Source organism: Gopherus flavomarginatus, chromosome 10 (genome assembly GCF_025201925.1).
Source record: "Gopherus flavomarginatus isolate rGopFla2 chromosome 10, rGopFla2.mat.asm, whole genome shotgun sequence".
NCBI lineage: Eukaryota > Metazoa > Chordata > Testudines > Testudinidae > Gopherus > Gopherus flavomarginatus.
In genome coordinates, this window is record NC_066626.1 from 9,019,201 (window position 1) to 9,163,379 (window position 144,179).

Sequence of the window (144,179 nt, forward strand, 5' to 3'; positions counted from 1 at the left end):
CCAACTGCCCTGGTCTGTGTGTGTGTGTGAATTTGTTGCTAAAGGAAGGTATCTCCTGAAAAGTGTCTTGTAACTATGGCATTGTAGGGCTCCATGTCTGCCCCTCAGTGACTTCCTCTCCAGAGAAACGAAAAGCAGTTTTTTCATTCCTGGCCCTGCAAAGCCAGCCTGGGATCCGCAGCTTGCCTGTGTCCCCATCGCTGGCACACCATCACCAGCGACCATGGTTCTGCCATGTGAATGGAGTTCGCTATTCTCTGCTGCTGGATGTGCCACACACCTCTCCGTAGCGGTGGTGGCTTTGCTGTGCTAGAGAGCATGCCAAGTTCTTTCAGCCAGGAGATGCAGCAGATGTGACCAGGTTCAGCTCCATTCATTAGAGGCACACATATGAGAAGAGATGGTGTGGCACTGCGCCATCCCGCAGGAGCTCGGAGGGGCAGAACGCCTTGGCACACATGGACAGCCTGCTGCCCCTGCAGATATATCCTCCCTCATGGTCTGGTGCAGGGGAAGACAGGGCCATGCATCACTCCCTCCCTGGGCATCTCCCCCACCTTCTTAAGGGGGCTTGCACCCCAGGGAGCAGCAGGAGGTAGTCCCTTGAGCACAGGGGCCATAATCCATTGTTCTCACTTCACAGTGCCATAAAGGCCAGGGGAATCCAGCACATAATGAATGTTTTTATTATAACTGGACATTAGGGTCCTCTTGTTTCTGTGAAAAATCTCCTTGTTCCCCACCAGAGTGTGCTGCTCTGTGGCAACTCACGCTGGTTACTGCCACACTAGGCAGCTCAGGATTACACGCGTCCATTGAACTAAGGCGACAAGAACGTCTCAACAGAGTACAGCATAGACACATAGCATTGGCATTAGGCAGATCAGGACCACTTGGGATAGCTCAGCAGGGCACATTCTGGCTCACAAGCAGGAGTGGCATAATGCCTTTCCCTCAATGGAAAACACTATAAGAACTGTTTCAGAGTAGCAGCCGTGTTAATCTGTATCTGCAAAAAGAACAGGAGTACTTGTGGCACCTTAGAGACTAACATATTTATCTGAGCATAAGCTTTCGTGGGCTACACGATATATGTTCCATTCCATGCATCCGAAGAAGTGAGCTGTAGCCCACGAAAGCTTATACTGAAATAAATTCATTAGTCTCTAAGGTGCCACAAGTACTCCTGTTGTTTTCACGAGAACTGTGTGCTCTGCTCTCTAAGACAGCCTGGAAAGGAGAGCCTACCCCTAGGCCCTGCAGGGTGGGTGCAGAGAGGAGACCCTGGCCCTAGGTTCTGAGGCGTGGATGTGGAGAGGAGACAGTGGCCTTAGGCCAGCAGGATGCTTATGGAGAGGGGACCCCAGCCCTAGGTTCTGAGGGATGGGCATGGAAAGGAGACTGCAGCCATAGGGCCTGTGGAAGCATGTGTTGGGTGCTACCTCAGCCCTAGGCCCTACAGCTGTTTGGATTTTATTCCACCAGTGATGCAGGAAGATTCTGTGTGGAGGCCGATAGCTGGTCCATACTGAGAGATATGTGGTCAGTGTCCTCTGGCATCAGTGGTTTGGCCATCTCCTGTGGGGTTTAGGCAGTGATTCATGCAGGCACCTTTTCTTAACTCTGACCCCACAACACAACCGTCTTTCATGCTGGCAAGTCACCATTACTGGGCTAATGCTGAGAGGGGCCTTGCTGTCCTTGAGACTAGACCTGAGCTAGAGCAGCTGCCCCTTGGAGCAGCACCCTGCCGTGCCCTGGTTCTGCACCCTCTACCCCTGAGCTGACCTGAGCCCCTTCTCCTCAACCTACACTAGCCCCCAATTGTGGTGCAGCAAGGTCTCACCAGGCCCTCCAGGACAGGGTGAGGAGAGCCCTCAGACCCCAGCAGGAAGGGACCGGAGCCTCTCCTCACTTCCCCTGCCGGGGAGGGATAGAGCTGTTCCTGTCCCCTGCCTTCCCCAGCAGGCATCCCCAGGGGGCCCTGAGCTGCCTCTCTCTGACTTTGGGGCTCTTGGGGGAGCAATGCCCGGCCCCCTCTTGAGCCTCCTGCAAGAGGGAAGCACAGCCTCCTCTGCCCCAGAAGGGAACCCAGGGAAGGCACACTGGCCACTGGGCTCCCCAGGAAGACATCACATGTAAGAGAGGGTGCACAGCCACTCTCCCTTCTCCTCATTGCCCTGGCGACAGAGCGAGCTCCTCTCCTACCTCTGACAGGCCAAGCCTTACTCCACAGCTCTCAGCACAAATGTCGCGCTTCACACAGAGACCATTCATTTTACAAACCCCAGGATACGCGAAAGCTGATGGGAAAGGCTCGTAAAACCTCCAGTTCCATGAGGCTCCGCCCTCTGCACCGCACACAGCATCCCCTAGTTGGGGCCAACAGGCCTGTCCCAGGGCTGGTCACTTTCTTCATTAAATGAATGTTACATCAAAACAAAATAAGAATGGCAGATCTGTCTGCCTTCCTCCCTTCTCCTCCTCTGTCCTATGCGCTGCCCTCTGGGGCACCAGCACCGCTAGAGTTAAGACTGCATCAAGTCATCTGTTTGAATGCTGACTTGTCTAAGTCCTCTACAATTGACATGTTTTGGGGATTTCTTTGGAATGAGGCATGCCTCATGAAGATGCCGGATTGGATCAGTGAGCCAAATGTGGAGTCAGCTGAGCCAGGACCTCTGGAGATACAAGCCATTTTTAAAAATGGTTCTAGGTGGGGTTTGTTTGGTTTTTTTTGGTGAAGAACTGGAGATCAAACTGTTGATATGATGCATTTCCAGATGGTCTCAATCAGTCGAGTTTTATCCAAGGTAGTGCATGACACCCATTAAACATTTGGGAGACCCAGACTGAGAATGGTATGTCAGAAAATGTACATTTTTTACATTGTAAATATACCAATATAGAAAAATAGCTAGACAATTTCTAGTCCCATCCTTTTATGTGCTCTGTGTGGCAGAAATGGCAATTTCCTGCAATATCCTTGGGAGAATTTAGTGAATTAAGTTTAAGTATCTTTTGGTCCATTGTATGAAATGAATTGTTATTGTTGTTTTGGGCTGGGATTGTGTGTAACTCTGGAAGGGGGAGATGTTATGTGACAGATGTGAGACCTGGGAGTGCAAAGGACTATACTGAACATAGTGCCAGACAAGAATGGACTCTTTGAACAAGATGTGGGAAGTGGTTTTCCTGGGGAATATCTAGGGACAGGTGAAATGCAAATTCTCCACCTGTGGTTATGCCAAAACCCAGCCTTTTGAAGCTGGGCCCTGAGGAGCAGGCCATTGTCTGCTGATCACCTGTTACATGAGGCCAAAATCAAAGGCCCAAGTTGAATAGGAAAGACTGAACTATTTGTAGTTGTTGGTTCTGAATGAGTCAGTTATGAACTTATAACTGTGGGGCAAACCCAGGTGTGGGTTTTGAAGAACTGACTCCTACCAGAGTCCAAGGTTGGAGTTGGGGGTGACCTCTGGTAAGCTTTGTAGCATGCATGTTGGTTCTTTTCTTGTGTTTTGTTTTCTTTGTAATGCTTTTATTTTAAGAATAAATGTGATTGCTTATAAAGAGCTGTGCGGTAACTTATAACTGCTGGCAGTCATGCTGTTCAGAGCCACCGGAGAGAAAGCAAAGTGTAGATGCTGGCATGGTAGGCAATCTGATTTGCTGGGTATATCACAATGTAGGTAGGGAACTGTGCAGCCCAGAAAACCATGCATCAGGAAGGAGAGAGACGCAAGTCTCTGCCCAAGAGAGGTGATGGCTGAGGAGGCAGAAACCTTTAGGTGTGTGCCCTTGGTGAACCATGAGGGGGACAGGTGCTGTTGCCCTGAACTGCGACATTCTGAACTCTGACGGTTATTCAGATTACTTTGAAATTTAGTGTGCTTCCTGAGGGCGTGATGATGCTTTTAGCCAGATGGACAGGGATGGTGTCCCTAGCCTCTGTTTGCCAGAAGCTGGGAATGAGCGACAGGGAATGGATCACTTGATGATCATCTGTTCTGTTCATTCCGTCTGGGGGACCTGACATTGGCTACTGTTGGAAGGAGGATACTGGGCTAGATGGACCTTTGGTCTGACCCAGTATGTCCGTTCTTATGTTCTTATTTCCGATCTTTTGTAAGCCTGCTACACGATCCTTAGAGTTGTTTCCTACTGTCTTGTTTTCCAATTGGCATGGTTAGGGAGATGGCACACCTTTCCCCCAAGTTACAGGGAAGCAACCATTGCTGCTCTTCTCCTCGTCCCATCGTAAGCCTGTTCCCTGAGTGTATGAGTTCTGAAGTGCCTCTGTCTCATGCTGAATGCTGTCAGTTCCCTGAGAAGTCTATGGAACTGAGATCACTCACATAACCGTGCAGGAGTTCCAATATGTCAGTATTGACACTTGCTTTCATTTGCTGAGGAATTGCACAGTTAATTACTTCTAGTAAGCCTGACTGCTAAGGCCCTGAATGTGCAAACTCTTGTGCATGTGCTTAACTTTGCATTCTGTTTGGAACTGATCTATTTAAACTGGTGTAAATTCCAGTGAAAGAGAGATCAGAATCTGGCATTTTGTTTTTAATAGTGTCTGCATGTGAGATACCTGCAATCAATCCTCCAAAATCTTAATGGATAGATAAACATTTCTTCATAGTTTTAATAAATCATTTACTAAGGAGGGCTTAAATGCATTCATTGTTGTGTGACTGGGCACTGCTTAAAACTTGGCAGTGGATTTAATGAATGACTGGAGCTCTGTGATATGCTGAACCAGTTAGCAGTATATAGGGCGGTTGCTTGTAAGCCAAGTTATTAAGATATGCAGAGTAATTGTAGCCGTGCTGGTCCCAGGATATTAGAGAGACAAGGAGGGTGAGGTAATATCTTTTATTGGACCAACTTCCGTTGGTGAGAGGAACAAGCATTCAAGCCACACAAACCTGAAGAACTCTCTAAATTAATAAAATGATATTCCTGAAAATGATAGAATTATCAGTATTCCCCAGCTTCTAACACACATGAGAAAACTGGAAAAATGAATGGAAAAAATTATGCTTCCTTGCAGTTTACTCTTTTAGTCAGATTAAGTTACTGTTCTGCCTTAATTACATTATCTTTCCAATAATTAGCCTGGATAGTTGCAGCTCCATTCAGATTCATTAGCATGAAAGATCACTACCATTGGACAATTATTTTAACTCAGTTCGATGTTCCAGTCACACTCTGGGCTGGTTTTGATAAAAAGGGCTATTAATACCAGGTGATATAATGGGCCTGATTATGATTTCATTGGTGCCGGTTTAACATTTCTCATCAGAATCAGGCCCAGTATTTGGCAAACTTTCATGCCGGTAGAAAGCCATCGATACTCAGCAGGGAGCATTTACTTGGAAAATGATGACTGGAACTTTGACATTTTTCAGGATCACTTCCAATACTGTTGTCCCCTGGACTAGAATATGTAATCACAGCAAATAGACCCAAAGGATCTGGGATAATGGAGGCCAGTAAAGCACATGGCATAAAGTACTATCTATCCATCTGCTTGGAAATGCTTCCATTCCTTTAGCTACACATAGTAGGTTGTATTCTGCTGTCCCAATTGCTATGGTAATCAGTGTATTTCAGATGTTAGCACATACTGTCTTGCAGTATTCTGAGGCATGGTACCATAGTACTCAACTGTTGGGACAGCTAGCTAGGATTTTCTACAGCTGCACAGCTCTCTGTAGCTGAGCTGAGATTGTTGCTTGGTCCACCCAGTGTATCTTCACTGTTCACGACAGCAAGTGGAAGGTTATGTCACCTCCTATCATTTCTGATCTCGAGAGGTGAAATCTGTCATTATTTACATGAGTTTCCTTGGGGAAGGCACACAAAGTTGTATTTCTGCCTTTCGCTTCAGTCTTCGTAGATCAGGCTACATTCAAGTTACAAAAGCAGGGAGGGGCTCTTTAAAATATATGAAATTTAGAATAAAGGTTACTGAAAAGGAAGATCCCAAAAGAAGGGTTGGGAATTGCTCAAGCCAACTGATGATTGCACATTATAGTCTTCTGGGGAAAAAAAATCAGTGGACCAAATTCAGTCCCCTGCTGTACACACAAAACACCCAGTGAAAACAGCTGAAGATGGCCTACATGAAAGGGCAAAGCTTTATCCCAGATGTGAATGTCTGAGCTAGCTCTGGAGGCCTGATTTCCATTGTAAGTGCTCCCCCTACCGATCCTCTTCCCCACTCCCTGCTCCAAATACACCTCAGACAAGGGAACTTTCAGCTGCCTTAAAGCTGGTAGTGCCAGCTTCTGCCCCCAACTTCCCACCCCCCACATCAATGTAGGGGGGTTTGTCAGGGCGAGAAGGGAGCAGGGCAGAGCTCCACTCTGCCAGCCTCAACTGACATAAGTTAGAGCAGCCTTTTAAATCATGTCAGGGCCAGGGCCTGTGCAGACTGACCCATAGAATGAGGGCGTTATAACTGGCCCCCTGGTGACTTCCTCATGCTCCTGTACTACAAAGATCTTGATCCCAGGACAGACTCTTATTCTCAGAATGTAGTCAGACTAAAGACAGGTGAACCACAAAAGGTTCAGAGATCTGCTTTATGAAGAAACCTGAAAGTGTAGCTGCCAGATAAAGCAAAAATCTTACGGGAATTGGGTTTAACACATGATTTCCAGAACTTACTGCTTTAGGTCAGGCTAACAAAATAATAATGGGGCTATGTAAGATAGATAGAAACAGTGTTTCTGGGACTGGATAATAAAGTCAGGCCGACTTTGAATATCCATAGGAAATTATTTGGCCCTAAGAAAATAAAGAAAAAGAGAGAGTTCCCAATAGTTGGGACTAGCAAGGAGAAGGCATAATGGTAAAGGAGAGCAAGAGAAAAAGGATAAGATTTTAAGACCAGGGACAAAGGGAGCAAACAGAGTGGGAGAGTAGTTGTAAGAGGGGAAAGGTAGAGAGGACTGTTCAGATGATGGTATTAAACATCAAGTACAGTTGGATAAGAAGCAGGTGAAGTGAAGAAAAGAAGATGGGGAGGGGGAAGGGAGGGAGTGAAATGCAGACTGCGAAGGAGAGCCAGTATTAGGCATGCTGCATGAATTTCAGACTGAAGTGTCTGAAGAGAGGATTTCAGATCACCATTGTAGGAATTGAAGTAATTGGCTTTCATCCAAAAGGACATGGAGATGAGACAGGCTGAAACAGCATTACGGCTATACAAGAGTGAGGGTGGAAAGGTGGGACATAATTGCTTGTCAGCAATGAACCAATTATATTGTCGGTTGTCATGTGCAGAGATACAGTGCCAAGGGGGAAGTACAAAGACGCAAGAGTAGGTGACTGAGAAGAGAGCCCTAGGAGACACCCACTCAGAGGAGCAAGGAAGATTCTGATTGCAAAATCCTTTAAATGATCAATCAGATGAGAAGCAGGAAAATCACCGGCATGCAGAACCCAGAAAAACATCCTGTGGCAATGAGGAGGTGGGTTGTAGTGAATGCCACAGAGGATGATGGGCCAAGCAACAAAATGGAGAGAAGTGAGGCCTTTGGATTTTGCTCCATGATGTCTTTAATAACTGTAGTGAGGTCTGTGTGAATGACCTGAGTGAACCATGGGTCTGAAAGGCTCAGGCCTCCAAGTGATGGAGGATGGAATCAGACCAGTGAACAGCCTATTCTGAGATCTGAGAAGGGAAGAGAGGAAGGCAATAAGGTAAGCATTAGAATAAGGATTTGTAAGGAGAGAATAATGGAGCTAGGAGGCCTGGAGCTGAGGGAACAGGTATGTTTCTGTGTTCTTGATGAAGAGCTCTTAACCTATTTTTCTTGATAACCACTGCACCTTTTTGCTCAGAGATGTTTATCTTTTGTCACAACAATCTTTCTTCCTGCTCCTTCCATCTTGAGCAGGATCATGATATTCTGTATTGACGTCATAATCCTGACATTTCTGCATCCTAGTCCTTCCCAGCTGCTAACATGCATTGCTGAAAATTACAGGATTAGGTCTTAATGGCAGGATCAAGCTGCAGGGAGAAATGAGGTGAAAGCTTTTACTTAAACCAACCCCTCCCCAGTCAAGAGGAGAACTGGAGTATGTAAGATACAGAAAAAACAAAAGCGATCCTCTTTCCACCTTATTTTTCACTTGAGGTTCACAAGTTTATGAACACTTCATTAGATGTCCAAAAAGCCACAATCCTATGACAGAGGAATAAGGTTGAACTGGTTTAGAAGGGAAATGAACACAGCTATAAAATTATATATATTATTAATGATTAATAATAATGCAATAAAGACAGAAGTGATAAATAAATATTTCTGTTCTGTATTTGGGAAAAAATGGATGATGTAGTCATATCATATGATAACATTCTTTCCTTTCCACTAGTATCTCAGGAGGACGTTAAACCGTGGCTGCTAAAGTTAGACATTTTAAAAATCAGCAGGTCCATGTAACTTGCATATAAGAGTTTTTAAAAAGCTGGCTGAGGAGCTCGCTGGACCATTAATGTTGATTTTCAATGGGTCTTAGAGCACCAGGGAAGTTCCAGAAGACTGGAAGAAAGCTAATGTCGTGCCAATATTTAAAAAGGGTGAATGGTGTGTTCCAGGTAATTATAGGCCTGTCAGCCTGACATCAATCGTGTGAGAGATAATGGAGTGGCTGATGGTATTACAAGTTTGGTTGATAAAGGTAATAGTGCCGATGTAATACACTTAGACATTTGCAAGGTGTTTGACTTGGTACTTCATGACACTTGGATTAAAAAAACTAGACAGATATAAATGAACACGGCACACATTAAATGGATTAAAAGCTGGCTAACTGATAGGTCTGAAAATGTAACTGTAAATGGGGAGTTGTCATTGAGAAGGCATGTTGTCAGTGGGGTTTCCAGTGGGGTTCCACAGGGTTTAGTTCTTGGCCTTTTGCTAATTAATGTTCTTATTAATTACCTGGAAGAAAACATAAAATCATTGATAAAGTTTTCAGAGGACACAAAATGTGGAGGAGTAGATGATAATGAAGAGGTCAGGTCAGTGATAAGAGCGAGCTGGATCTCTTGGTATGTTGGACACACGCAAACAATGTGTTTTAATATGGCTAAATGTAAAGTGTCACAGGGTTTAAGGCCAGAAGGGATCACGCAATCATCTAGTCTGACCTCTGGTATAGCACAGGCCATCAACAGCACTAAACCCAACAACTGAAATGAGACCCAAAGGAGACTTGACTGTGCTGTGCCACAGGCAGAGAACAGGAGGGACCGAGGTCCGTTGGTAGCCCAGACCACTGCAACAGCAGAGAAATGACTGAGATATGCCCAGATAATCCTAGCAAGTGACCCACTCCCCACATTTAAAGTTTAGAAAAAGGCAAAAAAATCTTGAGGTCCCTGCCAGTCTGGCCTGGGGGAAAACTCCTTCCCATGCCACCTATGGTGACCAGTGACACCTTGAGCATGCACGAAAGAACCAGCTAGACAAGCTCCTGAGAGAATGCCTCCTCAGAGCCCTGGCCCTCCCCATCCAGTGTCCCATCTCCAGCCTTGATGCTTCAGAGGAAGGAAATTAAAAAACAAACAAACCCAGAATATGTGGGGGGTTGGGGGGAGAGATCCCTTCCTGACCCCTGCAGGTGGCTGGCTGAAGCTTTAGGAACATAAGACATAAACCGGAAGTGAGCCTGTCGCAGCGTTGGGACTTACCACTGCAACGCCTCCTTCTGTTCAGTCCAGGAATTGGCTCTTAGTGGTCCTGGAGCACCCTCTGCCGGTGGTGTCCCATCCATCTCTTGTCCTCCATTGGTGTCCGGACCCGCATTGCTCCCCACTCAGTGGCATCCTCTTCAGGGCCCTGCCCTCCGGCAGTGCCCCTTAGTCCACCATCACCCCCTTCCGGGGGGTGGGGAGTGGGGTTGTTTAACAGCAGTGGCCACCCACAACCTCACAGTCTATGTCCTGGCTCAAGGGCTGATTGCAGCCTGCTCTGACCACTTCACCACCATGTGCAGTACAAGGGGGAGACCCAGGCCCACTCACTACTCTGGGTCCCAACCCAGGGACCCTCTAATGGTAGCCTCCCTGCCCTCCTTCTCTCTCCTTGTCCAACTGTCCCTGGGCCACTTCCCCTCTGGCCCCTCTCACACCCTCTAGGCCCTTTCAGTCAGGGCTCGCAGTCTGGCAAGTATTGGGCCAGAGCCCTAGTATGCTCCCCATGAGCCTGCCCAGCACTGCTCTGTCTGAGGTGCTGGGCTCCTGCTCTGGAGAGAGACCTTCCCCCATGAAAGTCTGGCACAGACTGTCTGTGCCCTTCCTGGGCTGCCTTTATATAGGGCCTAGCCTAGCCCTGATTGGCTGGCTGTAATCTCAGCCCTGATTGGCTCTCAGTAGGCCCTTCCCTAATTGTCTGCCAGCCTGTGCAGCCCTCTGGCCTACTCTAGCCCCCTCTCTCATGGGGGTGGGGCAGCCGCCCCACCACAGAGCCCCAGGACTGTTGAGCCCTACCTGCTGCTGTCATGAGCAAAACCATCATACAATCGCACTCATAAATTTGTCCACCTCTCTTTTAAAATCAATGTGGTTGTTTGTCCCCAGAACTCCTATCCAGAGGCTGTTCCAGAACCACCCCCTTCTCATGGTTAAAAATCCACTTCTAATGTCCAGCCTGAATTTGTTCATGGCCAGTTTATATCCATCAGTTCATGTGCCAACATTGTCCTTTTTCTTAACTCACTCTTCACCCTCATTGGTATTTGCCCTCCACCTCCCAATGTATTACTAGATCCCCTTTCAGCCTCCTCTTTGCTAGACTAAACAAGCCAAGCTCTTCCAGTCCTCTCTGATAAGATTGGCCCTCCATTCCCCTCATCATCCTAGTAGCCCTTCTCTGCACCTGCTCCAGTTTAAATTCACCTTTCTTGAACATGGGAGCCAGAACTGTACACAGTGTTCCAGATGAGGTCTCACTAGTGGCTTGTACGACGGCATTAATACTCCTCTCTCTCTACTAGAAACACCTCATCTGATTTGCCTGCTTCACAGCCACATCACATTGGTAGTTCGTGGATATCCTGTGATCGACTCACACATCCAAGTCTCTCTCCCCTCTGTCATTTCCAACTGATGAGCCTGCAACTTGTAGCAAAAATTCTTATTAGACTTTGTACTATTAAATTTCTTCACATTTCTGTCACTCCCATCTTCAAGATCATCTAAATCTTTCTATGTAATATTTTGATACTTCTCTGTATTGATGATGTCTTCCAACTTCATATCATCAGCAAATTCCATTACCACACTCCTACTTTTTGTGCCAAGGCCATTAATAAAAGTGCTAAATGAGATTGATCCCAAGACTGATCCTAGAGGAACTCCACTAGTAACCTCCCTCTAATCCAGTAATTCACCTTTCTGCACATGTTGCCTTCTCCCCTTTAGCCAGCTTCTTATCTATCTTACAATTCTTGTACTGATCCTCTTCCGTAATTTTACTAATTTCCCATATGCTACAGTGTCACTGAAGTCCAAGTATTTTAGATCTACTGTGCTTCCCATATCTAAAAAATCAGTTATTTTTTCAAACAAGGAACATCTAAGAATGAAAAACGTAGGCCAAACTTATACAATCAGGCACTCTACCCTGGGAAGCAGTGACTCTGAAAAGATTTGAGGGTCATGGTAGAGAATCGTCTGAACATGAGTTCCCAGTACGATGCTGTAGCCAAAGGGGCTAATGCAATCCTTGTATGCATAGACAGGGGACTCTCAAGCAGGAGTAGAGAGATTATTTTACATCTGTATTGGCACTGTTGCAACCACTGCTGGCATACTGTGTCCAGTTGTGGTGCCCAAAATTCAAGAGGATGTTGATAAATTGGAGAGGAGTCAGGGAAGAACCATAAGAATGATTAAAGGATCAGAAAATGTCTAGTAGTGATAGACTCAAGGAGCTCTGTCTATTTAGTTTAACAAAGAGAAGGTTAAGGGATGACTTTATCACACTCTGTAAGTACGTACATGGGGAAGAAATATTTGATAATCGGCTCTTAAACCTAGCAAGCAAAAGTATAAAGTAATCCACTGGCTGGAAGTTGAAAATAAACAAATTCAGACTGGAAATAAGGTGTAATTTTTTAACAGTGAGGGTAACTAACAATTGGAACAATTTACCAAAGATCATGGTGGATTCTCTACCATTGGCAATGTTTAAATCGAGACAGGATTTTTTCCTAAAAGATCTGCTCTAGGAATTGTTTTGAGGAAGTTCTCTGGCCTGTGCTATACAGCAGGTCAGACTAGATGATCACAATGGTCCCTTCTGGCCTTGGAATCTATGACTCTGAGTCTCTGGAAGGTATCAAGCTGTTGGTCTTAATAACATTGAGGATGTGCTAAATAGTTGGAGGTATTTAAACCTTCTTTCCTGCCTTTCTCCCTCACCACCAAAAATGAAATCACGAGCAGTGAATTTGCCTGCCGTGAGGCTATTCCCACCTAATGAAACTGAGAGACAGTTTGCAGCCAGCCCCGCCAAGTACGTTGTGGTGCACAGAATGGCTGAGGCAGTGGGAGTCTAGCACGCTCATCCAGAGGAAGCTATTGGCCAGCATTTTCAAACTTGACTACCCCATAGTGGAATTTCAACCCAGGCCTCCCACATGAGTGCGCTAACTGTGGGGCTTTTGGGTATCGCAGGCAAGAACCCCACCCTCCTCAGGTTTGTGCATGGTGTATAAGTCCCCTTGTTAATCTAGCTGGAAATATTAAAATGATTCATTTTGACATTTCCAAAATATTTATTCTTTTTTATTCAACTGCAACAATTTGCTGAAATTGACAAAATTTCTGCAAAATATTTTGGATGACCTGAAACTGCATATTTTAGTGAAAAAATGTTTTGGATGAAAATTTTGCCCCGCTCTAGGTTACAGGCCTAATTTTAAGCAACGAAGTTTGATATTTTTGGCCTGCAGTACTGAATCCTGGTCTGTTGAAGTACATAGGAATTTTGCCATTGGTTTTGGCCAAGAATTGGGCCCACTGTGTCCACTATCATAGCTGAACTCCACAGTCCTGAAATACTGAGGAGCCTATGGAGTTTACAAAATGTTTTCATGGGGTTTTGGTTTTAGGGACCTTTTTAAGATGCACTCAGGAAATTGCAGTTTGTTTTCTTTAGGATTGATAAAAGCTACCAACATTTATCATGTTATGGCGGATGTGAGGAGACCACTACTTCTTGATAAAGTTTGACTTAGGGCTGGTTGAAAATTTTCCATCAAAACTTTTTGTCAATGGAAAATTAAGTTTTTAACTAAACAGAATTTTTGCATGAAATGTGTCTGCTTTCTACAGAAAATTCCATCTGAAAAACTAAAAAAAATTCAGCTGAAAATGAAAAAAATTTGATTAAAACCTGAAAACACTGGACAGAAAATCAATTTTTTTAAAATTTGGAAATGCCATCACAATAGCTTATGAGGTTTGTAGTTCAGATTCCTCATGATCCCTTCCACTCTATAGGCTGGGTGCCCTGACTGGACTACAGCTCCTGTGATGCATTGCAGCTGCGGACTCCCATGATGACAGCTCTGCAAGGAAGGATGTTGTCCAGCCAGAGACCCCAGCCCAAAGAGGAGAATGGAGACATGTGGCACCAAAAGTGAATATGGTCTGGATGAATGGGGGATAGAAAGCTGGCTAGATCATCGGGCTCAACAGGTAGTGATCGATGGGTCTATGTCTAGTTGGCATCAAGTGGAGTGCCCAAAGGGTCAGTCCTGGGATAGGTTTTGTACAATATCTTCATTAATGATCTGAAGGATGGCGTTGATTGGACCCTCAGCAAGTTTGCAGATGACATTAAACTGGGAGGAGTGGTAAATACGCTGGAGGGTAGGGATAGGATACAGAGGGACCTAGACAAATTAGAGGATTGGGCCAAAAGAAATCTGATGAAGTTCAACAAGGACAAGTGCAGAGTCCTGCACTTAGGACGGAAGAATCCCATGCACTGCTACAGACTAGGGACCGAGTGGCTAGGCAGCAGTTCTGCAGAAAAGGACCTAGGAGTTACAGTGGACAAGAAGCTGGCTATGAGTCAACAATGTGCCCTTGTTGCCAAGAAGGCTAACGGCATATTGGGCTGCATTGGTAGGAGCATTGCCAGCGGATCGAGGGACGTGATCATTCCCCTCTATTTGGCATTGGTGAGGCCTCATCTGGAGTACTGTGTCCAGTTTTGGGCCCTACACTACAAGAAGGAGGTGGACAGATTGGAAAGAGTCCAGTGGAGGGCAACAAAAATGATTAGGGGGCTGGAGCACATGACTTATGAGGAGAGGCTGAGGGAACTGGGATTATTTAGTCTGCAGAAGAGAAGAATGAGGGGGAATTTGATAGCTGCTTTCAACTGTCTGAAAGGGGGTTCCAAAAAGGATGGATCTAGACTGTTCTCAGTGGTAGCAGACGACAGAACAAGGAGTAATGGTCTCAAGTTGCAGTGGGGGAGGTTTAGGTTGGTTATTAGGAAAAACTTTTTCACTCGGAGAGTGGTGAAGCGCTGGAATGGGTTCCCTAGGGAGGTGGTGGAATCTCCTTCCTTAGAGGTTTTTAAGGTCAGGCTTGACAAATCTCTGGCTGAGATGATTTAGTGGGGGATTGGTCCTGCTTAGAGCAGGGGGATGGACTAGATGACCTCCAGAGGTCCCTTCCAACCCTGATAGTCTATGATTCTAAGTGCAACTCCCATCAGGCAGTTTTATAGCATTTTTGAATGGGATTTTTTAATTTTAGCCAAAATTGTTTGGTTTTCTGCCAAATATTTTCATTTTTTATTTTTTTTGCCAAGAACCTGAAATTTTTCACATAAAAACCTTCCATTTCCTGGCCCACTCTAGTTTTATCATGAGATCTGCTTTGGATCTGAGGAAATGAGCAGGATTTTGAGCACTGTACAGGACTGAAAAACGTTGTCAGCTCACTGCAATGGTAATGAACTTGGATCTTTATTAATATTTTCACAAAGCTCTGCACCATAGTGGATGATCTTATTCCCACAAAGAAGGATCCTAGGAAAGAAACATTTCTCAGCTCTGCTTGCCGACGAGAGGGGAGTGGTAATGCTGAAGGATTCTTTTCACCTCATTGGTTTCACCACGACAATGCACCCTGACAAGGACCGTCAGACCTAGTTAATCCAGATCAGTGTGTGCTTTCAGTATAAACTCCTCAAACTCTGTAGCTGAATGAATCAATGGACCATGCGTGTTCCGGGAGGGAGTGTCGTCCAGTGGTAAGTGTGGGCAAGAAGGGTTCTGGACCCCTGGCTTCTGCTTCTCATAGCTCTGTGACAGATTGTAGCCTCCTGTGGCAGGGGCCCTGGCAGAGGAAAACTCCATGAGATTCCTATTGTCATATTTTCTCTAAATTATTCCAGCGGGGCAAGGGGATTGTCCCACCAAAGAAGGAGCAGAGGTTCAGACCCTAATACCCACAGCTCCCCGACATATAGCAGATAAAGGACCAAACACACAGCGCCTCCGTGCCGCTGGCTCAGCTCTGGGGTCCATGCTGTTCTTCCAGCTGCCTGGTTCCAATGGAGCAGGCAGGTCCCCCTCAGCAGGAAGATGCTTCCAGAGCGCTGTGCAGTGCTGCATTGCAGTGCCTTATCAATGGTGTGATAAATCAGCTCCCTCCTTTCCTGGGATTCGGGTCTATGGGCCTACATAAACTGACTATGTCTCTCTATTGGGCCTCTTGCCATCCGCTCCCTCGCTCTGTTCCTCACCTCCAGCTATCCCCTCCTTCAGGCCACTGAAGTGTGCCCATGGGAGCAGGATGGTGAATCTATTCCTCTGCAGAATGTGACGCCTCTGTGACTTAATGGGGTCTGCACGTAGGTAGAAAGGAAAACACAGGCCAAGTCCTGCACAGTCGTACCAGCACAAATTGACGGGGCCTACTTCTGATCTCAGGGCTCGTATATGGGTTGGTGGTTCTTGCACAGGTCTCCCGTTCCCACCTAGAAATAGTGGTGGCTCTCCCCGCTTTCCTGGGATCCTGGGCAGGGCTTTTGAAAGAGCTGGCCAGGGCAGCAATGGGGATATGTGACTTACTGGGATACAATCCAGACTAATGAGTGCTGTGATATACCTGTACCCTGGTATGTCATGGGGGACCTACCCACCTTTGTCCAAGGGGCCCTGTCAGAGCTTAGGGGTTGTGTTCTTACCCAACGCTCACAACAATGCACACCAAGGCCTGGAAAACGCCTGGTGCCTGGGTAAAGTTTTAAACATAACTTTAGGCCTGGGGATGGCCGAGGGATGGGGCTAGGTCTGTAGCTTACAGGGACGTGGGAGCTGGAGCCACAGCAGGTGTGGGGTAAGGCTAGGACTGAGGGCGATAAGTAGAAGTCATGGCTTCAGGATGTGAGTGGGGCCTGGCACCATGGGGCAGGGAAAGAGCTTGAGCAGTGCATGAGCGGGATGGCTAGGAATCAGGGCTGGGTGCCCTACCTGGGGCTGGGAGTGGAAGGAAGAGTCTTGGCAGGCAGTATGGGGACCATGCCCGGGAACTGCAGTTCCAGACAAAGCAGTGTGCATGGAGAGGGAATGCTGCCTGCAAATTGTGGCTAGGGGTATGGCCAAAACATGACAGCGTGTGGGAGGAGGAGGGAGTGGGGATGTCGGGGGTGGGGGAGGGCAGGAGGCGGATATAACACAAAGCCACTGTCTGCTGTAATAATAGGTTAAAATTGCTCTAATTCTGAAAGACTAAATGACAGCCTTTCTCCCAGAGCTGTATGGGAACTGATGGCAGCCAGCACCCCTCTCTTCAGTAGCACAGTGACATAGGCTGAGGTCCAGGCCTGCTCTGCACTGTGTGTTTACCTTCTGTGTGGTGTTAGCACACTATGTGCTTCTGGGGCAGGGGGCTGGCTAGAGCAGCCTGCAGCGAACTCCATTATCATCAGTGTATAGATGACCACATTCTGTAGGGTATCTCGAGAGTACGACAGGTTTCCAAATTGATTCAGCTGTGTTTGAAGTCTGAGAACTGATTGTGTTGTGTGGTTCATTTCATTTTTATGGCCTGAGATGTCTGAGGATTTGCTAGCGTGTGACTAATGCATCCAGGAACTCAAAATGAGTGTGCCAAAGCAGCTGAGCTGGCACAGTTGTACATATAGGGAGCATGGGAGGTTGCTGGTAGATACTGGATCTGTTCAGCACTTCCATGCAGGGCCTTTACAAGTGTTTGACAAAAAAGCAAACACAAGAGCAAGCCATGCTAGCCTAGAGGGCTCTCCACTGTCTCCTAGTGGCTGCACGTTGAATGCAAGAAGTGTGGCTCTTATTCTGATTTTGCTAGGCAAGGTACTGGAGCAATAGAGGCGAGCCTCAAACACAGTGCCCAGTCCTGCAAAGCCTTGCTCACATGAACAGCCCTTCTGGACTAATGTAATCTCCTGTGGTAGAAGGATCACAGACTGCAGGGATGGTCCCAGCTTAAGGGCCTAATCGAAAGCCAGCTGGAGTCACTAATAATCTCCTTTACTTCAATAGAGATGTCCTTAAAATTAGAGCTGGTAATACAGAATGGCCACTTGCTTTCAAAATTTTGAAGGAAACAAAACGATTTTCATTTCATTTGATTTTTTGTGTGTGCAGAATTTCCAAATTTTTATTTAAATGAGTTGAAGCCAACACATAAAAAATGGTCCTGAATTATTTAAACAAAAATTGGAAAATTTTGAACCATACAAACATTTTTCTTAAAAAACAAATCATGTGGTTCTACAGGCATTTCTTAAAATTAACAATCCAAAAATTGTAAAAACCTTTTCAAGGAGAAATTTGCAACCAGCTGTAGTTAAAATAGGCAACAGCCTTTTCAAGTCAAGTTGCTGCCAAGCCTTTGTGCTCCGAAATAGAGATGGTGTTCAGCGGAGGCTAAGGTTAAACCTGGGTAGTGACAGATGCAGATTCATGCACCCATAGCATGAGTCAGAACCCTGCCTTCACTTTGCCATTCAGCTGACTATGCAAATAGACACACCTGTGCCCAATAGGTAACTATTTCTCCAAATTAGGGGGGAAATTGTATAGATCAGACATCCTCTGCTCACTTCAAATGTATATCTGGCTCCTGTTCTAGACATTGTAGCTTTGTTGCACGTCTGACGTGTGAACCAAACTGAAGGATGTTTTGTGGAGCTCAGATCAAAATGCTTCATTTCATGTCTCCTTCTGTCTCCTGTGTCTTACTAATGGAGAGGGTGGGGTAAAATCCTGAATGTTGGTTTGGTTTTATATCAGAATATAACTTTCATTTCAATTGATTTTTAATTTAATTTACTGATATTTATAATTCTTTTAATAGAATATTTTTGTTTATCATGTTTTATTTCCAAACATGATTTTTTGAAATAATCAAAAATTTAAAAAAAACCACCCAAAGAAATCCCACCTCTAATTAAGCCAGTCAATCTAAAATTGCGATGAAAGTGCAGAGAGAAAGGAGAGGGGAAATGCTTTCATGGTTTGGTTTAATTTGTTCTTCCCTCTTTTCCTTCTGCTTTGTCACTTTGCTGATCAGCTTTTCACAGGGTGGTTTTCTGTATATGTTTTTAAAAGAACACCTCCCTTTGGCAGTTTTTCTATTTGAAAAACAAGAAATGGATTTAAAACATGGATATTCTTCAACAACAAGAAGAAAATTGTGCCCAGCTCTCTGCCAGGGGCCATATTTGCAACTCACTAGAGAAATGCATGCTGGAAATATGCCAAATAAAAGCCAAAAAAGAGATGTGGCTTTATTTTAACATGCATGAAAAGGTTCCTTATGTTTTGTCTGTGTCATTAGCAGAGGGAGGAACCATGCCCTGGACTGCAAGGTTGTGATCATTTTTAGTAATGATGCTCCTATATGCAGCACTCTGGTGGAACTAAGGGCTCCTCGTGCATGTGAAAGCATCCCTGCCCCACAGCGATGGATTGTGGCTCACACCAGACCCAACCACCACCGCCAGTTTTCCTCCAGCAGGACAGGGGGGTGTTTGTACTGTACGTCCTGTGGCTGAAGTAATTCCTGCACAAGCAAGGGGGGATGGACAGGTGGGCTGGTGTCCTGCCTATAATGCAGAAGCAATGGGCTTTCCTTCCCTGCTCACTGAGTACTGCCAAGGCCCTTCCCTCCTCCCATAGGAGTGCTCAGGGGGACTCCATCCATATTGTCATCGCTGGATGCTTGCCCCAGGAGAGTTCTCTCTGGTGCTCAATATTCTCAGTCAGCTGGGGAAAATCCCAGTTTACGGTTGGCCACTGGAGGAAGGAGCTCATTCCGAGTGCCATTCCCAGCACACTCAGAGATTCCTTTATTGGGGATTTAGGTGGTTCAGTGTGCTAAGGAGCCATGGGACAGCGCCTCCAGCAGTATATCTGGCTCCTGTTCTGATGGGCCCACTGAACTTTCATAGCCAATCTACAGCAGAGGAAAACTTCAGCTAGCTATGGCTCTTCAGTCTTTGGGCCAGGTTTTGCCCCTCTGTAAGCTGATGCAACACCATTGATGTCAGTGGAGGTGCACCTGCTTACCCAGGTCTGAATCTGGCCGCTTATATTTTTGATCCATTGGACTAGACATAATGGTATCTTTGGGGCCTTCAAGCAGAAAGACAAAGAAGCAATTTCAAGGCTTCTTTGAAATAAGCAGAAGATGATGGCCTCTGAAGAGGAGACACTTTAAATGGCCTCTTGGTATTTTTGGGCAGGACATAGAACATATTGTTCTGAAACGCACAAAATATCGTGTTGGGAAAATTGTTTTTAAGCTCTTTGTCTCTGTGGGTAATTACCAAATGGCAAAAGGCACATAGATAAAGTCAATGCCTCGGCTGTACTGTCCCCCACGTTTTTCAGGGAGTTTATGAACTCAGATATAAAAGACTTACCTTTCACCAGTATGATTAAGAAAAGGCCAATGTAGCTTTCCTGCTCATTGAAGCATGAAGCGTGTTTAATTTAATAACGCTGATAAATCTTAAAGCCAGGAGCATTTGGCTAACACATGACCCACTTTTTCAATCAATTGGAAACATTTACATAACTGACTGATTCAGGGTTCTGCATTTGTTGGGTATGGAGGAAGGAATTAAAAAACACACTTAACAGAAACAAACCCCTCAAATTGGTTACAGCTCAGATAAGTATCTCTGATAAGGATTTACTAAACCATTCCTTGCATATGCATTTCATACATGATGGTGTATATCATGCAACTGAAAGATGGCAAATTCGATCAGACCTTTAAATGCCAGTTTTGAATTGGATATTCAGGGCTACATTGTGTTTTTCCTCTTGCCGTGTGCAAGAAATGGCACACTGGTGTTTCCCTGTTGTTGTAGGGGTGTTTGTCTGCTGAGCCCTCCGCGCCAGGTCCTTTCTGCTGGCTGTTGCATTGTAGGGGTGAAGCCAAAGGTATATCCACTCTCTGCTCCTCCTGCCCACCTGCTTTGTCCCTGCATGTTTTGAGCCAAGGGCTGGGGAGGCCATGCAGGAGTGCAGTGAGAGGCCTCGCAATCTCTTTTGTGTAGCCCACCTCCCAAGATAGCGTGGCCCAGCGTGCTGAAACATATTGGCCATTTGTAATATTTGAAGCTGTCCCGGGCTGTGTCTGCAATGCGTCCCCCCCATGATTCTGCTGCACCACCTGAGCAGCTAGGATGTGCTCTGGGGGCGCCAGGCTCTGCCACCATTACTGCTGGGGCTATGCAGGCTATCCTATTGATTTCAGTAAGGAGGCCAGAATCGGCGCCACAGGGCCATCGGTGCAGGAAGAAGCAATATTTTCCCTGGTCAGGCTATGAAGTAGCTGCAAAGTCATTCCATTGCTTGTGCTTCATTGTTTATGCTCTTTTCTATGCTCTTTCCTGGTGTTCTTAATGCAGGGTGCTGGCACCAACCTGCCCCTTCAGGAGTTCATTGTTAGGTGGGACGAGGGAGGGCTGGTACCTCATTTATAGACTGAAGCTGCCAGACCATGGCACTACTACCCTGCCACTTTGATCCCACTTGCACTCATAAAAAGAGGGCAGCTGAACCCTTGGGCTGACCTCAAGTTTTTCCCTCCAATGGCTGCACCTAGAACATACCTGCCAGGAACTGCCTGCCTTCTCCCCCCAGTCCCCCAAACAATGTTTTTCTCCTTGACATCCTTGACTCCCCCTCCTGGATCCTTGAGCTCCTGTGTCCCTTTGTCTCCTTTTCCTACTGCTCTGGAAGGCTCAGTATCATGTTGACCCCACAGTCTGGGTGGGGGGTGCAGTTCCCTTCAGAGAGGCCAGAGCTCCCTGGCCTGGGTGGCTGAGCTGTCCTAGTTAGGACTGTCCCTCCTGGAAATGTATTTTCTCTGTGTGCAGCAGTTGTGTCTAAGATGTCCTACAGCCCGGGGCAGAGAGACCCTGAGGCCCGATTACTGCAGGACTGGCAGAGCTGGCAGCTCATTGAGGGCACTCTTGACAGCATGTCAGGAGCCCTGGGGCTCTGCACTGTCACAGAGAAGATGACTGCTATGAGTTTGGAAAGAATCAGTATCCACCAATGAGAGGCTTTCCCCTGTTAATTTAGAGATGGGAATAGAGTCATTTATAAAGTGTATTAAACAGGCAGGGATTAGGGGGCCACTGAAATCAGCTCTGATGGATTTTGCCCTTCTGAGGGTAAATAGGCTTTAGTTTCCACTCCATGAGTGAGAGACCCAGCTGAATTGGGACCTGTTTCAAGCTGTGACATGCAGTGAGCAAGCAAAACACACTTTGAGTTACTAATTACTGATTCACCCTCCCCCCCCCCCGCATCCCCATCACATCTATACTGCTGCCCACAGCCATCAGACTGGTCTTTAATGGTTGGTTATCATTAGACTATTCTAAAAATAAATGATGCCTAACAGATGCTTGTAAGCTGCCTGAAATACTCTGTGACTAGCTAGCAGAGCCCACCTTCCTCCTGAACTGCCTAGGGTACAACACCACACTACAGGCTTCTGGGTAATTAACTCTTACAGAAATGATCCCCCATTAACTGCCCCTCAAGCTGTCCCCTTGGTCCTGTCTGGAGCTCGGGAGACCTCCCATGAGTGCTACAATCCCTGCACGTGCCTAATGCAGAGGATTAAAGGGTCTGAGCGTCTTCGCTGTTGCCGTTTCTGTGTAAATAGTGGCGTGGCCGTGCAGGTTGTGACATGCTTTATTTTCTCTTCTGGACTGAGTTCGGAAAAGTGATAAATGGTGTGAGAGGGTGGCAGATGCAATGTCACCACTTTCCATCCCGGTAGGTATTTCAGCATGGCCTGAAACGGGGGGTGTTGTTGAACAGAACACACTTAGACTAGACAATGTGATGGAAACACTTTGCCAGTGGTGATGGAGAACCTGGGGAGGGGTTAGAAGAGAAACAATGGGATTCATTTTCCATTCCTCTCTGGTAACATAAAGGGGTAGAAATTGCCCCAGGGTTACCCCAGGTAGGGGGCAGGAGGTCAGGCCAGTGAGGGGGACACCTGGGAGGGGAAGAGGAGAGTCAGGCTACTGGAGGGTGGTGTGATGTGGTGTGGTGTGGTGGCAATTGTTTCTGCCTCTCCGCAAGACTAAGAATAGGGGAGGTGCAAAGATGGCATAGAGCATTAGACACCCTGATGAGTGCAGTGGGCTAGAGAGGATGGCAAGCACAGGGGAAGGGCAGTGGGGAAGGTGACTCCAGTAGATAGTGCAGTCCATGTGTTTAGAGATAAAAGGAGATGGGCAGGTGGTAGGAGAGTGAGGCAAGGTCAAGGGTCACAGGGAGGTAATAGAAGAGTGAGACAGAGTCAAGGATGGTTGGAACTGGTTAGAAAATCAGTTGGTGGGGGAAGGATAGCTCAGTGGTTTGAGCATTGGCCTGCTAAACCCAGGGTTATAAGTTCAACTTTTGAGGGGGCCACTTAGGGACAAGGGCCAAAAATTGGTTGGATTATTTAATTGGGGATTGGTCCTGCTTTGAGCAGGGGATTGGACTAGATGACCTCTTGAGGTCCCTTCCAACCCTGGTATTCTATTATTCTAATAGCTCACAGTCAAACTGGAAGGATCTGTCCTGGTTCTGGTCCTATTCAATATCTTCATCAATGATTTAGATAATGGCATAGAAAGTACCCTGATAAAGTCTGTGGATGATACCAAGCTGGGAGGGGTTGCAAGCGCTTTGGAGGACAAAATTAAAATTCAAAGTGATCTGGACAAGCTGGAGAAATGGTCTGAAGTAAATAGGATGAAATTCAATAAGGACAAATGCAAAGTACTCCACTTAGGAAGGAACAATCAGTTGCACAAATGCAAAATGGGAAATGACTGCCAAGGAAGGAGTATTGCAGAAAGGAATCTGGGAGTTTTAGTGGATCACAAGCTAAATGTGAGTCAACAGTGTAACACTGTCACAAAACAATCAAACATCACTCTGGGATGAATTAGGAGTGTTGTAAGCAAGTCATAAGAAATAGTTCTTCCACTCTACTCTGCTGATAAGGCCTTAGCTGGAATAATGTGTTCAATTCTGGGCACCACACTCAGGGAAAGAGGTGGATTAATTAGAGAAAGTCAAAAATCCAGAAGAGAGTGACGAAATGATGAAAGGTCTAGAAAACATGACCCGTGAGGAAAGATTTGAAAAACTGGGTTTGCTAAGTCTGGAGAGAAGACTGAGCGGGGACATAACAGTCTTCAAGTACATAAAAGGTACATAAATAGGAGAAGGATACATTGTTCTCTTTAACCTCTGAGGATAGGACAAGAAGCAATGGGCTTAAACTGCAGCAAGAGAGATTGAGGTTGGACATTAGGAAAAACTTCCTAATGGTCAGGGTGATTAAGCACTGGAATTAATTGTCTAAGGAAGTTGTGGAATCTCTGTCACTGGAGTATTTAGAAGCAGATTAGACAAACACCTGTCAAGGATGGTCTAGATAATACATAGTCCTGCCTTGGCACAGGGAACTGGACTAGATGACCTCTCTAGGTCTCTTCCAGTCCTACATTTCTATGATTCAGTGGGGTTATATGGTTGGGAGACAATGCTTATATTGTGAGGGGAAGAAAGTAGATGAGAGTGATAGGCAGTGAAAAGTGTAAGAGAGAAGTGAAAACAGGAAGAGACTGGGTATAAGGGAGGTCATGAAACAGTATGGAATGGGGTTGCTGGGGTGAATGGAGAGGTTGCAGGAAGAGAGTGGGGAGACATCTCCATCAGTTACAAGAATGGAGGAGAAGAGAGTGATGGGGAAGGAGAAGGGAAGAGGGGGACACACAGAAGGGCCATGATCCATGAGGCATGGTGCTGCCAGGGCTGCTACAATACAAATAATAATTGAATGGTGACCTCCTGAATGCGAAATGTTACAGATGGAGTTTGGTCATTCCAGTATCTCCTAACCCTAGCTTAATCAGCCATGCACCCTAATGATGCATGGCTTTCTCCTATCTCCTCTCTCCCCAAGGGAAGCTCCCTCTACCATAGGACTACGTGCCAGCGACATTTCTTCCCAGGGCTGGCCTACCACGAGGCGAACTGAGGTGGCTACCTCAGGTGCCAGACTGTGTGGGGGGGAGGTGGGTGGGCGCCACTGGGCCCCAGAGTGTAGAAAATTGTGTCTGGTGCCGGTGCATATGTGTTCTCCCTGCTCTAGAGGCACAGAGCTGGTGGAGTGCTGTGCTGGAGGAAGCAGGGCACAAGAGACATAACGATCAGGCAGGAGAAAAGGTGAGAGGGAATAACAGAAAGCAGCAGGAGCTGCAGGGAGAGAGAGGAGGAGGCACCTCTTATGTACCTCTGTAGCATCCCTAGGAGCCTGGACTGATTCACACCAGCTTCTCAGGGAGCTTCCTGTATCCTGCCGCTTCCCTGAACCCACTTGAGGAGAACAGGCAGTCAGCTGAAGTAGTAGGAGTAGATGTGAAAATAAGCTGGTATGGTCTGGTACGGCCTACCGGCAAGAACCAGTACGCCATGCCGGATCGCACCGGCTTCAGTGGCAGGGATTTAAAGGGCTCAGAGCTCCTGCGGCTATGGGCAGCCCAGAGCCCTTTGAATCCTGCCTGCGGCTCCGGCGGCCGGGCTGGGGCTGAATTTAAAGGGCTCAGAGCTCCCCGCAGCAGCAGGAACTCCAGGCCCTTTAAATCCTGACCCCAGCCCGGCAAGGCTTGGAGCAGTGGAGATTTAAAGGGCTCAGAACTCCACGGCGGCCGGAGCCCCGAGCCCTTTAATTTGCCCCGGAGCCCCAGGGGCTCCCAGCCACCTCTGCAGGTGGGAGCTCAGGGTTGATTTAAAGGCCTAGGGCTCCCAGCCACAGCCGGTGCACCAAGGCCTTTAAATCTTGAGGGGCCCCACCTCTTCTAGATGAGGCCACACCCCCCTCAGGACTCCAGCAGTATCGGTAAGTCCTGTAATTTGCTTTCACCCATGAGTAGGAGCCAGTTAGGACCACTGATATCTTCCCCCACTCAGACCCTGCTACCAGCCTGCTTATTTGTCCCCTTCCGTTGAGTGTTGAGAGCCACTCTAGTTGGCACAGAGCAGCAGTCATGAGTGAAAGAAGAAAACGCCCCTCGGGGGCAGCATTCAGAAAAAGAAAGAAAGCAAAGGAAGCTTTTCTATCTAAGCAGGAAGGAGCTCTCCTGAGATACATAGACACAAATGTTCACGGTGAGCCTTCCAGCCCCAGTGAGGATGTGAGTGGTGAGGAGATGCCTGATCTTCTAGTTAGTCAGAGTACAGGTGACCTGGCAGCTACTGCAGCATCCATATCTCCATCTCAAATGGATGTAACCATGCACATTCCTGAAGAAAAGTGTAGATCAGAGAAGAGTGTGGTGGAAGCACAAGAAACAGCTGCTGTTGAGTTTAGTTCCTTAAATCTAGATGATCCAGGACTGTGGACCCACTTGAGCAGTAGCCTGAGGGACTTCCTTGTACTGCCTGGGCCACAGCAAGTGAAACTTCACGTTCCCCAAAGACAATGAAAATAGAAGTTTCCATCCAACACGTTACTGGCGTGAAATCCCCAATGGTGACAAAGTGGAGAGGCCATGGCTTATGTACTCAAAAACCCAGAATGCTGCATACTGTTTTTGTTGCAAACTCTTCCAATCTAATGTTCCAGCCACATTGGGTTCTACAAGAACAAAGGACTGGAAAACTCTGGCTAGAAATCTGGCATGCTGTGAGAAGGCAGCAAATCACCAGAGAACTTTACATAGGTGGAAAGAGCTTGAGATGAGACTAAGGTTAAAGGCCACCATAGATGATCACCATCAAGAGAAGATTGCATCAGAGTCTCTTTACTGGCAAAATGTTCTGAAAAGGTTCATTGCCACTGTGACAATGCTTGCTACCCAAAACCTAGCACTGCATGGCACTTCAGATCAGCCGTATGTGCCAAACAATGGAAACTTCCTTAAAATTGTGGTGCTGATGGTTGAGTTTGATGCTGTACTCCAGGAGCATCTAAGAAGAGTCACCACCTAAGAAATGTACGCACACCACTACCTTGGAAAAACAATTCAAAATGAGATGACACAGTTACTGGGAACAAAAGTCAAACAGAAGATTGTGGCAGATCTGAAGTCAGCAGGATATATACTCTGTTATTCTGGACTGCACACCTGACATCAGCCATACGGAACAAATGACTTTAATGGGGCATTTTGTGACAACAACAGAATCTAGTGAAAATGTCCCTGCAATGGTGACTGTCAAAGAACATTTTCTAGAATTTATTGACATTGATGATACTCCAGGAACTGGTATGACAAATGTGCTTCTTGAAAAGCTGGAAGATTCGGGAATTGCGATAGCTGACATGAGAGGTCAGGGCTACGATAATGGTGCAAACATGAGAGGAAAGACCGGAGGAGTGCAGACACAGATCCGAGAGTTAAACCTTCAAGCTTTTTTTGTCCCATGCAGTTCTCATTCATTGATCCTGGTGGTCAGTGATGCAGCATCAGCTTCTAGTGAGGCTGCTGAATTTTTTAATGTAATTCGAAGCATCTATATATTTTTCTCTGCATCAACTCATCAATTGCAAATTTTGAATCAACATCTGGGAACATCCTCTCTGACACTGAAACCACTGAGTGCCACTTGATGGGAAAGTCGAGCGGAGGCGATAAAGCCTATCAAACACCAAATTGGGAAGATAGATGATGCCATAGTTGCCATTATGGAGGATAATGCTATGACAGGAACTGTTCATGGGAGAACAGTGGCAGAGGGAAATGGAATCACCAGAAATATACATAACTTCAAATTTCTATGTGGCTTAGTGTTGTGACATGACCTACTGTTTGAAATAAATGTTGTAAGCAAGAGACTCCAAGGTGTTGACCTTGCAATATCTGGAGCAATGGAACAACTGGACAAAGCAAAGTTATACTTACAGTCTTACCAGTCAGATGAGGGATTTAAAAAAGTTCTGAAGAGTGCTCAAAAGCTGGCAGAGGAACTTCACACTGAAGCTATTTTCCCACCCATTCAAGAACACAAGAGTCACCGAAGAAGAAGACATTTTGATTACGAGGCACAGGATAATCCCATAAGAGACCCCAAACAACAATTCAAAGTTGAATTCTTTAACCAGGTGCTAGATTGTGCAATACAGTTAGTTGAAGAACGTTTCATGCAGCTGAAGGAACACAGCAGTATATTTGGGATGTTGAGTGATATTCCAAAACTCCTCACTATACCTGAAGAAGACCTACACCAGCAATGCAGGGCACTAGAGACTGTAGACATGTGATGACATGCATGATATTGATGCGAGTGATTTAGATGAGGACCTGAAAGCCCTTTCAAGATACATTTCAGCAGGATCAACACCAAAGACTGTTCTGGAATATATGTGCACAAATAAGATGACCACCCTCTTTCCAAATGCTTTTGTTGCTCTGCGCATACTTCTAACACTTCCTGTAACAGTTGCCAGTGGAGAACACTGTTTTCCAAGCTGAAGTTAATAAAAACACACCTACTCTCACAATGACATAGGAGAGGCCAGTTTGCCTTGCAGCCATTTCAACTGAGCATGAGCTGGCCCAGACTGTGGACCTTCAGGAAGCAGTTCAAACCTTGCAAACAAGAAGGCACGGAAAGCACCACTTTGATTATTCAAACAGATAAAAACGCCAGTGTTTACTGTGCAGACAAGAAAAGTTACATTTGCTGTTCAGGTGTTTGAAAGTCAAGTGTTACTTAAAATTTTTGAACAAGGCATTTTAAGTTGTTAGTTTTTCTTTATTGGGGTAGGTAGCAGACCAGGACCATGAGAGGAGAATAACAGGAAGAAGGCACAATTGAGACTTTCAAAGTTTTGGCCCAAGCGAGGGGTTTATGAGGGGGTCAAAAGCAATTGCAGATGGCTGTAATAAAGGTAGTACAGCAGTTTTCTGCTTGCTGTCATGGTCCCACAGGTCCAGTGAAGAAAGGGAAGGTTTTCCATTGCCTTAAGGACATATGTTTTGGTGGGTTAGATAGATGAAATGATTGGTCCATTAAGTCCTGTATTCTGCTTCTGGTTGTGGTCAGTGCCTGATGTTTCAGAGTCAAATGGAAGGAACTGAGATGTGTAAGGACCTTCACAAGAAGAAAAATACAAGATGCTACAGGGCTCTTTAATCTAGTGGAGAAAAAATGTAACAAGCACCAGTGGTTGGATGCTGAAGCCAGACAAATTCAAATTAGAAGTCAGGTGTGGATTGTTAACAGTGATGGGGAATTATCCACTGCAGCCAACCTTCAAGGGAAGTGGTGCATTCTCCATCTTGTGATGTCTTCAGACTGGATGCCTTTCTGGAAGACACAGAATATTAGGGTTGGAAGGGCCCTCAGGAAGTCATCTAATCCCACCCCTCTACTCAGGGGAGGACCAATCCCAGACAGATTTTGCCCCAGATTCATAAAGGATTGAACTCGCAACACTGGGTTTAGCAGGCCAATGCTCAAATCACTGAACTATCCCTCCCCCCTCTACAGGCACAACTGCCTGGGCTGAGTACAGGATAACTGGGTGAATTGTAAAGGGCTGTGCTACACAGGTGGTCAGAGTAGTTGATCTGATGGTTCCTTCTGGCCATGTATCCATGAATGTCTATAGCTCACATGTAACCAGTCGGAAAAAGCGTCATTGCTTGTGGCTGCTAGTGAGTATAACAGCCCACTGGGTGCATTTGCTTCCAGCTGCAGTTATAGACAATAAACATCTGGCCCAGGTTCTCTGGCACACCCAGGTGTGCTTGGCACAGGACCAGAGGGAATTTAGCACATGCCACCTTTGTGTTTCTCTGATCCTTGGGCCATCCAGAGAATGCTTAGGCCCCTGGTGCATGTCAGGCTTCCTATGCCTCAAGGCACACTTCCCTCCTCGCCATTCCTGCCACTTTCCCTGAGGTGTGGGTAGCACTGAGCCGGCTCTCGACAAGCAGGGATTCCCCTTGCAGAATTCCTAGGCAGCTGGTAAAGCTGGAGATCCGCAAGCCGAGGAGCTGACCCAAAGAGAAAACCACACACAAAAGTTCAGCAGCACATGAGCTGACTCCTCGCTCTGGGAAGAAAAGCTGGCTGGGTAGGTTCTACTCTTGGTTATAAGCAAGATGAAAAATGTATATTACAAAGACTGGCTCCACTCATTGGGTGTGTTTACGCTGTGATTAAAAACCCACAGCTGGCCTGTGCCAGCTGACTCAGGCTTGGGTTCCAGGGTTGTCGAATTGCAGTGTGGACATTCAGGTTTGGGCTGGAGCCTGGGATCTAGGACCCTGCAAGGTGGCAGGGGAACCTGTAAACAGCCCCTTATCCTGAGCCCTGCATGCCTGAGTCAGCTGGCACAGGCCAGCCACAGGTGTCTAATCACAGTGTAGACATACTCTTTGTCTGTCCCAGACAGGAGTGAACCCCTGCCTCACTCTTCTGTTTTTGATGTGTCCCACGCAGCGAGCTCTTGCCGTGTTGCACAAGCAATGTACTATGTGTCACATACATGCACCCACATCCTTTTACTGTAACAAAAACAAAGCAGCAAACCCATGAGTATTCAGGAGCCCTGACCATGGGAGCTGCATGCCTAGCTGAGCAGGGCAAGGGCAGAGCAAAGCATCTCCCCATCGGTCAGTGAACAGAACCTTGTCTCCAAGCTTCTTTGTGTTCCGTGGAAGGCCATGTCCAAGTCCCCGGCCACTGGCAGCAGGTGTTGTGGAAAGAGTGAAATCAGCTGGTAGACTTCACTGATTCATAAAGCAGGGAGCACTAAGCAGCTCTGCCTCTATCTCCTTACAGGTGATTGTTTCAGGGCTGTCTTGTCCTTCCTTGGGCCTCCCTGTTCCTTACCACACATCTCCCGTACGTGGTAGGAAATGGAATCAAAAGTCTCGGAAGGTGGCCTGAATGTTACTCTCACCATCCGGCTACTCATGCATGGAAAGGTAAGGAGTGGATGCACATTTTGTTGTCTTCATTTCAGTTCCATTGCCCGTAACAATGAAATAATCAACGTTTACCAAATGGAGGATGGTGAAATGCTAGATTGAGCTGTTCGTCCCCGCCCCGAGCCAGGGGTACCGTGTCACTGCGCTGCTCCAGGAGAAGCCTGGGAGGGAACTGTGACTCCGAGGGGTGCAATTCCAGCTCCCTGCTTGGGCTGTCCCTGACAGGAGTGCAGCTGACTTCCCCCATTGCACAGGTTCAGCGATGTCACGGGCTCCACTTGCTCTCTCATGAAAAACTCCGCAGGAGCAGATAGACTCCCCCTCTGCTTGCCATCTTCTGGGGAAAGCTGGCCTACGCGCCCAGGATGCAGGACATGCATGACTTTGGCTCAGCCCTGCTGCTGCTCTCCAGGCAGAGCGGTGGGAACAATCCATTAGACAGACACGGAGTGAGGGGGACTCCCTGCCACCCTCACACACACGCTCACACACGCACAGAGCCCTCCCCACATGCTGGCCCCATGTTATCATGTGAACTGGAACCAGCTGGAGGGCCCTTTCCAGCCATCCCAAGGGCTGAGATAGTGAACACAGACTAGGGTCAAGGCATCGTCCCTCTCCCCATTCTCCACCACAAGCCACCAGCCTTCCACCATTGCAGGACTTTGCTGGAAAAAGCAGCGAAGGCACCTTGAGACAAAGGCACAAGGCGGCATGGAGGGGCCTGGAAGATTTCTCCCTGCCAGGGATGGGCCCCACTGAAAGGGAGACAAGGAGAAAGCCGCCGGTCTGTGGCATGGGACAGGGCTGGGGGGACAGAGATCAGTGCTTGTGTTAATGTAACCCCCCCACACCCATAGTATGTGGTAATATGCTTGATGGTGTTCCGGGCCCCAGCCCACCAGCCCCAGGGGGTGGTGCTCCTCAGGCTAAAACTGTGGGCACCATGCCCAGAGGAGGTCAGGCAGGGCTGCGGGGAACACACCTGGCCCACTTCCTGGTGCCCTTGTGTATGAGGGTGCAGCAGGAACAGGGCCTAGGGGTGCTCTCTGGTGCAACACGTGCAGCCCTTCATGCAGGCAGGCGAATCCGCTGGAGGCAAACCATGGGAGAGAGCAAACAGGACTGCACATCTCTACCCTGGGCAGCGAGCCCAGGGGAGTGCAGGAGTGGGGAGATGGGGAGTCTAATATTCTGGACGCTGGGAATAGCAGCCTCTGGGGCCAGACTCCACCCTTCAGCACCCCTTCCGACTGTGGCTAGCCATTGTCTTTAGCTCAGCATTGCAAAGAATGCTTGTTTCTCTCGCTCTGGAGCTGCCTGACAGCTCAGCACGGGTGAGCGTGGGACCCTGGAGCACAGTATTTCTATGTGAGGGCTGGAACTTAGCTTGTCCTCTCCAGACAGTGCATCCCTCCATGGCCCATCACCGGGACCAGCCATGCCCTCTCTGGGAATCCATTCACATGCTCAGGTTTCTTTTCAGCATCTCCCAGGCCCATGCTGGGCTGTGCACTGGACACCGAGCACCTCTCTGACCCTGGTTCACTTCTCCCAGCTGCTCCCTGAGTGTACGATGTAATGAATGGTTTCCACATGCTAGGCAGACACAGATGGGTGCAGACGTGCAGGGCCATGAGCATGGGTCATTGGTATAGACTTTGCACAGACTCCTAGACTCCATAGATTCCTTCCCGAATTCTCTTCCCCGCAAGCTCTCTGGCCTGCACTCGGGTCTCCAGCCACATCGAGCCACAGCCCCTCCTGCCTCATTCACTCCTATTTCCTGGTCACCATTGTGAGCCATGGCGTTACAGTCACAGACGGTGCCACCCAGTGCCCTGCTCTGATGAGAGGCAGTGTCTCTGTCAGCCGTGCACCCAACTCTGTGTGCCCTGTCAGACTCCTCGGGTGCCAGCAGTCGACAGCTGCGACCATGGCTGTATCGGTGCAGCCCTCATGTGCCATGTGAACAGGGGACTGCTTCCTCCCAAGAGCCTTCACTGCAGGTGTCAGCCCAAGCAGCCTGCTCAGGCAAATGGCACCTTGTGGCTTCAAAGCCACAGCTCTGCCCATCCCAAGCTTTCAAAACCTTTCAGGAAACCAGCGCGAGTCAGACTGGTGCCCTGCAGCCTTGGTGCCCACCCACTTCACGCCTTTGAAAACTCTGGGTCTGCTGGGGAATACTGGGAGAACTGATCAAAAATACCAGACAATAGAAGTCTGTGTACCAAGAAGATGATATCAAGACTCTTCCTCTTCATTTCCCACTTTCAAAGGCAAGGAGCTCTTTGCAGAGCTTAGTGAAGGATGAGACCTGATGGAGCATTATTATACACTTGAAGTCACATGAATTTAGCACCATTCCACAGCTTTAGAGAAGTGTTTCTCAACCTTCTCAGGTTGGCATTGACTTAGTATTTAAAGTAAAAAATATTTGTGGTTCCCTTACATTTATTAAAAGAGTAAGAGCAAAATAATTTTCAGTGATAAGCCTGTATCATTGATTTGTGGGTGTGTTTCAAGAGGCTGACAGAGAATACTTGATCTTGAAATGGAAGGGTTTATGGGGAGTGAGGGAATGAGATTTCCTTTGCTTTAGACTGTAATAGAAGTTTCAACACCTCGCAACTCTTCCCCTGTTGGCCTCTCATAGCCCTCCAGGGGTCACAATCCTCCAGCTGAGAAATGGGGCTCTCGAGGAAGGTCTAATTCTCCAACTGATGGCATTTGGGAAGGTGTGTGCCTCCCCCTAATGTGCCAGTATGCTCTGAGTGACAGACATTCCTCTCACTTGCTCACTGTGGGTATGGCTGTGCTCATCAACCGCAACACAAACCACGTCTGAACTCCTTGTGAAGTCATGTAGTGTAATACAGCCTACCTGGGAATGTACAGCCTGTCATTTTGCTTGACTGGCTGAACGTGCCAGAAGACATGCATGCTCATGTGCTGGAGGAGGGCCACATATCGTGGAGCTGAAACACAACTGATTGCTCCATTCTGAGAGTCACAGTTCCATATTTTCTTTAAAAAAAAATTAAACCCTCCTTTATTACCTAGATACTGTTTTTTGCACATGATGCTATGAGAGTGCTATAGCTCTGTTCTAGGCTGCCTTGCAACCAGCTTGTCCAGGAGATCATGCAGCCACTCAGCTTCACTAGGCCCCATTCAGGAAAGCATGTACTTACATGATCTCGTGAACCGGGGCCATAGTTCAGAACCAACGCTGTCTGTGAGGCACCTCAGAGAGCAAACAGAGTTTATATCCTCCTCAGGCCAGAGGAAACACATGTGAGCATTGGGAAACACATGTGAGCACCCCCTCTGAAATAAAGAAGTAATTCCCTTTCTGCTCCGTGTTTTTTGTGGCTGTTTGAAAATCACTCTGTGTGGTTCATAATTCATTGAACTCAGTGAGTGCACCAACTCCTGTCTGTCACTATGAGATTTTATTGGAGTTTCTTAAATTCTGTAATTTCTGTCTTTGTGTTTGCGTCTTTTATAGGAAGTTGGAAGCATCATTGGGAAGGTAAATATTTCTTCAGATTCCATCATTGTATATGTTAGTTGTATAGTAGTTATAACTTGTATTTTACAGCTGTTAATTATTGCATGACACACTTCTGAAAATTATCATTTTGAGGAGCTATTTTTCTGATTGCATGATAGATTATTCATGTATCTGAAGAAGAAATCAAAGAACATTCTCCTTACAAAATGCACCTAAAATACTGTAATTTTTCTAGTCTATCACTATTGCTGCATCACTCTGGCTACTAATATATATGTTCATTCTGGGATGATGATGATAATTTTGTTCCCACTGATACATTAAGGAAAAAGATGAATCTCATCACAAGAGTAGCAAAATGTCAGTAAATACATTGGTTTCACGACCTTGGCAAATTAGCATAACAACAAAGAAATTTCTACAATTCTTCTATAGCAGAGTACTCAGTTATAAGTGACCTGTTTACACAACTGCTCGAATTACAATTGCAACCTTCCTGAAAAATGGACAGGTGCTTATGTGTTAAAGTTCAAAATTGGATGGCACTGACAGTAAAGAACACAGAATATCATTTGCCCCACTGGACCTTTGTGAAAAGAGCCATGATATTCTAGGGCACTGGCCCCAAAGAACAATGTTTGCAGTGAGGTTACTACAGCATTACGGAGGACCGTTATTGGAGAAGGCTGAAGTGTTTTTACAGATTGGTAGGTCGGTAGAAGAAGGGGTCATTACAACGACTGGTAAGAGGAGGATACTTGTCCCTCCACACATGGCCTTTATTTTTTCCATTATTTTCTTATCAAACTCAGATTGTTTAGTCAACTTTTTTATGGGTGTGAATGTCTTTGAGCTTCTTCCATGGAGAAGGACATTTAGAAAGGAAGAAACTCATTGTGAATCGCTATGAGAATGATCTGAATGCTGTTTTGTCAGTTAAGCGAGCAGACATGATTCCAATTCACGCAGGAATAAAATCTACAAGGTATGAAAAGGAAATTGTTAATAGTCTATTCTCAGAATACAAATACACCTCAAAGCTCTAGCAGGATTGGGGAGAGGGAGCAGGGGGTGAACTCTTCTCTCAGCTTTCTAAACTGTATTTTATGTATTTGTCTTTTATGAAAATGTATTAGAAACTTTAATCAGGATAGGTGTTTGGATGAAGCTGTTGATGATATTCTAATGGTTGTGTTTCTGCATCTTATTTCAGAAAGGAGAGACCGTGAAAAAAATGCGGGAGGAGGTGAGCTACCCAGACATCTGAAATGATTTCTAATGAAAGCGCCATGGAGACTAATGGAAAGGCCTTGCTCCTACGGCCCAATTTGTGGGAATTTCGGTGTATAGTTGCCTAGAGCTCTGCAGATATTTTCTCTGAGAAAACGTGCAATTAGTTATGTGCTCAGTACTAAAGACCATTGAGCCATTATTCAAGAAATTTAAGCAAGCTGCATAAAATAAAAATGTAGACTATGGCTGGAGACCCTTTGTCAGTTTTTATTCATGCCATACTCAGGAAAGGTCCCATTAACTTCAGTGGAGATTCACCTGAACCATTAATTTGCCTTACAAGTTCATTGTCCGAGCACTTTGTGCTTTTGTGTACTGATTGGTTGTCGCGTTCGTATAAAAGGTTGGTTTGTTTTTTAAATGAACCTGGCCCCTGCCAGCATACCTTTACATTGGAGAGGAGCCTCCAGCAGTCCCTGTGGGCGCAGGGCTTTACTTACACACTGGTCAGATTGCAGGAGCTGAGGTTATTGGTGAACCTCTAGCCTGTTTCTCTAGGTCAGTAGCCAGCTATGGTTCAGTGTGTGGCCATGCAGGTTGATGGGCTTTTTAAAGGGCTGAGGAGAGGTTTTTCTTTTCTTTCTAGAGTGGAGCAAGAATCAACATCTCTGAGGGGAACTGTCCGGAAAGAATTGTGACCATCACAGGCCCCACAGATGCCATCTTCAAGGCTTTTGCCATGATTGCTTACAAATTTGAGGAGGTGAGGAAACACACACGCTGCTTTGCAGAAGAAGACCTGGTGAGCCAATTTTTGACAAAGTTCCAGAGCTGGGGGACCATCCCTAATGCTGCCAAGACCACTGAAGTCTGGTGGAAATTGTGGGTCAGTGCACACAAGTTTATCATGCTGCTGTGCCTACAGCTCACTGTTATGATGTAGCATTACATGACATTGTCACAGCTAAGGGTTACAAGGCTGTGATGTAATGTCAGGACACAGCTGTCACCTCAGGCTGGGGATGGGGGAACAGGAAAAAGTTTCCAGGCCGGAGCATCAAATAGTGAGGCGGGGCGGAAAAGCTTTCTGAGGCTGCCGCTGCAGCCTCTTGCTGTGCACCCTCTGGCTGCTGCTGTGAGGAGCCAATGGCTGTGATGTCAGTGGCGGTGCTGTATCAGGGAATACTACCAGACGGACCTGGGAAGAGGGCCAGAGAGCTTGGGAAGCAGGGGAGATGGAAAGGTGAGGCAGAGCGGGGAAGGGGAGAGCTGAGGGGGGGCGTGCATGTGTGTCTGTATGTGTGTGTGTGTGTGTATGTGCGTGTGTGTGTGTGTGTGCACACATATGTGGGGAACAGAGGTGGTGGAGCAGGGCTGGAGGGAGGAAAATCACTGAGGGATGCCAAAATCCATTGAAGAGGTGATCCACTGGTCAGGAGCTGGAGTGAACGAGTCCATGCAGAGCCACCTCGTGCTGGGAGATACAGAGTGGCCCTGCTTCTGTTCTTGTTCTGGAGTCTGACATGCTGGCAACAGGTTCATTCCAGCCCTGAGAGTGAGATTTGTCCATATCTTAGTGGAGAAGGGGGTAGCCCTCGCGCAAGGTGAAGGTCACTAATTGGCATGGTTTCAGGTAGTTTCAGCAGAGAGACCAAGAACCGAAATGGGCAGGATTAGAAACAGAAGTACTTATTTGTAGAGCTTGTCCCTCCTGGCCAAGGTTGAGCTGTCTGGATGGCGTGGTGTGGGATAGGCCAGCATGGATCCTGCACCTGTTCCTGAGTGGGAAAATCCGTTTCTGCACCTCCCAGTACAGTGCTTTTCTGAATACCCAGCACTTTTCATCAGTAGATCTCACAGCACTTTATAAAGGAGATCAGTATCATTATCCCCACTCTACAGATGGGGAAACTGAGGCATAAGGCAATACAGTAACTTGCCCAAAGTCAGCCAGTGGCAGAGCCAGGGTAGGAATCCCGGGGCAGGGTACTATCCACTGGACCACACCCCTTCACTACATTTGTGCTCAACAGATGAAAAATACAGCCACAGAATCCCCCTGCAATAGAGGGCTTTGTGCATTACACAGAGCTGTGAGCATTGATGGCACAAGGAGTGGTCTCTCCAAGGAGGGTGAGAAAAGCAAAAGCTTTACTCCTTGGTAAAACTGACTGTGAGGAAACAGAGTTCACAGGTGGTGTGTGCTGGAGGAGATACCATCCCTGTATATTACACGGTCGCTGTCTCTGACTTTTTCAGCAGGTGATCTCCTTCAGGTCTTGCCTCACGTGTAATTCAGTCTTTGCCCATCGTCTTTCTGTCAAGTGTAAGGATTCCCATGCAGTCTTGTGGGAAGAGAGGCAAATTCCACCCCTGAATCAGTGCCCTCGTGCTTCCTGGTTACAGCTCCTCAAGACAGCCCTTGTCATGCTGATGGGAATAGGAAGGAGGTATCTGTACACTCGATACAAATCGTTCCATTGAGGTTCACTTACTCAACAGATAGATCTAGCAAATAGTTATTACGGGAAAACATTCAGCAAGTAGTGGTCAGTTACTTACAAGTAGGAAGCTCATTAGGATGATCTCATCACAGTTGCCACCAGCACCGGACAATACAGCTTCCATCTCCCTTTGTTATGCAAATTATTCATAACTTTTTGTTATCTTGTCTCATATGTTTCAGCCTCTCATTTCCATGTCAATTGTCCTCCTCCGTCAGTACAGGTGTCGTGTTAGTTCAAACCAATCTTTTCTAGCTTTTTAGTGATTTTATCTTATCTTGTTCTCATAAACATGATTGCTTTGCAATTTCTCACACATATGCGGTTCTACTTATGTTTATGCTGTTAAACACAGTCTCTTAAAATCCTCAGCAGGCTTCTGTCAGGCCTACATATGCCTTTGCTCCCAACACTCCCCACCGTGAAGCCAAAGAAGCCTTTCTAAGGCTTCATCTAATCCTGTATTTCATATACATCTCTTCTCTTTCCCAACTGCCTCCTAACCTTCCAGATCAATGCAATTAACACCCCTACTAGTATGGCTTGTGCAATTGTGAAGTCCATTGATATCATATGTATCCGTGGATGTTCCCCAATATTATATACTAACTCCCGCCATGGGACATTTCCCAGTGTATCTAAGTCGCTCTGAATATTTCAACTCTCTTGTCTTAAGGTCAACAAATGTTCTGGGCCTCTGCTCATTAAAGCCTGCACATTTCAGTGCAGTGATGGTATGACTCAGCTTAGCTTTATCATGCAGTCGAGGGCAGCACCAATCAGATGAGCATCAGCTGATACCCTGTGGATCTCATGCTGGGGAAATGGAAAAATTATCTTGTCCCCTATTCAGGTAAAATTTCTTGGCCAGAAGATTGGCCAGTCATAACAGCATGTTTGTGTCCCATACTGGAAGTGTCCAGCCCATGAGCTTATACAATATTTGCCTTCTCCAGCCCTTGCAACCTTGGCTGACCTTGTCCTCCTTGCCTCAGCCATACTGTGCAATTCCAGATTTCTTCATCCAAGATGAACCCTCTGCCAGCAATGCACTCTGCAGTACATCACAACAACACAACCAGGTACCATGCCTTTTGGAACAATGTGAGGTATCTGGGGCTTTCCAGACTCCCCCACCCATCCTGTCCAGTGTCTGAGGATGAGTGACATGTTCCTTTGAGATGTAATCTGTCACGGAAGGTTCCAACATATCTGTGGACTGGACACTATAACTTTTAATGCCTCACTTGGCCCTCGGGCCACTGGCACTGCTAGCACCAGAGGAAGGATCCATGGTTCATCAAGCTTGCACCTTTTCTCAGCATAACAGACCCTTGAGTAGCACCTAACCTTGCACCAATCTACTCCCTTTATTTCTGTCTAGCATCTTATTTGCCTGAACCCAGGCACTTCCCCTCTTTGAGTTTCCTTTATTCCTACCGGTAGCTCCACTATTAGGAAGCTGCCATACCTTATGCCATACTATATCATGCCTTTGATATATGAGGATGGTTCATGATTTTTCCCATTTAGTTGATTGCTGCTTCCTCTTTCCATAACAGCTGTCCTGTTATCCTAGCATCCCGAACAGCCTTTAAATCCTCCCCTATACCCCCATTCTGTTGTTTGTGTAACTTTGTTAACAGGTTTTGTAATTTAAGTCTCATTTTCAGGTTTTCTTCCCACAATACTGTGATATCTATATGATTCCATGTGGAGGTTCCCAATACCCCAACTCCTAATACTGTTCCTATATCATCTCTTTGATCTTTCTTCCTCTTTCTCTTTCCCTTCTCAGGCCACCAAATTTCTTCCTCTTCCACCCCATCCATTGTCTGTCTGAAATTTGGCACCACTTTTGCTAACATTTGCATATAGAAATGCACATATTTTGCATGACAGAGCTCTGTGCTAATGTAAAAATGGTTACTAGAAAAATCCCAGTCAGATGGTCCCTGTGTCAGGGCTTGGTACTATACAGCTTCAACCTCCCTTTGTTACACAAACTTATTTATAATTTTTTGTTACTTTTTCTTATATGTATTAGTCTCTCATTTCCATGTTAATTCCCCTATCAGTACAGGTGTTGTATTAGCTCAAACCAATCTTTTCTAGATTTTTCATTACTTTATCTTTTCTTGTTCTCACAAAGATGATTACTCTACTTATGCTTATACTTAAATGTTATCAGAGCAGACTCTTAAAATCTATCTCAGGCTTCTATCAGCCTACATATGCCTTCACTCCCAACTAGTGTTCAACAGAAAACCTTCCACTCAATATTTACATCTCTAGCTAGGAAAGGGTTGAGTTTCATCTCATGGCCCTGGAAGATCTTGAACTTTATTTTTATGAGACACAGTGTGAGTTTGAGAAAATGTGGCCTAAATACACAGGAATAAGTGCATATATATCTCTCAACAAAAATCATAGAGTCACACGAGTCTTACATGAGGAAAGACTCTATCCTGGGAAGCAGAGACTCTGAAAAAGATTTGACGGTCATGGTTGATAATCAGCTGAACATGAGCTCTCAGTGTGATGATGTGGCCAAAAGGACTAATGCAATCCTTGAATGCATAAACAGGGGAATCTCAAGTAGGAACAGAGAGGTTATTTTACTTCTGTATTTGGCACTGGTGCAACTGCTGCCGGAATCCTGTGCCCAGGTCTGGTGCCCACAATTCAGGAAGGATGTTGATAAATTGGAGAGAGGTCAGAGAAGAGCCATAAGAATGATTAAAGTATTGTATAATGTGTCGTATAGTGATAAACACAAGGAGCTCTGTCTATTTAGTTTAACAAAGAGAAATGGAAGGGTTGACTTTATCATGGTCTATAGGTATCTACATGGGGAAGAAATATTTGAAAATGGGCTCTTCAACCTAGTAGACAAAGTTATAAAATAACCCAATGGCTGGAAGTTGAAGCTAGACAAATTCAGACTGGAAATAAGTTGTAAATTTGTAACAATAATAATAATTTAACTGTTGGAACAATTTACCAAGGCCTGTGCTGAATGCTTCATCACTGGCAACTTTAATTTTTTAAAAGATCTACTCTAGTACAAAAGGAATTATTTTGGGGCACGTCTGTGGCCTGTGTTATACAGGTGGTCAGACTAGATGATGATAATGGTCTTTTCTGGGTTTGGAATTTGTGAATTTGTTCCAAAGTAACTTAGTTCATCGTCATGCAGGTGGCTTTTCAGTCTATGTGAACACTGCACTTCCATTAATTGGAATATTTTAAAACTTGCATGGACTTTTCACACACTTTAAAAAGGAGTCAGCTCACATGATATTTGAACACTACAATTCGTGAGGAGTGAGCTAAATGGCCCCAAGATTTCCCAAAGCAGCTTTGCGAGTGCTCCGGATAGGGATTGAGGTGCTGGGTCAGAGCTTTATTGAGGGAACTTTTAGAGCATTTTCAGTTTTCATGAAGAAAGTTGGTGGTGATTGGACTCTAACATAGTGAATGCCAGTGAAAATCAGGCAGGATCAGAGGCTAAAATAGGGAAAGAACAAATTAAAAATTACTTAGACAAATTAGATGTCTTCAAGTCACCAAGGCCTGATTAAATGCATCCTAGAATACTCAAGGAGCTGACTGAGGAGATATCGGAGCCACTAGTGATTATCTTTGAAAAGTCATGGAAGATGGGAGAGACTCCAGAAGACTGGAAAAGGGCAAATATACTGCCCATCTATAAAAAGGGAAATAAGAACAACCTGGGGAATTACAGACTAGTCAGCTTAACTTCTGTACCAGGAAAGATAATTGAGAAATAATTAAGCAATCAGTCTGCAAACATCTAGAAGATAATAAGGTGATAAGTAACAATCCCAGCATGGATTTGTAAAAACCAAATCATGTCAAACCAACCTGATAGCTTTCTTTGACAGGGTAACAAGCCTGGTGGATAGGGGGGAAGCGGTAGATGTGGTACATCTTGACGTTAGTAAAGCTTTTGGTACTGTCTCACATGACCTGCTCATAAACAAACTAGGGAAATGCAACCTAGATGGAGCTATCATAAGGTAGGTGCAAAATTGGTAGGAAAACCGTTCCTGGAGAGTAGTTATCAGTGGTTCACAGTCGTGCTGGAAGGGCATAACAAGTGGAGTCCCACAGGGATCAGTTTTGGGTTCAGTTCTGTTCAATATCTTCATCAGTGATTTAGATCAGAGGTGGGCAAACTATGGCCTGTGGGCCACATTCGGCCCGCGGGACTGTCCTGCCTGGCCTCTGAGCTCCTGGCCAGGGAGGCTAACCCCTGGCCCCTCCCCTGCTGTCTCCCCTCCCCTGCAGCCACGCTGCCACTTGGGGAGCACTCTGGCCCTCCGCTCCTGCCGGGCTGCACGGCTTGTGCCCGCCCACCTCCTCGGCTTTCCAGGCCTGCCGCTCTGAGCAGCATGGTAAGGGGGTGGAGAGTGGGGGGAGTTTGGATAAGGGGCAGGAGGTCCTGGAGGGCAGTCAGAGGTCAGGGAGCAGGAGGCGGTTGGATGAGGTGGAGGTTCTGGGGGGGAGGTCAGGGCCAGGGAACGGGGGGTGGTTGAATAGGTGTGTGAGTCCCGGGGGGCCTGTCAGGAGGCGGGGGTGTGGATAGGGGTTGGGGCAGTCAGGTGACAGGGAGCAGGGGTGGGTTGGATAGGGGGTGAGGTCCTGGGGGGACGGTCTTGGGAGGGGGCGGTCAGGGGACAAGGAGCAGGGAGAGTTGGTTGGGTTGGGGGCTCTGAGGGGGACAGTCAGGGGGCGGGAAGTGGGGGGGCGTATAGGGGACAGTCAGGGGGCGGGAAGTGGGGGGGGCGTATAGGGGGCAGGGGCCAGGCTGTTTGGGGAGGCACAACCTTCCCTATCCGGCCTTCCATACCATTGCAAAACCCCAGTGTGACCCTCGGGCCAAAAAGTTTGCCCACCTGTGATTTAGAGAATGACATAGAGAGCACACTTATAAAGTTTGTGGATGATACCAAGCGGGGAGGGGTTGCAAGTGCTTTAGAGGACAGAATTAAAATTCAAAATGATCTGGACAAACTGGAGAAATGGTTTCAAGTAAATAGGATACAATACAATAAGGACGAATGCAAAGTACTTCACTTATGAAGGAACGATCAGTTGCACACATACAAAATGGGAAATGACTGTGTAGGAAGGAGCACTGCGGAAAGGGATCTGGGGATCATAGCTAAATATGAGTCAGCAGTGTAATGCTGTTGCAAAAAGAGCAAACATCATTCTGGGATGTATTAGCAGGAGTATTATAAGCAAAACATGAGAAGTAATTCTTCCGCTCTACTCCATGCTGATTAGGCCTCAACTGGAGTATTGTGTCCAGTTCTGGGCACCACATTTCAGGAGAGCTGTGGACAAATTGGAGAAAGTCCAGAGAAGAAGATTGAAAAAACTGGGTTTGTTTAGTCTGGAAAAGAGAAGACTGAAGAGGGACGTGATAATAGTTTTCAAGTACATAAAAGGTTGTTACAATGATGAGGGAGAAAAATTGTTCTTCTTAACCTCTGAGGATAGGACAAGAAGCAATGGGCTTAAATTGCAGCAAGGGAGGTTTAGGTTGGACATTAGGAAAAACTTCCTAACTGTCAGGGTGGTTAAGCACTGGAATATATTGCCCAGGGAGGTTGTGGAATCTCCATTACTGCAGGTTTTTAAGAGCAGGTTGGACAAACACCTATCAGAGATGGTCTAGATCGGGGTGGGCAAACTACAGCCTGGGGACCGCGTCCAGCCCTTCAGATGTTTTAATAAGACCCTTGAGCTCCTGCTGGGGAGCAGCGTCTGGGGCTTGCCCCACTCCGGCACTCCAGCTGAGGAGTGGAGTCAGGGCTTGCCCTGCTCCATCCATACCATGGCTCCGTGTGGCTCCGACAGCTCCTATTGGCCAGCCACCACGGCCAATGGGAGCTGCAAGGGCAGTGCCTGCAGATGGGGCAGTGCACAGTGCCACCTGGCTGCATCTCTGTGTAGGAGCCGGAGGGGGGACATGCTGCTGCTTCTAGGAGCTGCTTGAGGTAAGCGCTGCCCGGAGCCTGCAACCCTGACCGCTTCCCATGCCCCAACCCCTGCACCAGTCCTGATCCCCCGTCCTGCCCTCTGAACCCCTCAGTCCCAGCCTCTCCCTGCACCACAGAGCCTGCATCCCCAGCTGGAGCCTTACCCCCGACACCCCAACCCCTTGCCCTAGCCCAGAACCCCCTCCCGCACCCTGAACTTCTCATTTCTGGCCCCATCCCAGAGCCCAACCCCCAATTTAGTGAGCGTTCATGGCCCACCATGCAATTTCCATATCCAGATGTGGCCCTCAGGCCAAAAAGTTTGCCCACCCTTGGATAATACTTAGTCCTGCCATGAGTGCAGGGGATTGGACTGGATGAACTCTCAGGGTCCCTTCCAGTCCTATGATTCTATGATTTACATGAATAATATCAATACTGTCTTTTTCTCATTTTCCTAAGCACCAGATTAACCCATCAGAAATAGAAATGCCTTAGATATTTGTCAAGAAGGTATCACAAATGGCTGCACCTAACTGGGAGGTACTGTCTGTGGACAGCTACGGGTGTAGAGCAGTGACTGGCATCAGACAGACACCTAAGATAGATAATTATGAGCTATGGAAATAGTTGACTGACAGTGCTTTTGGTTCCTGACAGCACGATATGATTCTATGTGCAATTTAAGGGAAGGTTAAGCTGTGCCCTTCCTTGTATGTTTTCACCAGTTGGGATAGAGTGTGTATGGCAGAATAATAAAGGCAGTTTTATTTTTCTCTTTCCCAAGGATATAATCAACTCAATGAGTAACAGCACTGCTACCAGTAAACCACCAGTAACACTGAGGTTGGTCGTGCCTGCTAGCCAGTGTGGGTCACTGATTGGCAAAGGAGGCTCCAAGATTAAGGAAATCAGGGAGGTAAGGCAGACCCTTTTCTTAAACCTCAGTTGTAAGAGCACCGTTTAAAAGCTACATTTAACTCAAGTGAGAATGGAAACTGACTTTGCAGCCACATGCAGCCAGCTTCACAAATGGTGTCACCTCCAGCAAAATGCCTGCCACCAGCAGCTGATTCAGAAATGTTAAACTGGGACTTTTGATTTCCTAAGGATCCCAGCATGTAACTGACTCGGGCTTCTGCCAGCACTGGCATGGCATTACATTTGACTTCTACAGGCCTTGAAGACTGACATATTCACTGTGTACATGACGTGGCAAGAGGAGGGAGGGTGATTGTCATGTAATATTTGCAAAGCAAGCCATTCTTAACCAGGGTCTAATGCACTGAAACACGCGCGCACTGAAGTTGCTGCTGGCTACAAAGAAAGGGACAATTAGGTGTTTTCATTGTTACAGATGCTGCACATTCAACTTTGCTATTCTTCCTCTCTCTCTCTCTCTCCCTCTTCCTGCTTTCTCCAGTCAACAGGTGCTCAGGTTCAAGTGGCGGGGGACATGCTGCCCAACTCCACAGAGCGGGCAGTGACAATTTCGGGGACCCCCGATGCAATTATCCAGTGTGTCAAACAGATCTGTGTGGTGATGCTGGAGGTACAGTCTGTAACAATGGGGGTAAAGTATTAGGAAAAGCTATCAACAACCAAACTACAGTGAAAACCCTGGAATAGCTATTGATGTTGTTGTTCACCCTCAGTTACTGGATCATAGATGTTTCCTGGTACCTCTATTTTAAAATCCTCATAATATGTTCTTGGCCAGCCATGCACTCTGTTAATTTACTAGTTATGGAGTCTGGGGCTGAACTCTAACTTAACTGATCAGTGAAATACGATGTTTTCTCTTGCGATTTCAAATGAGATGGTGGGGCAGTCAGCAGTAGAGTCACAAGAAGGTTGCTTTTGAAATTAGGAGGCCATAGGCTCTCTCCCTTAGGCCGGAGAGCTTGTGCGGCCACACCCAGATGGCTTAGTGCTAGAAAAGCAAGGGGAGTGGGAAGGGTATAGAGAGAAATAAGACCTGTGACATGAGCTGGAACCAGTCCGTTTGAAAAACTAGGAAGATCATTTTGAACTGGATCCTGAAATGAATGGGGCAGTGGTACTGTCTGAGGACCGGAGCGATATGGTCACTGTATTTAGTATGTGAGGAAAGGCAGGAATCAGCCTTCTGCACACTGGAATCTGGGGAGTTCTTAGCAAGGGAAACTGAGAGAGGGAGGAGGTTCGGAGAAGGATTTTGGCAGAGGTGGGTTTGGAGCAGCAGTAATCACAGGCAGGGCTGCATGAGTGATGGACAGGTTTGCAGCACTAGGTACCTGTTTGGAGATGCAGAATTCAGTGCCCATTATGGCAGTAGAGGCAAATGGGAAGCCTGAGTCAAAATGGGAGATAGGTCTCTGAGCTGAAGTATTGATATTTTTTGTAAAGCTTTACAATGACTTTCACTACAATCCTGTCACCTTTCTGTTACTTAACCAGTGAAATTCTCATTTTTCCTGTGTTGTTAATGCAGTATGAGAGAAAGCAGACTTGTGAATTTAGAGCCTTAAAATACTGTAGTTCATTTCGGGGATTTGATCACACAGTTTTTCTGTGTGTTAATATTTATTGTAAGGTTCTTAATACTCATATTGATTTTATGTGCCGTGCATTCTGCAGATAGTAGTTTTGTGTGTAATTACAATTATAGATATAAACTATAATTACCTGTAAATATGTATTGTATATAATACAAACAATAATGGATACGAATCCAAACATTTTGGTCTGAAATCTCATAGGAAGAGGCTTTCGCAAGATTTCTTTCATGCATTAACAATGATTTGGTTCTCAGACGGAACTCGGCATACACCTGTCACAAACACTATTAGGAGCAATAGTCACAGAATACAGCTCTTGCACTGCCTTCACAACAAACAGGTCAGGCTGAAGCAGGAGACTGAATTGGCAAATGGCATTGACTTGTGGCAGGATGAAAAGACAGAGGGTGTGTGTGTGGAGAACCCTCCCAATGGCATGTGGCTACATGGTGACTCTTCAGTCACTGCTCACTTGCTCCACCAGCACATTGTTGGAGTTTGTGTGTGTGTGTGCAGCTTGCACAATTGCTGCTTGTGCTGTCCCTGTTCTGTAGATAAGCCAAGGACTTGAATCTTCCATGCCCCCAGCGTGATCCCTTTCATCAGTACAGTAACATCACAGAAAGGGGTCACAATAGCTGTATGCTATTTCCTTTCTAAACCAGGAAACAAGGAAATCACTTACCAGCGAGTGTAATAAACATAATTTCTTATTTTCAGGTTTATAATAAAATGCTTCTCTTCTAAAATATAGAGATCATTGGAGAGGCAGGGTAATTTCCAAGCCTTTGTGGGACAATAGTTTGTGAGCTGCCCTGTGTGTGTTCTTTATTATTATTATTGCTACCACTGCACCATATAGCAGGCCCCATTCCACTAAAGTCCTGCACTGTCCTGTATGGATATATAGTAACCAGACAGTCTCTGCCTCAAAGACCTTGCAATGGTTGCAAGGTTCATAAGATTAAAAGCAGGACCAGCAGCACTGGTGGTCTATCTGCATTGGAGGAAACGATAAAGTATTTTTTTAAGTGGAGAAGACAAAGATGGTCAATCTGTTGTACAATCTTCTCACTCTTTCTAATTTCCCTCCAACACACTTATAGCGTGCGGTGCTCTATACTAGTGCCACAGCATCATATCCAACACTTGACATCACCGATGCAATGCTGTAATCAGCTGTTGATATGTACAGCATAGCTTGATGATGGTAACAAAGGCTGCGATATGAAGAAAACTTCTCTATATGTATTCCTAACGAGTTATCTCCCTAGCAGCCCCACTGCGTATCCCATAGCCAGCACATCCTGCTATTGCCACTTGTCTCCAGATACATGTGTCTTCAATGAGAGTTCAAGGGTGTTGCTGCTAGAATGGTCTCTCCTGCACAAAAGCCTGGTAATTTTGAATGTAGATTAGCAGAGAAATAAGTATATACAGTGTGTATGGTGACGAATATAGGAGAGTGAAATAGATTAAGCCGAGAAGGTTCATTGGAGTAAAGCCCGTAGGAAAAGGAATTGCTGAGAAGCCTCATCTCATTTAATTTAAGGACTTCCCCCCCGTTCATATGACTATTTCCCTTGTCTCCTATCACTTGGAAATGATATTTGCCCAGTCCCAACGTTTCTGTTAAAGTTATTGAAGGAATCTCTGCGGGACAAGGACAATCTAATAGAATTTGTGTGCCTTGTGGTGTCCATGACCTGTGTTGGGTTGGTTGCTTTCTAACTTTCTTTTTACTGATGTTTCAGGAAAGCTGTTCTAATGTTCTCTCTCCCTCTCCTTGTCCCTTTTCCTAGTCCCCACCGAAAGGTGCCACCATTCCCTATCGCCCAAAGCCCGCCTCCACCCCTGTCATTTTTGCAGGTGGTCAGGTAAGAGCCGACCCGCTTGCGGCCTCCACTGCCAACCTCAGCCTTTTACTGCAGCACCAGCCGCTGCCTGTTAGTGCACTCAGGTTTTCTCGCCTTCTCACTTGCATGGTTTCATCCCATTCATATTGTACCAAAGCAGCTGGACTGAAAGCTCTTTGCTAAACTGCTCTTGGTTAATTTTCCTGAATACCTGGCTTAGTTGCTCCATCCATGGGAGGAGAGTATGAAAAATTCTTCCTCCAGCCAAATTGCTGGGAACAGAAGTGAATTTTACAACCCGCTTACATGCTGTCTTGCATTCTAGGAAACAACTGAACATTCTTAGCAGGCACATTTGGGTTTGAGTCTGCAAGGTAGGGTGCTGGGCACTATAGTCCTGATCCAGGAAAGAACCTTAGCACATGCATATTCAGCACATGGTGAAGTGCTGTGCTGGGTTTGTCTCGGAGGACTGAGCACCTTGCAGGATCGATCCCTTCATGCTGTGAGGCAAGGGCTGTGAGGAATGGGAACGCTTTTCACTAGTTTGTTTGGGATGCTTACACACAGTTAAAATACCACTTGTGATGTAAAACATCACACTTTGGCATGTTTCTGCTGCAGCCCCACCTTTGCTGGAACCTTAACTTTATTTTTCCTATATTCTGCTCAGTTTTGAGCAACATTTCACCTTTGATGCATAAAAAGGAAGCTGTTTTCACTGACGTTTTCCCATTTTCTAGTGAGATAGGCCAGTTAATATTTTCTCAGAGGAATCCAAAAGCTTTCTCACTTCTAGTGTTTTCAATTTCACTCAGAAAGTTTCATACCGTCCCAGTTAAATATCACTTTGGTAGCAGTAGGACTGGACTTGGAGCTAGGGTGCTCAGCGCTTCCCAGAGAAAACTCAGCTCCTTGGGTCCTAAGTGGGTCCTAAGTCCTTATTTACACAAACCTCGCATTAAAGTTTTGCCTGAGTTGGGCCTTTTATTAAAGCCCACAATACAGGGAAGTGTTGCACAGTTTTTACACCGTTAGTGGGAGCTAATGCTGTGCCAGTAAAGTTTGTTACTACATAATCACCATTGTTTTTAATGGAGAGACTGAAAAATAACAGGCAATATTGCACTAGCTTTACTGCCTGTAAATCAGGGCAGAGTTTGGCCCACAGTTAAGGAACGTTGAATGTGTTTATAATAACCCTTTGAAAGTGAATCTGCCCTTTCTTTTCCGTAGTGACTAGTGCCTTTCGTGGCACTCGCCCACATTGGCTTGCTGGAGATTTGCAGAGCGTCTGAATTCTTGGTTGCTGGCACTGCTTTTTGCTTAAGATAATCAATGCACATTTTTAAAAATCAAACACAGATCAAGAATTACATGAATTTTAAAAACTGATATAAAATATGAAGTAAATGTTAGCATCCCCATCTCTCCTGTAGCGTTGTGATTTCTCATTACTCCTCAATGAGGGAAGTGACTGTCAGCGAGTCCCCTACGAGACCTACATTGCCATATTTATTACACATCATTCGTTAGGGCTGGAGCTGGCTTGAGGGGGCTGCTCTGTATACCTTGTTGCACCAGTTCAACTGAAGTCATTTAAAAATCAGTTTAATAAAACCAATGCAAACCTCTGGATGGAAACCCTGAAATTGGTTTGCAACTGCCTTATAAAACCAATCTGAATTAAACCCTAGCAATTTGTAGAGAGAGTGCTTAAGTGCTCAGGGCATTTTCAGATGTGTAGGTAGCCATATTCTGAAGTTCTGGGTCCAGCTTGCAATGATATGAATTACACTTATGTCATCTGTCCAATCTAATTGTCTCTAATTGTTTTCTATAGGACTCATCATTGTTGTATCTAAGAAGTAAATTAGGATGGGAATTCTCCCAGTCTCCAGTAATTTCCCTTCAAACCACAATGATAACAAACAGAAAAATATGTGCCCAAAATTTCCCAAAACATCCTTTTGGGTGCCTCAGTGAGTGAGTGCCCAATTTGAAACACTCAAGCCTGATTTTCAGAAGGGACGAGCACCTACAGGGACCATTGACTTCCAGAGAGTCCTTGAAGTGAGGCCCCAGTTCTGTCCATTTAGATGCTCAAAAATGGAGCCACTCCAGTGTGTGCCCTTGGAAAAATGGACATTAGTAGCCAATTTGTATCTTTGTGGTAGCTAAACATCTATGTGCCTTCCAAGGCAACCCGGTGTAAAGCATGTTGTTCTCCCAGCCCATAATTGCTAGCAGAAATGCAAATCAAGTATGGGTGCACATGATAAAGACACACAGCAGAATGCAGACTTAGCATCTGACTTTTTAACCCGTCGCCAAAATCTTGCTAAATCGAGTGTATCAGTGTCCTCTGAGCAGCAGTCCTGCAGAAGAGCTTTAGGTCCAGCTGTGGAGTGAACTGTATCTTCTCAAAAGGGAGAGTAAGATGGAAGGAACTTCCCCCTGCTGTTAAATTTCTGGTATCTTGAGCAGAGGTTTATTTCAAGGGAAGAAGTGGGGCGCTGGAGATCAGGAATCCTCATTGGCTGTATAAAGAAAAATTCCTTAGCTACTCTGCATAAGAAGCCATTAGTTGTAAGGGCTCTGCCTCAGAAAGGGGCAAGTGCCCTGTCCTGGGACTGGAAGAACAAATGTATGCAGAAAAATGCCCCCAGCTGCCTCAGATCTCCCCTTGTATACAGCAGGGTTGAGGGGTGTTAGGCGTTCAGTGCCACACTCCCATGTAACCTCACCCCCACAGGCAGTCTCCAGCTCAGCATCCCCAGCTACAGTTCCTGGCACAGGTACTGCCCCCCATCTCTTCCCCAACAATCCCCCCAACTGCCTGAGGCTCTGCCACACCACACACCCCCACCTCAGGCTGTTCCATCCCCCCAACAACCCTCCAACTGCCTGAGGCTCTGCCACACCCCACCCACCTCAGGCTGTTCCATCCCCCCAACAACCCTCCAACTGCCTGAGGCTCTGCCACACTCCACCCACCTCAGGCTGTTCCATCCCCCCAACAACCCTCCAACTGCCTGAGGCTCTGCCACACCCCACGCACCTCAGGCTGTTCCATCCCCCCAACAATCCTCCAACAGCCTCAGGCTGCCCCCCACCAGCAATCCCACCAACTGCTGAGGCTCTCCCTGCTCTCCACTTCAGACTGTTCCATCCCCAACAGTCTCAGGGTCTCCCATCCCACCAGCAACCCCCACCAGCCTCAGGCTCCGCCAGTGCTTTCTCTCCACCCCACTCGCAATGACTGCGTGAACCAAGTCTGCCACACTCCAACCCTGACTCCCTGAAATGCTCTGGACCCCACTGACTTTTCCAGGATCCCCAGTCACTTCTGACTTCCCATGCCCCAGCTGCTCGTGCATCTGCCTGACCCAACCTCCTGTGCAGAGAGGGAGTGCTCCTGCCTCCTTACCAGAGTGGCCCTGGGGTACCCTGAGGGGAGTCAGTGACTGTTTCTGGTGCGACATGTCACCCATGGAGTTGAGCAGAACTTGGTAGCTCTGATCCTGGATGGGGAGAAGGGGACGAGGGGAGTGCCACTTCCACTACATGCTCTGGATCCTTTGGGAGCCCCTCTGTAGGGACTGTGCAAAGGAAGGCTCTATGGGTTAGCAGGGATCAGGGCTAGGGGCTGGCTGGGCCATGCAGATTCCACTGCTCCCCAGCACCAAGGTAGTTCAGGTTAGTGCACACTGCATCTTCAGAAACTAATGCACAGCTTCCCCCTCCATGCTTCCAAGAGCCACCCCCACCTCTGAGCCCTGGCAACGTGGCTCTTCCAGGAGTCACACACAGATCCCGGTCCTCTATGCAGATGGCACAGTTTAGGCCATGTGCCCTGTCTCTCCAGGGGAGGGAAGGCCCCACACCTGACTGATTGCATGAGATCTCCAGCGTCAAAGCAATGGAGGACTCCAAGCAATGTGTCCCTTTGGGTCACTGGTATGCCACATGGCAGCACAAGGGAGGTGTTTGAGAAAACTACAGTGTGGACCAGGTCCATGGGGGGATGGGAATTTGCATGTAGATCAACTCTAGGTGCATTTTTTGACTTGTAGTAAAACTCCAGTATTTTCAAATATATTTACAGCGGTTCCCATTAAAATATCAGTGTTTTCTTAGAATTAGCCCTCTGTGGTTTTCCCATGTGCTTTGGATTGAATATATCTCTAAAGTCTCTGTTGGGAATTGTTGACCTTTTGAAAACAACTACTGTATCCAATTTATTCTTTAAGAAAGTTGATTTGCATCTGTCCAGGACACCGTCCTATCTGTGGCTAATTCTGTATGTAATCATCGAAAGATATCACAGAATAGCCTCAAGAGGTTGGACTGCTTATTTTAGACGTTATTTAATGTTATGCTTATTGCACCACTTTTCATTTTGACATCTCTCGTTACCGAGTCCCCATTGGAAATAAATACGTATATTACTGATCCTTTTGGACCGGATTTGTAATTAGGAGCTGACAAGCGAGTACACTAATGAGCTATGTTCAGAGCCCGACCATTAAAAAAAATTAAAGCAAAATATCAAATGGAAATTTAAAGGAAAAATTGAACAATTTAGAGAACATCCTCAATCTGTTTTCCTTTCTATTACTATACCCTGTGTGAATACAGCCCAGGGAGTGAAAGATTTGGCAATGGGAATTTAACCCTTTGGGGACTGTGGACATGTATAATACGAGTAAAAGATATTACCCCACCCACCTTATCTTTGTCAATGTTCTAAGAATCAGAGAATAGAATTTTTCATGGCGAGAAGACACTGAACTGGCTTTTGTGTCCGATTTCTCTACACTTGTTATTGATCTTCACCCCACCAAGCTGAGGATATGACTGAGCCAAACAGCTTGTTGTTTGCAAAGACTGATGTAACTTTTCAAAGGTTACAAGACTTTCCGCTTCTTTACTGTCTTTACTCTCCCTTTACAAAGTGTTATTCATCCTTTATGCCATTTATTGTGGAATCATCTGAAAAATGTTTGAATTGATCAGATATGTATCACTACCTAATAAACCCCTTAGCACTGGGACATCTATTTGACAGCTGTTGGCAGACAATAATGCTTGTTTTCAAAGTGATAAAAAGAGTATGTTAAAGAATTGGTGCAAAACTTTGCTGAAGAGACAAGATACCTAGGAAACACCAAACCCTGAATTACAGCGGGTGAAATTCACCACAATGTAGAGAGCCACCACAAGGCCTACATGCCACTTAAATGCCACTTATGTGCTATTTTGAGGGTATAAGTGAGACATAAATGGCACCCTGGACTTTTGCTGCATCTCTGCATGGGGTACTTTTCACCCTAATGTAGTTACATAATGTATGTACAGATTAAAAGTGTATAAATATTGGACATTTTATAATTTTAAACAAAATATTTCTCACTTTCTAAGACCCGAGAGCAGGATTTTGCGTTACCCCTGCAAAAGCTAATGGTGACATCACAAACACCTAAATAACTGAAGGTTTTAGGGTCTGATTCTGAGCCACTTACACCATCAATGATGTAAAACAGAATTGGGCCTTTCATTGCTAATTCTACACATTACAGGCCATTCTTTCACTGATTTGAATGTTCATTTCTAAACAAACTCTTCCATGGTGCTGAGCTGCAGGGCTCAGCAAACCCTTTGTCAGACCTGAGAAGGAAATCACACTCACTCTGCACAATGGTGCTGTTTCGGTGATTTTTGTTATGTCCCTTTTGGACAATGGATAGAGACAATTCATCTGTAGTGGCCAGGAGGGGGAAATCACTGTCTGTTGAAGTCAGTACTAAGGACAGAGACATTTCCATAGCCCCCTTTTCCCTACACCAGCCACAGATCCTGGACTGAATTCTTTTTCTTTCTCTAAATACCCTGCTTTGTAGTGTTAGCATGTCTATGGGCTGAGATTTTCAATGCCACACGTGGGGTTTGGATGTCCTGTTCCCACTAACTGCAAGAGAAATTGGATGTCCAAATCTCTTATGTGGCTTTGCAAATCCCAGCCATAGTGTTTTGTAGGGTAGATGAATATGACTAAAGGATTCAGTTCTGCCAGTGGAAGCCTTCCTCTGGCTAAACTCCCACTGACAGATGGAAATTCTGTCTGGAGGAAGGACACTATATCGGCACTGTTAGGATGTGGGTTCAGAATGATCAGTTCTGGGTAGGAGTATAGGCCATGTACAGGGGGGAAAGGGACGTAGTTGGTGCCCTTTACAGATGGTATATTCTGCGCACATCTCATGCTCCAGCCATAAGTGTACCAGCAAGCTGGCAAATTCAGAGCCCTGGTTAATACTGGCTTCCCAAATATCTGCTGTCTATTAAGTGATGGCGACGTTTGTGGGATGTCAGTACAAAGCCGTTTAGCTCTATCAATTAGGGTGCAAGCTGTTAAAGAGCTAGGGCCCAGCCCTAACATGAGGTTGCTGAGCTCCTGTTGGATGGCCGGTCCCTGAGGGATCAGGCTGGTCGTTAGAGGTGACTCAGGCTTGCAGTTGTGTTGTCTGTTCAGCTGTGCAACTTCTAAATTCAAGTTGGACTATCATGAGAGGATGGTCTCTAGATAAAAGAAAAAAGTTCTCAGAAATAAATTCAAACCCACAGCCCACACTCTCTCTAAGGATCGGTCTGTGTGGCATGGTATGGTTTAAGACGCGGGCAGAAGTACTTGCACTAGCTTTCATCTGGCTAGCAAGCTAAAAAGGACGCCATGACAGGGGCTTCAGTGGAGGCTAGCAATGACAATACGTACCCAAGGAGACCAAGCCGGCTTGTACAGCCCATGCTGCCATGTCGTTACTGCTATTTTTAGTGAGTTAGCTACATTAAAGCTAGTGCAGGTATGTCTACCTTCTCCCTCCACAATTGCAGCATAGATGTAGCCTAAATGCCTCCCTGTCTGACTTGTAATGGTCTCAGTTCCACAGCATGTGGAATGCCCATCGACTCCTAGGAGGAACTTCTATGATACACACATGGAACAGATGGATAGTGTAACCCCTAAGAACCACATGTGATATGTGTTTCATGGCATACCATGGAATCCAGGGATGAATACATTAATTTGCTTTCCACTCAAATGTTTCCATAGTTGTGTCCTCCCAGCCCTGGTCTACACTGCAAACTTATGTCAGTATAACAACATCGCTCGGGGGTTTGGAAAACACTAACCTAACTCCCAGTGACCCGGTTACCCCCTCTCGGGGAGGTGGAGTACTTGTCCCGACAGGAGAAGCTCTCCCATCAGCATAGGTAGCATCATGACTCAGCACTGCAGTGGCATGGTTGCAGTGCCATAAGTGTAGACAAGCCCTCAGTCTCAGCCTCTGTGGTATGGTAGTGCCAACTACATAGATCCTCTTCGGTGCAAACACAGTAGCTTTCTGATCACCCAACATGGCACCCCTTCCTGCAACCTCGGAACTAGGGTCCTACCAATTTCACAACCCTGAAAAATGTGTCACAGACTGTGAAATAAGCCCTTCCCTGTGAAATCTGATCTCCCCCTTGCTGCTGGGAGTGCCTCAATTAGGGGGCTCCTAGCTGCAAGTCCTGGCTGGGCTAGGGAGGGAGAGGACTTGTCTTTCCCCTGCACGGCCGCTCTTGTTCTCAGGGGGAGATCAGACTCACCTTAGGGTGCCTCCCTCTGCTGCAGGAAACTCCATCCCCAGAGGTTCCTGCAGGTGGAGGAGACTTGTGGAGCTGGTCCAATATCCCCATGCTCCTGGAAGCACCCCAGCTGGGGGCAGGGGGCGGATCTTAGATGTGAGTCCCTGCTGGGCTGCGAAGGGTCAGGACTTGTCCTTCCCTTGCATGGAAGCTCTGGAATGGCAGGATCAGACCCACTGATTACAACACTGTGAAATTTCAGATGTAAAAAGTGAAAATAGTGAAATTAACCAATTAAAAAACCCTCTGGCCGAGAAATTGATAAAAATGGACTGTGAATTTGGTAGGGCCCTACTCATAACCTTAGAATTATTTAATCAGATTAACACTGGAGAGATTGGAGGTGGTCACATGACAAGGGATTTTCAAGCTAGCAAGCTGCTGCTATGTATTTATACAGCTTCCCAAGCGTGCCACTGTTCAAAAATCTTCAGGGCAATTAGTGCATTGGGTGTAAGAACTGTGCAGCAATTCTGCAGCAACATCCCAGTGCTGACCTCTAAATGAGGATCCTGTAATCCAAAGAGGGGCACTTGGGGACTCATATATACATTTGCTATAATTGTGTATTGTTAAGTGAGGGCTCTGGAGCTGCTTAGTGGGCAGCGCTGCTCCCTGTGACAGAAATCATTTCAAGCAGAGACTCATGCTCATTGTGTAATGCCAGCAGTTTGGGGTGCTGAGTGCTTTATAGTGGCCAGTCCAAAAAAACAGTGCTGACAAGAGTGGTGAGAGGAGCGGTTTTAACAGTGATGATAGGGCTCTTTCTGGGGATGGGGTGGATGCCTTGTCTGGCTTCATTTATACATAAAAAATACTTTTCCAAAAATCGTAAGGGGCTTCTCCCCCTTCCCAGATTAGCTATTACAGGGGGAAGGAATCTGGATAGAAGCTGCAGCTGAGGCATAGGGCTTAAATGGACACTACATCCAAACCTAATGACATATCTTTTCCTTCTGCAGGCCTATACAATTCAGGGACAATATGCAATTCCACACCCGGATGTGAGTTTTACCCTAATTTTTCTTATACCCATTTTACTCTTTACGTCACCTGCATGATACTGTTAATTACTACTAATATTAATATTAGACAATAATATTAATAGCATATTCTCAAAGTAACAGTCTGTGTGTAGTATCTGTAATACCTTGAATAGCCTTTTAACCTATTAGCACTAAACTTTATTAATATTGAGGACTTGGCCTGATGTTAAATTATTTGTATTGTTCAGTGCTATCCCTTTACTAAGACATAAACCCTATATGCATTTTGTGCCTCAGAGAATGGTCAAAAATAGTCTTTTCCCTCTATGTCCCCCTCTCCATAAAATGTTGCTAATGAAATATGTACAATGGCTTATTCGGGTGCTTTTGTGAGGCATAGCTAAGTTTGAAAGCTTGGAGAGTTATGGCTGTCTCATAGACTTTGCTTTCTAAAAGCTGTGCCTTCCCACAGGTTGGTCTGTCTTTGGGTATGTTCTCAGTCATATTGCAAAGGAAGTCTGCGTGTCTGGTGATGCTGATTTCTCTCCCCACTTTCTAGCTATTATTTTAGGCTGATGATTAATTTTACAGTCAAACTGTTCAGTAGCCTAAACATAGATGCACACATTCCTTGTATTTTGGTGGAAGGGAAGAAATGTCCCAACCACTCTCTTCAGCATGGCTTACAAGCAACAGCCAAAAGTCGGTTGCCTAGAAATGAATGGCAGCACAGGTTTCTGTGTCGAGTTCAATTTCTAGTCAAGACTGGAGAGGAAGGCCCTTGGTGTTCTCTGTCTTTTCTGGTAAGGCTGTGGATTTTTTTCTGTTGATCTTAACTGTTAGTCGTGAGGAGAGGTGACAGAGAGAGGAAAGAAAGAAAAGGGGCTCTGTGCCAAGTTCATTCCTGGTTAATGCTTATTTCTAGTGAGAAAAACTGGTCACAGGTGAGCAGGGAATAAACACATCCCCTCTGTAGATTTCACCCGTGTGGCTCATATGCAGCCCCCAGCATAAATTAAAATTATCCTCCTTGACAGGTCCCCCAGGGAAGGTGGGATGGATACAGATGCCACCATCTCCAGGAGGCATCTCTCCCCTGGGGTATAGGCGTGTTCCATATCTTCCGTTGCTGACCTAGTCCATGTCATTTTGAGGCATTCCCTCCTTAGTGTGAGGAGAAGCAGGGAAGAAGGCCAAACCACATGTTTTATAATGGTGGGTGTGAACTAGGGCAAGTGCACTGAGGTGAGGTGAAAAGAGGCAGTCTCTTAGCCTTCCACAGGTGGAGGGAAGAACTCCCAGCTACACGGCTCTCGCTGAGTGTACAAGTAAGAGTGAGTCTAGTAAGACCTCAAGGTTGGGGACCACTTTTACAAAATGTGCACTTATTCTGGTGGGCAGTTTAAGACCCCATCCGTCTCTGGGAAAGCAAGGAAATGGTCAAAGAGGAGGTGAGACAGAGCTGGGGGTCATCCGCTTATTGGTGACACTTTGGCCCTGAGGTCTTTATGACCTTCCCCAGTGGCTTTACACAGATGCTGAAGAAGAGGAGTGACAAGGACACCACAGCAGGCAGCCAAAACAGCCCTTTGCATTCCCCTAAAATAAATGGAGCCACTTTGAAAGAATATAGCCCTGACCTGCCAGGGGCCACAGCTGGATCAGCAGTACCATGTAGTCACTAGGACCTAAAGCCACTGACCAACCTAGCAGTGTTAGCACAGATGTCCCACCTCTGTTTGTTGCCCTGAGGAGACCACTGACTGCCAAGACCATGCTATTTCCATGCCCTAGCCCAGCTTGAAGCCTGATTGAATGACACTGTGACGGCTTGCTCAGCAAACCCAGACCTGTGAGCCACTGTGTTACCACTCTGCCTCAGCGGGAGGGTGCTATGCTGCAGCTAAGCTGGGAATCTGTCCCCAACACGCCAGCCTGCTTGCCTTGCCAGCAAACCCTGCAGCATCTGCCAGTCCAGCCCTGCCCCACAGGTAACACACAGTGATCCCCACTCCCAGAGAGACTGAGCACACAGCAGCCTGGTAAGCTGGCTGAGGACCCCCCCTCCCCGACTAACACACAGCACTGAGATGGGTTTTTAACAAAACAATAATAAGTTTATTAACAAAGGACATAGGCTTATTAGAGTGAAGTCCTGGAACAGCTTCCCAAGGGGAGCAGTGGGGGCAAAAAACTAACTTGGTTCAAGACTGAACTTGATACATTTATGGATGGGATGGTATGATTAGATTACCTACAATGGCATGTGGCTCATCTGTGACTGCTAGTAGCAAAAATCCCCAATGGCTAGAGATGGGACACTAGATGGGGAGGGCTCTGAGTTATTACAGAAAATTATTTCCCAGATGTTAGGCTAGAGGATCTTGCCCATGTGCTCAAGGTTCAACTGATCACCATATTTGGGATCAGGAAGGAATTTTCCCCCAGGTCAGATTGGCAGAGACCCTGGGGGATTTTCACCTTCCTCTGCACCATGGGGAACAGGTCACTTACTGGTTTGAAGTAGTGTAAATGGTGAATTCTCTGTAACTTAAAGACTTTAAATCATAATTTGAGGCCTTAAATAATGCAGCCAGAGGTTAGGGGTCTTTTAGAGAAATGTTTCTCAACCTTTTCTTTCTGAGCCCCCCCTCCCCTCCCAGACATGCTATAAAAATTCCATGGCCCCCCTGTACCGCAATAACTGGTTTTCTGGATATAAATGCCAGGGCTGCCATTAAGGGGTAGTAAGCTGGTCAGTTGTCCAGGGCCCCATGCTACAGGGGGGCATCATGAAGCTAAGTTGCTCAGGCTTCTGCTTCAGCCCTAGGTGGCTGGGCTCAGGGCCCTGGGCTTCAGCCCCATGCAATGGGACTCTGGCTTTCTGCCCTGGGCCCCAGCCAGGCGAACACTGGTCCTGCTTGGCAGACCCTCTGAAACCTGCTTGCGCCCCTGAAAGGGGCCCCAGACCGCTGGTTGAGAACCACTGTTTTAAAGGATGGGGTGGGTGAGAGATCCCTTCTGGCCTTAAGGTCTATGAGTCATTGAGACAGACTCTTAGAACAGGGTCCTTTGCCTCAATAGCATAATGGAAGGACCCTCCTGCAGGAAGTGGCGATGAGACCATGATGAAGTCATATTCCTCTGCGTACAATGGTCAGGCTATTCCCTAAGATTAGCTCCATTGTGTCTGTTTGCATGCACAGCCTCACAAACAATCCAGGATATGACAAACCCATGAGGGTCATGAAAACTGATCCTAGTGATTTAATGGAATATTAAGCTCATACTCTGTTAGTCTATTTGCAAATGCATTCTGTGGGCCTTGTGATGTGATTTTGTCAGATCTTTTAAGCCATGAAGGTTGGCCATAATCAGTACTTGTATGTGAGACTTCCAGCTATGACATACACCTGCAGGTGCTTTAGAAAGTAATATTGGAGATTCAGTAGGTGGACCTCTTCCCTCTGAGGCAGTACTGAGGTAGGACTTCATATGCGGTTAGTGGCTCTGTGCTGCTAGAATCCCGACTTTTAGACAAAATGTAAAGTAGAAATGCCTTTGCGCTTTCCACAAAAATGAGTGCCATGGTGAAATTCTACTCCCCAAAATCTGTGGCATGGGTTTGATATTCTTCCCTTCCTGGCCTCCTTTGTTGTATATTTTTTTTGTGCGCAGTTTGAAGGCTACCAACTTCTACTTAGAGGTGGTTGCATTTCAGTGGTGAGTGAAGTGGTCGCCTTCTCTATAGTTGGCAATCATTTTATGAAATTTGTAGAGTGTGTTGATTGAAGAGCCAATGGCTGGATGAGTGTAATCAGGCGCGGAATTAGCTCACCAGTCATCAGAGTGCCTGCCTGTTGTTGGCCCCCGTGTCCCTCCCAGACCCTGGTGCCCTTGTCTTGGGTGCTGCCCCCTGGCAGTACCCCACTCTCTCTGGATCTCCCCACCCAGGGGAACAACCACCTCCTATCCCCACGTCACCTCAGTCGTGGCCACTGCCAGTCTCTATCTAGTCCCGGTGCCCTGGAGCGGACTGCAGTCTATCAGCCAATCATCACAGGCAACCCCAATACCTATATGGGCCTAGGACCAGGCCCTGCAGCCTGGGGAGTTGCTGGCCTAGTGTTTCCCAGCCCCCAAGGCCTTTCCCCAGCCCTGCCTCACTCTAGGTCCCCGAGTGAGTTCCCCAGCAGCCAGCCCTGTCTCTCTCTCCAGTCAGAGTGAGAATCCTGAGCTTCTGGCTGCCCTGGCCTTCTTATAAGGCCCAGTTGCTCAGTTTGAGGCGTGGCCCCAGCAGCAGCTACTTCCAATAGGCCGGGGTTTTGCTCCCTTCTGCAGACCCAGCCCTTTGCAGGGCTTTTCCAACCCCTTCCGGGCTGGAGTGGGTGTTCACCTCGCTACAATGAGTAATAGAAAGAAGCTGTGTTGCTATTAATATGCTTGATTGGCCTGATGCTTGTATTTAAATGCTAAGCCGATATGGGCCTGGTAGTAATTAGATGGAAGACCAGGGCAAGGTGAGGTCTGTGGAATCCATGTATCCTTTGTGTACCAGGCACACTGACCTGAGCTCTTGCTAGCTACTAACAGGATACCAGAGTCTCCTTTTGTTTGCTAGGTAACCGTATTGGATTTGATTTACTATCTCCCTGGAATGTGGTCATCACAAATAAAGACAAGTCTTTATTTGGCAGATAGCTGCATGGATACTTCGCATAAGCCTGTACTGTCCACATCTAGTTTTGCAATTTTGATTCATTCTTGCCAGTATTCACATTTGTTGCGGCTTTTATTATTTTGGAGTGGAGTTGGGGAGGAAGGGGATACAGAAGATTTTTGAGGAGCAAATATACAGATGAATATTGGGACTTTTTTTTGACAAAATACTCGATAAAAATGGAAAACATGATTTATTTGAAATGTTTTGTCCTTTTTTATACACAACAAAGAAATAAGATACAAGAAGCTGCTTTACTGCAATGTGAAGATAGAGATTTAATTGCATGCTGCCAGGAAGCCAGATGCTCTCCTGGTGTAAACTGGCATTACTGCAGTGAGCTGTCTGACCCAGGGCATTCAGGGTTAGGGTTCCCTGGGCAACTTCATTTGTGTCCCCTTCACTTATGCTTTACAACAGCACCTCTTATACCATGACCATACGATTCTAGGGTATGTGTGACATGTTGGACTGGATCGCCCCATCCCTGCGACACACGTGCGTAGCACTTCATATCACTTATGCAACAGATGTCATTACAAAGACAAAATATGCCACGGTGGCCTCTCAGTTCAGCACAAGGGCAAACAATGGTAACCTCTGTGTGAACCACTGGCAGATGCTGTTGGCAAAGGAGCCGAAGGGAATCAGGTGCCCAACTCCCAATGAGCATCAATGAGATGTGGGCACCTAATTTTCCTAGACCCCTCTAAAATCTTAGCTGTAACCCCCCTCGCTCTGTGTTGTGCAATCTGCTATTGAACAATTCATTGCAAATCTCATGTTGTTCAATAACCAATATGGTTTAACATTGATATTTTTGGCCAGTAGGTTTAAAACACATGACTACTTGCATAACAATGTACAAATAAAACCTTTTATGGTGTCATAAAAGACGCTTCTGAAAATGGAAACTACTGAAATGATGTTTACTATGCAACCAAATGTAGTGGTAATACCACAGAGACTGGGCCAAATTCTGTTAGAGGCGCTGTTTTAGTCGAATATAACAGAGATCAGTGTTACCCATTTGTTTCCAATATATCCCTTTTAACATAGCATTGTATATTTTTTTTCTAGGACGTTTTTATTTTATGTATTTCAATTTCACTCCTTAAATAGACTGTGAATAATGATGAGTGTACTTTGCTAGTCAGATCAACATGCCCTTTCTCCTAATTGTCCTTCTCAATACATCCCAGCATTGACTCAGACTGTATTTCTTATTGTTATGATGTAGCTGTCTGACAGAGGAACAAAACACATTCTGGTATATGCTGTATTGTGGAAGCATTTGTGCTCTGCTCAGTGATAGGCAAATAATATTTGTGATTTGTTCAATACTCTGTGGCCAAATCCTGCAGAATTTACAGAGACTTCATTCAGCACCTGAGTAATTTGGCTCTGTATTTGTGTCTCTTTCAAGGGTTTATTATTTAAAACAATATTCAATTATTTAGTTAATGGAAATATGAAAACAATTTTACAAGGTAATTTTCTCTTTCACTTGCTGCAGGGCACATTTGTCTTTGATCTTTCCCTTTTTACTGATATTGTAGCAACATTGTTATCCTGGGGATTTGTAACTATCCGTAAGGAATTAATGAATACATATATCCTGGGCCAAACCCCGAATTCTTTTCTCAGTTTTCCCGTGGATAAATTGGTCACTTGAGTGAATGGGAGTTTTATCTCATTCAGGACTTCAGGATGGTCCTTGGGCATTCATGTACAGATTGAGACAGGTAGTCTCTATTTGGAACTTGCAATGGAAGGGAAACCAGTGGTGACTGAGAGGCTAGTTTTTTTTGGAGTATGATGAGCATAGGAACTGTTTTAGCATAGTGCGACCTGATACTGTGTGTCCCGAGCCATGCACCAGATTGCCCAGTTACCCTTAATAGGGTATAAGCAGACATTTTGCCATTACTGTGACAGACTCAGGCCAGTGGGGTACAGGAGTCTGGTAGAGGGCAAATATACTGGTCACTGGATGAGTAGTTTTCTGTTCCCTGAGTGACCAGAGCAGGGGCTGCACTAGAGTAATCAGGAGCCTGCCAGAACCAGTTAAGGCAGACAGGCTGATTAGAACACCTGCAGCCAATCAAGGCAGGCTAATCAGGGCACCTAGGTTTAAAAGGGAGCTTTCTCCAGTCAGGGAGGGGGGAGCCAGAGGAGAGGAAGTGCATGTGAGGAGCTGGAAGCAAGAGGCACAAGGAGCTGAGAGTGAGAGGGTGTGCTGCTGGAGGACTAAGGAGTACAAGCGTTATCAGACACCAGGAGGAAGGTCCTGAGGTGAGGATAAAGATGGTGTTTGGAGGAGGCCATGGGGAAGTAGCCCAGGGAGGTGTAGCTGTCATGCAGCTGTTACAAGAGGTGCTATAGACAGCTGCAATCCACAGGAGCCTGGGCTGGAACCTGGAGTAGAGGGCGGGCCCAGGTTCCTCCCAACTCCTGATCAGACACAGGAGGAGTTGACCCAGACTGTGGGGAAGATCACTGAGGTGAGCAAATCTGCCAATAAGCGCAGGACCCACCAAGGTAGAGGAGGAACTTTGTCACAGTACCTAGTGATGCTCTCCCATCATGGCAGGTCAGTTACCAGGATATGACATCATAGTTCTATACTGTGAACCTGAGTAAAGAGGAGGAGGAGATGGGTGATGGTGATTGGGGACTCCCTCCTAAGGGGGTTGGAGTCATCCATCTGCTGTCCAGACCAGGAAACTCGAGAAGTGCGCTGCTTGCCAGGAGCTAGAATTCAGAATGTGACAGAATGTCTGCCAAGACTGATCAAGCTCTCGGACTGCTGCCCCTTCCTACTTCTCCATGTGAGCACCAATGATACTGCCCAGAATGACCAAGAGTGGGTCAATGCAGACTACGTGGCTCTGGGAAGAAGGATGAAAGCGTTTGAGGTGCAAGTCATGTTCTCGTCCATTCTCTCTGTTGAAGGAAAAGGCCCAGATAGGGACCATTGAATTTTGGAGGTAAATGCGCAGTAATTCTTTGGATTCTTTGACCCTGGGATGTTGTTCCGGGAAGAAGGATTGCTAGGAAGAGATGGGATCCACCTAATGAAGAGAGGGAAAAGCATCTTCACAGGCAGCCTTGCTAACCTAGTGAGGAGGGCTTTAAACTAGGTTCACCAGGGGATGGTGACATCACCACCACCACACAAAGAATAGCAAATATGCAGGCAACCAGCGTGGCTTAACAGTGAAATCTTCAGTGAGCTTAAATTAAAAAAGGAAGCTTACAAGAAGTGGAAATTTGGACAGACGACTAGGGAGGAGTATAAAAACATTGCTAGAGCATGCAGGGGTGTAATCAGGAAGGCCAAGACACAGATGGAGTTGCAGCTAGCAAGGGATGTGAAGGGTAACAAGAAGGGTTTCTACAGGTATGTTAGCAACAAGAAGGTCAGGGAAAGTGTGGGATCCTTAATGAATGAGGGAGGCAACATAGTGACAGAGGATGTGGAAAAAGCTGAAGTACTCAGTGCTTTCTTTGCCTTGGTTTTCACAAACAAGGTCAGCTCCCAGACTGCTGCACTGGGCAGCACGGTATGGGGAGAAGATGAGCAGCCCTCGGTGGTGAAAGAACAGGTTAAGGACTATTTAGAAAAGCTGGACGTGCACAAGTCCATGGGGGTGGATCTAAGGCATCCGAGGGTGCTGAGGGAGTTGGCTGATGTGATTGCAGAGCCATTGGCCATTATCTTTGAAAACTCATGGTGATCAGGGAAGATCCGGGTCGACTGAAAAAAGGCAAATATAGTGCCCATATTAAAAAAGAGGAGAAAGAGAACTCCAGGAACTACAGACTGGTCAGCCTCCCCTCAGTCCTTGGAAAAATGATGGAGCAGGTCCTCAAGGAATCCATCTTGAAGCACTTGGAGGAGAGGAAGGTGATCAGGAACAGTCAGCATGGATTCACCAAGGGCAAGCCATCCCTGACCAACCTGATTGTCTTCTATGATGAGATAACTGGCTCTGTGGATATGGTGAAAGCGGTGGATGTGATGTATCTTGACTTTAGCAGTGCTTTTGATACGATGTCCCACAGTATCCTTGGCAGCAAGTTAAAAAAGTATGGATTGGATGAATGGACTATAAGCTGACTAGAAAGCTGGCTAGATTGTCTGGCTCAGTGGGTAGTGATCAACCGCTCGATGTCTAGTGGACAGCCTGTATCAATTGGAGTGCCCCAGGGGTCAGTCCTGGGGCTGGTTTTGTTCAGCATCTTCATTAATAATCTGGATGATGGGACTAATTGCACCCTCCTCAAGTTCACAGATGACACTAAACTAGGGGGAGAGGTAGATATGCTGGAGGGTTGGGATAGGGTCCAGAGTGACCTAGACAAATTGGAGGATTGGGCCAAAAGAAATCTGATGAGATTCAACAAGGACAAGTGCAAAGTCCTGCAGTTAGGAAGGAAGAATCCCATGCATCTCTACAGGCTGGGGACTGACTGGCTAAGCAGCAGTTCTGCAGAAAAGGACCTGGGGATTGCAGTGGATGAGAAACTGGATATGAGTCAGCAGTGTGCCCTCGTTGCCAAGAAGGCCAACGGCATATTGGGCTGTATTAGTAGGAGCATTGCCAGGAGATCGAGGGAAGTAATTATTCCCCTCTATTCAGCACTGGTGACGCCACACCTGGAGTATTGTGTCCGGTTTTGCTCCCCCCACTACAGAAGGGATATGGAGAAATTGGAGCGAGTCCAGCAGAGGGCAACAAAAATGATTAGGGGGCTGGAGCACATGATTTACAAGGAGATGCTAAGGGAACTGGGCTTATTTAGTCTGCAGAAGAGAAGAGTGGTGGGGATTTGATAGCAGCCTTCAACTACCTGAAGGAGGGTTCCAAAGAGGCTGGAGCTCAGCTATTCTCAGTGGTGGCGGATGAGAGAACAAAGAGCAATGGTCTCAAGTTGCAGTGGGGGAGGTCTAGGTTGGATATTAGGAAACGCTATTTCACTAGGAGGGTGGTGAAGCACTGGAATGGGTTACCTAGGGAGGTGGTGGAATCTCCTGCCTTCGAGGTTTTCAAGGCCTGGCTTGACAAAGCCCTGGCTGGGATGATTTAGTTGAAGTTGGTCCTGCTTTGAGCAGGGGGCTGGACTAGATGACCTCCTGAGATCTCTTCCAATTCTAATATTCCATGATTCTTTGATTCTATGCCTGGAGGTAAGTGGGGAGGTGGGATACAGGGAGGAGACACAAGGAGAAGCGTGCAACATGGGAGGCCTCCTGATTCATACTGAGAAAGTAGGGCAATCGGCTAGTTATCTTAGGTGCCTGTACATGAACACAAGAAGCCTGGGAAACAAAAAGGAAGAATTGGAAGTCCTGGCACAGTCAAGATGCCACAGTGAAGGTGGAAGGCAACCTGGGCAGGAGTGACCATGAGATGGTCGAGTTCAGGATCCTGACAAAAGGAAGAAAGGAAAGCAGCAGAATACGGTCCATGGACTTCAGAAAAGCAGACTTTGACTCACTCAGGGAACTGACGGGCAGGATCCCGTGAGAGGCTAATATGAGGGGGAAAAGAGTCCAGGAGAACTGGCTGTATATTAAAGAAGCCTTTTTGAGGGCACAGGAACAAACAATCCCAATGTGCCAAAAGAATAGCAAATATAGCAAGTGACCAGCTTGGCTTAACAGAGAAATCTTCAATGAGCTTAAATATAAAAAGGAAGCTTACAAGAAGTAGAAACTTGGACAGATGACTGGTGAGGGGTATAAAAATATTGCTCAAGCATGCAGGGGTGTAATCAGGAAGGCCAAGGCACAACTGGAGTTGCAGATAGTAAGGAATGTGAAGGGTAACAAGAATGGCAATGAAATGATTGATATGAGCCTTCAACTAACTGAAGGGAGGTTACAAAGAGGATGGAACTCAGCTGTTCTCAGTGGTACCAGATGACAGAACAAGAAGCAAGGGTCTCAAGTTGCAGTGGGGAGGTTTAGGTTGGATATTAGGAAACACTATTTCACTGGGAGGGTGGTGAAGCACTGGAAGGGTTACCTATGGGTGTGGCGGAATCTCCTTCCTTAGAGGTTTTTAAGGCCTACTTGACAAAGCCCTGGCCAGGATGATTTAGTTGAGGTTGGTCCTGCTTTGAGCAGGGGGTTGGACAAGTTGGCCTCCTGAGGTCTCTTCCAACCCTAATCTTCTATGATTCTATGAAATGCTGGCTCACAACACTTTCCTTGCAGCTCTTGCCAGCTATTCAGAGTACAGACATTAGAAATATAGGACATGTTGTAAGCCGTTTAGGCATTGGTTTAAACAGCTGCTTTACCTGAATGCCTGGATGCGGAGTTCCCTACGTTTTCTGAGATTTTTCATTACACTCAGGTGCGTTTGTTACATATCCATATGAAAAATATTTTCATTCAATAACAGAAACAGATAGGGTTTCACTGTTTTCGCTGGCCTGGAGCAGCTCCCATGAATGGTCTGTGGCTCCTGAAGTCATTCCATTGGGCAAAACATCATCTCTTCACACTGATGTAGTTAGGAATGCTCAGGTCAATGAGCAATCTGATTGGCTTTACTCCGCTTTCCATTTCACAGCCCCAATAGCAGTGGGCAGTTGTGTTATTCAGGGCAGGAAGGATGAGAAAGCTAGCCTGGTAATGGTGGCAGTGAGGAAACTGCTCTTGTAAGGTGCGGCACAGCAGCTGTTCTTGTATGGCAGCGATGAGAGGCTTCAGCATGGAGATGCTAATTTTAAAAGAGGAAAGTGAAGGGGTAAAGAACCATTGAAAATGAACCCCAAGAGATTGTTTTGGTCTCCATTTTAGTGTAAAGCGATAAGGTCTGTTTTTTAGAAAATAATCCTGTTTTTTTGTTTCATTTAGAGCAGGGGTGAAAATCTGGCCCTTGAGCTCCTGCTGGGAAACGGGGTCTGGGGCTTGCCCTGCTGTCACACTCCAGCCGGGGAGCGGGGTTGGAGGCTGCTCCACGCACGCAGGCGAAGCTCCCAGAAGCAGCAGCATGTCCCCCCTCTGGTTCCTATGCTTAGGGGCAGCCGGAGGGCTGCATGCGCTGCCTCCGCCCCACGCACCATCCCCACAGCTCCCATTGGCCGGGAACTGCAGATGGAGCAGTGTGCAGAACAGCCTGGCCACACCTCCACATAGGAGCTGAAGGGGGGACATGTTGCTGTTCCCTGGAGCTGCATCATATAAGCGCCACCCAGAGCATGCACCCCTGACTGCCTCCCATGCCTCAACCTCCTGCCCCAGCCATGATCCCACTCCCTCACCCTAACCCCCTGCCCCAGCCCAGAGTCCCCTCCCACACCCTGAACTCCTCATTTCTGGCCTCACCCCAAGGCCTGCACCCCCAGCCAGAGCTCACCCTCCCCCATGCCCCAACCCCTGCTCCAGCCCTGATCCCCCTCCCACCCTCCGAACTCCTTGGTCTCAGCCTGGGGGACCCTCCTACACCCAAATACTGCATCCCTAGCCCCACCCCAGAGCCACACCTCCAGCAGGAGTCCTCCTCCTCACCTGCTCCTGCACCCCAATCCCAATTTCGTGAGCATTCATGGCCCACCATACAATTTCCATACCCAGATGTGGCCCTCAGGCCAAAAAGTTTGCCCACCCCTGAGTTAGAGAGTTGTCTGCCCAGTAGACTAACATGTTTTATTCCCAGGTTTCCATGTTGGTTTGCTGGAATCATACTGCATGTGACATTAGGAGTTATTCTCATTTTGATTCATTGGGACTTATACACAAAACTCTGTGTGCACTGACATGACACTGTGCCCCCTTGATCAGTAAAGTCTTGAGAGAGTTTAAAAGCTGACACTTCATGTCTGTTGTTGCACTAGAACACCTGATGCAAGCTCACCCTCTTGGGTTGGTTGGATTCTGGCCTATTATTCCTTAACTTTAGCAAAGCATTTGATACAGTCTCCCACAGTATTCCTGCCAACAAGTTAAAGAAGTATGGATTGGATGAATGGACTATAAGGTGGAAAGAAAGCTGGATAGATGGTTGGGCTCAATGGGTAGTGATCAATGGCTCAATGTTTAGTTGGCAGTCAGTGTCAAGTGGAGTGCCCCAGGGGTTGGTTCTGGGGCAGGTTTTGTTCAATATCTTCATTAATGATCTGGAGGATGGCGTGGACTGCACTCTCAGCAAGTTTGCAGATGACACTAAACTGGGAGGAGTGGTAGATACACTGGAGGGTAGGGATAGGATACAGAGGGACTTAGACAAATTAGATGATTGGGCCAAAAGAAATCCGGTGAGGTTCAACAAGGACAAGTGCAGAGTCCTGCACTTAGGACGGAAGAATCCCATTCACTGTTACAGACTAGGGACCGAATGGCTAGGCAGAAGTTCTGCAGAAAAGGACCTGGGGGGTTACAGTTGTCGAGAAGCTGGGTATGAGTCAACAGTGTGCCCTTGTTACCGAGAAGATTAACGGAATTTTGGGCTGTATAAGTCGTGGCATTGCCAGCAGATTGAGGGATGTGATCATTCCCCTCTATTTGGCATTGGTGAGGCCTCCTCTGAAGTACTGTGTCTGGTTTTGGGCCCCACACTACAAGAAGGATGTGGAAAAATTAGAAAGAGTCCAGCAGAGGGCAACAAAAATGATTAGAGGCTGGAGCATGTGATTTATGAGGACAGGTCGGGGGAACTGGGCTTATTTAGTCTGCAGAAGAGAAGAACGAAGGGGGATTTGGTAGCTGTTTTCAACTACCTGAAAGGGGGTTCCAAAGAGGATGGATCTAGACTGTTCTCAGTGGTAGCAGATGACAAAACAAGGAGCAATGGTCTCAAGTTGCAGTGGGGGAGGTTTCGGTTGGATATTAGGAAAAACTTTTTCACTAGGAGGGTGATGAAGCACTGGAATGTGTTACCTAGGGAGGTGGTGGAATCACTTTCCTTAAAGGTTTTTAAGGTCAGGCTTGACAAAGCCCTGGCTGGGATGATTTAGTTGGGAATTGGTCCTGCTTTGAGCAGGGGGTTGGACTAGATACCTCCTGAGATCCCTTCCAACCCTGATATTCTATGATACTCTTTTCCACTAGCTTGTTTAAAAGTTGACACTTTGCATGCCAAATGCTTCTGATGTTCTTACTTGCCAGCTCTCTGGTAACTGACTGATAGATACCATTTACAAAACTCCTCTCCGCTTTCCTACCTGTTTTCTTCTGCCTCCAGTGCTTCACCCTCACCACTGCTGATGTCAGACTCCCCTGCACTCCCTCCCTCAGATGTGCTGCAGGAGCCAGTACCTTTAGGATGTTGTTTCACATGCAAATTTAAATGACCTAGGTCCCCTACATATCTGCGGGGGACTGGACTCATTGATGTAACAGGTCTTTTCCATTTCTGATGTCTCTGATTCTGTTAAACTTCCCAGGCCACCCAAGCTCTAGAAGATTATTGAAGGGGGAGTGATACAGGGCACTCCTTCCTGCATACACAGCAAAATCTCAAAGGGGGCCTTATCAGGATGAAATTTCTATCTCTTCAATTTTCTTAAATTTGAAGCAATAAAACAGAGCACAAAATGTATTCCAAACACATCATTCTTCCGAGGTCTCCTTTTAAGGGGCCAGGAGAAGACTCCGAGCACAACAAGGGATATACAGGCTCTGAAATACTTACCTGTTTTAGCTGAAGCCCATGTTTTGCCAACTGCTGGGTGGTTTGTCTTGAAAAAGTGACTACTTCAAGAGCTACAATTGGTTTGGCAGCTAGATACATTTTCCTTTAAATGTGCAGTATCCAAGTCAAGCTAGGGGAACATCCAGTGGGTAATGAACCAAAATGGCTAATTACTGAACATTTCTGAGAGCTATCCCAGGAACTAACCGTGCTTTAAAAATATTGGAATTTGATTGTTATGGACCAGGCAGCATATTTGACACTGCTCAGATATTTTTACAGCTATTCTCAGCTAGCAGCAGTCAGTCACAGTGAGTTACTAGGTCTGATCAGCCAAGTTGCAGCTGGAATTGCTTTGCTTTGACACCCTTCTAGCTGCTTGGACAGGACAGCTCCTTGTTCCGTAAGGGCACCTGACGCTATCTGTGAGCTGGCAGGATCAGGAGAGACCTGCACTGACAAAGTTAAATGATTTTAGTTAGAGACTAAAACTGGGCTTGCTGCTGGTATCGTACTTCAGACCCTGATCAAGCACTTCTGCTAAAGATTTGGGCTTTACTGTATCTACCCAGGCCAAGTCCTTCTGTTAATGTCGTATTTGCCATGTTTTAACATGGCGTCCTGCTTTGGTTTTTTTATTATAATTTTGTTCTTAATTTTTTTGGTGTGACTTGTTGTATTCTATAACAATAACCTTCTTAGTTCTAATGTCCCTCCTACCCCTCAGCAGTTGACCAAGCTCCACCAGTTGGCTATGCAGCAAACCCCCTTTACTCCCCTTGGACAGACCACCCCCGCTTTCCCTGGTACGTACCCAGATGCCCTTTACAGATTTCCTTCTCTTCTTACCTGTAGAGTTTCTCTCTCTTTCTAAGCTTGCTTTATTTAATGGAAATAAATACGACAAGTAAAGTGAAGTTGCAAATGTCAATGGTGAAAAGTTAACAAAGATCAGTATTTCAAAGTGCTTTTCCTTATGGCTCAGTTCCCTGTAATTGTGCTTGTACAGTCTGCTCTTGGGAAGCCATGTTTATCTGCTTCCTGCTTTTCTAGCTTGAATATAGGTTAATTAACCTTGGGATAAAACTAATATTTGTGGGCCCTTTCTAGCACAGAGGAGTGGGTATTCACTGCCACGGGTTGGTATGTCCTTTGGGAGACATCCATGCACTCTGACAGTGCTTCATTTGTTGAGCATTGTCTGCACATTCCAAAATCTGTAAAGGTTGTGGAAATTCCTTTCAGTTCTTCCTAGTGATCTCAATCACTATCCAGGATGCTCTCTTCATATGCACAAAGTAGCAGTAGGATGTCGACAGAAACGTGCCATGCATGAAGCTTCTTTGTTTTGTGCTTCATGGGAAGTGGTGGGAATTAACCATAGTTTTAGGGGGAAATCCTATCCTCTGGTGAAGGAGACCTTTGAAGAAGTATGCTACAATGGAGGACCCCCAGCAGTCTAGTTAGGGCTATGTCTCAAACTTTGCTAGCAGAATTGATAATACAGTTTAAATTTTTCATTGTGAACTAGGGTGGCAGCTATAAAGTAGGGAATTAAAATACTTAAAATACCTTCATTTCACTCGATGGTCAAAATGCCAACTGGAAATTCCTTTTCTGCCATTTTGTCCATCATATTTTGAGCTTCCTAGATGAAGTGACATTGCTTATCTCCTTGAAGGCAAAAGCATTAAATCTGTTTCTTCTTTGCTCTTCAGGAGAAAAGCTGCCCTTACATTCCTCCGAAGAAGCTCAAAATCTGATGGGCCAATCATCAGGTAAAATAAAAGCTACAGGGAAATTAGTAGGCTTCTGTTGCAATATTTCTTGAATAGGACCCTATCATTGCTGTAATCATACATAGAGTGTCTTATTGTGTTGACAAGACAGTGCGACTTCCAGTGGGCAAGAACTGATGGTGTAGAACAGTACCTGACATTTTCCTTCTACAGTATGTCCAAGGAAGTGAATAAATTTGCCCATACTGTACTGTACTTCAATAGTCCACAAATATAGTCTCTTCATATATGTGTATCATTCACGCTAATGAGTATTATGCATGGTCAAGAAAATAACAGAATTATGACCTATATTATTGTATTTGATTTGTATAAAGTTCTCCATGGGATAACAGAAGAATGCCCATGAGAGGCATGAGACAGCATTGCTCTGTTAGTGTAGATTTATTAATCCATCCAGAGTAAGATAGCTTTCTACGCTATGCAATGCATTAATGTATCTGAGTAAAGTTGTCATTTTTGATAAATTCCTATTTCAAATTTTCTGCGCTGACAATTGGCTAAGAAGCTAATACATGCCAGCACAGACTTTCTTTAATAATAATGATTGTTTATATCTTAAATGCAGTCAGAACAGGGTGTTTTTAGCCCTTGAGAGTAAATGATAGAAGAAATTAACCACTTGAAAAATATTGTTGACATTCACATAACATAAAATACCTTTAATTTAAATATACATTTGCAAAATAATCATTTCATAATATGGCCTAGTGCTAATAAGTTAATGTATTTTCCAGTGAATATTTTATTCTTCATGCCAATGAAAGGAATTTTGGGGATCTTATTGTACTATAATATCTCTTGTTGGGGAATGGAAGTACATTTTGTTAAAGCAGTATGGGCATATTTTATGGGCTATATCCTCAGCCCATGTAAATCACTTTAGCTCCAATGAAGCCAATGGAGTCACATCTATTTATGTCAGCTGAAGATCTCGCCTTATGTTTAAATCGTAGCCTTACGTATAGTGACTTGTATTTTTAGTAAAAGTCATGGACAGGTCACAGGCAATAAAAAAAAAATTTACGGCCCGTGACCTGTCCATGACTTATGTTAAAAATGCCTGTGATTAAATCTTGGGAGGACAGGGGGATATTGCACTGGGCCTACTTCTTGGAGGGTGTCTAGGGAGTGGGATCAGGGGAGGGATTCCGTTGCGGGGGGCATCCGGGGCCAGTGGCACCAGCTGTCCAGGCCAACGAACTGCGGCTGCTCCAGCCAACTAGCTGGCTGGGGACCGCTGCCTGGGGCTGCCGGAGAAGGAGCTTGTGTGGCTGTGCCCCGGGCCACTCCAGCAGTGGCTGTTGTGGATGTACTGGGGGCCCCCTGAGCAGCTGACCCCGTTGCCAGCTGCTTGGGCAGCCCTGGGGTCGGCCACACTGGTCCCTAAAGAAGTCACAGAGGTCATGGAAAATTGCAGAATCCATGACTTCCACAACTTCCGTGACAGACGTGGATACTGACATAGCATCCCCTCGCCTCGCCCCCACTATGAATTTTGTAACTGTGTAACATATCGATTTAGAAAATGTCTCCTGTGGAATTCCAGTGGTTTCTAAATTGAACCTCATAATGCATGTGAGAACTCCGAGAGAGTTCAAGGTCATGCACTCTGGGATTTTCCATCACTGCTGTGTGGTGCACTCTAAGGTACAAGTAACAGGGACAACCCAGACTCCAGCCCATGGGATGTGATAGTTAGGGTGGCACCCAGCAAGGAAGCCAGAAGACCTACTGGACCGTCCAATGTTCAATGTGGGAGAGGATGTAGAGCATCAGAGTGAATGAGGAGTAGGTTCTAGATAGGCATTGTGAAGAGGGATCTATGGGGTCAGGATTGGATCAGAACTGGGAGCAAGGGGGAGATGGAATGGCGGAGAGGAGGGAATTTATCCAGGCTTGAGCAGAGGTCCCAGTCCCATTTGAGTATTGGTTAGGATCAGCTATTATTTTGCCTCTATGATTTGCCCTTCCCGTTATCACCGTGGGGGTGGATTTGTTAACCCAGAAAGGGAGTATTAGTGACAATATGGAGTAATATAAAAGAAGGCTGCATCTATTTCAGTGAGTGGGTTACTCTGCAAGCCTGCCTGGTGAGAAGTGCTTTTCATTAAGTCTTGGCATTTAGGAGCCTACTGCTGACCAGTAAAGTCCTTACTCTGCTGTAAAACCAATATTAAACCCAGGGGAGAGCTAGTGGTGACAGTCTCTTGTGCTGGTGTCCCAGCCAAGGGCTAATGCTGCTTTGTGCCCACAACAGAGGGATGCATGGCAGGATGGGTGTTCCTGTGGTAAGGCACGTGATTGGCAATTGGAAGACCTGGCTTGTATTCCCAGCTCTGCGCCTCCCGTCTTGTGTCCTTAGACTAGTCATTTCGGCCAAAATACTCAAACTTGGGGGCCTAAGGTTAGGCAACTAAATCTATAGTTAGATATTTAAATAAGTGCCCAGATTCTGAGAGGTTCTTAACAAATCACTTGGAAATTTCTGGGACTAGTGAGAGCTCATCAGTTCTGAAAATCTGGACCCTTCGGTATCTAACCTCGAGCAGCCAAGTTTGAAAATTGTGGCCTTACCCTTCCTTCAGTTTCTTCTTCTGGGGGATGGGTACAACATTTACCGGGCCTCCTGGGGTGGTTGTGAGGCTAAATTCAGTAATATATGGGAAGTGCTATATCTTCTAGCAAAGCAAAGCAATTTGACAGAGTTATTTCCAGGAGTAGTCTCCGAAATGCTTATTTAAATGTAAACTTTTATTTTCCAATATGTTCATAGATTTCAGTCTTGGTGAGAAGTACTTTGCATCCTGTCAACTCTGGCATGCTAAGGAAAATGGCAACACATCACATTTCTTTTAAGAAATTTTCCATATATTCACCCTTCATTGTATTATTAATGCAGTGTCAATCTTTGTTATGGACTTAATATTGTAAACTATGGTTGTTCTGTTTTGAATTCTTAAAACACAATGATACCAACAGAAATGTAGCTTGTTGGTTCCAGGGGTGGTGGAACAATTTGTACAGTGGGGTGCTGAGAGCCACTGAACCAAACTGTAAACCCTGGATATAATGGAAACCACTTCAAGCCAGGTGGTGTGGTGTGGCAACCCCTCCCCCCGCCCGGACCCCTAATTCCAGCATCTATGATTGGTTCATTCCTTTTCTAAATGTACTCTATTGTGATCAGCAAAATTAGATGGGGAATTCTCTTTAGCAGTACAGAAAATGTTGGTGGAACTGAAGGATAGCAATGCTAGATCATTACTTGTATTGTTTATATATTCCTTTTGGAGCAACTTCAAAATACCTCAGGACATGCAGCAGCAATTCTGGGGTCATTTCATTTTGTGACTTGCATGATAGAGTTCAATAGTGCTGTTGTGTTTTTTCATAGCGACACTGTAAGTAATTGCATGAATCACTGTTAATTGGGAGAAATGAGAAAATATGAGGCAGTTTAGCAACAGTGAAAGCCATCTGGCCTCAACACATCTGCCTTTTCTTTTGTTTCATTTTAATTCTCTATTCCGTGTGCTTTTCTTCACGCTCTTAATCCCCTATTTCTCCAGACACAAACCTCGGTGTCTCTTGAACTCATTTATATTCTTTGCCTTAAATTCCTTCTCTGGTAGTTTATTCTATATAATGATTAAAGTTTTTGTGAGTAACTAAATTCACATTGGCTACCAGAAAGCGTCACTCTTCCAGTGCTGCAAATAGGGATATGAATGTCACTATTTCAGCAATGAGTGAAGGTGTTTATTTAGAGAAACTACTGGTGACATATGCTTGGTGCTGTACTGAGAACATTATGAAATGCTGATTGATTACATTTCAAGCTGCAGAGATTTGTCCCCTGAGTCCTCCACTTTCCATCTTAATGGAAGTGTTCTTTATCTCTTTAGGGAAACTGAAAGGAAATATACGTCTCTATACATATCCATCACTAGATACCACATGTTTCTATCTGGTTAAACAATGATGCAGGCTCTAAAACTGGATGTCTTGCTCTTCCTATGGTGGAAGAGTACGATGGGTATTGAATACAGTTAGTCAGTTCATGTGTCATATTTTGTGTCATTGTGACACAGTCTTCCACTTTCAATATCATTGGTAAACCACTGGTGAGCACTGCTGCCAGAAGGACATGCAGAAATGTGATAGATATCATGTGATGTAGCACTGCCACATGTCCTAACAAAGACCTTCTTGATCTATGTTGTACCTCCTCTCCATGACTGTTTCCTTAAGCATATTCTACTGTATCATGTGATCAAAGAGGTTTGTAGTGTGTATACTACTTACCCCTTGATGTCATCACCATGATGATAAAGCATTCATCCTACAAAGCATTTACTACCTCTAATATGCTATGGGCCATGTGATTTCTGACTATCCAGTGCTTACTTACAGACTTCCCCACACAAAATGCATCTCTTATTTCTCATTGGCAGACTTCAAGCAATACAGAATGTTGCTTGCTTAACCTATTTCAGCATTTCCCAGGTGGGTCTGTAATTTTGCACGGTGGTTTACAGTAATCTAGGGATTGTTTGAGTGTTAAAATAAAGGAAAGGAAGCATGGACCAGCTGGCAGTAGCAAGGAGCTCTTCCTCCTTGTTTCTTGGAAGGAAGACAAAGTGATGGGAAGGCACCTACAGTCACTGGCTTTTAGACTGGAAGCTGTGAACCTCCTAATGAGAACCAACTCGGAGGTTTCAGGGTCCCAGAAGAACAGTGGTAACCAGCTGCAGGAGTGTTGTTAGTACTCTTTGTTCCTTGTCATTATACCAGTCTGTGTTGTCCGCTTTCCTCCTGACCCTGAAGGAGTATGGAACATTTGTAATGTCTGCTGTTTTGGTAAAATACCAGGCAATACACAGCGCTTTCTCTGCAAGCTATAATCATTTTCCCTTGCATATGCTCAGGTTTGGATGCCACTCCCCCGGCCAGTACTCATGAACTCACCATTCCCAATGATGTGAGTATAGCACCTTTGACTGCTCTCTGTACCAGGATATATATGAAAGCTACAAATAAATCAGTTACATAGCTTTATAGCAGCCAGTTCATTGAGCCCAGCCATGTGGTTTGACCGTGGTGTGTCAAAACATTTAATATGATTACTAGACTTAATGTACAGAAAAAAACAAAGACTGTTAAGAATGGGTCAGTCTGGCTCTCCACTTTTTTTTGTCTTTGCTAGTTTAAAATCTATGACTATGTCTTTTCTTTAAAGTGAATGTAATGCTCATGAAATATGCCTGGTTGACAGCTCTAGAGAATGAAATCGTCTAATATTTCATGACCAACACAGCAGGAGTAGACTCTTTCCATTGTCCCACCAATCGCCTTAGCCATGTGGACCTCTGTGATGTAGCTGCCCACTCAATCCTTGTTCTCTCTGCTGAGTGCCAGTTCAATATGTTTAATTTATTGTAAGAAGATCTGGAAAGGGATTAACTATATTTTAATCTTGATTGTACAGAGAAAGGAAAATCCCAATTTAGGAAAAAATTGGCAGGTGTGTGGAGGAAGAGTATGAGACAATCGAAGTTCCTCAGCAGGTGCAGGGAAATAGAATGGATATTTTTGTAAATATTCATGCAGATTGCCTATGGGTGCACGTACCCATGGTTGTTCTGACAGCATCTGAGCTATCGAGTGTTACTGGTATGTTAGTATAAAGTAAATGTCAAACTCACATGCTCAAATATTGACAGAAATGAAGCATTTAAGGGCTAGACTCAGCCCCAGCTGAGGCACAAATCTGTCCCAATGGAAAATCTAAGGATTTCAAGGGGAATTCTCAGGTGGAGCTGCATGGGCATAGCCTGCTGTATGCTACTGAAAAGTTGAAGAGTATTAGGGACAGGGATGAAAGAGACAGCACATGGCACTTCATTGATCCTGGATTGTCACACTGGTTTCCGTGGGACCACTGGAGGCAGCATATTTTAAAGCAGCCCTGAGGCTGCTGTACATGCCGTCCAGGGCATTTTGGACCCCAGGCAGCCCAGGATCAGGGAAGCTGAAAATTCTCAAAGCCTTTTGCACCTTGGCAAGCTTCCGCTATGAGTAGGCTGGAGGCTAACATAGATGACACAGCTAGTCACAGGACACTTTCCAAGCTACTCTTATTCCTCTCGTTCACCTCTGGAAAAAGAGGCAAAGAGTGATGTGGCAAATTTGCAGATGATACAAAATTGTTCTAGATAGTGAAGTCCAAAGCAGACTGTGAAGAGTTGCAAAGGGATCTGATAAAACTAGTGACTAGGCAATAAAATGGCACCTGAAATTCAATGCTGATAAGTGCATAGCAATGCACATTGGAAAACATAATTCCAATTACACATATAAAGTGATGGGGTCTAAATTTGGTGTTACCACTTAAGAAAAAGATCTTGAAGTCCTTGTTGTTCATTCTCTGAAAACATCCACTCAGTGTGCAGCAGCAGTCAAAAAAGCTAGGAGAGGGCTAGGTAAGACAGATAATATCATAATGCCACTCTATAAATCTATGATGCGCCCACACCTTGAATATTGTGTGCAGTTCTGGTCACCCCATCTCAAGAAGGATACATTAGAAATGGAAAAGGTACAGAGAAGAGCAACAAAATGATTTAGGGGTATGGAACAGCTTCCCTGTAAGAGGAGATAAACCATCTGAGTCTTTTTAATCTTAGAAAAGAGACCGCTAAGGAGGGATATGGTCAGTCTACAAAATCGTGAACGGTGGGAAGAAAGTGAATAGGGAAATGTTATTTACCTCTTCACATAACACACAAATTAAATTAATAGGCAGGGGGATTAACACTAACATAAGGCAGTACTTCACACAACGCACAGTCAACCTGTGGAACTAGTTGCCAGGGATGTTGTGAAGGCCAGATAACTGGGTTAAAAAAAGAACTGGATAAGTTCATGGAGGATGGGTCCATCAATGGCTATTAGCAAAGATGGTCAGGGACGCAACCCCAGGCTCTGGATGTCCCTAAACCTCTAACTGCCAGAAGCTGGGACTGGATGACAGGGAATAGATCGCTCAATAATTTCCTGTTTTGTTCATTCCCTCTGAAGCACCTGGCATTGGCCACTGTTAGAAGATAGGACACTGAGCTAGATGGACCCAGTATGGCTGTTCTTATGTTCTTAGAAAAATCCTCTTGGGCAGTTAGGTGCTTTACTGTGCCTTGATTCCCAAAGGTTCGGATAATTGGGTCATCTTGGTATTGGAAATGTGAATGTAGAGATTCTTAAAGCATTTTTGTGAAGATTGGAGCAACAATTTGCAGAAGGCTCTAGTCTCTGATAAATTATTGCTCTCTGTGAAGATGATGTATAAACTACTATATATTACTTCAATGACTTGGGACTTTGTCATGGTATAATTCTCCACTCTGAACCTTAGCGTCCAATGATGGGGTACCAGCATGAATTCCTCTAAGCTCAGTTACCAGCTTAGTACTTGTAGCGCTGCCACCAACCAGGAATTCCAGTGTCTGGTACACTCTGGTCCCCCCAAAACCTTGCCCAGGGACCCCCAAGACCCAGTCCCTCTGGATCTTAACACAAGGAAAGTAAACACTTTCCCTTACCATTGCCTCTCCCAGGCTTCCCCTCCCTGGGTTATCCTGGAAGATCACTGTGATTCAAACTCCTTGAATCTTAAAACAGAGAGGAAAATTCACCTTCCTCCCTCCTTCTCTTTCCCCCTCCCAGACTTTCCCTGAAAGAGAGACAATAATCCTAACACAGAGAGAAAATAACCTCTCTCTCCCTCTTCCCTCTTTTCTCCCCACCAATTCCCTGGTGGATCCAGACCCTGTCCCCTGGGGTCTCACACCAGAATAAGAAAACAATCAGGTTCTTAAACAAGAAAAGCTTTTAATTAAAGAAAGAAAAAACAGTAAAAATTATCTTTGTAAATTTAAAATGGAATATGTTACAGGGTCTTTCAGCTACAGACACTGGGAATACCCTCCCAGCCTAAGTATACAAGTACAAATTAAAATCCTTCCAGCCCAATACACATTTGAACTCCTTCCAGCCAAATACACATTTGCAAATAAAGAAAACAAACATAAGCCTAACTCGCCTTATCACCTAGTACTCACTATTCTGAACTTATAAGAACCTATATCGGAGATATTGGAGAGAAACCTGGTTGCACGTCTGGTCACTCTCAGAACCCAGAGTGAACAACCACCAAACACTAACAGCACACACACAAACTTCCCTCCCTCAAGATTTGAAAGTATCCTGTCCCCTGATTGGTCCTCTGGTCAGGTGACAGCCAGGCTCCCTGATCTTGTTAACCCTTTACAGGCAAAAGAGATATGAAGCACTTTTGTTATATTAACTCTTACTTATCTGTTTATGACAGACTTGCAATCACTAGAAACTAAATTTGTTCTCACACAGCTTTTGTCAGACATTGACAGCATGCTGAATATCTACAGCTGCTTTTTCATCCAGGATGCTAAAATATCTTTTTGTCTTTACCTCTTGGTGACCAAAATAATTTTGACCAAGAAAATAAAGAAGTCTGTTTTGAAAGCTTTCAAATCCTCTAATTTATCTTCACCTGGAGAAAAAGGGCTCACATGCCCTTCCATATCGTAAGGCAAATAGCCTGACAACTCTTTTTAGCAGATGTAGAATAGCTTTCCTTGTATTACAGAAGGAATCAGTGCCAGAAGTCAAAGGATCCATGCCCTAGGGTTTGGAAATTCTGTTTGACTAATCATGATTCAATACACTCGTGAGCGTTCCTTGTCAACTGTGTTAGGCAGGGTAGGGAGAGTCAAGGGAGTGCCAGGGTGTGAAGTATTTTCTTTGATCCTAGAAGGTTGATTTCAGAACTGCTCTGCTTATCAAAACATTATTTTAAAATCAGAACATTTTGAAATCTCCAAATCAAGAGGCTTCCATCTCAATTTGATTCTTTTCAGGCAAAAAACACAGGAAATCTTCAGTTGTGGCAGAACACAGAAGCAGTCAACAAACACTCCCCATCACCTCCTGGGTTTTTGCAAAAGCGTTTAATATACCAGACCTGAATGAAAGAAACACCATTGTCCTTGGTGCTTCATGGCTGGCTGACAACTCTTCTAATATGAAAGCAAGCTAAGCTTTGCAGCCACATATGCAAAAGACCTTTTTCATGCACACTCAGGGTCGGCGCTACCATTTAGGCAGCCTAGGCAATCGCCTAGGGTGCCAGAATAAATGGTGGGCACTGTTTTGCCGGAGGGGGCGGCAGGCGGCTCCGGTGGAGCTGCCGCAGTGGTGCCTGCAGAGGGTCCGCTGGTCCGCGGCTCCGGTGGAGCTGCCGCAGTCGTGCCTGCAGATGGTCGGTTGCTCGCGCGGCTCCGGTGGACCTCCCGCAGGCATCACTGCAGCAGCTCCACTGGAGCCATGGAGCACCAGACCCTCCGCAGGCACCATTGCAGCAGCTCCACCGGAGCCACAGGACCAGCGCGGGCGGCGAAATTCCCGTCCACCTAGGGCGCTCAAACCCCTAGCGCCGATCCTGTGCACACTTCAATTTTACAAGCTTAAAATATCAGCCCTGAAACTTGGCCTCTGAATTACGGTTCTTTGTTCCTGTATATCAGGTCAATCCTGCATTTCTTTTGGATATGTAACATCTATCTCCAGTCAGGACTGAGACAGAAGCTTATAGATTCATAGATTCATAGACTCTAGGACTGGAAGGGACCTCGAGAGGTCATCGAGTCCAGTCCCCTGCCCTCATGGCAGGACCAAATACTGTCTAGACCATCCCTGATAGACATTTATCTGACCTACTCTTAAATATCTCCAGAGATGGAGATTCCACAACCTCTCTAGGCAATTTATTCTAGTGTTTAACCACCCTGACAGTTAGGAACTTTTTCCTAATGTCCAACCTAAATCTCCCTTGCTGCAGTTTAAGCCCATTGCTTCTCGTTCGATCATTAGAGGCTAAGGTGAACAAGTTTTCTCCCTCCTCCTGATGACACCCTTTTAGATACCTGAAAACTGCTATCATGTCCCCTCTCAGTCTTCTCTTTTCCAAACTAAACAAACCCAATTCTTTCAGCCTTCCTTCATAGGTCATGTTCTCAAGACCTTTAATCATTCTTGTTGCTCTTCTCTGGACGCTCTCCAATTTCTCCACATCTTTCTTGAAATGCAGTGCCCAGAACTGGACACAATACTCCAGTTGAGGCCTAACCAGTGCAGAGTAGAGTGGAAGAATGACTTCTCGTGTCTCGTTTACAACACACCTGTTAGTGCATCCCAGAATCACGTTTGCTTTTTTTGCAACAGTATCACACTCTTGACTCATATTAAGCTTGTGGTCCACTATGACCCCTAGATCTCTTTCTGCCATACTTCTTCCTAGACAGTCTCTTCCCATTCTGTATGTGTGAAACTGATTGTTCCTTCCTAAGTGGAGCACTTTGCATTTGTCTTTATTGAATTTCATCCGGTTTACCTCAGACCATTTCTCCAATTTGTCTAGATCATTTTGAATTTTGACCCTGTCCTCCAAAGCAGTTGCAATCCCTCCCAGTTTGGTGTCATCTGCAAACTTGATAAGCATACTTTCTATGCCAACATCTAAGTCGTTGATGAAGATATTGAACAGAGCTGGTCCCAAAACAGACCCCTGCGGAACCCCACTTCTTATACCTTTCCAGCAGGATTGGGAGCCGTTAATAACTACTCTCTGAGTATGGTTATCCAGGCAGTTATGCACCCACCTTATTAGTAGCCCCATCTAAATTGTATTTGCCTAGTTTATCGATAAGAATATCATGAGAAACCGTATCAAATGAATTACTAAAGTCTAGGTATACCACATCCACCGCTTCTCCCTTATCCACAAGACTCATTATCCTATCAAAGAAAGCTATTAGATTGGTTTGACATGATTTGTTCTTTACAAATCCATGCTGGCTATTCCCTATCACCTTACCACCTTCCAAGTGTTTGCAGATGATTTCTTTAATTACTTGCTCCATTATCTTCCCTGGCACAGAAGTTAAACTAACTGATATGTAGTTTCCTGGGTTGTTTTTATTTCCCTTTTTATAGATGGGCACTATATTTGCCCTTTTCCAGTCTTCTTGAATCTCTCCCGTCTCCCATGACTTTCCAAAGATAATAGCTAGAGGCTCAGATACCTCCTCTATTAACACCTTGAGTATTCTAGGATGCATTTCATCAGGCTCTGGTAACTTGCAGGCATCTAACTTTTCTAAGTGATTTTTAACTTGCTCTTTTTTATTTTATCTTCTAAACCTACCCTCTTCCCATAAGCATTCACTTTGTCAGACATTCCTTCAGACTTCTCAGTGAAGACCGAAACAAAGAAGTCATTAAGCATCTCTGCCATTTCCAAGTTTCCTGTTACTGTTTCTCCCTCCTCACTGAGCAGTGGGCCTACCCTGTCCTTGGTCTTTCTCTTGCTTCTAATGTATTGATAAAAAGTCTTCTTGTTTCCCTTTATTCCCATAGCTAGTTTGAGCTCACATTGTGCCTTTGCCTTTCTAATCTTGCCCCTGCATTCCTGTGTTGTTTTTGCCTATAATCATGCTTTGTAATCTGACCTAGTTTCCATTTTTTATATGACTCCTTTTTATTTTGTAGGTCATGCAAGTTCTCGTGGTTAAGCCAAGGTGGTCTTTTGCCACATTTTCTATCTTTCCTACCCATCGGAATAGCTTGCTTTTGGGCCCTTAATAATGTCCCTTTGAAAAACTGCCAACTCTCCTCAGTTGTTTTTCCCCTCAGTCTTGATTCCCATGGGACCTTACCTATCAGCTCTCTGAGCTTACCAAAATCCGCCTTCCTGAAATCCATTGTCTCTATTTTGCTGTACTCCCTTCTACCCTTCCTAAGAATTGCAAACTCTATGATTTCATGATCACTTTCACCCAAGCTTCCTTCTACTTTCAAATTCTCAACGAGTTCCTCCCTGTTTGTTAAAATCAAGTCCAAAACAGCTTCCCCCCTAGTAGCTTTTTCAACCTTCTGAAATAAAAAGTTGTCTGCAATGCAGTCCAGGAACTTATTGGATAGTCTGTGCCCCAATATATTTTCCCAACATATATCTGGATAGTTGAAGTCCCCCTTCACCACCAAATCTTGGGCTTTGGATGATTTTGTTAGTTGTTTAAAAAAAGCCTCATCCACCTCTTCCACCTGGTTAGGTGGCCTGTAATAGACTCCCAGCACGACATCACCCGTGTTTTTTACCCCTTTTATCCTAACCTAGAGACTCTCAACACTTCCGTCTCCTATATCCATCTCCACCTCAGTCCAAGTGTGTACATTTTTAATATATAAGGCAACACCTCCTCCCTTTCTCCCCTGTCTATCCTTCCTGAGCAAACTATACCCATCCACACCAACATTCCAATCATGTGTATTATCCCACCAAGTTTCAGTAATGCCAACAATGTCATAGTTGTATTTATTTATTAGCACTTCCAGTTCTTCCTGCTTATTACCCATGCTTCTCACATTTGTATATAGGCATCTAAGATACTGGTTTGATCTTGCCTCCCAGTTTTGCCCTGACCCTCCTTTCTCTCTGCCATTATAGCCCGTGCTCCCTCTTGTTTCCGACCCATCTCCCAGGTCTTCATGTTCCCCACTTACCTGTGGGCTTTGCTCACCTGTCTCCGTCGAACCTAGTTTAAAGCCCTCCTCACTAGGTTAGCCAGTCTGTGTGCAAATAGGGTCTTTCCTCGAAAGGTGAACGCCATCTTTGCCTAGCAGTCCTTCCTCGAATAGCATCCCGTGGTTGAGGAAGCCCAAACCTTCCTGGTGACACCATCTTCGCAGCCAGGCATTCACCTCCATGATGCATCTGTCTCTGCCCGGGCCCCTACCTTTGACAGGAAGAATTGAAGAGAATACCACCTGTGCTCCAAACTCCTTCGCCCGTACTCCCAGAGCCCTGTAGTCACTCTTGATCTGCTCAGCGTCACACCTCACAGTATCATTTGTGCCCACATGGATGAGTAGCATGGGGTAGTAGTCAGAAGGCTGGATAATGCTCGACAATGCCTCTGTAACATCTCGGATACGGGCCCCTGGCAGGCAGCATACCTCCTGGGATGAACCGTCAGGGCGACAGATGGGCGCCTCTGTCCCCCTCAGCAGAGAGTCTCTGACCACCACTACCCTACCTTTCCTATTTTCAGTGGTGGCAGCAGACCTCCCAGCCTTAGGGGTACGAGGCTTCTCCCCCTTTACTGTAGGGGGTGATTTCTTCTCTCCTGTATCAAGAAGAGCATAACGGTTACCTATTACCATGGCAGGAGGTTTCGCAGCAGGGGTGGAGCACTGCCCGCTGCAGAAGTAACCAGCTGGCTGTGTCCACCCTGAGCCATCTCCTCCTCCACCAGTGGTGTGTCAGCAGTCCTGTGAACTGGGACAGCTACCTCAGCTGTCTCCACATGGATGCTGTCCAGGAATTGCTTGTGGATATGGATGCTCCTCAACCTAGCCACCTCCTCCTGTAGCTCTCCCACCTGCTGCCTGAGAGATTCCACCAGTAGGCACCTTTCACATTGGATGCCCCCTCCCCCACAGCCTGGATATCAGTAAGTGGAAATTGCAAGTTACAGTCTTTGGAAGACCACACCAGTATCTGGGTAGAAGCATCCATGCTCTGGTGCTCTGTCTGGCTACAGGCGCAGGTGGAGGAGACAGAAGCAGTGCTGCCACAGGTGTTGCAGGTCTTCCTAACCATCGTAAGCCACCCTCTGTCAAACTCCCTCTCAGAATCCCCTGTCTGCAGCTCCCTGTCTGCTCTGCTCTGCTTTAAAGAGAAAGGTTTTGGATGTAGTTTGGTTTAAAGGTTTTCAGGGGACTAACAGGTCACGGATAGGACCAAGAAGGGACCCCCGCTCCCTTCCTTCTCCTCTTCCAAACTCCCTTGCGAAACTCCCTGTTAGCAGCCCCTGTTCGCAAAGCTCCCTGGTCGCTTGTGCGCGGCTTTATAAAGCCCTGGCCTGAGTGAATGCCTGAGTGAAAGCTTCAAGGTTCTTGACAAATATGTTGGAGGAGCAGAACATCTTTAAGGTCATAGATTCCAAGGCCAGAAGGGACTGTTATTATCATCTAGTTTGACCTGTTGTGTATAGCAGAGGCCAGAGAACTTCCCCAATATAATTCCTAGGACAGACCTTGAGAAAAACAGTCGATCTTGATTTTAAAATGGCCTGTGACAGAGAATCCACCACGATCCTTGGTAAGTTGTTCCAATGGTTAATTACCCTCACAGTCAAAGCTTTGTGCTTTATTTGCAGTGTGAATTTGTCTCGCTTCAGCTTCCAGCCATTGGGTTGTGTTAGACCTTTTCTCTGCTAGATTGAAGAGCCCATTATTAAATATTTTCCTACGTGCAGATACTTGTAGACTGTGATCAGGTCACCCCTTAACCTTCTCTTTGTTAAGCTGAATAGATTGAGCTCCTGAAATTTGTCACTAGAAGGAAGGTTTAGTAAATTTTCATCATTCTTGTGGCTCTTCTCTGAACCCTCTCCATTTTATCATCATCCTTGTTGAATTGTGGGCACCAGAAGGGGACACAGTATGGCAGCAGTGGTCGCACCAGTGCCAATACAGAAGTAAGGTATCCTCTCTACTCCTGGTCGAGATTCCCCTGTTTATGCATCCAAGGATTGCATTAGTCCTTTTGGCCACAGCATCACATTGGAAGCTCATGTTCAGCTGATTATCTACCGCGACCCCCATATCCTTTTCAGAGTCTCCGCTTCCCAGGATAGTCTCCCATCCTGTAAGTGTGTCCTACATTTTTTGTTCCTAGATGTACATGTTTACATTTAGCCATATTAAAACACATAGTGTTCACTTGTGCCCAGTTTACCAGGTGATCCAGATCACTGTGTCAGTGACCTGTCCTCTTCATTATTTACCCGTCCCCCGAGTTTTTTGTCATCTGCAAACTTTATCAGTGATGATTCTATGTTTTCTTCGAGTTGCTTGATAAAGAGGCTAAATAGCACAGGGTCAAGAACTGATCTCTGTGGTATCCCACTGGAAACAGACCCACTCAATGACTATTTCTCATTTACAGTATCCAGCTTTGAAATCCATGTAATGCATCCCATATTCGTTTTATACCAATCAAAATGTCATGTGATACCAAGCCAAATGCCTGACAGAAGCCAAAATATCTTACATTAACACTATTACCCTTATCAACCAAACTTGTAATCTCATCAAAAAAGATATGAGGCTAGTCTGACAGGATCTATTTTCCGTAAATCCATGTTGATTTGCATTAACTACAGTCTCCTCCTTTAATTCTTTATTAACCGAGTCCCATATCAGCCACTCCATTATCTCTCAGATGACTGATTACCTGGATCACACCATTCATCCTTTTTAAATATTGGCACGACATTAGCTTTCTTCCAGTCTTCTGGTGATCCAAGACTTATTGAAAATCAATATCAATAGTCCAGCGAGCTCCTCAGCCAGCTCTTTTAAAACTCATGGGTGCAAGTTATATGAACCTGCTGATTTTAAAATGTTTCACTTTAGTAGTTTTGTTTAACATCCTCCAGGGATACTAATGGAATGGAAAGAGTGCTATCATCACCATACGATCAGACTTTATAATCTGTTTTTTCTCCAAATAAGGAACAGAAATATTTTATTGAACCTCTGCCTTATCTGCATTACTACTGACAATTCTACCATTTCCATCTGGTAAAGGACCAATACTATTGTTAGGATTCTTTTTGTTCCTATTTGAAAAACTCTTTCTTATTGGCCTGAACTATACTGGCCATAGACTTTTCCTTGTGTTCCTTTGCTTCCCTTAAGAGTTGTAGAAAATTTATAACTGCTGATTTATATTCATTACTATCAAGTTCCCCTTTCTTCCATTTGTTATATATTATTTTAAAAATTTTTTATAGCTCCCTTCACTTCCCCTCTAAACTAGGTCATTTTTTTTACCCAGCCCAGTCTTCCTTCTCAGTTGTGGGATTGGGCCTTTTTGGGGGTATATATGTTCTCCAGTAGTGCTTGGAGATTAGCAGTTTTTTATTTTAAGGCTGGCAGGATCATCTAGTCTGAGGTTCTGTGTTACACAGGCCAGAGAAAGTCACCCTGTGATTTCTGCATAAGACCTAGTAACTTGTGGTTGAGCTAGAACAGATCCTTTAGAGAGACATCCAATCTCAATTTAAATACTTCAAATGATGGACAATGCATCACATCCATTGGTACATTGTTCCAATGGCAATTACCCTCACTGTTAAAAAGTATTGCCTTGTCCCTAGTCTGAGTTGGTCTACTTTCAGTTTCCAGCCATTGTTATGTCTTTGTCTCTTAGTAGATTAAAGAGTCCTCTATGGTCAGATCTTTCTCCTCATGGATGTACTTATAGACCATGATCCAAGCCACCTCTTAACCTTCTCTTGGATGAACGAAATAGACTGAGCTCCTCTAGTCACTCACTATAAGGCAGCTTTTCCAGATCTCACATCATTCTTGTATTCTTTCTGAACCATTTCTACATGGTCAATATACTTTCTAAAGTGTGGATGACAGAACTGGACACAGTATCCAGTAATAGTCTCAACTCCGTACTGCTGTTTGATGTTCTTCTGCTTATATTTCGTAGAATCATGTTTGCCCTTTTTGCAGCATCACACAGGTTTTCCACACCAGCAGGTTTTCCACCAGGACTTCATGTCCTTTTCAGAGTCTCTGCATTCCAGGATATGGTAACCCATCCTGTTAGATGAATGATTTTGTATGGAGTGATGTTATAATTATCTCTATGGTTGGCTCCTAGTGTTCCGAGCTAGGAAGCATTTCTTTGGTGGCCGAGCCTCCTGTGAGATTTTAAAGAGGAATTCTAGTGGCCTAATGGTCTCTGTGCTGCCGTCTCTCACTAGGATAACTCTGTTTACCTTCTTCACTTACCGCCACTTCATATTGCTCCATTGGTAATGCTAGTATTATGTACTATAGGACCACAGAAGAAGAAGGAGATATAACATAGGTTACCAGTGAGGATTCCCTTTCCTAATCATCCTCCCTCAGCAGCCATTCTCCTCCACTTACTGAGAAGTCGGCAATAAGAGGAAATCTGCACTGTAATAGAAGCGGCATTCATATACTAAATCTAATTTCAAAGTAGGGCAAATCATTGTAAGCTCTATTAATGTGTCTTCAATGTGATCAAAGAAGAATAAACATTCAGATAAGAAGCTGTCACCAGTTGTACAGATTTTGACAGAGGGAGCACAGCTGCCATTTGAATGAAATACAGAATTTCAAGGCAAATTTCCTGGAAGTGAACTTAAATTGCATGCCCAAATAGAATGTGCACCCACAAATGAGACTGACATACATCGAATCAAGTAGTTAGACAGCTAATTGATTTGTACACACAAGTCCTGTTGGCTCTTGCAAATACTATAATTTGCACACACAAATGACAGGGAGTCAGGGGAGAATGTAGCATAAAAGTCTTACTGGTACAGGGGCCCAGCCTCAGGCGGAAGGGACGGGGCCTAGGGTGGAAAGGGTGGGGCTTGGGGTCAGCCTCCCTCAGCCAGCCCTTCTGCATTAGCTGGCCTGCGCCGCCCGGGGCTCCAGCGGCGATTTAAAGGTTTAAATTGCTGGGCCCCGGGGCACCTGTCCCTTTTGCCCCCCCCCTTGGTGGCCTTGTAGGATGGGGAGGGGCAAAAGGGGCAGTGACGTTAAAAGTCAGCTGTGTACGGCTCTGTACCAGTGGCCACTTCTTACTGGTACTCCGTACTGGCCCATACCAGCCCACTTTCACCTCTGCAGGGAGTGCAAATCTTAGAGGCCCTCGTTGGGCCCATTTGGAAAATTGAGGCTTAAAAATTGGTATAAGGTAAAATCTGATTTCTTAATCTTTAAGATAAGCATATTTTTAAATAGATGAGTTTCCCTGTAACAACTTTGTCTACTTTGACCCCAAGTCAGCAAAGGACATAAGCTCAAGCTTAACTTTAAGCTTGTGCTTAAGTCCTGTTGAAATCAGCGAAGCTACGTCAATTTTCACTAGCTGAGGCTCTAGCCCCATTTTTCTTGAGATTTGTATTGGAGAGTCTGTTGGGTTGCTCAGTGTCATAGTCTGTTTTTGATTCCCATGCACATAAAGTGAGAGAGAGAGGAAACTGGGGAAGGGGGGTAGGAGTTATTATTGAGAACTGCTGAAAATGTGTCACCTCACCTCCTGGTGGGACACTAGTCCTAAGGATCCTGCTGAAGAGGGAAAAAGACTCCAGTGGTAAGTGACCTACCTGTTTTCTTCTAACTGTATGACTCTGCTGAGCAGTTTCAGCTTGGCTGGGTATGAAGGGAAACTGTGAGTGGATAAAATCCAGGAGCTCCATTAATTCTAACTTCAGGTCCTAACTGGAATGAGGTGGGAGAACTTTGTTCCATCATTAATTGATTAAGACTCATTTTACCAAGTCAGTGTACACACTATTGACATCTTCAGCACGATTATTGGTGTTCGTCCTGAAGAGGCTCAGGGGTTGAACGTGCTTTGAGCAAATACTCCTGGACTGAGAACTGATAACATTTAGAACAGCAGCATACCCACCCAGTAACGGGGGACATCTCTTACCTCTGACCTTACTGGACTCTGCATCTGAAGCAATTGACTCTGAATTTGACTACAAATTTCCAATAGGAAAAAATAGGGGTGGTGTTAGTGAGAAATGTATTAGTGCCATTCAGCTGGAAATGAGCTAGACTCTGCACTCTCAGGTGACTAGGAGGGGGATATTTGCATTTTTCTTCAAATACTGCAGATTCCAAGCTGCATCATAACACATCGAAGCTTTATGTTCAGAACTTTGTGGTTGACCTGGTAATTGCATCCAGTACTGGATTATTTATACAGGACTAGATCAAAATTCCAGAGTGGGGTTATATTGTAAGGAAAATCCTTTCATTCTGTGGAAAGCCGTGCCACCTATACCTCAACTGCTGATCTCCCTTCCTGCAGGCACAGTGAACCACCTGCAGGCTAGAATTAACTTTGCTGTCAATGAATGAGTCAGTGTTTGCATTCAGCGTTCAGGTGGAACTGAGACATAGTGAAATACTGTACCAGCACTTCAGCTTTAAAAAGTGTTCAGTCCTCATAGTTATAAGGTTAACTTTCTAAATATGAATATTAGGGCTGTCTGTTAATCACAGTAAATTCACCTAATTAACTCAAAAAAAGTAGTCGCACTATTAAACAGTAGAATACCAATTGAAATTTATTAAATATTTTTAGATTTTTTCTACATTTTCAAATATATTGATTTCAGTTCTGTATTCAACACAGAATACAAAGAGTACAGTGTCCACTTACTATTATTATTTGCACTGTAAAAATGATAAAGAAAAGAAATAGTATTTTTCAATTTGCCTCATACAAGTTCTGTAGTGCAATCACTTTATCATGAACATGCAACTTACAGATGTAGAATTGTTTTTCGTTATGTAACTGCACTCAGAAATGAAACAATGTAAAACTTTTAGAGCCTACAAGGCTACCCCAATCACTTAAACAAACAAGCTTGTTTATGTTTACAGGAGATAATCATAGAATACCAGGGTTAGGAGGGACCTCAGGAGACCATCTAGTCTAACCCCCTGCTCAAAGCAGGACCAATTCCCAGACAGCCCCTTCAAGGAGTGAGCTCACAGCTGTGGATTTAGCAAGCCAATGCTTAAACTACTGAGCTATCTCTCCTCCCTGCTACTTGCTGCTTATTTACAATGTCACCTGAAAATGAGAACAGGTGTTTGCATGGCACTTTCGTAGCCGGCATTGCAAGGTATTTATGTGCCAGATATGCTAAACATTCATATGCCCCTTCATGCTTTGACCACCATTCCAGAGGACGTGCTTCCATGCTGATGATGCTCACTAAAAAAAAATGCATTAATTAAATTTGTGACTGAACTTCTTGGGGGAGAATTGTATGTGCTCTGCTCTGTTTTACCTGCATTCTGCCCTACATTTCATGTTATAGTGGTGTCGCATGATGGCCCAATACATGTTTGTTTCAAGAACTTTCACAGCAGTTTTGACAAAACTCAAAGAAGATACCAATGCGAGAGTTCTAAAAATAGCTACAGCACTTTACCTAAGGTTTAAGAATCTGAAGTGCTGTCCAAAATCTGAGAGGGACGAGGTGTGGAGCGTGCTTTCAGAAGTCTTAAAAGAGCAACACGCTGATGGGGAAACCACAAAACCTTAACCACCAAAAAGAAAATCAACCGTCTGCTGATGGCATCTGACTCAGATTATGAAAATGAACATGTGTACTGCTTTGGATTGTTATCAAGCAGAATCCATCATCAGCATAGACACATCTTCTGGAATAGTGGTTGACGCATGAAGGGACATATGAATCTTTAGCGCATCTGGCACATAAATCTTGCAATGCCAGCTACAACAGTGCCATGCAATCTCCTGTTCTCACTTTCAGGGGACATTGTAAACAAGAAGCGAACAGCATTATCTCCTGCAAATTGAATCAAACTGGTTTGTCTGAACAATTGGCTGAATAAGAAGTAGGACTGAGTGGACTTGTAGGTGCTAAAGTTTTACATTGTTTTATTTTTGAATGCAGTTTTTTTGTACATAGTTCTACATTTCTAAGTTCAACTTTCATGATAGATATTGCACTACCGTACTTGTATTAGGTGAATTGAAAAATACAGTTTCTTTTCTTTTTTTACAATGCAAATATTTGCAATAAAAATAAATATAAAGTGCGTACTGTACAATTTGTATTCTGTTTTGTAATTGAAATCAATATATTTGAAAATGTAGAAAACATCCAAAATTATTTAAATAAATAGTATTCTATTATTGTTTAAAAGTATTATTAATTTCTATTACCTTTTTTAATTGCTTGAGAGCTCTAATGAATATACACAGTGTTGTCCTGTGAAATCTACAGGTAGGCTACAGCAGTCACTTTACCAGGTGTGAACAATGCCTAATTAGCTCAACGATGCATTAGCTCTGAAGCCCAGTGAGGCCATTAACTGTTTCTGCTAAAATGTTCAGCACTGAAACAATGAAATTCAGGTACTGCAGGATTGTGAGCAGAGCTTAAGTAAAGTGTCACCATTTTGAGTTTCCTAGTCTTGCCCTCTGTCTGTTTCTCATGTCATTCACCATGTCTGAGGGAATGCCATTGATGAAAGGCAGAAAAACTGAATATTTAATGTGAACAGGTCACTGCAAATCTTCTTAGCATACCGCACCACTACTTCTCAGGCCCAAAGTTAGTTAGCTCTCTTTGACTGCTTCGAACACAGTGGAGAAGCTCTGGAGATAGACACGCTTTCCTTACTTCCATGTACCTTAAAGTAGCCACTCTGGCAGTGTTTTGATTTTCTTGAAAAATAACCCAGCAACATTCAGAAATCCTCCTCTCACTTTCCTGGTTCTCAGTTTTCCCCCTCACTTTGTTTATCTATTCTTTCCTCTTACTGTTGATACATTTCTCCACTGGGGGCCTATGCAAGGGAAGTTTGTGATCTCACTGCTGTCATAAGTAGACTGGTATTCCTTTTGTAAACACCTAACCGTTGAGGGCAGTCTGATGTGAGACATTATCAAGTGCATGGGAATGGAGACCTGACCGACCTTCTCATACCTGCAGCTAACCTTTCCAGAAAAGGGCTGAGGAACCATGTGAAGTATATGTTTGTAATGTATCCTCTCTGGGAATAGAGAACGTCAGGCTCTAGGGCTGTCAACCTGCTATCTTTCACTAGCACAAAAATAAATACCACCACCTTCTCTTTGACATTCACCTTTGTGAGCTCAGGCCACTTCAGACCTGTTTAGATCGAGACCTCTAGGATCTGCTTATCATGAGATTGACTCAATGTGGAGAGGCAGACTGACCCAGGAGGGTGTCAGGGACAGGACAGACCCGTTCATGCTGATTCGAAGTGTTATTAAAAGAAAGAGAAGGAGAAGGCAGAAGCAGTTGATGGCTTTGGTGATTTGGCAGAAGTTCAGTAACTCATTATTTTAACAATGCAGATAGCCTTTCATCTTTGGTACGTTCCAACCAGCTGAGGACACAACCGAAAATGAGTTTGGTGACACAGTACTCTGTGTCTATATCTTGGCCCTCAGCACTAGTTGGCATAATCTCACTACAACCAGCAGCCTCTGCTCAAGAGAGCCAAAGGACTGAAATAGCACCAGGCTATTGCAGGTCAGGATGAACTTACAATGGCAGAGCTTTGGGCAGGAAGTTGCTCATATTACCTATGGCTTAAACCAGTGCTTTTAGTCTCTTGCCTTCATGAGCATTAAAGTCACTCACATCCTTTAGCAGAAATGATGAGTTGTCTGACAACCCCTAAGAACTTCACCGTGTGATTATGCTTGTATCCTGCAAGTTACTGTCTGAGGATCTGCTTTAAGAAATTCCCTCCATACTTTTTTTTAGCTAATAGGCTGCATAATCGGACGCCAAGGGACCAAAATCAATGAAATTCGACAGATGTCTGGAGCGCAGATCAAAATCGCCAATGCCACAGAAGGCTCATCGGAACGTCAAATTACCATCACAGGAACCCCAGCTAACATCAGCCTTGCCCAGTACCTCATCAACGCCAGGTGAGATGTGCTAATCAAGGCCACATTCATCCACCACAGTCTCATGACCTCCCTGTAAAGAGAGAGGCCAATTGAATAAGTCATACAAAACTCAGACAGTAACATACACTCCAAGCATTACTTTCATGGGAGTGATTTCATTAGGTTTCAGGGCACTGCATGAAGTGAACACACTGGTAATTTTGTTGTTTGTTGATATTCAAAGTGAGTGGGAATATTATATCATCGATTTGGGCCTTTCTCCCATGAAAACCTTCCTAATGACAACTCAGCCATTTTCTCAGTGTTAGAACTCAGGGCCAGAGCTTATGTGTTGCTCTAGTTATGGGACTGTTAACGTCTCTCTAGTTGTACCCTTCTTGGCAGGAGTTTATAATTAGGCTGTAATATTATTTTCCCTCAAAAGCATGGCAAGGTCTCAGCCAGGACGTGGGAAGATATTTGTTCTGGAGGAGAGGGCATTGTTTGAAAACAGATCATTTAGTCCCTTGGGCCACATGACAAAAATATAAAGAACAAAAAATGCTAAATGTTAAGTCCCAGGTGCCTCTTTTATGTGTTTCCAAGACGCAGAAATGTCTTCCTCTTTCAAACAAATTAGACCAATAAATAAAAAAATGAAACAGCCTGTTTATTTTCTTTTAATAATAGCACACATGCAATACATTGGAAACAGAAGATTTCATTAAGATAATTAGTAGCTGAACTGATGGTGAATGTTCACTATCAACATTGATCCAAACTGGAGTCATAACAGTGTCTATGGTTCACTGGGGCAAGGATGCACTGAGCAAAGCCTAGTTGTGCAAATGTGAATGTGCAAGTATGGAACCATTGAGTAAAACATGCTTTTTAAGAGGGCTGTAATTGCGTGTGGTTGGTTGAGTTTATCCCAGAGGGTAAGCTGTAACCGAGTCTCGAGGAGGAAAAGGGGAGGGAGTTGGATTTAGTCAGACTTTTTGTGTCTGAGTATAAATGCACAGGTGGTGAAATGGGGAGAGTGGACCGGACCTCACAGGAAATGTGATAGTTTTCTATTTACGAGCCCCTTGAACAAAGCATCACATGAACATTAGAAAGGGACCAGTTGCAGAAGGGGTTCATACAGCTAGATTGACTATCAAATCTTTCCACACAGGGCTGAGCCTGTATCATGCCAGCCAATCATGAGAGGTCAGTGGGATTTTAGCATTTACCCATCACATTTTTTACCTTCTGATACGGGTTTCTCCACCTGCCCCATCTCACTGTCAGGATGAGCCTACAGTAAGAATGCCCCCCACGGAGTGCTCTTCTCTTAGTAACCCCATGACTTTGGTGCTCATTCAGGCGAGGGACTGATCGCACTGGCTAGATCAGGTACAGTGCAAACAGGGTCTGCGGGAGCGTTCTTGCCATAATGGAGGCTGTGCCAACTAACCTCCATTCTGACCTGTCCCACCCTCTGCCCTTCTATCCGAAACCCCTGTGCCGCAGCACCTGCATTCTGACCTGTAGCACCTCTGTTGGTCAAGTCCTGGGTTTCCCTTGAGCAGAGACTAGCACACTGCTCAAAGTCTCATATGAAATGTCTGTTCTTCCCTAGCTCCAAAGCCACATTAGAAAACCATGTCTGAGTTGCTGGCATAGAACTTCCTTTTAACTTTAGGTGCCTCGTTAAACAAACTCTCCTTTCTTTGCAGGCAGGGCTGTTATTCATAATAACTATTAGGCAATCTGAATTCCAGCTGCCAGTAGCACAGAGAAAGCGATGGAGTTGGGATGTAGCAAAATTGTTAATAAATCATTTCCTCCCAACTTTTAAAAATCTATGGCAACGTGAAAAGACTAAAAGGAAATTTAATATATAAAACCCTTTGTTATGTCGCAGTTAGGGGTGCTACGAACACACTACACCTGACACAAACTCACAAAAGCAAGGAAATGAAAAATTAAGCCACTTAATGGATCTGTACATCACAGGCCACATAGCAGAACCTTAATTCTGCCCCCCCTTATGCCCTTCTACACACACACTTTACCAGATTATTTCCCCCCCAACACTAGTAGGTGTGGGTGGAGGTTTTTGGGCATAGTAGTTGTTTGTATTGTGAGAGGGTAGTTTTGCAAAAGTTCATGTGCAAAAGAGAGTGCGGGAAGGCTAGCATCCAGGGGGCAGAGTTAAGGTTGTGGGGTCTGTGTTGTACAAGAGATATGATAGTGGCAAAGTATGCACCTTGGAGGAAGAGTAGAGGGTATGTACTGTTAGGTGACTTAACTTTTCATCTCCATGTTGTTGTGGGCTTATGTCAAGTGTTCTGTGTGGGTAGCAACCCTCACTGCTTCACAATGGAGTCTGTGTGTGTTCATTTCAAAGGTTCGTAATGCTTCATAGATGTGGGGGGTGCAGACCTTTGTGACAGTACACGTGCTGCTGCTGAAGGAAAATATTTTATCTGTCAGAATCTGTGCATGAGCTCTCGTGCACTGTAGGATAATCACTGATAGTTCCAGACAGGAAATGATTTTTGTGTGCCCAGCCAATCTGTCAGGCCTGAGTGAGCTCAAGGTGCCTCCTCACCAACTAATCAGGCTTGCATGTGCCCAGGCTCATATATATCAGGCTTGTATGCACAGTGCCATAAACTTCAATTCATTATGTGAGTTATGTTTAAAAATCACCCTAGTCCAACCGCTCTCTCTCCTTTTTTTTTGAACCTCCCCCTCCCCCGCCCCCCGCACTGGATGAGATCTCAAGGGCCACCTTTCTACTGCACTTTGTGTAGACTGACCATCTTTTTAAAGAGATCTTGGTCAACAATGAAAGCAGGGGTGCCAAGGAAAGCAGCCATCTGGAGTCCCAATTCAGAACCTTCCCACTGAAAGTTTGTGGAAAGAAACCAAAGAGGCTACCTCGACATTTCAGTGGGCATTGTGGGAAATGTCACTGATTGGCCACCTGCTCTCGGAGACCAGCAGACATTATTGCCTCCAGTTTAGAGCCATTTTAAAATGCAGTCTTGACTATAGTGTCACTCCCAGGCTGGTGATGAACACTTTAGCTGGCAGGTTGCACTGGCAGAAAGGGAAGAGTGAGTAGGAGACAGCAGAAAAGAGGACTTGTGAGTATGCCACAAAATCTTCATTTTCTTTTCTAATCCTGCTGTTTGTTTTTCTCTTCCCTTTCCCCTTTCTTTTCCCCTTTGTCTATTCTAGGCTGACGTCTGAGGTCACTGGAATGGGCGCACTCTAATTTCTACCCGTCATCCTTCATTTTGCATCACCTGACCCTCTCCAGCCAATGACACTTCACCCGGCTTGTACAACCTGTATTTTTACCGCCTTCCCTTTACCTCCATAGATAGTTTTTCTTTACTAACACACACACACACAGAGTTTCTTTATAAATTCCATACTGTGCTCCTGATATTGCTCCTGAACTCTTTATTTATGGTCCCAGGCCTGTCCATGTTTTCAAAGTATAGTGTTAATTATTTTAACTACCTTTTGGGGGGTTTCCATTGATGAGACTTCGGAAGAAGGCTTGGTCTCTGGTGTCAGTTTAGCTTAGCTATTTTAATGTTTTATTTTGACATTTTAACAGCATTTACTGTAGTGTATGATTTATGATGCCAGCTAGAGCTGTGCTTGCTTTGAAATACTCTGCTCGCAATTATCCTATTGAAAGGTCCATTTTTCATTTTGCTTGTCCCGGCTCACCTTTTAAACCTTGACTCCATGTCCAGAGAATGTGGCATGGTTTACCCCATGTAATTTTGGAAGCAGGATGTGCAGGAGCCAATGAATACACCCACGAGTCCACTTTGGTTCCCACACACAATATATTCTTTCCAACATGGCAGGGTCCAAACAAACCATTTTTATTACTAATGAAAGAAGAAAAAAATTCAGTCTTATTTTTTAACTCAGAAGTAATTGGGAGTGGGGTGGATGGGGGATATAGTGATATCCAATTCAAAGCCATAGGGACCTCTAAAAGTATTCTTAAGACAATAGCCCACAGTGAATTTTGGACTTGCTCAGGAAGTTTAAATCTCTGTGAGCCTGCTGTGTTTGCCATTGTTTGTATTCAATAAATATCTGTGCAGCTCTGCTACCAACGAGCTCTGACTTCTGACTCTGTTTTCTCCCTGGGTTCCCCGAATGAGCTTCTTGGCTAATCCTGGGCTTTTCATCCCCTTCCGTTCTTTCCATTTTGTCTGAAAAATCTGGGATCATCCACAAAACCTACTGATCTGGTTTTTTTTTACAGCTCCCCATTGACTGATGCATTGCTTGAGAGGTTTTGAATTCCCCCAATGCTTTTTATAAAAGGAAGGTATTCCTGGTGCAAAATGATTAAATTTTCTCCTAAGATTAATTTACCTCTTGTAATATGAAAAAACCCCATACATCTCCAGCCCACTTTTCTGGACAAATCTGCCATGGGTGGGTCCTGTGCTCTTACCTATTGTTCTTCAGACCAAGCCCTGCTTTCTGCTTCCACAATTTTGTTTTTGTATCACTATCCTACTTCCCATGTGGGGAAAATTATATATTTTCCATAAATAACAACTTTATACTGTACAAAATGTATAGCACATGCTTAATATATTACATGTGTATAAAATACCTTGATAAAAACTAGCTACAATATCTATGCAATACATGTTTGCATTGTAACACATGGGAAATATGTTACTTTTCCATCTGAGTTCCATGAACTCCTGCACTTTCCCACTCTCTCTCTCTCTCTCTCTCTCACAAACGCACACCTATAAACACATACGTGCCAGGTTTCCTTTATTCTGCCTCAGGAACTGTGCTGCTGGCCTAGCACCTACTGTTCAACCAGTCTGCTTGTAATGCTCCTGTCCGAGCTGAGCTTAGCGGGTGTGGTCAGCATTGCTCCTGATGTCACAAATGTGTTAGGCAGATCTGTCCATGTGTTTTCCTGTAGTGCTGCACACGGCACCCACTGCAATTTGATAAGCTCAGTTGGGGAGGAATGAACATGTAGGTATTTCTGTTTCTCCAGCAGCTATAACCCTTCATGGTCTAGCTATTTAAGTCAAAGGTAGGGGTGTGTGTGTGTGTGTGTGTGTGTGCGCGTGCGCGCATGCTCTGCAGCAGTGGCAGTTGCTAGAGGTATTCCTCCTGCAGATAACAGACACAGGTGCAATGCCTGTAGGTTGGTGAGGAGGTTCATGCCGGACCTACACTCATTAGTTGAAGGGACGCAGTATGTGCTTCTTCCAGTGCAGGCCTCAGTCTATGAGCAGGAAGAGGGTGGGGCAGTGGCCCAGCTCCTCCCATCACATCTTCATTTGGTGCACAGCACGGCTAGTACAGTAACATTACCTCACACCTTGTGCTGTGGGTGGGCAAGCAGCAGGATTCTGGCTGCCTCCTGGAAAGGTGTGCAAAAGAGGCAGGGGTCCCTGCGCGTTCCCCCTTCCCTAGCACTGGAATCTGTCCCATTAAAAAGTCTGAACCTCAGGGGCTAGATTCCCCAAAAAATGGCAGCACTGAGCATCACACCACCTAACTTTAGGGGCCTCAAAACGCCCTGGGATTCACAAAAGCTGAGCTGAGCGCCTGGGCTCCCAGGTCAATGACCAGGGAAGGAGAGGCACCTTAGAATGGGATCCACAAAAGCCAGCACACTAGATGGGGACCCACCCAACCTGACCTGGGAGATGCTGACCAGAGAGGAGTGTAATAGGCCCTGCCCCCTAAAGGAGACAGGCCTGGCCTCAGAGAACCATTGGACCAGAGAGAGAGCACCATCACGTGCATGATGCCGTAGCCTGGTGCTTTGAGCACTCACCTGGGAGATCCTGCCTGTTCCCAGTGACTTCTCCAGTTATTTATCCACACTTCTGCAGGCAAGCTGGAAGGAGTCCCACATCAGGATACCCCATAGCCCACCGATGAGCATGCTTACCTGAGAGGTAGGAAACTCCTGTTCAGAGCTCCTTGTCCCCTCAAGCAGAGCAGGGACTTGAACCAGGGTCTCCCCCATCTCAGGCAAGTACTCTAACCACTAGGCTAATGGTTACAAGGGTGCAGCTTGTCCCCCTACCCTTCAGTGTAAGCTCACCTGTCGGGCAAGCGCTAAGCCCACAGGCTGGATTGGGCTGCGCAGGTTGAGTTAGAGGAATGCCAGTTCATGCAGTGCTCTGGGACTCGGGTGCCTGGACACCAGGCATGGGGCTGCCACACGTGAGATCAGAGGTGCCTAGGACTTTTACTGCAGAAATGTAGGTGCCGAGTGAGTCTGGGCACTGACAGGTTTGGTGGCAGCTGAGCAGGGTTTTGTGCACCTAAAGTGGCAGTTCAGCACCTAAGTCCTGTTGTGACTCTAGCCTGGAGCGTTTTGAGTTCATTGAGGAATTTCAAGGCCAAATGTTTAAATGAGCATCAAATTCCTTAAAATGCATTGTCCCATTCTGTCACAGAGTGTGGGGGAGTCCGGCCCTGCACCCCTCTTCCTGGGACCCACAGTGACTCTTAGCCAGCCAGTAAAACAGAAGGTTTATTGGACAACAGGAACACAGGTTACAGCAGGGCTTGCAGGCACAGTCAGGACCCCTCCATCGAGTCCTTCTGGGCTTTCAGGGTGCTTGGATCCTAGCTAGGATACCCTGAATTCTGCCCATCCAGCCCCAAGCCCAAACTCAAAACTGCTTCCCTCCTGCCACTCCCTTCCTTTGTTCCCCTTCCCAGGCAAAGGTGTTGACCTTTCCCCTCCCTTACCTAGCTCAGGTTACAGGCTCCGGTATCATCCATCCCCTAAAGTCCTCCCCTGCTCTCCCACTCCCCACACAGACAGTCCCTACTGCATCACACATTCCCACCTTGCTGCCAGAGTGACTTGGTATCCACGCCCATTTGTATTTCCCTGGCTCTGTGCACATGATCTGGCACCCAAGCGCACATACGGGTAGCGGGGGGGTGGAGGGGGGCTGCATGCTCCAAACAGGGCCAGCAACCATGTGGCCAGGAGACAGTGATCGCAGGCCCATCTGTGCTGATGTCTGGGCAAAAGAATCCATGAGTGCAGGCGCCTGGGTGACAGCTGTCTCCTCATTTGAAAACAGAACAAACACTTGCAGGGTGGGCTTTCCATTTCACTCTATAGCACAAACTACATTTTTGTTTAATAGCTTAGCCCAGGGGTCAGCAACCTTTCAGCAGTGGTGTGCCAAATCTTCATTTATTCACTCTGATTTAAGGTTTCGATTGCCAGTGATACATTTTAACATTTTTAGAAGGTCTCTTTCTATAAGTCTATAATATATAACTAAACTATTGTTGTATGTAAAGTAAATAAGGTTTTTAAAATGTTTAAGAAGCTTCATTTAAAATTAAATTAAAATGCAGAGCCTCCCAGACGGTGGCCAGGACCCGGCAGTGCGAGTGCCACTGAAAATCAGCTCGCATGCCGCCTTTGGCACGCGTGCCATAGGGTTGCCTACCCCTGGCTTAGCCAAAGACCGGCACCTCCAGTATCAGAACTCCTCGGAGGCTTCCCATTTCTAACTTGGCTGTGGCATTTGTATTGGTTTTTCTGATTTCAATGACAAGAAATGCCTGTGCAAACCAACACGTGGCCCATGGAAGAATGGCACCCAGCCGTGTTTCACACCAGCATACACTAACACACCAGCCAGTAAGAAGAGCAGCAAAATATCCCTCATCACTCTGCACCCAGAACACTGGTCCCACCTCAGGTTTGAAAGAATGCTCCGGAGGTCAGAGGTGTGAGAATAAAGTTCCGGAGCCAAGGGGTCTTTGTGGAGAAGGCCCCACCAGCAAACCTTTCTCCCAGCGGTGAAGGCCACGGTGGTGGCCCTCCACTCGTCTGATCTCAGCGGCAGTGGTGCAGCAGGGGGAGCAATGGTTTTCTCCAGCTCCCAGGCTTTGTAGGTTAAAACCAGCACCATAAACTCCACTGAGAGACAACCGAGTGGCATTCATCAAATATGTTAATTGCTAGGAATGGTTAGCTCATGTTGGTAGGAGCTTGGCTAGCTTTTTCTGACCCTAGAAGGGCCCCGAGAAAGGCCCAGGGCCACCCTGCAGGGCTGGCCTTACCATGAGGAGAAATGAGGCAGCCGCCTCAGGTGCCAGAGTGTGGGAGGCGCCACTAGGCCCCAGAGTGTAGAAAATTGTGTCTGGTGTTGGTGCATATGTATTCTCCCTGCTCGAGATGCACAGAGCTGGTGGAGTGCTATGCTGGAGGAGGGAGGGCACAAGAGACATAACAGGCAGGCAGGAGAAAAGGTGAGAGGGAACAACAGAAAGCAGCAGGAGCTGCAGGGAGAGAGAGGAGGAGGCACCTCTTATGTACCTCTCTAGCACCCCTAGGAGCCTGGACTGATTCACACCAGCTTCTCAGGGAGCTTCCTGTTTCCTGCTGCTTCTCTGAACCCACCTGAGGAGAACAGGCAGTCAGCTGAAGTAGTAGGAGCCAGTTAGGCCCTTAAGACGCTGATATCTTCCCTCACTCAGGCCCTGCTACCAGCCTGCTTATTTGTCCCCTTCCGTTGAGTGTTGAGAGCCACTCTAGCTGGCGCAGAACAGCAGTCATGAGTGAAAGAAGAAAATGCCCCTCTGGGGCAGCATTCAGAAAAAGAAAGAAAGAAAAGGAAGCTTTTCTATCTAAGCAGGAAGGAGCTCTCCTGAGATACAGAGACACAAATGTTCAGGGTGAGCCTTCCGGCCCCAGTGAGGATGTGAGTGGTGAGGAGATACCTGATCTTCCAGTCAGAGTGCAGTTGACCTGGCAGCTACTGCAGCATCCACATCTCCATCTCAGATGGATGTAACCATGCACATTCCTGAAGAAAAGTGTAGATCAGAGAAGAGTGTGGTGGAGGTGCAAGAAACAGCTGCTGGTGAGTTTAGTTCCTTAAGTCTAGATGATCCAGGACTGTGGACCCACATGAGCAGTAGTCTGAGAGACTTCCTTGTACTACATGGGCCACAGCAAGTGAAAAACTTCATGTTCCCCAAAGACAAGGAAAATAGAAGTTTCCATCCAACACTTTACTGGTGTGAAATCCCCAGTGGTGACAAAGTGGAGAGGCCATGGCTTATGTACTCAAAAACCCAGAATGCTGCATACTGTTTTTGTTGCAAACTCTTCCAGTCTAATATTCCAGCCACATTCGGTTCTACAGGAACAAAGGATTGTAGAAATCTGGCTAGAAATCTGGCATGCCATGAGAAGGCAGCAAGTCACCACACAGCATTCCATAGGTGGAAAGAGCTTGAGATGAGACTAAGGTTAAAGGCCACCATAGATGATCAGCATCAAGAGAAGAGTGCATCAGAGTCTCTTTACTGGCAAAATGTTCTGAAAAGGTTCATTGTCATTGTGACAATGCTTGCTACCCAAAACCTAGCACTGCATGGCACTTCAGATCAGCTGTATGTGCCAAACAGTGGAAACTTCCTTAAAATTGTGGCGCTGATGGCTGAGTTTGATGCTGTACTCCAGGAGCATCTAAGAAGAGTCACCACCCAAGAAATGTACACACACCACTACCTTGGAAAAACAATTCAAAATGAGATCACACAGTTACTGGCAACAAAAGTCAAACAGAAGATTGTGGCAGATCTGAAGTCAGCAAGATATTACTCTGTTATTCTGGACTGCACACTCGACATCAGCCGTACAGAACAAATGACTTTAATTGTGCGTTTTGTAACAACAACAGAACCTAGTGAAAATGTCCCTGCAATGGTGACAGTCAGAGAGCATTTTCTAGAATTTATTGACATGGATGATACTCCAGGAGCTGGTATGACAAATGTGCTTCTTAAAAAGCTGGAAGATACGGGAATTGCGATAGCTGACATGAGAGGTCAGGGCTACGTACGATAATGGTGCGAACATGAGAGGAAAGACCGGAGGAGTGCAGAAACGGATCCGAGAGTTAAACCCTCACGTTTTTTTTGTCCCATGCAGTTCTCATTCATTGAACTTGGTGGTCAGTGATGCAACATCAGCTTCTAGTGAGGCTGCTGAATTTTTTAATGTAATTCAAACCATATATGTATTTTTCTTTGCATCAACTCATCGATTGCAAATTATGAATCAATCTCTGGGAACATCCTCTCTGACACTGAAACCACAGAGTGCCACATGATGGGAAAGTCGAGCAGAGGCGATAAACCCTATCAAACACCAAACTGGGAAGATATATGATGCCATAGTTGCCATTATGGAGGATAATGCTATGACAGAAACTGTTTGTGGGAGAACAGTGTCAGAAGGAAATGGAATCACTAGAAACCCAGAAACATACATAACTTCAAATTTCTGTCTGGCTTAGTGTTGTGGCAAGACCTATTGTTTGAAATAAATGTTGTAAGCGAGAGACTCCAAGGTGTTGACCTTGATATATCTGGAGCAATGGAACAACTGGACAAAGCAAAGTTATACTTACAGTCTTACCGGTCAGATGAGGGATTTCAAAATGTTCTGAAGAGTGCACAGAAGTTGGCAGAGGAACTTCACACTGAAACTATTTTCCCACTCATTCAAGAATACAAGTGTCACCGAAGAAGAAGACATTTTGATTACGAGGCACGGGATAATCCCATGAGAGACCCCAAACAACAATTCAAAGTTGAATTCTTTAACCAGGTGCTAGATTCTGCAATACAGTCAGTTGAAGAACATTTCATGCAGCTCAAGGAACACAGCAGTATATTTGGGATGTTGAGTGATATTCCAAAACTCCTCCCTATACCTGAAAAAGACCTACACCAGCAATGCAGGGCACTAGAGACTGTGTTGACACATGATGACATGCGCGATATTGATGCAAGTGATTTAGATGATGAACTAAAAGCTCTTTCAAGATACATTTCAGCAGGATCAACTCCAAAGGCTGTTCTGGAATATATGTGCACAAATAAGATGACCACTCTCTTTCCAAATGCTTTTGTTGCTCTGCGCACACTTCTAACACTTCCTATAACAGTTGCCAGTGGAGAACGCAGCTTCTCCAAGCTGAAGTTAATAAAACACATCTACACTCCACAATGACACAGGAGAGGCTGCTCGGCCTTGCAACCATCTCAATAGAGCATGAGCTGTCCCAGACTGTGGACCTTCAGCAGGAAGCAGTTCAAATCTTTGTAACCAAGAAGGCACGGAAAGCACCACTTTGATTATTCAAACAGATAAAAATGCCAGTGTTTACTATGCAGACAAGAAAAGTTACATTTGCTGTTCAGGTGTTTGAAAGTTAAGCGTTACTTAAAATTTTTGAACAAGGCATTTTAAGTTGTTAGTTCTCCTTTATTGGAGTAGGTAGCAGAGCAGTACCATGAGAGGGGAAAAACAGGAAGAAGGCAGAATTGAGACTTTCAAAGTTTTGGCCCAAGCAAGGGGGCATGGGGGCATCATTTGAGCTCCCCACCTCTGGTGCAAAAATGTTGTGGGCCGGTCCAGCCGCCTGGAGGGAGAGAAGGAAGATAGCTGCCTGATGCTCTGCCCCATCAGGCAATGATCTGCAGCCATGCCCTGTCCTCATAGCTAACATGCCCCTTGCACCACAGGGTAAAGGAGGGCACAGGAACCAGCTATCCCAGCCCTGCTCTAGCTGGAGACTTGAGGCAGGCTTCTGCTGCACGAGAGGCACAAAGGGAATGAAATAGAGTCGAGAACTTGCCATACTATGAGTCAACAGTGTAACACTGTTGCAAAAAAAAGTGAACATCATTCTGGGATGTATTCACGGGAGTGTTGGAAGCAAGACATGAGAAGTAATTCTGCTCTACTCCACCCTGATTAGGCCTCAACTGGAGTATTGTGTCCAGTTCTGGGCACCGCATTTCAGGAAAGATGTGAACAAATTGGAGAGAGTCCGGAAAAGAGTAACAAAAGTTATTAAAGGTCTAGAAAACCTGAGCTATGAGGGAAGATTGAAAAAATTGGGTCTGTTTAGCCTGGAAAAGAGAAGACTGAGAGGGGACATGATAACAGTTTTCAAGTACATAAAAGGTTGTTATGAGGGGGAAGGAGAAAAATTGTTCTTCTTAACTTCTGAGGATAGGACAACAAGCAATGGGCTTAAATGAAAGCAAGGGAGGTTTAGGTTGGAAATTAGGAAAAACTTCCTATCAGGGTGGTTAAGCACTGGAATAAATTGCCTAGGGAGGTTGTGGAATCTCCATCATTGGAGATTTTTAAGAGCACATTGGATAAAAACCTGTTAAGGATCGTCTAGATAATACTTAGTCCTGCCTTGAGTGCAGGGGACTGGTCTAGATGATCTCTCGAGGTCCCTCGGAATTCTATGATTCTATGAAATATTGCTAGTGCCCCTTAGAGAGACAGGGTGGGGGAGGTCAGATCTTTCATTGGATCAGCTTCTTTGATGAAACAGACAAGCTTTCCAGCTTACACAGAGCAAGCTCCAGGGGACTAGGATGACCAGGCAGCAAATGTGAAAATTCGGGATGAGGATGGAGGGTAATAGGTGCCTGTATAAGAAAAAGCCCCCAAAATCGGGCCTGTCCCTATAAAATCAGGCATCTGGTCACCCTATGGGGACCCCCCCCCAGCAGCACACTCACCTGGCACCACTGTCACTGCACGTGCTAGGGCCCCTCCCAGGTCCAGGAAGCCCCCTCACCTTCTCTGTGGTGGGTGGGGAGGGCTGCCATCACGTGTGCACCTCTTCCGCTGCTGCTGCTCCTCATTGCGGCCTCACTGGGGGTGGGGGTGGGGCTGCCCCTTGCCCAGTGTGGGGCAGGAGCAGTGACTGGGCAGGTGGGAGGCGGGGGGCTGTGCTGGTGGAGGGTCCTGCCAGAAAAGGGAAGGGTCGATCTGTCCAAGACGGAAAGGCAGGGTCAGGGTCAGCCTGCCCTGGCACTAGTAGTTGGGGGGTGCGAGGACCCGGTGGCGGCAGTTGATGCCAGGAGCCAGCGGAGTGGAGCATAGCACAGAGCTGCAGGGGGAAGCCACCCACAGCCCCAGGCAGGCAGGGACATTTGGAGAACTTTCTACGGTTTGACTGGATGGTCTCGGCCCTGTGCTCATTAGCTGGTTGCTCCAGTGCTCCCATTGGTGCTTCACTCAGTTTTACTCTGTACCTGCCCCCTGCCTCCTCATCCCTCATCTTTCCAGGTAGCAGATCCCCTCCTAACTAAACCCACTCGAAGTCAACACATCGGGGCACTAACACGCCGTTCATCGTTCACTCTGCTGGTGTGTTCTACACTTCCCCCAGCCTGCCTTTGGCTGGTCTAGGCCCAATGCTAGCTCCTCAAGGCAGGGGCACAGTGCCCGGGGCCTGATCCTTAGCTGGGCCTCAGGCACTATTGTAATAGCCACAATTAACCACGCCGTGGGTCTCTACTCTGCTCACAGGCTCTAGTAAAACAGCACTCCTGCCTCTTGGTTTGCTGCTACTATCCTGGCTGTTTCTTTCACAGGACCACAATGGGTGTTAATCGCTCAGCTGCAAGCAATGAAAGGAGGGTGCGCCAGTGTAGAGAGTCTGTACAAGGGCCCATGAAACGTTAGACCCCTTGGGGCTGCCTTCATCCTTGTGCAGGGCCCTGTTGGGAGAGGCTACGTGGGACTGACGTGGTGAACAGACCCTGCATGGATCTGCACAGAGGCGGATTTCACCATCTATAGGGGGCTGGAGGACCCGGCAGATCCTCTGCACAGGGGTGAATGGCTGTAAGAAAGGCCAAAACACCCAGATTTGACTGTTGTAGCAATGTGAAGGGTGTGAAGCCCTTCCAAACAGTACAGTCATAATGCGACAAATTCATCACAAAGTAATGGTGTGGAATGGTTCTCCTTTGGAACTGATTGAGACCAGGGTTCCTATCTGGAAATGTTTGGCAGCCAGTAAATAATACCACTACCTAGCTCATAGACCAGTAGACCTCAAAGTGCTTTACAAAGGAGGTCAATAGCATTGACCTCCCTATTGACCTCCTTTGTAAAGCACTTTGAGGGGCGTGACTGCACCTGGCAGGCCAGTGGCAGAGCCAGGAAAAGAACCTAGGTTTCTTGGGTTCTAGGCCATTGTGCAAGCCACTAGGCCACACTGCCAGTGCTAGCTAGCAAATGTCTGGTGTTAGCAGATGAGTACAAGTCTGCTGATGTTTAGACATTTGCTGTTCATACATTGCCAGATTTACAGAACTCGTGTATGTTTGTGTATTATTTATTGTTATTATTGTTTGTATTGTGGGGCCTACAAGTCTACACCATGGACAGGAGCCCTTTGTGCTAGATGCTGTATGAACAGAAGAAAAAAATGGTCCCTGCCTCCCAGTAGCTTACCGGCTGGGTATAAGAGACAGCAGCCGGCCACAGACAGATGAGGGAGCATAAGGAAATGATGAGATTTTGGACAATTTAAACAATTAGATTTTAAACTATCCACTATATGCTCTAGTATTATTATTATCAACTACAATTAAGAAGGTCACTTATTTGTTAAAACTGACCCAGGGTAAAATACCTCATTTCCCTGTTAGTGAACCCAGTCCCTTTAGCGACTATAAATGAATGGTCTGCTTCTGGGGACCTACCTTCAGAATCAACCCTTCACCGAAAACAGGTAGCTGAGACATGAGCATCACATGGGCCAGGCTGTGGGAGAAAACTGAAACCTGCAGAAGTCACTGAGGTTCTGGCACTTTAGAATGAATGTGGCAGGGGTCTTATAGACAATTCACTACACAGCCATGCACCACGTGCTGAGCGCCAGCTCTCCCGTGCACTGATGGAGGCAGAAAGTCCGTGGAAAAGGGAGTATCATGAAGTATATGTACAAGGGGGGCCCATTAAATGGTTTAGGTAGTCTTAGTTGTGTCACTTCCTAACTTCTGACTTTGTAACATTAATCATGTTGTTTTCACTTAGCTTTTCGTATGCAATTTCCTAGGTTATTTCACAGAGAAAAACGGAAAACCAAACCAAATTCTGTTTGGAGTGACTGCAGCACGCCCCTGCCTACATCAGCAGCAGGTTTTGAATTAGACCTGGCCAAGACACATCAGTGGGACAGGTTTCCACTGCAGAATGCAGCTTTGTCACAACTGGAACATCTCACAGGAACATCTCATGGGAATGTGTCACTTGTGATCATTTTGGACCACAGCTGGCTGCTGTGCACCGCCTCAGGCTAGCCAGAAAGTGGCCAGGACAGCTGAGTTCGAATGACAGCCATTCCAGGAACTTGTCAGGGCCACAACCCAGGTGTGCTGCAGGCAGCAGGGTGGCTGGTCCTTGTCTCTGTTCCAACCAGGTAATGGAGAGGGACTGCATACCTCCCCCAGCTGCCTGCGCTGCAGAGTACTTGAGAAAAAGCCCCACCTCAGAGGATCCTGTGGGCTGTGTCCTCACACCGCCCATGAGAAAGTGTGCCTTTTGTGCGCTCAGAGAAACCTCCCTGGTCTCACAGCAGATGCCAGCCTTGTTGCTGCTACTTGCAGCTTCCCTCTCCTGTTCCCTTGGGATGCCCCTTGAGCTGCTGCCTCTCGAGGGAGCGTCCTGCAGAGGTGGGTCTATTTGAGCTGTAATTCTGCATCTCTGTAGCCGTGGCTTGGCAGGACGCTCCATCCCCCATGCATGGTGCTTTCCCCCAGCTCTGGTGTCCCAGTGCTGTCTCCCAGGAGAGGCATTGGGCTTCTGTTAGCTATCCAGAGCTGGCTTTGTTTTCTGGGAGCATCCCCTCTGTGCAATCCAACAAATATTTGCAGGGCAGCTTTTGTCCGTGCTCTGCCCCGCTACTGCTGCCTGGCCAGGGGAGTTCCAGCAGTGTCCTGCTGGGCAGTTCTGCCCTGGGAACAAGAGCCCTGCCAGGTGGTGTGGAATGACAGGTCAGTGCCCCAGTAATGCTCCAGAGAGCTCCAAAGAAGCACAAGGTTGTATCCCATCTCCAGCTGTGAAGAGCAGCCTCTGCCAGCAGGGGGCAGATGACCCCATCTGCATGTCCGTGGGTCGGAGAGGACGTTAATTTTATCCAGTGGCTGGACTTTTCATGTGTGAAAAGAATCAGGGGGTTTCTTTAATGTAAATCTTAATGGCTTGACACAACCCAAAGCCAACCCGTGTTTAGAGGATGACCCCAGTAAACATGCCATCGGTGTGTCACCAATCAGCTGTGTATCCAGAATTGGTGCACTGTTGGAACTCTTTCTTGCTTAGCCGTGAAGACCTGAACTCACACGGGTGGTGTTGGAGGGCTTCCTCCATCAGTGAAGGAATCTACCACTTGAGTCCCCCCTAAAATATCGCTGAATGATTCGCTGATCACTTTGAGCTGAGGCTGGACTGACAATCTCTGCTCTCTTGGGAAAGGTTTCTCCTTTGGTTTGAGGAGTTTAAGAAGAGACAGGAAGAGGTAAAAACCTTGGCTATTTAAAGCACTTAACTAAAGAAAAATCCATATCTTGAAATTGACAGTAAGTGGAAAATATGCTTCTGGCTTTTACATTTGGGTACTAAACAAAAATTAGGCCAAGTATTTCATGTATTGTTACATAGATTTTCCTATACTGCACGTACAATATACTTAGCAAACACTATATATAACTGGTAAATGGGTTTGGAAAAATAGATAATTTTCCCTACGGGAAAGTGACTTTCACCAGTGAGACATTTTACATCTAAATGCTTCTGCTTTAGCTGTAATTCAGCTTTTTCTGTATTCACACTAGTCACTTTTAATTATTCTAATTTTCAAACATGCAGTCCATTAGAAAGTGTAATTGCTCCCATCCCCAGTGCCTCTGGAATTAGAGCTGCAGGATTCCTGTGCACATGGAGATATGGGAGAGATAGAGTCTCAGTCAGTTTTATCCAGGGTCACAGCGGTGGAAGGATGGGTTTTGATCTGTATAAAATATTTTTGACAGCTTTTCTCATTGCACTTGCAAGAAATGGAACCTGAGAAGTCCACTTCCTACTAAATCTGATCAGTTATTGCTGTAGTTGAGTCTATTTCCAGAGATCTATTCCATGGATCAGTTAAACTCCAAAAGAAATATAACCCTCCCTTTTCCAGTGGCAGGGTTCAGCCCTGGGGCTAGCTGGCTTACTGGTTTAGCATGCTGGCTTTATATATGATAAGACCTAAACTTTACTCCTGGTTTGGGTCACAAATGCAAACTGGTTGGTGGGCTCTTCCTACTTATCACAGAACTAGTGTGAGGTTTGCCAGTGCTAATAGCCTTGGCTCAAATGAAGCCCAGAACAAATGAAGACCAGTGTGGGCCTGTTCTACAGACTTGTGCATTTGGCCTGATGGTGGATTTAGCAGATTAGGAGACGGAACCATTCACCTCTTTGCATCCACTCCAGCAGGCACTAGTCACCTCGACTTCTTAGGACCAGAGCCAGACCCCTTTGAATCATAGAATATCAGGGTTGAAAGGGACCTCAGGAGGTCATCTAGTCCAACCCCTTGCTCAAAGCAGGACCAATCCCCAACTAAATCATCCCAGCTAGGGCTTTGTCAAGCCGGGCCTTAAAATCCTCTAAGGACAGAGATTCCACAGCTCCCGTAGGTAACCCATTCCAGTGCTTCACCACCCTCCTAGTGAAATAATGTTTCCTAATATCCAACCTAGACCTTCCCCACTGCAACTTGAGACCATTGCTCCTTGTTCTGTCATCTGCCACCACTGAGAACAACCTAGTTCCATCCTCTTTGGAACTCCCCTTCAGGTAGTTGCTATCATATCCCCCATTACTCTTCTCTTCTGCAGACTAAATAAGCCCAGTTCCCTCAGCCTCTCCTCGTAAATCATGTGCCCCAGCCCCCTAATCATTTTTGTTGCCCTCTGCTGCACTCCCTCCAATTTGTCCACATCCCTTCTGTAGTGGGGGGCCCAAAACCAGGTGCAGTATTGCAGATGTGGCCTCACCAGTGTCAAATAGAGGGGAATAATCACTTCCCTCGATCTGCTGGCAATGCTCCTGCTAATGCAGCCCAATATGCCTTTAGCCTTCTTGGCATCAAGGGCACACTGTTGACTCATATCCAGCTTCTCATCCACTGTAACCCCTAGGTCCTTTTCTGCAGAACTGCTGCCTAGCCACTCGGTCCCTAGTCAGTAGCAGTGCATAGGAGTCTTCTGTCCTAAGTGTAGGACTCTGCACTTGTCCTTTTTGAACCTCATCAGATTTATTTTGGCCCAATCCTCTAATTTGTCTAGGTCACTCTGGACCCTATCCCTACCCTCCAGCATATCTAGCTCTCCTCCCATCTTAGTGTCATCCACAAACTTGCTGAGGGTGCAATTAATCCAGTCATCCAGATCATTAATGAAGATGTTGAAAAAAACCAGCCCCAGGACTGATCCCTGGGGCACTGTGCTTGATACCCGCTGCCAACTAGACATCAAGCCATTGATCACTACCCGTTGAGCCCGATGATCTAGCCAGCTTTCTATCCACCTTATAGTCCATTCATCCAATCCATACTTCTTTAACTTGCTGGCAAGAATACTGTGGGAGATCATATCAAAAGCTTTGCTAAAGTCAAGGTATATCACATCCACTGCTTTCCCCATATCCACAGAGCCAGTTATCTCATCACAGAAGGCAATCAGGATAGTCAGGCATGACTTGCCCTTGGTGAATCCATGTTGACTGTTTCTGATCACCTTCCTCTCCTCTAAGTGCTTCAGAATGAATTTGAAGTCAATAGAAAAACCCTCAGTCTCTTCAGCAAAGTTGGATCAGGCCTGGTGCCAGATGCTGCCACTCTCACTCATGAGCCGCATTTTACTGCACAAGTACAGTCCTTGGCACCAGTGGGGTACTTATGGCAGAAGGTGTCACTCAGTAAGGGTGGCAAAATCAGGCCCTCTCGTGCTAAATTGACTCTCAGATTGGTATTGACATCGAAGAGGTTGCCAACTGGCCTGAATAAATACGGAATCGGGTCCTTCACATTTTGGGGATGGTTTTGTTATAGGCATAATTGTTCTGGTAAGTTTTTACATGTGCATTAGGATTCTGGCAGCAGGGCCGGAGGGTAATATCCCCTGCAGCCTCACTCATCTGTCCCTCCTCCCTATTGCCAAGGTTGTAAGTATTAACACCCAGGCTGGCCACCAGATGTCATTCTCTGCCTGTATTTTAAACAGCTCCTTACCTCAGCAGGGCCCCCCTTGTCCCTCCTCTGGGCGGAATCCCACTGCAGCGGGCTGGATGCTGTGCAGCCTGCGTGCCGTGCTGCTGTTACAGCAGCCTGGCTTTCACACCCTGTATCTTCCCATGCCGAGAGACGAGCGCCGGTGCCCTCTGGTGGCTCACTGGAAAATGCAGTGTCCCCTGTGCTGGCCTTGTGAGATGCTCATGTCCACAACCCAGGAGCTGCAGCCATTGGGCTGGCGAGCTTGCATGCAATGTTGCCTGCCAATCAGCCGGAAGGGGTCTGCTGATATAAGGGCCCGATCCTGCAAGTTGCTGAGTGCTTTCCCCCAAAGTACTGAACATTTGCAGATCCTATTGCCCCCCCTCCCCCACTGGGCAGCAGGAACACTGGGGGCCTGACCCAAAGCGCACTGAAGTCCATGGAAAGACTCTTCTTGACTTCACTGGGCTCTGGAGGAGGGCCCATGCCAGCAGGGCTGACTTTAATGTCCTTGCCTCTGAAGATTCATGACACACAGCAGTGTGGTGTGTTGCTTGTTTGGCAGACACGGTATCCTTTAAAACCTTTCAGGACACTGAGCTGAGCTTGTGCACACACACTCAGTCTCTATATAACCATGGGGCCACAGCCGTGGCTCTGTAACAAAGGCTGGGAGACAGCTTCCATTATATGCCTCATTTTAATCATCTGTCTCCAACGTTCTGAAAATCCCTGTTTGTCTAAAATGTCTCATCCTGGCTCTTTCCAGAATGCTGAAGGGGAATTGGATGAAACCCAATTCTTCCAAAGCTTCTGTAGAAGCCGGCCAATCTCCTCAGCAGTTGCCACTGCACCATCCATTGTTGCTGGGGCTGAGGGGAAACTTCTGGAGATGTTACTCTGAGACAATGCGATCCTTTGGGATCTGCACCGAGAGCTCCTGGACTGTTGTAAGCTCTGTGGCTGTTACCGTCCTCTGTAGGCATCCCCAGCATTTCTGTGGGGTGATGGAAGGGCAGGAGGTTCGGCCTGTGGAGCCCACAGATCCCATGGAACTGGGCAAAGGTCAATGTCATTCACGCAGCCCCTCCAAGCCCTCCCTCCCATGACAGCACTGTTCCCATGGAGCTGCATTCCTCTGGGTGCCATGGACCAGAACTCATGGTCACCTGTCTCCCAGCCTGGAACTGCTAGGCCAAAGGAGAGAGTGGTAGCAATGCTGGCTGTGTCCTGTATGGCTGCTGCCTTGGATTGCCCCACAAGCCAGGATCTTGCTGTGGATCAGCAGCAGGAGGGACGAGCCAGAGGAGGCATCTTAGTATTGGTTGAAGGGTGGCTCAGCACAACTGGCAATCCAAGATGTTAGTCCAGGAAAGAGCCCTACGCATGTCCTGCCCTCTCCTTGGGGTGCTCCAGGAACTGCTAACAGGTGGTAGTGCTGGCCCAGGGATGTGTGCTTGGCAACAGTGAAGAGTGACAAGGTGCAGACTCTCAACACCTGCTAGGCTTGAGGATCCAAAGCTCCCGATATCCCCCTTTCCATTCGCATGAAACTTGCTACAAAAATTCTGCCTGGGCCATGAGGTGCCCCTCCCCCAGTCCCCAGATCTTTAACTGCAGGTTTTAGTGTGGGGAGGGCTGAACACGGGGCTTACAAGGGCAACTGAGTGGCTGCCTGCGCTAGGACGGCTGCATAAGCCCCATAACAATAGAAATGCAGCTACCATAATAAATAACATAGAATAATCACAGGCCCCAACACTCCCACTTTGAAAATCAATCTATCTGCTGGGCACTGGCCAGTGGTCTGTCTCGTTAACTCTTCATCAGCACTGCTCAGGGAAGCCAGGGGCATCCTTTGCTATGGGCAAGGAAGCGTTTGCTCCAGTATGTCTTCCACCTTTTGCCCTCTCCCTATCTTGCCTGTCTTGGCAGGACACAATATAATCACATATAATGTTCTACCTGCCGTCACAGGTCTGCCCCCCACCCCCGTCTGAAATGACACCCTGAAGGAAGCCGTGGTCTAGTTAGCATGTGGCCAACTCTGTGCGGTGCACAAGGATGGGGATTGGGCATAGAGAGCCTTGTTTGCTTGCACACTGGTGCAGGACCTCCTGCTTGATGGCCCTTGATCCCACCAGGTGTGCAAAGCTAGTGCTGGTGGTGGTAGCCTGTCTATGGCCCGTGCCACGGCCAGCAGAGACTGTTGGTCTCAGAGGGGAGCAGATACGACAGCCTCTCGCCAGTGCTGGACAGTAGGTGTGCTCTGTGGAGCTCTGGGAAGTATGGGGCCTCCTTCAGACACAATGGTCCCTGGAGCTGCTGGTTGTGCCGAGGCACAGCCCAGCCCAGAGCCTGCATTCCCCGGCAGCTCTTCCCCTCAGGGGAGGGATTGTCTCTCTGCCCAGCCACCTTTGGCCTCACATTGCGCTCTCAGGCGTTTCACTTTGGGAATATTTGTGGCTGACACAAGTACAGCCAGAGAGCTTAGTACAGAGCTATTCACACAAAAGGTCAGTGACTTGGCCCATCTGTTCCTGCTCCTTGCCCTACAGATGATGGGGACAAATGCTTTGCTACATGCAGTTGTTTTCTTTTCTCAAAAATACCGTATTGTTTCATAATGCACCGTGTTATGTATCAAGCACGATAGCACCGTCCAAGGGCTCTCATCACAGGATAACATGGCAGGCAGTGCCTTCTGCAATTCCTTTGGTGCTCCCCCTCCGCTGTGGTCCTGCAAAGAGAAACTAGTACAGAGAGAGGCATAATCCTTCCAAAAAAAAAAAAATTCCAGCACATTAACTCTGTCTGCTTGACTGTTTAAAAAACAGCTCACATGTATACAAATTCCCATACCACAGCTTATGCAACTTCACCACAGATGCACATTTGTTCTCAGGAGTTTGTAATGTTGTTGTTTCCCTACACGGAGAGCAAATGCAATTGACCGAACAATTTAGCAATATATATCCCTCAAAGAGGAATTAGTAAAGACGAAAGATCACTGTGGTTAATGTGAAAATTAACTGTCTCTGGAGTATGATTTGAAGCGTTGTATCACGCTGCTTCAGCTGGCTGATCTTCCCACACAGGATGTTTCTAGAATGAACGACTTTGATCTCTTAGTGGAAGGCCACCTCCAGAATAACCAGAGCTTGTTCAGGGACGGCAGATTGAGGCATCTCTCAAAGAGGTCATTATAGAATTGTTAGACGGAAGGCTGATGGTGGACTGTCTATGCAGGTCTTGAGGAGCACAGACACTTTTGTGACGGGCCTGAGGGACAACTGTATTTGACAGGATCAGTTGGAAAGACGGAGTTACCTTCGGTTCAGCTAAGGACCTTGGAGAAGCTGAATTGTTCCTGGAGGAAGAGAACGTCTATGTGTAAATGGAAATCTAATAGTAGTGACCAAAGAAGAAGTTAATCTGAATTAAGACTTTTGGCAACTGGACCCAGAACCGTCTGTGTGCACCACTCCCTGGATTTTGAAAGTGTTACTTCAAGGAAGAATTGGCCCTTGGATTTGAAATGCTCTAGTAGACCTCTAAGGGAAGGACCATTGTAATACTGATACCAAAAGTCTTCCCTGGCAGGAATGGGTCTCAGGGAGAAACTGTTGAGAATTTTCTCAAACTAGGGCCTAAAAATGGATTTGTGGGTAGTCGTTTAGGGCGATTACTGGCTTGTGCATTCTAAGGAGCAAGTTCTGACTGGCAGGTAAGAGGTCATTGGCAGAGGGAAGGCTGAAATCTTGCCACCATTAGCAGAGCTGCTGCAGGGCTGAGCACAGGAAGAGAAGAATCCTCCGACAGGCCCCAGATGCTGTCAGTACTGTCACTGCCTGCACACAGCTGTCTGGCAAGGTTGGGGTGCTGGAAGTTGAGCAGGATGTGTTGTGTCTAAACCATCCAAGACAGATGGCCATCCAGCCTCCTCTTGAAAACCTACAGGGAAGAAGCTACCACAACCTCCTTATGCACTTGCCACCTTTACTCATCCACATGGGCAAATTGATTCAATTTGGGGTGTGCAAGTGAGAATGAACAGGTCATCTGAGCAAAGGGGGTGAGGGTTGGGCTCTGATATCGTTAGTGCAGGCTACTGAGAAAATGAACAGCTCCTTGCCTTACAGGAGGTCATAAGGATCAAATATCTCCAGGATTGCGAGGCGGACACATACTAGAGTGGCAGGTCCATATAACATAGCACCAGCAGTCCTTGCAGTTTTCCAATGAAGTCAGTGGGAGTTCTAGGTGCACAAAGACTGCAGCATCAAGCCCAGTGGAAACTGTGGGCAAATGTAGTGTAAAGTAACATACAGTTACATTACATGTGGAGGGTGGGATAATTCAGTGGTTTGAGCATTGGCCTGCTAAACCCAGGGTTGTGAGTTCAACCCTTGAGGGGGCCATTTCAGGATCTGGGAGGAGAAAAACAAATTGGGGATTGGTCCTGTTTTGAGCAGGGGCTTGGATTAGATGACCTCCTGAGGTCCCTTCCAACTCTGATTCTATGAATTGCCCAGGGAAAGGTGTTTGTGTTTTAATAAATTACAAGGTCTTGCTCTGAATTGATTTATGCCCAGTGCATCTCTGGTGACTCCCAAAAATAGTCCTTCCTGTGCTTTCCATTCCTTTCAGTAAGTGCATTTCCCCTCAATATGATTCAGTCTGAAATAAAATAATTTAGAAACAAGTGAAATAAAGCCACCATTTATAAATGCAATTAACTGTATTTTAGGACAGATAAAAAGATAAGACACTTGCATACCTGCTGTATTCTCAACTTGGAAATGTTCCTCTCTCTATCACCATTCGACACTACAGGAATTAAATCGACAGGGCGACTGCTTATAGGTGGGCTGTGGATGTCCCATGCTTGGTTGAGTGTTTATCGTCTTTAAACCTATTTAGGAAAGTTTTGAGTAGGCAAAGGGTGGGGGGAGGGATTGGCACTCTGCCAAAAATGAAATGTTTCTAAGTCACTGATAATGTCGAAGAAATGACCTAGAATTCTAATGGATCAATGTCCTAACAGATGAAGCACAAGATGGGGTGCTAGTTAGCATCTGCTAGAGCCCTCCAAGTCACACTAGGAACAGGATGACCACATCCATATGCACTGATTTGCAATGTGTCGGAAAAAAAGCTGTGTGATCACAAGGACCTTCAGTCTGAGTGATACACGCTGGAGGGCCCATGCTGCCAGGACGAAAACATCCTCACAATATCTAAACATTGTTAATGACAATTTCATAACTCAAAAAGTGTTGCATCCAACATGGGGGAATTCAATATTAGACTTCATCTTGACAGATAAGGAGGAACTGATCACAGAACTAAAAAGGAATGGCAACGTAGGTACAAGTGATTGTGACTTGCTCACATTTATAATGTGCAAACAGAATAAAGTGCAGACCATTTATATACACACACTCTGCTCTAAAAGGGCCAATTCTACAAAGCTGCAAACAATTATGAGCCAAATCAGACCTGGGAAGAAGAATTTAATCAGAAAAATGTGAAATGATAATTGAAAATTGTTTAAGAATACATTGCTAGTTGCCTGAAAATGCCAGAATTGAGAAAGAAGGCTGTATTGCTTAAGAAAAACCCAAAATAAAACCAGCTTTAGAGGTGAAGACAGCTACACAAGATTGTATATACACACACACACAAAAGGAAGAAATGGACATTTGATAATAATGAATATAATTCAGAAGCTAGGAATTGTAGAAAACTGATAAGGGAAGCAAAGGAACACAAGGAGAAAGCTATAGTCAGCAAGTTAAGGACACTAAGGGTATGTCAACAAACCCACAAGATCGGCAGGCAGCGATCGATCCAGCAGGGGTCAATTTATCACGTCTAGTCTAGACACGATAAATCAATCTCCAAGCACTCTCCCATTGACTCCTGTACTCCATCGCTGCGAGAGGTGCTGGCAGAGTCAACGGGGGAGTGGCAGCAGTCGATTCACCGCAGTGAAGACAATGTGGTGAGTAGATCTAAATTTTTGACTTCAGCTATGTTATTCATGTAGCTGAAGTTGCTGGCTCCCTGCTCCCGGTGTAGACCAGGCCTAAGAAGAAGAAGAAATGGAATGATCCAGCGAATTATAAGCCTGTCAACCTGACATCAATCTCAGGCAAGATAATGGAAGTGCCGATATAGGACTTGCTTAATAAAGAATTAAATGAGGGTAGTACAATTAATGGCAATCAACCTGGGTTTGTGAAAAATAGATGCTGCCATACTAACTTGCTATCTATTTTTGATGTGATTACAAATTTGGACAATGAAAGGTAATTGTATTGATGTAATATGCTTACCCTTCTGACATGTTATTGTAGGAGTGTTGACCCTAGGAGAGAGACACACAAGGTAGGTGAGATAATACCTTTTACTGGACCACACTCTGTTGGTGGAAGAGACCGAGACAGGCTTTTGAGCTACAGCGCTCGTTGGGTGTAGGAAAGGTACCCAGAGTGCTACAGCTAAATACCAGGTGGAAGAGATTGTTAAGCAAAGGAGTAATCTCATTGCAAAGAGCCATTGAAAATGAAGTGGCCTGTTTACATTTCTGCAGTCATAGGACAAAGGTGAGTTAGTGGGTTTCAGATTTAGGCTACATCTACACTACAGATTACTTCAGTATAATTTATGTCACTCAGGGGTGTGAATAATCCACACCCCTGAGCTATGTAAATTATAACTACCTAAGCGCTGGTGTAGACCGTCAATATAACTACTGTTAGCCGAAACTGGACCAGTTTGTAAGCTTAGAAAGGACTAATGACCCACCAGAGTTTGGCAGAAGGCAGCACATTTATTATACTGATAGCTAAGCTCAAAAGAAGCTTAGCACACACTCAAACTCACGCTCCCAGGACAGGTACAGCACTGAAAATGTCAGGATTCTTGAAGGTAAGTGTCCCACAGCACAGCGATGGATGGTGAGATGAAGGTAAGTCTTCCCAAGGCACCACGGAATGCAATGTGGCAAACCACTGGCCAGGTGGTCTGGGCAAAGGACCTTCCTGGGAGGTACAAGCTTGTGAGTGCTCTCCTGAGCACATGGCCCCTTCCCCTTTTAAGGACCTGCTCCTCATGGCCTGCAACTAGAGATGACTTGGCCGCATCTGGCTGGTCACACTCCACCTTGGGCAGTGTCCATGCACTGAGTGTGCGATCGCTGCCTAATCAGAGTGTCACAGCCTGCAACTAGAGATGATTTGGCCGCATCTGGTTGGTCACACTCCATCTCAGGCAGTGTCCATGCACTGGGGCGTGAGTGCTGCCTAATTCGAGACCCTGACACCTTGTCTACCTGGAAGCTCTTCTGATCTTCCAGCTGTTCAACCAGCCCATTCACACCACAAGCATTCCAGGAGGGAGGGGGAAAGCCACTTCACAGGTATTCAGAGAGGAAGAGGAGACATGAGGCGGGGCTGTGGGGGGGGGAGTGTAACAAACCTTTTGAGCATACAGGTTATACATAGCATACAGATCACTGGTGCTCCGACAACAGTTACCATCTCTCACAGAGGCAGGAGTTATTAAGCTGACGGGAGAGCTCTCTCCCATCAGCTTTGAGCGTCTTCACCAGAAATGCTACAATGGCACAGCTGCATTGGGGTAGCTGCACTGCTGTAAATGATCAGTGTAAACATAGCCCTATGGAAAGCCACATAAAGTCCAGTATCCCTATTGAGTCCATGATTTTTAATGTCTTGCGGAGTTATGAATTGAAGCACCTAGACTTGTTTTTGGAAAGTGTTGTGCAGGTTTCCTTTGAGGATGAGGACTGGGAGATCAGATATGAAACGATCACTTTGTGAAGAGTGCTCACCGACAGGTGACAGGGTGTTTTGGTCTTATCATTTTCCTGTGTGAGTTCATTTGAGAGCAACATGATTGTCTGGTTTCACCTACATAGCTGTTGTTGGGGCATTTGATGCACTGAATGAGGTATACCAGGTGTTGTGATAGGCATTGTAGAGACACGGACTCACCCCTGCGGCATCTCCTACTGGTGACTTCCAGGAATTAGCTCGTTCCAGCTCTGGAGCACTCTCTGCAGGCCATTGATCCTCCAGTCCTCTAGCCCCGTGTCCCTCCCGGACCCAGTGCCCCTTTAACCAAGTGCTGTCCCCCAGCAGTACCCCCTCAATTCTGGGTCTCCCCCTCCCAAGGGAATCCCCACCCACTATCCCCATTTCACCTCAGAATATGGCTGCTGCCAGTCACCATCTACCCTCCACTCTCTGGGGCAGACTGCAGTGTACATGCCGTCCATCACTGGCAAAGGGGGGTTTGGACCCGCTGCCTTTGCCTACTCCTCTGTAGCCCCAGTACTTGTCCTGGCCTTTATCAAGGCCTGCAGCCTGGGGGTTCTCCAGGCTGGAGCTCCCCAGCTCCTCTAGCCTTTCCCCAGCCCTGCTCCACTCTAGGTACCTTTCCCAGCTTCTAAGCATCCAGGCCCTTCTTTCTCAACGAGCAGAGGGAGACTCCCTGTCTATGCCTGGCTTCTCTGCCTTTATAGGGCCAGCTGAGTCTGTTTGGGGTGTGGCCTCAGCTGCAGCCACTTCCTCCAATCAGCCCAGCCTAAAAGCTGCTTTCTCCAGCCACAGCCCCCTCCAGGGCTGTTTTTAACCCCTCTGGACCTGAGCGGGGTGACCACCCTGCTACAGGCATGTGTAGAAGTTTGAAGAGTGAGTTGTGGCGGTATTGAACACCGTAGCAGTGAAGATGTGTCTGCAGGTTTTGCATCTGTTCTGGCAGAATCTGGTACCACTTTGAGTTGGTGAGTCCTGGTCTTTGGGGAGCTTGCTTCTGAAGACGAGCTTGGCAAGGCTGGGGGGATGTTTGAAGGCCAGAAAATGGGTTGACATCCCCATATGAGTTGCAGTGTGGGGTGGTAGGTGACAAATAGGAGTGTGCGGTTAGAGGGGAGTGTTCTGTATTGAAGCTGTAGCACACAACTGGGGACACCCAGAGCTGTGAGCCACTGTTACCTCTCTTCCTCAGCAAGAGTCAGCTTTGTGAGAGAGTAGACCCTATGTCAGCTCCCTGTCAGCTCCATCTGTCTTCCTCACCAGCAACCTCAAGGCTCTCCCGGCCCAAACCTCACCAAGCAGGTAACAGTGAGCTCCAGCCCCCGAGCCCCTCAGAGATGTTTTTCTGCAGGGCCCAGCCACTACCCCTGTCCATTCGCAGAGGAGGTTACGTTCACTGCTCTGATGAAGAGGCAATACATCACAGCTGATTGATTTATCTGGGATAAATACGTCCGTCCCTTCCAGCACAACACTGACTTGGGTTAGAGTAAAACCAGTTTAGTAACAAACGAGCCAGGATTAAGTGATACCAAGTAACAGGATAAAGACAGAGAAGGCTACAAGCAAAGAAAAGTGAAAACATGCATCTAAAAGACTATAGCTTAATCTAGCAAGATACAGTCTTTGTTCAAGATGGTTTCTCTCACCCACAGCCCCCTTTCTAGCTTTTCACTGGCTGGCCTGGACCATGACAGAAATCAAATCACTTGGTTCCTTTCTTTCTCACGGTGAAGGGTAAAGATGCAGTCTGTCAGTTTCGTATATTCCCAAAGGAACTGTGTTTGTGTTACAAGTCAGGAAGGCCTCCCACAGATTCAGTCGTCCGTGTCTCTCTGGGTCTACCGGAGCCATGGTAATTCTCTGCCTCTTGAGTTCAGGCTCAGGATACCCCTCCCCCCTTGGTTTAGCTCAATGGGTTTGTTTATGGCTAATATGTAAATTGAGATTAAACCCACATTCCTTTGTGTGGAACAGATTTATTTATCACTTTTCCTTGGGCGAGCCTCTCTGCTTCTAGTCACATCATACAGAGGAAATTCATAACTTCACATGTGACGTTAATGCGTGTTTTACAATTATTTTATTAACCCATGTATTAAGTAGCTTCCCTGTAATAGCTTACAAGGCATATTTTCTACAATTATGAGTGTATTAGTGTGTAGCGTGCCTAGAGTCACTGTGGGTTGATGGGGGGGGGGGATGGTTCTGTATTGAAGCGGGTTGGTATTTGACTAGCACAATAACATGGCACACTGTGACGGGGTTGGGGGACCCTGTCCAGTGCGGGGTGAGTTCACCCCGTCCTTTGAGTTGTCCTCAGTCCCTAGGCAGTGAGACCTAAGGGTTAAAGTCAATTAAGTTGCCCTGATCTGCAAGGCTGTAAGGTCTAGTGGCTGGAGTCTTTATAGTCACCCTGATCCACAGGGAAGTAGGGCCTGGTGGCTCAAATCAGTGAGGTAGCCCTTCTCCGTGGGCAGTGCGGCCTAACAATTGGAGTCCATAGATTTACCCTGGTTTACAGGGCAGCGAAGCCTGGTGGCCAATGTCACTAGAGTTACTCTGACTCATGAGACAGTGTGGCCTAGTGGCCAGTGTCACTGGAGTTACTCTGGGCTCACGGAACAGTGTGGCCTAGCAACCAGAATAAATAGAGATACTCTGGGTTCGCAGGGCAATAAGGCCTGGGTCAATAGAGATGCCCAAGTTTGCACAGCAGTGTGGTCTAGTGGCCAGAGTCAATAGAATAGCCCTCCAGGGTGGGGCTGTATGGCCTACTGTCCGGTTGGGGTGTGTGGACCACCAACCAAGGACGTGGGTGGCTGCCAGGGTAGGGGGACCTGGGCCCTCTTTGCTCCACCGGGTCTCAACCCTGGGCCTTGTCAGTGGCATGTGTGTCCACCACTAGGTCAGTGGGGATCTGTCCACAACATGCTGACCATCATTGGGACAATGGCTAGTCCCCCCTCAGGCTACTTTCTACTGTGATACTCATGGTGGTGGTCTGTGCATCTTTGTAGTCTCTGGGTTCCTTGGCCAGTGCAACTCCCTGTAGCTCAGACCTCCCTGAGGCATCCACAGGTAGCTGAGCATCTGCTTGGGTCTCAGTGCCTCTGGCATCCATGGTATGGGGCTCCAGTTGTTTCTGGGGAGGAGCTGGCAAGGATGTTCTTCCTCTCTGGCAGTCAGCTCATACTGAGCTGGGCTGCTCCTTCTTATACTGGTGCTACACCTGGAGCATGCCTTGTAAGGATGTGGGGGCATGGCTTCCTCCACCCACGTGAGGTGTTAACCCTTCCCCATCCAGTACAGGGTGAGTTCACCCCAACACACACACATTAAATGAATGAAAAGCTGGCTGATGGATCTCAACAGGTAACTGTAATGTGTATAATGTGTGTGTCAAGGGCTTAGGGATTCTTTGGGTAAAGGATAGTGCATGAACTATTTTATATTCCCCTTTCTTCTGCATTATTGGAAGAGACCTATTATGCCCACACAAGACAGCACTGGCTGAAATCAGGAAGGCCAAGTCACACTTGGAGTTGCAACTAGCAAGAGATGTTAAGAGTAACAAGAAGGGTTTCTACAGGTATGTTAGCAACAAGAAGAAGGTCAAAGAAAGTCTGGGCCCCTTTCTGAATGAGGGAGGCAACCTAGTGACAGAGGATGTGGAAGAAACTAATGTACTCAATCCTTTTTTTTTGACTTGGTATTCACAAACAAAGTCAGCTCCCAGACTGCTGCACTGGCCAGCACAGCATAGGGAGGAGGTGATCAGCCCTCTCTGGAGAAAGAAGTTGAGACATTGGCCACAAAGATAGTGGCCAATGTCTCTGCAATCACGTCCGCCAACTCCTTTAGCACCCTCGGATGCAGCACATCTGGCCCCATGGACTTGTGCTCGTCCAGCTTTTCTAAATCATCCTGAATCACTTCAGTGATGGAGAATCCACCATGACCCTTGAGGAAATTGTTCCAATGGTTAATTTCTGTCACTTTTTAAAATGTACACATTTTTTCATGTCTGAATTTGTCTAGCTTCAACTTCCAGCCATTGGATCATGTGACATCTTTCTCTGCTAGATTGAAGAGCCCATATAAATACTTGTTGCCCATAAGGCAGGTTTTCCAATTCTTTAAGCATTCTTGTGGCTCCTCTCTGACCCCTCTCCACTTTCTCAACATCCTTCTTGAATTGTGGGTACCAGCACTGGACACCGGATTCCAGTAGCGGTCACACCAGTGCTAAATAACAAAAGTAAAATAATCTCTCTGCGCTTATGATTCCCCTGTTTATGCATCCCATGGTCGCATTAGCCCTTTTGGCCACAGCGTCTCACAGGGAGCTCACGTTCAGCTGATTATTTAGCCATATTAAAATGTATATTGTTTGCTTATTCACTGCTTGCCACGTGATCCAGATTGCTCTGAATTAGTGACCAGTCCTCCTCATTATTTACCACGCCCCAATTTTTGTGTCATCTGCAAACTTCATCAGTGATAATTTTAGGTCGTTGATAAAAATGTTAAATAGCATAGGGCCAAGAACCGATCCCTGTGGTACTCTATTGCAAATAGACCCACTTGATGATGATTCCCGATTTCTAGTTACATTTTTTTAGACCTATCAGGTAGCCAGCTTTTAATCCATTTAATGTGAGCCATGTTCATTTTATATCATTCCAGTTTTTTAATCAAACTATTGTGCGTTAGCAAATCAAATGCCTTAGGGAAGTTTAAGTATATTATATCAACACTATTACCTTTGTCAAGCAAACTCAGAAAAAGATATCAAGTTAGTTAGTTAGACACTGGATTTGTGGCTCATTACAACAATCTATAACCCACTATCAACCCCCTACTCACTGCCTTCCCCCTTCCATTTCCCCTCTATGACTGGAAGGGTGTTAATGGGCCACTTCACCTCGCATGGTCCCTTGAAATGTGTGTTAACTGCTTATGCTAATAATCAGTTCCACCTTGTGTTTAGCTGTGATGCACTGAGTACATATCCAAGCCCCGAAGAAGAGCTCTGTGTCAGCTCGCAAGCTTGCAGGCTTCTCTCTCTCCTCAACAGAAGTTGGTCCAATAAAAGACAAGGTGGGTGAGGTAATATCTATCAAGTTAGTTTGGCAGGATCTATTTTCCATTAGGCCATGTAGATTTGCATTAATTCCATGACCTTCCTTTAGTTCTTTATTAATCGGTTCTGTATCAGTCTCTCCATTACCTTGCCCATGGTTAATGTCAGGCTGACAGGCCTGTTATTACTCGGATCATCTCGTCTACTCATTTTAAATATTGGCACAACGTTAGCTTTCTTCCAGTCTCCTGGAACTTCCCCAGAGCTCCAAGACTTATTGAAAATCCACACTAATGGTGCAGCGAGCTCCTCAGCCAACTCAGAGAGTCCCTCTGAGGACGTTTATGCAGCAGCTTCTGCTAGCACTGCATTCTGCACCCAGCCAGCACTTCCAGCAACACGGGAGCCCAGGAGCCATGCTGGGAGGGGCACCACAGGAGTCCTGGCTCAGCAGGGAAAGTGCTATGTACTGAAGAAACAGCACCACTGCCTACAATTCCTGGTTCCACTTTGGAGTGTTCCTTTCCAGCAAATGCTCAGACTTGGGCCTGCTTAGCTTGGGAGCTCCCAAGCACTCAGATGAAGGTGGGGTGGTTGCTGTGCCTTACACCCCTGGGAGCGTGACTAGGTAGAAAGGGACATTCCTTCCTGTTCCCTGCAGGGATTGCAGGTCTGCACGTAGCACCTCCCCACCCACCTGCCCCTCTCCCTGAGAGCGTTACTTCCCAAGGACTCTGGGAGAGATTGGCAAGGGCAGCTGAGCAGAGCAGCCAGCTCCCGTGGACAGTCAGTGATACCTAGCTGCGTTTTGTGCCTTTGAAAATCTCCCCTCATCTTTAGCAGGAGCAGTTGTGGTGGTTGGGGTCTCACGGCTCTTCTGTAACCTTAGCTCCACAGATGCAGGGCCAGTACAGGGCGCTCATGTGCATCCTCTGAAGTGCCACCATGCTGAGGGATCTGCAAAGGGAAGACCCTTGCCGAGCTGCAGTGACTGGTGACTTTCAAACCCTTTCACTGCTTTGTCCCTATCCCTGTGTCACTGCAGGAGCCACGCAAACCGTGGGTGACACGCCTGGAAAACAGGTGACCCCCTGGGCTTGGGTGTGAAAGGCCCTTGTGCTCAGTGAGGGGCTTGCTATGGTGCTGGGAAACTCTGGATGAGCCTTGGGATGTTTGGGGTCTAGCTAGGATCCTTCCTCCCCACATGCACTCTCACCCCATTGCAGGAGGGTGAGGAGTAGAGCAGAGCAAAATGTGGAATTGCCTTCCCGCAGGAAACTGACATTTCAACCTTTGTTTTAGTTGTGAAACAGGACAAAAAATTGAAATTTTCCATCGGATGGAAGTTCCAAAAATGCCTCACTTTGACATTATTGACCCAAAGTCAACATTTCAGTATTCCCCAAATCAAAGTGTTTCATCTGTTTTTGCTGAAAAGACTCAAAGCTCCTTGTTTTGAATAATTTCAACATTAAGCTGCATTTCCTTAGGGTGCCATAGAGCTGTTGTCTGGGAACCTAACATCCCCATTGTCCCCTATGGGCCAAGCTCCCTAGCTGGACTATATCGCTCATCTCTCAGAGGCAAATCCACATTGAATTATGGGAAATGAAGTCCTCCAGGGAGCCATGCCCATGTGAGAAAATGGGCTCTGGACAAAGCGAAATATTCTGATTCAAATAAAATTAGAAAATTGGTCTGATGGAAAATTCACGAGCAGCTCTGTTAATGAGAATGATGAAGGCCCTGGAAAAACTCCCTTATGAAGAGAGATTGAAAAGACTGGATCCGTTACCTTCTAGAGGAGAATGATAAGAGGGGATGTGATATAACTATATAAATTACTGACTGGCTTAGAGGAGATAAGGTGAAGTTTCTGTTATCCCTGTCTCCTAACACAAGAACGAAGGGAGGTTCTGTGGAATTCAGAATTGACCAAAGGAAATATTTTTATGTACTCTCCACAAAAATATTTCCTTTGTTCAATCTGAATTTCACAGAACCTCCCTTTGTTCTTGTGTTAGGGGACAGACAGAACAGAACCTGTGGAACTCATTGCCACCGGATGTTACTGAGGTCCAACACTTAGCAGTAGTAGACTCTGATATGAGCAAGACATTCTAATGTTATATAGTAAATATTAAAAATGTAATTCAGAGCTTTGGAAGGTGGAGCCCTTTGGTCAGAGTTGATACAGAAGCAGATAGTGGGCCAATCCCCAGGAGAACCCCTAGCTGCAGCATCTGGTTCTGCTGCTGTTGGAGGCTGGATTAGATGGAGTCATGTCTGACCAGTCTGGCAATTCCTATTTCCCTCCCCTGGGTGAGCCCTGGGACTCCCGCTGTTAGGTGATGCTCTCTGTATGGGACGGGGGGGGCAGTAACTAGACAGCTGTGCAGGCCAAACCCTAGTGTAGCTGCAGTTATACCAGCAAAGCAGACCTTGTGCGGCAGAGCTGATTTTGCACACCGAACCAGTATCAGCTAGAGCAACCAAAGCACCTTTTATGCTGGAGTAACTGCATCAACGCTAGGAGAGTTTTGCTGCACCAGCCATACCAGGAAAATGCCAGCGTAGCTAGGCTAGAGTCTGGATTTAGACTCCTAACATCAGGTGTCTGTATTTGGACATGTCAGCCACAGTGTGCTGGTAGATACAGCTGCCATCAGCGGTGGCTCCAGGCCCCAGCATGCCAAGCGCATGCTTGGGGCGGCATGCCGCGGGGGGGCGCTCTGCCGGTCGCCGGGAGGGTGGCAGGCAGGCAGTCTTTGGCGGCATGCCTACGGAGGCTTCGCTGATCCCGCAGCTCTGGTGGACCTCCCGCAGGCATGCCTGTGGGATGTCCACCGAAGCCGCGGGACCAGCAACCGACAGAACTCCCCCCGCGGCATGCCGCCATGCTTGGGACGGCGAAATGTCTAGAGCCGCCCCGGCTGCCATTCTGTGCTCAGCTTGAGCTCGCGAGACGGCTTCACCGTCCACTGACTAGAGAGGACTCTGGGACCAGCCAGGAGGGTTCTGGCACAGGTATGGAAGATGGTTTGCTGAAAAGCAGTGCTGGCCATGAGGCTGAGGTTACCCCTGTTGTTTTAAATTGTTTCCTTACCTTTCAGTTCTCTGGATCCAGGGCCCCATGTGAGAAACATTCACTGCTTCGCTGCAAACACCTGGTACTGGCTTAGTAAATCGGAGCTTCCTCTGAAGATGCAAATGGAGTATAAGTAGTACGTTCCCAAAACATTTCACTCTGGTCAGTAGAAACGAGCTTTCACACTGCCGAACTGGAACCAGTATGAAACCATTCCTTAGTTTGCACAGATCCACAGATTAAAGCTGTAAGCAGACTCCCTTCGAGATGCCTGGATGGACTCCTGTGGGATTGAGATTTTGAGGGGGGAGGGAACTCTTCAAGTGACCCGCGTGCAGGGATAAAAGTGGGCCGGCACGAGCTGGTACGGAGTAACGGTAAGAAGCTGGTACCAGCCAGTATGCAGCTGGCAGCGCTTTAACGTTGCTGCCTCTCCTCCCTTCGGCAGCCCCAGGCCCATTTAAATTGCTGCTGGAGCCCCAGGCGCCGCAGGCCAGGTAGCATGGATGGGCTGTCTGAGGTAGGCTGACCCCCCCAGCCCCGCCCCTTCCACTCAAAGCCCCGCCCCTTCCGGGGGCCCAGAGCTGGGCCCCTGTACTAGTAAGAATTTAATATTACTTGCACTCCTGCTGACATGTATTCATTTGTGGTCAGCAGTGTCAGCTTTTGCAGATGCAGATTCTGGTGTCTTGGCCTGGAGCTAGAACTGGAGTTCTGGTGTAGCATTTCGTCCTGAGCCTAGCAAACGGGGCATCTCTTCCTAATGCACAGGGATCTGTAAGGACAGGTCTCTGTGCCATGGGCTGCGTTTTATTAGCATTACGCTCCTCTCCGTAATTAGGCTTTCTATTGTATTTCAATGGCTATGTCTGTTTGTTTGTGGAAATACAATAAAGTATTAATTTATTTGAAAAGCCCTTTCTGCACAGTCCAGAAAGGCAAAAGTGAGATTTATTTACACAGGGGAGCTGCATTCACATTCTCCTTGAAACAGAAACCTCAAGGACTGCCTGATGTGTCAGGGTGTCTCATGTGGGAGGACTAAGAATGCAGCAAAAGGCTCTGCCTGTTTCCCGAGCGAGCGTGGGATAGCTTTCCTATGGCACAGCTGACAAGATGCTGCCCTCTTACTGTGCACAGGGCAATCTGTCTCAGGCTAAGATTATAAGAAGTCAGTTCGATGGCCATTGCTCCTGGATCTACTGTAGCAATGGCGCTGTGTATGGAAGGTGCCTGGTTACAGGATATATTCAGTGACTCCATCGAGATTTTAGGGAGGTGGCTCAGGACTGGGCCTAGCTTTAAAAATCCTATTTAGAAGAGGTTAGAGGATGGGGACTGAGGCTACAATTCCCACATACTGTCTGTGGGGTGAAGGGCAGGGAGAGCGAGGACTGGAGGCAAGATCTGCTAGAGATGCCAGTGTAGAGCATCTGTTGCAGGGTTTCCTACAACAGTCTTGTCTGTGCCTGCGTAGCTCTGCTCCCTGAAACCAACAGCCTCTGGACTCCTAGGCACTGACTTCCAGGTCTCTGCAGACTCACTCCCTCTGTTGTGGCTAGTGACAGAAGACACAGCAAGCCCTGAGTCCTCAGTGCGCTTCCAGCAGCATCCAGCCCCTGTCGCTGCCACGCTCAGAAATGACCAGGTAAGCTGTCCCCGAAGAGCCAGTGTGCGCACAGCTTGACTGGCACAGCGCAGGCTCAGGCCTTCAGAACAACCCAGCACAGATCTCATCATAGTGAAACAATCCAAGTTTATTATCAAAGTGAAGTTTAAGAGCTAGTGAGGGAGGCTAACAAGTGGAAACAGAAAAGTTTCATATATAAAATAAAAAGTATAACACACTTCTTAGAGCCTAATCTTAACTTGTCTAAAGTGATTTCTCACTCGAAGCAAACTCCCAGTGTCACCAAACCACGTGGCTGGGACCCACCCTTCATGGATGTAAAAAGTGCTGCTCATTTTGCTCCCTCAGTGGCTGATCACAGTCCCTGTCCCCAGTCCAATAACCCTTGGAAGTGCCCCGCTAGGCAAAGCTGCCCTGCTGTTCTCTTCCTGCTGCCTTCCCATCCCCTGTATGTGAATGGAGCTTCCATTGTTCCGCTTACAATGCTTAATCTCCATCTGACCCTAGGCAGACAGGTGACTATACAGCCCTTTGCCTGGCAAACCTGCCTGTCCACGGTACCTTCTCAGTACTTACTCAGGCCATTCTTAAATACCAGCTGTACAGACCCTTTGCAGTGATTATGACAAACAATATGACACAAGTTGGTGCTAGACACCTTACATCATATTCGCTATGGATAAATACTCGGAAAGCAGCATGCTAGGTGTACTGAGTTTGTCAGGCCTCTTAGGAGGTGCTGACACAGAGTAATGAACCTTTTGCCAGCTGGCTCTCCTCACTTGTGCTCTGCTCATTGGAGGACAGAGGCCTTATCTTGGGCTGACTCCAAGCATTGGTGTCTCAGCAGGCTCTCTGGGGGACTGAGCGGAAACCGGGAGGGCTGCAGAGGAAAAGCTGCCAGTTCCTGGGCCGGGTGCAGAGGCTCAGATGTTGGATGCTGCTAGCACAGAGCCTCATGTTCCTGCATCATATCGGTCCTGTGACGATCATGCCCAGATAAAGGGAGTGATGTTACGGAACGAGTAAAACTAGCCTAGAAAACACGGCTTTGTGCATCCAGCACAGAGACCATGCAATCCCAGCCTCCTCAATCCATGGATTTTGTGGGGAGGTGAAGGAGAAATCTCAAGTAACCATTGAAAATGGGAAGCTGTGCTCATTAAGTCCCAGTGGGAGCTAATGTTGCAGGGTATTCCCGAGGCAGGGAAAAATAACATCCCTCTGCCTTTACATGTGTGCAAATGACCTGAGAAGGGTTAACATTGAAACTTGGCCCATGAGAGCCTTGGAATAAACTGGAGCCTATAAATGGTCTGTTGGAAAATGGGCCTCAGATTCCTGGCTCTGGTTTGTATCAGGAAATGATAAAATGCAGAAGAGGAGCCGCCAGAAGGCAAAGAGGGAGGGGGAAAGTATCGCAAAGAAAATCAAAAGGTTTTCCACATGGCAGCCCAACCGGCAGGGCCTGGATTCATTATCCAACAGGAGGCTGTGTTTATAGCAATGTGAGTCACAGCCGGGCCGCAGGGTAGAACGCCCTCCAGCCACCCTACAACTGGGACACAGGCAGCTCCAGGAGACGGGCAAGAGACAAGTCACTCCAGTCCCCAACTCAGCCTGAACTGTGTGATACAATGGTAGCTCTCAAAAAGACCCAGTCAAGGTACCCTTCTCCTGCAGCTCCCATTCCCCAGTGCCGAGGACAGCCCCAATGAGCTATAGGTTATTTCCGTCTAAATAGCCAATCTGTTGTAGAATGCATTTCACCCAGGGAATTCTCTTTTTACTGAGTGCATTGAGACCACCCTGCAGAGCCAGAGGAGCTGGGATGGGAGGCCCTCTCCTGCTGGGGCTGTGCCCTACTCTACACAGCAATATATGTGATGGGAATTAAATTGTGAGTAATCTGAATTACTGCTAAAAACAGTGCTACCAACCCAAATGCACATCAGAGCTGCTCAGCACACAAACACACCTCACAATCCTGCCACATACTGTCACACCTCATAGCCCCGCCTCACTGAATCACTCCTCAAAATACAGCTATACCAGACATGCCTCACAACCTTGCCACACCTCACAATCCAGCCACACCCAAACACACCTCACAATCCCACCACATCAATGCACAACTCACAACCTAGCCACACCCAACAACACCTCACAATCCAGCCATACCCAAATACACCTCACAGCCCTCCTACACTGAACCAAACCTCACAATCCAGCCACACTCAAACAGGCCTCACAGCTCCACCACATCGAATCACACCTCACAATCTAGCAACACCCAACAACACCTCATAATCCAGCCACAACCAAACACGCCTCACAACTCCACCACATCAAACCACACCTCACAATCTAACTACACCCAATGACACCTCACAATCCAGCCACACCCAAATACATCTCACAGCCCTGCCACACCTCACAATCCAGCCAGACCCAATCACAACTAGGGTTGCCAACCCTCCCGGTTTGGCTGTGAGTCTCCTCGAATTTGGCTTGACCTCCCGGAGGCTACTGAAGCCAATCCAGGAGATTTGAGGCTGCTAAAAATCCGGTGGTGCAGCGGGGCTAAGGCAGGCTCCCTGCCTATCCTGGCTTCATGCTGCTCGCGGAAGTGGCCGGCATGTCCAACAGTGGCTCCTAGGCTCAGGGGTGGCCAAGGGGTCTCTGCATGCTGCCCCCACCACTGAGCCTAGGGGCCACTGCTGGACATGCCACCCCTTCTGGGAGCTGCCTGAGGTAAACCCTGCTCGGTCGGAGCTTTCACCCTGAACCTCCTCCCGCACCCCAACCCCTGCCCCAGCCCTGAGCCCCCTCCTGCACCCAAACACCCTCCCAGAGCCCACATCTCACATCCCCTTTTGCACCCCACTCCTCTGCCCCAGCCCTGAGCCCCCTCCCACACCCTAACCCCCTGCCCCAGTCCTGAGCCCCCTGCCCAAGCAGTGAGCCCCCTCCACACCCAAACTCCCTTTTGGAGCCCCACTCTCACCTCCTCCTCCTTCCTCAGCTCTGAGCCCCCTCCCACACCCAAACTCCCTCCAGGAGTCTGCACCCCGCCCCACCTCCCACACCCCAACTACCTGCCCCGTCCCTGAGCCCCCTCCCACACCCAAACTCCCTCCAGGAGTCTGTCCCCTGCCCCACCTCCCATGCCCCAACCCCTGCCCCATCCCTGAGCCCCTTCCCACACCCAAACGCCCTCCAAGAGTCTGCACCCCGCCCCACCTCCCACACTCCAACCACCTGCCCCATCCCGGAGCCCCCTCCCACACCCAAACTCCCTCCAGGAGTCTGCACCCAGCCCGACCTCCCACATCCCAACTACCTGCCCCATCCCTGAGCCCCCTCCCACACCCAAACTCCCTCCAGGAGTCTGCACCCCGCCCCACCTCCCACACCCTAACCACCTGCCCCATCCCTGAGCCCCCTCCCACACCCAAACTCCCTCCAGGAGTCTGCACCCCGCCCCACTTCCCACACCCAACCCCTGCCCCATCCCTGAGCCTGCTCCCACACCCAAACTCCCTCCAGGAGTCTGCACCCCGCCCCACCTCCCACACCCCAACCAACTGCACCATCCCTGAGCCCCCTCCCACACCCAAACTCCCTCCAGGAGTCTGCACCCCACCCCACCTTCCACACCCCAACTACCTGCCCCGTCCCTGAGCCCCCTCCCACACCCAAACTCCCTCCTAGAGTCTGCACCCCGAAGCCCTCCCATATCCCAACCCCCTGCCTCAGCCTGGTGAAAGTGAGTGAGGATGGGGGAGAGCGCGTGGTGTTTTTGCAGAGGCCCAGCTGGGGGGTCTCATGCCATGTGGTGAGGTCGTTAAGGAACCCAGCATACCGAGCACTCTGGAGACCTTTGTTTTATAGGGTGATGATGGCAGTATGTCAGTTTGGGCATTTTCTATGGCAATTTCTTTACATGGCAGATTACTCTGTTGGGGAGAATCAAGCCTTACACTGAGAGCATACACAGTGACACTTTCCCCCATTGTCCCTCCATAATATTGACCCAGTCTGGTCCATTCAGGCCTGGAGCTGAAAGCCTGCTCTATTTTCCCTGTAAACCATCACAGGAGCAGCTATGCCTATTTGGCTTTTAGGCTTTTTGTAAATGAGAAGCTGGGTGTCTGTTTTGATTGTTGCTAAAGTTGGTTTATAAAGTAGTTAGGCTGGATTCTCCTGGAACTCAGGGCAAAGTAAAAGTGAGCTTGAACGTTGTATTTTTGCAAGCGCAGGCAGCACCACTGGCTGCTAGGAGAATCTGGAGTCAATTGGTTGGTATAGGAACAGTGGCTATGTGAAGGAATGTTAGTCCTGCCTGCTCCAGACAGTTGCTAGCGTTCAAAGATATTTTACTCATTTTGTTCATCGTCTTCTGGAAATAATAAACTGAAATCTGTTTACTGAACAAACATTTTGTTCTCTGTCTCTGTCTGTCTCTCTCTCACACAAACACACACACACACACACACACACACAGTCATGGTATATGAAGAAAATTGTGACTTAACTGACATCAGAGAGACTTGGTGGGACAACTCCCATGATTGCAGTACCAGCACTGAGGGATGCAGCTTGTTCTGAAAGGATAGGTATGGGAAAAAAGGAGAAGGTGTTGCAATATACAGCAAGAATATATACACTTGCTCCGAGGTCCAAGAGGAAGTGAGCAACAGGCCTACTGAGAGTCTCTGGGTGACCATAACAAGGGAAAAGAATAATAGCGATGTTGTGTTGGAGGTCTCTTATAGACACTAAATCAAGAAGAGGAAGTAATTCTCCAAGCATTTAGTCATTTAGTCATTCTTAGTCATTCGACAAGCAGGTAACAAAATCAGCTAACCCACATGAGCTACTCTTAATGGGGGATTTAACTTCTCTGATATCTGTTGGAAGAACGTTGCAGCAAAACTTGGGGGTCATCCATTTTGGACCTGGTTTTTACCAACAGGGATGAACTAGCTGTGAACGTGAAGGTGGTTGGGAACTTGGGAGGAGGTGATTAAACTGTGAGTAATCTGAATTACTGTTAATTATTTACATGTTGTAAGCAAGACACCAGAAGTAATTCCTAAGGACATATGGCCAGCCCTACTGGTCAGACCAAAGGTCCATCTAGCTCAGTATCCCGTTTTCCGACAGTGGCCAGTGCCAGGTGCTCCAGAGGGAATGAACAGACAGATAATCACCAAGTGATCCATCCCCTATCACCCATTCCCAGCTTCTGGCAAACAGAGGCTAGGGACACCCTCCCTGCCCATCCCGGCTAATAGCCATTGATGGACTTATTCTCCAGGAACTTATCTAGTTCTTTTTTGAACCCTGTCATAGTCTTGGCCTTCACAACATCCTCTTGCAAAGAGTTCCACAGGTTAACTGCATTCTGTGTAAAGAAATACTTCCTTGTGTTTGTTTTAAGCCTGCTGCCTATTAATTTCATAGGGTGACCCCTAGTTCTTGTGTTATGAGAAGGAGTAAATAACACTTCCTTATTTACTCTCTCCACACCAGTCATGATTTTATAGACCTCTATCATATCCCCCCTTAGTCGTCTCTTTTCCAAGCTGAAAAGTCTCAGTCTTATTAATCTCTCCTCATATGGAAACTGTTCCATACCCCTAATCATTTTTGTTGCCCCTTTGTGAACATTTTCCAATCCCAATAGATCTTTTTTGAGATGTGGCGACCACAGCTGCATGCAGTACTCAAGATGTGGGCGTACCATGGATTTATATAGAGGCAATATGATATTTTCTGTCTTATTATCTATCCCTTTCTTAATGATTCACAACATTCTGTTCGCTTTTTTGACTGCCGCTGCACATTGAGTGAATGTTTTCAGAGAACTGCCCACAATGACTCCAAGATCTTTTTTTTGAGTCAACTAATGTAGACGCCATCATTTTATATGTCTAGATGGGATTATGTACATTACTTTGCATTTATCAACGCTGAATTTAATCCACATTTTATTGTCCAGTCACCTAGTTTTGTGAGATCCCTTTGTAACTCTTTGCAGTCTGCCTGGGACTTAAATATCTTGAGTAGCTTTATATCATCTGCAAATTTTGACACTTCACTGTTTTCCCCTTTGTCCAGATCATTTATTAACATGTTGAATAGGACTGGTCCCTGTACAGACCCAGGAGGACACCAATGTTTACATCTCTCCATTCTGAAAATGGACCGTTTAATCTTATGATTTGTCTTTTAACTAGTTACTGATCCATGAGAGGACCTCCCCTCTTATCCCAATGACTGCTTTCTTTGTTTAAGAGTCTTTGGTGAGAAACCTTGTCAAATGCTTTCTGAAAATCTAGTATACTATATCCACTGGATCACCGTTGTCCACATGCTTGTTGACCCCCTCAAAGAATTCTAGTAGATTGGTGAGGCATTATTTCACTTTATAAAAACCATGTTGACTCTTCCTCAAAAAATTGTGTACATCTGTGTCTGAAAATTATGTTCTTTACTATAGTTTCAACCAATTTGCATTGTACTGAAGTTAGGCTTACCAGCCTGTAAGTACCGGGATCACCTCTGGGGCCTTTTTAAAAAAATGTCATATTAGTTATCCTCCAGTTATCTGGTACAGAGGCTGAGGTGTGTAGCGGGGTGGTTACCCGCTCCTGCCCTGAGGGGTTTAAAAAGCGACCCTGGAGAGGGTTTCAGCTCTAAAAGCTGGGCTGACTGGGGAAGCAGCTGCAGCTGGGCCACATCCCAATCAGGCCACAGGTGAGGATAGGTGGGGGTTTTCCGAGGAGGGGAGACCCTGAGAGAAAGGGGTTACTGCCAGGGGGCAGCACCCCAGCTAACAGGGCCCCAGGTCCAGGGAGGGACATGGGGCCAAGCGGTAAGGCAGATCATCAGCCTGCGGAGGGCACTCCTGGCTGGAAAATGAGCTAATTCCCTGAGAGACCAGCAGGAGGTGCCACAGGGGTGAGTCCGCATGCTTACAAATAGCCTTATTTTTCTTGAGTGCTCCTTTAGCATCTCGATCGTCCAATGGCCCCACTAGTTGTTTAGCAGGCTTTCTTCTTCTTATGTACTTAAAAAAGTTTTTGCTTTTGCTTTTTGAGTCTTTGGCTAGCTGCTCTTCAAATTCTTTTTTGGCCTTTCTAATTATATTTTTACACTTCACTTGCCAGAGTTTTTGCTCCTTTCTATTTTCGTCACTAGATTTTAACTTCCACTTTTTAAAGGATGCCATTTTGCCTCTTGCTGCTTCTTTTACTTTGTTGTTTAGCCACAGTGGCACTTTTTTGGTTCTCTTACTAGATTTTTAAATTTGGGGTATACATTTAAATTGAGCCTCTATTATGGTGTCTTTAAAAAGTTTCCATGCTACTAGCAGGGATTTCACTTTTGGCACTGCCTCCTTTAATTTCTGTTTAACTTCCTCATTTTTGTGCAGGTGCCCTTTCTGAAATTACATGCTACCATGGTGGCTCTACTCCTCACTGATTAGGCCCCAACTGTAGTATTGTGTCCAGTTCTGGGAGTCACATTTCAGGAAAAATGTGGACAAATTGGAGAAAGTCCAGAGAAGGGCAACAAACATGATAAAATGTATAGAAAACATGACCTGTGAGGGAATGTTGAAAAAAACTGGGTTTGTTTAGTCTGGAGAAGACAAGACTGAGAGGGGACATGATAGCAGTTTTCAAGTACATAAAAGGTTGTTTCAAGGAGGAGGGAGGTAAATTGTCCTCATTAACCTCTGAAGATAGGACAAAAAGCAAGAGGCTTAAATTGCAGCAAGGGCGGTTTAGGTTGGACATAAGGAAAAACTTCCTGACTGTCAGGGTGGTTAAGCACTGGAATTAATTGCCCAGGGATATTGTGGAATCTCCATCATTGCGGATTTTTAAGAGCAGGTTGGACAAACACCTGTCAGGGATGGTCTGGATAATATAGTCCTGCCATGAGTGCAGGGGACTGGACTAGATGACCTCTCGAGATCCCCTCCAGTCGTATGAGTCTGTGAGGCCATGATTCCATGATCTGATAGAATTTAAGACCCTAAGGGAAGGAGAACATGAGAACATCAAAACACAAACACTGGACTTCAGAAAGGGCGATTTCAGCTGACTCAGAGAAATGGTAGGCAAGCTCCTAGGGTAAAAACAGTTGGGAAGAAAAGGAGTCAAAGGGGGTTAGCAGTTCTTAAAAGATGAAATAGTAGAGGCTTAACATCAAGATATTCCAATGCCAAGGAAAGATAATAAGAGCCACAGGAGGCCACTGTGGCTGCACAAGGAGCTTTTTAGCTACCTAAAACCCAAAAGGGATTCATACAAGACATAGGTGCCAACTCCATGGGTGCTCTGGGGCTGGAGCACCCACAGGGAAAAAGTGATGGGTGCTGGACAATCCCCCTATTAGCTCCCTTCTTCCCCCCAGCACCTCCTGCCTGCTGGCGTGCCCTGCTGATCAGTGCTTTCCCCTTTCTCCCCACGCCTCCCACCCGCTGCTATCAGCTGTTTTGCCATGTGCAGAAGTCTATGGTGGTGGAAGGAGGGAGGAGCTAGGGTGCAATGTGCTCGGGGGAGGGGTGGGAACAGGGTGGGAAGAGGCAGAGTGGGGGTGGAGTGGGTTCAGGAAGAGGCTGGATGGGGCAGGGGCTTGGGAACAGGGGTGGGGTGGGAAGAGGTAGAGCAGGGGTGGGGCCTTGGGGGAAGGGGTGGGGTGGGGATGGAGTCAGGGGCAGAGCTGGGGGTCGATCACCCCCCTGGCACATTGGAAAGTCGGCGCCTGTGATACAGGAAATGAACAGGAAGTATACAGCGTGAGAGTGTAGGACTAAATCAGGCAAGTCGAGCAGGGCCAGCTCTAGATTTTTTGCTGCTCTGAGCAAAAAAATTTTTGGCTGCCGCCCGCCCCCCCCCCCCCCCGCTCCACTGCTTTTTTTTTTGGCTTTTACACATGTTTGCACTTTGCAGTTTTGTTTTGACTGTTTAAAATTAAAAAAAATGAAAACAGAATTTGTAGTTAGTGAAATAAAACAATTTCCTACTAGTGTAATTTTAACATTTAATTTTAACAAAAACACAATTACAAACAATTTGAGTTCAACTATACACTGTAATGAAAAACATTAGTGTCTTCTAGTTTCTCATAAATTACAAGAATTTATATGAACTGAATTTTTCTGGTTTTTATACTTGCGTAGTCTTTTAATAAGTCAGTAAAATCTAAATTTTTTGCAATAGTACTTTCAATTGAAGTCCTGACATATGATTTTGAGACATGGTGGACCTCAAATAATTTTTCAGTAATTTCAGTTTTGAGAAACTGCACTCACCAGCAGCCACTGATACTGGTAATGTTAAAAGAATGCGTAAGGCTATAGCAGTGTTTGGAGTGAAAAAATCATTTCTTGCTATAAATTCTGATACTTTTAGAGGAGAAGTTTTAGGACTTATTAGCTCAGATAAAGCTATTAATTCATCATACAATTCTACTGCATCAGTGTCAGCAGCATTATCAGTACTGAGTGCTAAATGTAGGTCTTGGCAGTGCTTCGTGAGGTCTTCTTTGGAAAACTGATTTTTAATATTTCCAGTATCGAATAAAAATTCCAAAGTTTCACAATGACCATACAACTGACAAAATCTTTCTTCAATGGAAGTTATAGCTACATCCAAAATACAATAGAAATATTCAGCTTTAAACCTTTCATTTAGCTCGAGAAAAGGATCATCATGAGCCTCATAACAAAACTGTCTTGTGTTTTTCCGAGGACAAATGAATTGTTGAGGTGCAAACGTCGGTTCAAAATCAAGATCCTCTGCTATTGTTGTTGCTTCTTTGACAGTTTCTACAAATCCTTCATCTGAACAGCATTTTTTAAAATATTCCAGCATTTTATTCAAAATGGTCTTTGACTCGGATATGTCTATGGTTATGTAGTGCATAACTTTGCTGGTCAAATTAATTTGATTTAGAATATTATGCCAAGTAACCATGCAACGTGAAAATTGAAACTGCATCATTTTCTGAGCCAATGTTTCAGCTTCATGTCGAAATGAAGAATCATATGACAAGTCCTGGCTTATTTCGAATAGTGCATCGTAAATCTCTCCTGATGAATATTGGAATGGTCTAATAGCTTCTATCCTGCTTTCCCATCTTGTTTGACTTAGAGGTTTAAGTGTGAGTTTTTGTTCAAGATGCTTCTTCAAGACTGCTCAACGTTGTGTGGAAGCACTAAAAAAGTTGTAAATTGCTTGCACTGTGGTAAAATATTAAACAACATCTTTAGACGATTTGGCAGCATCACTGACAACCAGATTGAGTAAATGCGCATGGCAAGGAATGAAAAAGCTTGATTGTTTGAATTCAATATTCTTTGCTGTACACCTGCATGTCGTCCTTGCATGTTTGAGCTGTTATCGTACCCTTGGCAGCGCACATTTTCTAAAGGTATTCCATAGCGTTCCAATCTCTGTAGAATTACATCTGTGAGGGCTTTCCCAGTAGTTTCGTTCACTGATATAAATTCTAGAAAGTGTTCACAAATTTTCACCAATTTTCAGAAATTGTAAAACTATTGACATTTGCTTGGTTTTGCTCAGATCTTGAGTACAATCAATTATAATTGAGTAATATTTGGCATGTTTCAAATTCGATAAAATTTCATTACGCACTCCATTAGAAATTAATTCTATTATCTCATTTTGTGTACTTTTACCCAAATAATGGGTGTGAATCTCTCCATCTTTCACTCTTCGTACATGCTCAGCCATAACATTATCAAATTTTGCCAATAACTCAACCAATTTTAAGAAATTTCCATTGTAATTCTCATATAAAATATCCGAGGATCCACGGAATGTGAGGCACTATTCGGCTAGGAAATTAATGATTGCCAGTAAATGTTCCAACACCGCTTGCCAAAGTAGAATTTCTGAATTTAGTTGACATTGCTGTACTGCATCGATTGTTGTACCGGAACATAATCTATTTGACAGTTCAATCCAATTTGTAAATGAGCGTAAATGATTTTTTGATGTTTCATGTTCTTTCAAATGCTGATGCAAATTTCGCCAGTCATTAAAACCTGCAGTTGCCAGAAAAATGTCCGAGTTACAGAACAGTTTGCAGCAAAAACAAAAAACTACATCTTTGGTCTGTGAATACACTAATCACGATCTATTAATTTGTTCCCTATTTTTCTTTTTTTTCTTCAGACTGGATGGCATAAATCGACAATTCAACTCATTAAATGGATATTCAAATGTAGGACCTGGTTTTGAAGGACCTTTTTTCACAATAATATTTCGCATTATATCAGTAATTATTGTCGGTCATGTACTTGGATCCGATCCTTTGTCAGTCTCTCCACCTTCCAATAATTGTTCTTCAGTTTTAGATTTGGATAACAGTTCTTCATTTCTGGACTCTTCAGCTGAAGTAGTAAATCTTTGGATGGATTGTAATTGTTCGTCTTTATCAGTTAGTGAAGATAATCTTTGGTCAGATTGTTGTTGTCATAAACAGATAGCTAAGGGTTAATGTCTCTTTCACCTGGAAAGGAGTAACCTGAAACACCTGACTAGAGGACCAATCAGGAAACAAGACTTTTTCAAATCTGGGTGGAGGGAAGTTTTGGGTGTGAGTTCCTTGTTCTTTGTCTTGTGTCTGTACCCTCTCGGCTAT

General features: G+C 46.1%; 1 protein-coding gene across 5 annotated transcripts; it reads left to right on the forward strand.

The window, feature by feature from the left end:
• The first annotated feature begins 7,407 nt into the window (after window positions 1–7,407).
• Window positions 7,408–99,663, forward strand: PCBP3 (poly(rC) binding protein 3). Of its 5 annotated transcripts, none has more exons than XM_050916564.1 (14): window positions 7,408–7,487; window positions 30,376–30,521; window positions 34,036–34,059; window positions 35,255–35,287; window positions 35,921–36,037; window positions 44,580–44,711; window positions 45,216–45,344; window positions 48,135–48,278; window positions 56,843–56,884; window positions 71,967–72,042; window positions 72,955–73,014; window positions 77,967–78,019; window positions 95,550–95,719; window positions 98,915–99,663. In XM_050916564.1, exons 2-14 carry the CDS (start codon window positions 30,453–30,455, stop codon window positions 98,949–98,951), a joined length of 1,086 nt encoding a protein of 361 aa, XP_050772521.1. In that variant the 5' UTR covers window positions 7,408–7,487; window positions 30,376–30,452; the 3' UTR covers window positions 98,952–99,663. The 5 variants fall into 5 exon arrangements, with proteins under 5 accessions (XP_050772521.1, XP_050772525.1, XP_050772523.1 ...); XM_050916568.1 differs by having other exon boundaries at window positions 48,135–48,209; XM_050916565.1 differs by lacking the exon at window positions 7,408–7,487 and adding an exon at window positions 7,660–7,719.
• Window positions 99,664–144,179: the final 44,516 nt, after the last annotated feature.

Coding starts and splice junctions, on each gene's coding strand:
- PCBP3 (XM_050916564.1), top strand. CDS start 30,453: ATGGAATCAAAAGTCTCGGAAGGTGGCCTGAATGTTACTCTCACCATC. Junction 44,712..45,215: donor AGATTAAGGAAATCAGGGAG/GTAAGGCAGACC, acceptor TGCTTTCTCCAG/TCAACAGGTGCTCAGGTTCA. Junction 72,043..72,954: donor GACCACCCCCGCTTTCCCTG/GTACGTACCCAG, acceptor TTTGCTCTTCAG/GAGAAAAGCTGCCCTTACAT.